Here is a 144179-nt window from a genome sequence, read left to right as displayed (position 1 = left end):
CATTTACTAGATATTTACCATTTCTGAAACTCTTCATTCCTTCCTGAAGATTCCAGTTTTCATCTGGTATCATTCCCCTTTAGGCGACTCCTTTTATAATTTCTTGTAGTACAGATTTGCTGGACACAAAGTCTCTTAGTTTTCTTCTATGTAAAACTATTTTCATTTCACTTTCATTCTTGATGGATAATTTCTCTGGATATAGAATTCTAGGTTAAGAGTTCTTTTTTCCTTTTAGCACTTTAAAGATATTATTCAACTGTCTGCTGCACTCCATTTTTTTCCTGCTAATTCCAACATCTGGATCATTTCTAGATTATATGAATCACTAGTCCCCTATATCAGGAGTCCCCCACCCCTGGGCCGCAGACTGCTATCGGTTCACAGCCTGCTAGGAGCCGGGCCAGCACAGCAAGAGGTGAGCGGCTTCATCTGCTACTCCCCATCGCTCCCCATCGCTCGCATTACCGCCTGAACCATCCCACGGCTCCCCCTTCCGAGGAAAAATTGTCTTCCACGAAACCGGTTTCTGGTGCCAAAAACAATTGGGGACCGCTGCCCTATATAATGTAACATTTTCTTTGCCTGTTTTCAAGATTTTCTCTTTATCTTTGATCCGAATCAGTTTGACTATGATTTTCCTAGGCATGGCTTTCTTTGTATATATCCTTCTTGGGTTCACTGAGATTCCTGAATCTGTAAATGTATATCCTTCACCAAACTTTAGATATTTTCAGCCCTTCTTTCTTTTTTTTAAAAAATAAATTTATTTATTTATTTTTGGCTGCATTGGGTCTTCGTTGCTGCATGCCGGCTCTCTCTAGTTGCAACAAGGGGGAGCTACTCTTCGTTGCCGTGCATGGGCTTCTCATTGAGGTGGCTTCTCTTGTTGCAGAGCACAGGTTCTAGGCGCGCGGGCTTAGGAGTTGTGGCACGTGGGCTTAGCCATTGTGGCTCGCGGGCTCTAAAGCACAGGCTCAGTAGCCGTGGTGTACGGGCTTAGTTGCTCCGCGGCATATGGGATCTTTGCGGACCAGGGCTCGAACCCCTGTCCCCTTCATTGGCAGGCGGATTCTTAACCACTGCACCACCAGGGAAGCCCCTTCAGCCCTTATTTCTTCAAAAAAGTTTTTTCCCTGCTTCATTCTCCCTCTCCTTTCCTTCTGGAACTCCAGTTACACATAAGTTAGACCTTTTGATATTACCCTACTGATCCCTGGCATTACATATTAGTTTGGGTTTTTTTTTTTCTTCATTTGTTTCGTTTTTCTTCAGACTGGATAGTTTCTATGGATCAATCTTCAAGTTCACTGAGTCTTTCCTTTGTCATCTACACACTGCTCTTAAGCCCATTTACTATTTTAAAAAATTGTTTGGTATTGTATTTTTTCAGTTTAAAATTTTTCATTTATAGTTTCTATTTCTCTGCTGAGATTCCCAATCTTGGCATTGATTTTAGGTATACTTTCCTTCCTTGAGCATAGTTACAATAGCTGCTAAAAGCCCTTGCTTGCTAATTTCAATATGAGGCATTTCAGAGTTGGTCTTCACTGAAGGTTTTTTCTCTAGAGAATGGGTCATATTTTCCTGATACTGCATCTATCACATAGTTTTGGATTGTAACCTGGGCTTCATGAATGTTATATTGTGGGAACTCTGGTTAATGTTATATTTCCTTGGGGAATGTTGATATTTTTGTTTTAACAGGCAATTAAATTGGTTGGACTTCAACTACAAACTCTGACTCCTGGGTGGCGGCTTGATCTCAGTTCAATTCTTTTATCCTTAGCTGAACTTCTTGGAGTCCACTCTGTACCTCTGAAGTTCAGAGGTCAAGAGAGATTTGGGAAGAATTTATACACAGAATTTGTACCTTCTCCTCTTTGCTGCTTTCCTTTCTGAGAGTCTTCCCACACTTTCTAGCAGCTGTGGATGCCCCAAACTCTACCTTGTGGTTACTCAATCCAGAAAACCTGGCAGTTTTCTATCAGAGCATTAGTTGGCTCAATACAGCAAGGACTATGGCCTGCCCTCAGCAAGAAACTGAAAAAAGGAACATCCTTTGCCACTCTCTTTGACCAAGTGTTGATCCACCCTCCAGAATCTGCCTGCATTCTACTGCATTCTAGTCTCTTGATGGAGTTGTTTTTCAAACTTTGTCCAGAGTTTATATTTTTATCTTCAGGAGGGTTGGTCCAATAGGTGTTTAGCTGGTCATTACCAGAAGTAGAACCTATTAGTTTCTCCAAAAATATTTTAAGTTACAGAAATAATGCATGGCTATATTCTTTATTCTCCTTATTAAAATTTCAAATCATATAGACAGAGCGAAGGTCCCTCTTGGCCTTCCTCATCTCATTACCCTACCCCAAGGTAACCACCTCTACCAGTTTGATACACATCCCTCCAAATCTTTCTCTATGAAGTAAAATATATATGTATATATACTAATATAAAAATTGGGGATTTACTTATGTAAATGATATAGGTGGTATAATATGGAGTTTAAGAGCATAGGTTCTAGTGTCAAACTGCCTGAATTCAAATCCCCATTTTAGCACTTACCAGTTATGTATCCTTAGAGAATTTCCTCAAATATTCTGTGCCTCAGTTTTATTATCTGTGAAGTGGGGATAATGATATTGCCTACCTCATAGGCAGGGTTGCAATATGGTAATAATTAATACATATAAAGTACTTGGGACAACGTCTAACATATATTAAGCCCTCAGTAAATGCTAGCCATTATTGTTATTCTGCAACTCACTTCTCCCCCTTAATAATACCCTGAATATTTTTATCCTGCTGCATATTATTACATATTATGGCTGCACCAAGATTTTTTTGCCTATTACCCTACTGATGGACATTCAGGTTGTTTTCACTTTTTTCCCTCTTTTATGAAATAGACCACAATGAATATCCTGATACATGCCTATTTTATGCACATAGAAGAGCTTTCTTCTAAGAATAAGTACCTAGAAGTAGAATTGCTGGACCAAAATAAGTGTACATTTCAGTTTTGAATGTAATGTGGAACAAAGCAAATGAATATTTGAGTGATATTCCAATTCTATCAACACTGCTGTCCTTGACAACAAGGATACTCGCTGTGGGAAAAGGGAGGTATAGATGTAAAGTAGAAGAGGTTAATAAAACCCCGTGTCATCCTAAGTATGAATTAGAATGACCAGTATAAGCTCACAGGGTATTTTACTTAAGCAAAATACACAGTGACCAATCCAGTAGTAATAAGCATTTTTAGTGCTCAGAAAGTGGTCTCAAAATAACACTTTATTTGGAAAATAGGACTTCTTGAAGAAAGAGCTAATCAAAGCCTTTTCAATGGCCTGCAAGGCCCAGCAAGATCTGGTCCCACTGTGGTCCTTATCCTCCATTACTTTCCCCGCCCCTCATTTTTCTTTTGTCACACTCACCCTATTTAATAATGCAAATCACCCCTTGACCCCAGCACTGATTTCCCTTCCACTTCCACTTTTAATTTTTTTTGCATGGCACTTAGCATCTTCTAACATACCTATACATACATATGTGTGTGTGTATATGTGTGTGTGTGTGTATTCATATGTATATGAAGTTTTATATATATAAAACATATCAGTCAAGTATTGCCAAATAATTGTATGTTAACAAACCATCCCAAATCTCAGTGGCTTAAAACAACAATCATTTACCCTCAATCACGTATTTGTCGGTTGACTGTGGGTTGGCTGCAAACTGCAATTTGGGTCTAATTCTCCTTCACTTGCCTCTCATCTTTGGACCAGCAGGCTACCCGGCACTTATCTTTCTCAAGCTTATGGCAAAAGCACAAGAACTCAAGCCCAACTGCACAAGCCTTTGTTCACATCACCTCCACCAATATCCCATTGGCAAAAGCAAGTCTCATGGCCAAAATCAACATAAATGGGATACTGTAGACCAATAGTACACTTTATATCTAGTAGGAGGAACTACAGAGTTACATGGCAAAAAGTATAGATAGAAGGAGGGTGAAAATTTGAAGACGGTAATTAAATTTACCTCACGAATTGTGTTTATTGTTTACTTTCTGTCTTCCTCAATTGGAATATAAGTTTCACAAAGGCATGTTTTGTTCACTGATTATTCTTAATGCCTAGAATAGTACCTGACACCTGATAGGTGCTTAGTAAAGGTTTCTTGAATTAATATGTGAATGAAGTATTCCTGTTAGAATTAATGGCTCCTTTCTCCTTGCTTCCATAGCACCTGGTTTAGATCTCTCAGGTGACACAGTGTATTGGGCCTTGAATGTGGCTTCCTTAGAGGACGCTATAGGACTGTGTATCTATTAGTATGTCCATATTCCCAGCAGCAAGGGGGAGAGGGCAGAGACCTCAAGCCTCAGCTTCCTATCCTGAACCCTGAGAAGGCACTGTAGTTTGGGTGGGCATTGCCTGCCGCTCTACCACCTATGCAATATACTGCTTGCAAAAGCAAAGGGCACTTCTGACTCAAAAAGAACAACTACAATCATAATGTACAATCAGAAGAATGAGAAATGTGGAATTATTCTTTCTATCCCCAAGCAAAAATTATCTGTTCTGTCTCATCCCTGCCAGATCCTGTATCACACTAGCTGTCACACTGGCAAGGGTCTGGAACAGTTTCCTCTAAGCTGTTAAGATTGATAACACCACATTATTTTATCTCCTTTGCAACTGTACAGGACATTGACTTAACCCTGAAGATCTAGTGGATGGGAAAGAAGCTAGATGGGGGCAAATGGCTTTTCTACAGTCCCTTGAATCACCTAACAGAGGACCTAGCTCCCCAAACACACACACACTAATTGCTAAGCCCCAACTCCAGAGGTTCTGATTTAATTGGTCTGGGCATTGGGATTTTTAAAAGAAAAGCTCCCAGGTAATTCTAACACACAGCAAAGCTTGAGAACCACTGCACGTGGCTTGATACAAATGTCACAAACTAGTAACGCCTGATAGATGAGCACGTTAAGAAATTTCTCTCTACTGGATCTTTCCTAACAGCATAAGACATGCTATTTCTCCCATCTTTAAACCAAAGCACCTCTTCATGACTCCACTTCCCCCTCCAGCTATGGCTCTGTTTTTCCCCCTTATAGAAAAACTCCTTGGAAAGGATCATATATACTCTCAGTCCCCCATTTCCTTCCTCCCGTTCCAGTAAGGCATTGGCTTCCACTACTTCTCCAAAACTGCTCTGATCAAGATCACTCACTGGTGATGTCACTCATCTATATTATTAAATCCAAGGATTAATTCTCAGTTCTCATCTTACTCGACCCCTCAGCACACTTTTTCACAGCTGGTCACTCACTCTCCCTTAAAATACTTTTCTCACTTGGCTTCGAGGATGCTACACTCACTTCTTTATCCTTTTACCTCTATGGCCACTTCTCCTCAGTCTCCTATGTTGATTTCTCCTCATCTTCCTGTCCTCTAAATGTTGGAGTGCCCAGGGCTCAGTCCTAGTACCTCTTCTCTTCTCTATCTACACTTGTTCCTTAGAGGATCTCATCCAGGTGTTAATTTTATATACCACCAAAACAGCGGTGACTCCAACTACCTATTTGACTTCCACACTTAGATGTCAGTTAGGTATTTTAAACTTAACACGTCCAAACTCAGTTCCTGATCTTCCTCCCCCAAACCTGCTCTAACTGTAGTCTTTCACATCTCAGTAAATGGCAACTCTTTATTCCTTCTGCTAGGATCCGAAACCTTGGGGTGACCCCTAACATCTGATCTATCAGAAAATTATGTCAACTCTACCTTCGAAGCTGATTGAGAATCTGACCACTTCTTACCACTCTGCCACATTGGCCCAAGTCATCGTCATATCTTTCATGAATTATTGCGGTAGGATTCTAACTGATGTTCTTGCTTCTGTCCTGGCCCACCGTAAGTATATTCTTAACACAGGAACCACAGTGACCCTATGAAAACACAAATCAGATAACACTTCTCTGCTCAAAATCCTCCAACAGTTCACCATCTCCCTCATAGTTAAAACCAACATCCTGGTTATGACCTTCAAAGCCCTTCATGATTTGGCCCCGTTCCCTCGCTGACCTCATCTCCCTACCGCTCTCCCCCTCACTCTCTCCTCTCCAGCCGCACCAGTCTCCTTGCTGTTCCTTGACCACAGCAGGTGCTGCCCCATGTTAGGGCCTTTGAACTTGCTGCTCCTTCTGCCTGGGACACTCTCCTCCTAGATATCCACATGGCTCACTTTCTTGGCCCCTTCAACTGCCACCTTCTCAATAAGGTTATCCTAGAATCGCAAACCTCACCCCACCCTCATCATATGCATTCCCTATCTCCCTCTCCGCTTGATCTAATACGGTATATGTTACCATCCAACATGGTACATATTTGCTTATTTATCTTGTCTATTATTTGTCTCCCCTCCTGCCACTAAAATGTGTGCCTCACGAAGGCAGAGATTTTTGTCCATTCTTTTCTGTTTTGTTCACGGATGCTCTCCACAGCCTATAAAAATGCTTGGCACATAGCCGGTGCCCAATAAACACTTGTTGAAAGGATGAATGAATGAAAGAAAGTAGAGGGTAAGTTTTTTATTGGTGACATTTGCTCTTTACTGAATGAACTAGCTCAAACCTAGGATCTCCTTCTATTTTTGGATCAAGGCAGTTATCAAAGTGGCTAAAGGCATGGGCGCTGGAGTACAACAGGCTCCATTTACAAGCTGCATGACTTTGGGCAAGCTACTTAACTTTCCTGAGCCTCAGTTTCCTAATGGGACTCATGAGCCTCAAGTGAGATAATTCGTTAAGGCGATAAGGCTATCTGCAAAATGGGTCAAAGTATGCTTTGTATGATTTAACTTATATGAAGTATCTAGAATAGTCAAACTCATAGAAGCAGAGAGCAGAACAGTGGTGACTGATAGGAGTGGTGGGGAGGAAGAAATGGGGAGTTCCTAGGACTTCCTAATTGATGGGTGTAAAGTTTTAATAACGCAAGATGAGCACATTCTAGAGATTTGCTGTACAGCTTTGTGTCTATAGTTAACAATATTGTATTGTGCACTTAAAAATGTGTCAAGAAGATAGATCTCATCTGAGTGTTCTTACCACAATAAAATAAAAACTAAAAGAAAGACCCAACAAAAAACCCCAAATACGGAATAGCCCCATAACTGTAAAATAAATTGATTCCTTAATTTAAACTTTCCAACAAAGAAGAAAAAGTGTGCTTTGCAAATGTGAAGAAACAAAATAGGCAAGGTAGCTCAAAACCATTAGGATAAGAGGTCCTAATTTAGATGTCCAGGTTGAATCAACATCTGACCTAACTGGAACGAGGTATCAGAAGCCAACTTCTTTGACTTGTGAGAGTAAACGAAATAAAGCATACTTAGCTCAATGTTGGCACATATTACTATTACAATTATCATTATTCAATAACAATCATTCAAGTACATATGCATTTATTTGAGGTTTAAGGAACTCTACTGCCTAATAAATATTAGATGCTGCGTAAATATTTTTTAATGTATGAAGGAATTCCAATTTGAGCCAGGTTGAGCTGCTTATTAACACATATCTAGAGCCCATCAGCAGAATTTTTTTTCCTTTGGCACATATGAGCTGTAACACAGACACCAAACGTACTTTTCAGGAGCATTGGAGGGCAGGAAAATGGTGAGAATAATACAGTCAGCATTTTTATTTATGTTTCTGAAGCAGCTGAAAAATGGATCAAATTGTTAACATTTCTGGAAAAGAGATAAGACCAAGGACGTACAGAGTAAAGACCAAATGTTTTACTGTAATTAGAGTAATTTCAATTCAGTTGAAACCTATCTGACATCAAATATATTTTGGCAATGGAAGAAGGGAACGGGGAGTCCACTTTCAGTGGGAATTCTTGGGGGCGCAGTGTCCTTGATGTGTCAAAACCCAACTGGTACACAAATAGGAAAATTGATATAAAATTGCTTCTGAGACTGCCCTTATGACGCCCAAACAACCAGAAGATCTAGTCAATACAATGACAAAGTCACTTGGAGCTCTTTGCTTGGTTACACATAGTCAAAACATGTATTTGATTTAATTTTTCACTTCTCAGCCAGCTCCTTGGGTGACGGGGGAGTCGAAGCCCAATTTTGCTTTCCTTTTCTTTTCTTTTCTTTTTTTTTTTAAATCTGATGTCTTACTTTTGGAAATGGAAACATCTGAGTCTCAATAGGTCACAATCAGTTTGTCATCAAAGCACAAAGAACCCAGAAAGCTGGAGACATTTTGAATGAAACCAAGAATGCCAACCTTCAGCTTTCAGAATCGCTCTTGATGGAGAATCAGCTCACTCTGATTTGCACATAATCACATTCTTATTCTTATTAATAAGTGCACCTTGCATATGAATAGCGCTTTTTGTGCCCTTTGCCCCAAAGGAATCTTTCACGCATTATCTCATTCGCTTCTCAGAACAACTCCTTGAGATTAATTAAGTTAAGTAAAACTCTCCTCCCATTTTACAGATGAGGAAACGGAGGCAGAGAGCCAGTTAGTGAATTCCGGAAGGTCACAGAAGTGTCTAGTGATAGTGTTTAGACTAGAACCCAAATTTCCTAACTGCTAAAATTAGGAAATTTTCTCTAAACCACAATGCCTCCTTACACCATGACTACTTTACACATTTTCCTGAACCTGGCCGTCATGGCAAGCCTCAGGGAAAGAAAAAGTATTTCTGACAAAACCGTACAAAATTATTTGACTCTTATAAAAGCCCCCTTTAGGGGACTTCCCTGGTGGTCCAGTGGCTAAGACTCCGTGCTCCCAATGCAGGGGGCCTGGGTTTGATCCCTGGTCGGGGAACTAGATCCTGCCTGCATGCTGCAGCTAAGACCCGGAACATTTATTTAATAAATAAATATATTTTTAAAAAGCCTCCTTTAAAGACACAAAGATAGAAGGGAAGAGCAAAAAAATGAGAGACAGAGGAAAGGAAAAAAGAGAAAAAAACAGAAGAAAGGGAAAGAAGGGAAGGTGGGTAAGAGAGGGAGGGAGGGAGGGAGAAAAAAAAGAAACTTTGTATTCGGGTCTAATCTGGGTGTTACAGACTGAAAGATACATATATTTTTGTTTCCTATTCTTGAGTTCATGGTGATTTTTTTTCTCTCTCACATGGCTACTGAGATGGAGATTTCCTGATATTTATTTACCTGCTAAGATAAGATGGAGATAGCCCAATAAAAGAAATCTTTTTGCTGTTAAGAAGATACCGTTAACTGGTCTGGGAGTAGAGTCAGGGTAGGCAGAAATGAGAGACGGGTGCTCTGAGAGTCAGGTGCAGTTTGGGTTCATTTTGGGGGTCTTTGTGTTCTTTTGTATTCTTGATAGCAGTTGTGGCTCCTTTTGAACTTCTACATTTGCATGAGGCTTAGAGCTCTTTAATAATAGCAAATAAAATATGAAAGAAAGCCTCCTTTAATTAATTAATTCTTCTTCCCAGCCTCCCACCACCTGCCCTTCCCTACCGTCATTCCCTCAGAAACTCATGCAACTGCAAAATCTAATAAGTAATTGCTTTAGGCATGAAGGGCTTTCTCTCAACTGTCTCTCTAATTGGTTGGTTCTTCCCATTTAAAATACAGTTTCTGAATTGTGATGTTGTCTCTTGGATGGAAGCCTGGAACCCAAAAAGGCTATTAGTGGAAAAACTGGTGAAATCCGAATAAAGGCTGGAGTTTAGTTAAGAGTAATATACCAATAACATTAATCTCTTAATTTTGGAAAATGTGCTATAGTTGTGTAAGATGTTGACATTAGGGGAAACTGAGTGAAAGGTATATGGGAACTCTCTGCGTTGTCTTTACAACTTTTCTGTAAATATAAAATTATTCCAAAATAAAAAGTGTATTAAAATATACTTAAAATATCAATGGGAAGAAATATACAAAAATACAGCTAATAAAGAGAGTTGTACTAAAGTAAAAAAAAAAAAAGATAAGTGATGTCCATGGAGGGCATGAACTATATATTATCTGTTTTCTTGTGACACCTAATGGGAGAAGTGAGTCCTGGAGAAATGGGGTAGTAAAAAAAAAAAAAAAAATATATATATATATATATATATATATATATATATATATATATACTTAAAATAATAAAAAGTGTTTAAAAGACTGTGCTTTTAAAAGGTACAGTAACTTTGAAATTAATCTGTAGTATATCTCACCCAGAACCATATGTATTTTTTAATCTTTTTTTTTTGTATTTTTTAATCATTATCAGTAGCATATTTCTACTTTTTCTTTTACTTTTTTGGTAACTCCCATGTTGGTGGGGGGGTGAATAAAAAACAGTATCCCCAAATAATTTTCAACCTTTCTTTCTCCTTTGAAACATCGATCATAGTTGCCAGCAAATGCTTCTTGGAGCTGTAAGCACATGGTGTCAGTCTGAAGAATAAGCTTTGTATTGACACTGGAAGTTAAATTAAAGGAGTAGAAATCAGCAGCTGGCTACCCACTGGCTAAAGAAGATAAACAGTGAGTATCACGCACCCCTCCCTACCAACAAGCTGCCTGATCTTTTCCCTAAATCAGTTCATAAGCCATAGACTGAAAGGAAAGAAGATCCTCAAAGCAAATCCCACCTTTAAATAATTTTGTAAACTTATAAACCACCTACCTTCTTCTTATAAACACACTTCACACCCAGAATCTCCAGTAAAATTCTTCGTTTTCAGCATTTTGCCTCTAAGTGGCACTTGTCAGTATCATGAGGTACTTAATTGTGACAGAGAAAGGGAAATATGTTAAGAAATCTAGATTGGGTTGCTTTGGCACTAATGGTGGTGTAACTTCAGCAGTCAATGTTCTTTAGTAAATGGGGAGATAATCTAAAACATGACTAAAGGATACTCATGGTAATGCTGAGCCAGGAACCACATTCTTTCTTAAATTTTCTCCACCCCACCTTTCCTGACTTCTGAGCAAAACTATCAGGAGAAAGAGGAGGAGAAAATAGGCTAAGTGATATACTGTATTTTTACTATAAAGACTCTGTTCCTACAAAACAAGTTCTTTGAGATGCTCTTTCAGTACCTGGGCTCAGATGCAAGGAACCACCCCGACCCTCCTCTCCCCCTCGGACTGCCCCTTTTGACCAACGAATGCCATGCTTAGGGTCTAATTAGGTAAAAAGGCTTCGAGTTTGCATCTACATAGTTTTTGATATATTAACCAAAGTTACGTTTTCCTCTAGGCGTTTCCTGTTATTCCATTACCTGTCTCCTATGCAGGCTGATTCACTCAGCATCAGCATCCATTGCTTCAGAGTAGGGCCATCACAGCATAAATAATGGGAGAAAGGAAAGAGTCAATTACTGGCTTTTAAAGTTCACATAGAAACAAACCAAATGCCTGTCCGTGTGAGTCTGGATGAGTAAGCTGTGATATCTTCACGTGGTGGAACATTGTACAGCCATCAGAATAAATGATCTAGAGTCATGCACGACAATGTTGATGAAGTTAGCAATATGACATTAGGTGAAAAAAACGAAGTCCAAAACGATTTTCATAAGACATGATACCCTTTTCATAGAATGAAAAACAACCATGGTTTTAAAAATTAAGAAGTACTTTCTGTAAGACATGTAAACGTATTAAAGTTAAATCAACACGAAAGCAAAAGCACGGTGAGCATGGGATTCAGGATCATGGTTACATCAGGTAGGGTTGGCAGGGGGATGCAGGGGTGTGGTGGGGGAAGGAACACATGGTTAGATGTAGGTTATTATTAAGGTTCTAAATTTCTAGCTTTTGTTTTGAGCCGGGTTGTTTGGGGCGTCTATTACAATTATTAAAACTAAATAACTAGTTAAGTCAAAGAGGGCCATGTGTGGAATACTGATGAGGTGCCTCTTAAAGCAAGGATGATGAGGAATCCATTTCTGTGAACCTGAGGACTCATTAAAAAATATTAAACAGCAACAAACTTATAGCAGAGATAATCATTTGAGAGCGACAGGTTTTGAGTTTCCTTATCCCTTAGCCTGAGTCTCTGGGCATTAAACAGAGGATGTGAGGAAAAGAGTCTTCTGCGCTCCTACATCAATGTAAAGATCTTCCAAATGGGGTAGTCAGAGAGGCAGCAAGCAAAGTGGGAATGAGTCAGCATAGCGAGCCCCGAGTGAGGGTTCCGTGTCTGACACTTCCCTGGGAGGGATCCTGGGGGCAGGAGGAACCATGAACTTCCGAGCTAGTTTAGGGAACCCGAGAGGAATCTGGTCCTGTGGGCCTGGGAAGGGCACCGGAGTAGCTCGCCATAGTCCAGATTATGTGGAATTGGAAAAAATGTCTACAGATGGGTCTGAGGCAGCCCCATTGAATTTCTTGCAACTCCAAAGAGACAGGGGGGATGTCCTGTGTCCCATGGGCCCGAGGGGCATGGACGTGGTTGAGGGAGAGCCGGAACTGGGGAAGCCCTGTGGTGGAGAAGAAAGGCCAGTGCAACAGTGACCTGCTTGAATCTACAGCCAAGGACCAGAGAGGATGCTGCAGGTGCAAGTAGATGCCAGCATCTCCACCGCCAGCCCCCAGCCCCCGTATCTTTCCAACGCCATTCTGGGCAAATTTGAAACTCTTCAGAGCTTACATACAACTTAGAAGAAAGAGGAGGGGCCAGAAATGATCTAGAGGAACAGAAGTGACTAAGATTGAAAGTCTACTACCTGCCTGAAGGAAGACTTGATATAGAAATGAGGTTTCGTTATGGAAGATTTAAGAAGATTACATTTCCTACACAACTGAGCTCGTGGCCTGAGATAAGAAACCCCTGCATGTATAAGCTATCTAGTCAATCCCTTTGGATATCTGGGGATATGAGATACGGAGGCAAAACACATAGATTAGCCCAGCCTTTTCACCATAACTGGCCTTGTGGCCTTTGACAAATCTCTGGGCCTCAGTCTCATTCATATAAAATAAGGGTGATGGCTAGACCCTGACAGTAACTCACTGTGTGACTTTGGACATGTCTCTTTCCTTCTCTGGGTCTGCAGTTCCTCATCTGCAATACAAGGGAAAGAGTTTCAATCTATACATTCCTTTTAGCTCCAACCATCTGTAACTTAACTTTCATATGGGCTTCTTTGGACTTTGAATGCACTAGATACAGCTAATATCCCCTGGTTTCACTAACTCTTAATATGAAGATAACTCTTATTTTTTTCTAAGAAGCTGACAGCCAAATTGAGTTTGTAGAAGGTCATTTATCCACATCTACGGCCTGTCACTCAGATGGCCAGAAACAGCTGAGATGTTAATATTTAACCATGAATAAGCAGCAGGATTCCTCTGCAGAGCTAAATACAGTCAATTTTTGTTATTTTTCTAAATATTATTGGCTTGGCTGTCTCTGCTTGAGAATGGTTTCTAGGGTCATGAATATAATCAGACAGCCCTCTTCTTCTAATCCAACCTCTAAAGAGAGAAGGTGGGTCTATTTATTTTTTTTAGGAGTCAGTGTATAATTTTTGGCTCCCTGCCTATTCTATTTATTTGCCTGTGAAACACCATGAAGATGGGGAGGTGGTGAGTGAGGAATCTAGGGATAGGCGAGCCAGAGGATTCACTATCAGAGAGTGTGGGGAAAAGGAAAATAGAGGCAGTAGTTCAAACCAAGACCTGTGTAGGCATATGGCCTGCAGTCTTGAACACATGGAGCCACAGATTGGTGGGATAGTGAGCGGGTAAGGGCATGGGTCTTAGATTCAGCAGCCGTGAATCTGAGTCCTGGCTGTACTCCTTACTATGTATGTGACCTTCCGATTTGTAAAAGATGGGATGACAATAATAATACCTACCTCATAGTGTTGTTCTGAGGCCATTTTATTATTTTTTTAACAGTTTTAATTTTATTTATTTATTTATTTATTTAATGGCTGTGTTGGGTCTTCGTTTCTGTGCGAGGGCTTTCTCTAGTTGCGGCAAGCGGGGGCCACTCTTCATCGCGGTGCGCGGGCCTCTCACTATCGTGGCCTCTCTTGTTGCGGAGCACAGGCTCCAGACGCGCAGGCTCAGTAGTTGTAGCTCACGGGCCCAGTTGCTCCGCGGCATGTGGGATCCTCCCAGACCAGGGCTCGAACCCGTGTCCCCTGCACTGGCAGGCAGATTCTCAACCACTGCGCCACCAGGGAAGCCCTCTGAGGCCATTTATAATACATGTAAACGAATCCATGTAAATCATTCAAAATACATTCAAAAGAATACATGGAAAAGTACTTAGCATCATGCCCAACACACAGTGAGTACCTAATAAATGGTAGGTAGTGTTCTGCTTATTAATAATAATGATTATTCCATAGAATTGCAAAGCTAGAAGGAACCCCTGAGGTCACTTAACTCAGTCATTTGATGGTACAGATGGAGAAGCCAAGACCCAGAGAAATGAAGGCACGTGTCTGAAGTCAGACAGCTAACGACAGCACCAGGACTAGTTCCGGTCTCCTGAAGTGGGTTCCTAAGACCTTTTACCCCTTTCACCCCACATGCATAATTTGGCAGAATTGTGATGAGGGTCACTTTGGTCCTTTGCGTCCTTCCACCCATCCTTTCCCCATTCTGGTCCAAATCAAAAGCCTAGGTGGTTCCTATGTGGGGGAGATTTCAATCTCCCAGAGCTGGCCTATCCTTAAGGAAGGTCACGGCCAAGGAGAGTGGCAAGAGCAGCCGGAATTACCTGCTTCCCTGCACACTTCCTGCACACCCACTTCCTGCCAGCCCTTGTACTAGATGCCGTGCTCTCTACCCACGGAACCTGCGGTAATGCCGGTGCTCACGGCTTCAGGGCTGCCGTGAGGAAGGAAACAGATTCTTGGTGTCTTTCTCATGAAGATCCTGGGGTGCTTTTATCAGTAAGTTTCTCCTCATCACCACCAGCAATGAAGGTATCATTTTGTGATGTACTTAGGGTGATTTCCAAAATAGTTACTTTCTGGTCCAGCTTGGGTAATAACCAACTAGAAAAGATGCCAGAGGCCCATGGGCACAGGGTACTGAAGGCCTTCTGCTGTGCCAGCTATGAACTCTTTAGCTGTGGATCGTGGGGAACGCTCGAGGGTCCCAGGGGAGGGGCAGGAGCAGTGGAGGCTGCAGGGGACACCTGGGGAAGCTTGAGACAGCAGCACTTTACCCAGCGGCAAGGAACTCTTTCAGTGCTTTAACAATGGTACAGCCGCATCAGAGCGTTCTGTTCCGTCAGCCTGGAGGTACTCAGGGCAGGCTTTAGGCCTGGGGCTGACAAAGAGAACCAGCCAGAGGTGGGGCTGGCACTCTAGAAGCTTACATGTTAGACAGCTGTGCCCACACCAGGGCTCTAAGACACCTGGGCAGAAGGGGAAACCCCCTACCTGCTGACACGTGAGCACTTTACAGCAATGCCTTATCCCCAAGGTTGAGAAGTCTCCTTGCTGCCACTGCCTCCGCCTTCGAGAGCTTCCACTGGCAAACACCTCAGGAGTCTTTAGACATTGTACTTACTACTTTTAGATGAGGAGTCTTTTTTTATTTTTATTTTTTAATTGTGATATATTTAATTGAACTTTATATTTAAATCAACTTTAATTGAAGTTGATTTATAATACTGTGTTAGTTTCTACTGTACAGTAAAGCGATTCAGTTATATATGTAAAATATATATATTCAGTTATGTATGTGTATATATATATTTTTTCAGATTCTTTTCCATTATAGTTTATTACAAGATACTTGTTGTTTATGTATTTGATATATAGTAGTTTGTATCTGCTCACCCCAAACTCCTAATTTATCCCCCCTCCCCAATAGAGGAGGACTTTTTTTGCAATGCATTGGTCTGCTATTGTTTTGCATAGGAACTGAGAAGAAAAGCACTGGTCTGTAGGGGACACCAATATCTTTTTTGACCCTGATGATCTGCCCTAGATTCACTCTCCTTCTCCTTGTCTTATGTGGTAAGGTGTTCCAAGAAATGGCGGTAGCACTAGCTCTCAACGATGACTCTCCGAAGGCATATTTAGTCCCTGTCGTTTTGAAAAAGGTCGAGCTTGTCAAATGGGTGGCCCGAAGATGATAATTAAATTAAATGAAATTAATCCCAAGCACTACCATTATGGGATTGGCTGATTCCATAGGTAGCTAAGACCCACTAACTACCATTTTCCCTGCTGGACTCAATGACATTTTGGTTATGGATGAGTAAGTAGTAAGAGCAGCACAGCCCCGTCCACAGAAGGAACTCTTCTTTACGTGTCGTGTCAATCAAGGGGCAGGACAGAGTCCCCGTGTGTGCTCAGGCGTGCTGGCCTACCCCCCCTGAATGCTCCTTGCTGTGCTGTGCCACAGTTAATCAGGCTTTCTAGGTTTTAGTTAATTTCAGGACCCCAATAAATTGGTTTGTACTGGCATTAGTCCAGCCCTGATCATTTCACAGCTGTGTGCTTGGGAACTGTGGCAAGTTTGCACAGGACTTAGCAAGCACGGAGCGGGGGGGAGAAAGCATAAAAGGAACTCTTGTTTGGCTTAAGTTCCATTAATATTGGGGAAAGCTGAACTCTAAGTGACAGAAAAGCATGGCTGAGCACGTGGGCTTTGCAGCTGGGAGGGGGTTTCTCTGTGTTTCTTCCACCCTCCCCTCAACCCAGGGTGGATTTGAAAACACTAAAATTAAATAAACCCAAACCTTCGTTTGACATTTCTCTTTGTCTGATTGTTCTCAAGTTTTTGTCTCTGATTTCACAAGAGTCCCCCGAGGAATAAGCACTGGAGCCCATAATCTAGTAAAAGGTTCATTTGGGTTTAGGCTTTTTATTTTTAAAGATATGATTTTTGGAGATTTTTTTTTTCGATTATAGGCAGCTTTTATGACTGAGAGGTTACCAGGAAAATTCAAAGGCAGCGAGACGAGGGGTCCCTAATGAGTATAGACATTGGGGCTGCCTATGTAAATTAGCTGCTGTGGAGAATAAGCCCAACAAGCAAGTCTTGCAGGATTTCAGAGGCTCGGCAATGTCTCTGGCACTTGGGTTCTAGAATGTTCTGTGGCCACAGAAACACAGGTTGGAAGGGGCCAACAGGCTGAGTGACTTGGCACCTGGAATATGATTTTACAATCAAAGACTGCTAGAGCTTGAAGGAACAGATGGGGAAACTGAGGCCCACAGGGAGGTCAGGATGTGACCCATCCAAAGCAAAGTCAGGACCAGAGCCCAGAATCCTAATTCTCAGTTCAAGGATCCATCCAGGTTCTGATGCTGCTTCTCTTGTGGCAAGAACATATTTTCTCTAATATGAAAAAGGAAAAAAAAAAAGATTCGGACACTTGGTTACAGGGCCAATGTGAGAGTGGCTGTTTAGATGTTCAGATTTTCTTGGCAAAACTCCCTGGGCGTGCAGATTCTCTGTTAGGTTTTAAAACCATCCAAACACAGGGAAAACTGGAGATGAGTGTTTGACTGTGTCTACATGATGCCTAAACAGACAGTTGATTCAGTCAAAAAATATTATTCATGTTGCTGGTTTGGCAACACAACCCATTTGTGGACTGAAGCGTCCACTTTTTAACTCCTTGAGAGGCAGTATGAGGTAGAAAAAAATGTCTGAGACTGGCTGTCAGAAAGCCAGGCTTCCAGGCCCAGTTGAGCCACTTACCCACCCCCTGCCCCCTCCCAGGCCTCAGTTTCTCCCCGCGTTAAGTTAATCAGATTTGGACTAAGTTGTCCCAAAGGTGCTGTAGAGTTTTCACCTTCTAGAATACTGTTCTATGCACACTCAGTCATTTTCCAGTATGGGATGTGAGAAGAGGATGTCCCTACTTGTGGTCTTTGCCATCTGCATTTGAGGTCAGCAGCCCCGCAGTCCTAGTGTGAGAAGAGATTTCTGGATGTAATTCACAGCCTATTTCCATTTCACTCCCAACTTGGCTTCTAAATAGGCAGCTCACTGCTCTCCCTGGTCCCCTCCCTTCTCATAAGGAGAAAAGGAGTGTAGTATTCGGCTGACAGGCAGGACTCAACAGCACAGTCAGGGGGCCTGTACTTTGTCATCTGACCTCGTCAAGCTAGTGCCAACCCTTCATCAGTCCACACCTCCCTCGCACATTACCCATGCCCCCAAACTGGATAATTGGCCTGTGGGATTTTTAAAAAGAGGTAGGGAACAAGGAAGTAGTGTTGACTTAATGATGGGTTCCATGTCAGGTGTTGAATCTGACTTTTTCTCGTTGATTTCTGACTCTTAGCCTGTGAATAAGATCTCCTGGCTCACACCCCTGACCATCCCACTTACTTTGCTGAAGCTTTTTAAAGTGGATCCGAGTGGTGTTCTGGTGCCAGGTCTCATCAGCTTGGGAGAGGCAATGGCGCGCATCTCTTACCAGCTCTGCATTAAGTGACAACATACTGGTAGTTTGAAATCGGCCATGTTGGGGATATTTATATATCAGAAATTGGAAATTGTTATGAATCAGGATTATTTTTCTCCCTAGAGAGCCACTTGTTAGACAGTTATGACTGTACACCATGGTTCAAATTCAAATGGCCCTAGAAGCTAGAAAGGTCATCTGAATGAGTAAAGCAGGCCTGAGGGTAACAAAAGGGACACAGTAAGGAGTGGTGGGGACTGTGGCAATTGATGAGCACATATGCTATGTAAAAGCAGCAGCCACTCCCCTGTTCCAGCCTATGTTACTAGGCAGAGATGTCAGCCCAGGGTTGCCAGCAATTCTAATTTTTCAAGAGGAACTGGAAGTCAAGGTTTTTGTGTGAAATCTCCTAATAATAAACATTAAAGATTGTTTGGAACCAATTCAAATTTTGAAAAAAAAAATCCCTGTTCAGTCCAAGCAAAACATGTGTGCAGGCTCTTGTCAGCCTTTGGGTCAGCAGTTTGCCATCTTTGCTCTCTAGATCCTCTGTTTCCTGCTCTTATTCCCTGGGTTATAACGCTGATGCTGAGTCGTCAGCATCATTTCCTAATGAGAAACAAACTTTCTTTCCTTGAGAACTGAAAGATCAGGGAATTTGAATGTGAGAATATCCAGGTGGCTTCTCACGATTCTACTCTGGCTTGTGTCTTGTTTTCTAGTCCATGTGCCATGAAGATGGAGAAGAGGATGTTTGTTAGGCCCAAATCTGCATCTAATATTTTATGATGTTCTCCCGGCACCAGGACCTTACCCGGTGCTGATGCACCTGTGTGTGAAAACAGAGTGACTTCCGTTTTGGCATCAGTCTCTTGACTGTTCCACTTAAAGGCAGGTTGGCACTCTACTCCCCAACTCCCCAACTTACTCCCTGCCTAGGAGAAAAGGGTGGAAAATTGGGCTAGTTATTGGTTTTCTCTTCCTGCTTTTCTCCCCACTCTCTTCTAAAGACAGGGAAACTGAAGCTTGAGTAGCTAATAAAGGACTTTACTGAGTGTGGAATAGCTCTCACATTTGGCCTAAGGAATGGGGGCAGGGAGGAAAAGTGAGGATGGAAAGAACTAATAGGTATCTACTATATGTCAGGCACTGAGCCAGACCCTCCACATATATTAGGCCACTGAACCTCCACAGCAGCATTATCGTCATCCTCTTTTTACATAGAAGGAAACAGACTCAGAAAAGTTATACGACTTGTTGGGACTCAAACTCAGGAATGCTTGATTCTAAAACCATGGTTAAGACAATGAGATAGGCACTTCTGTTGGTTCTGCTGAAGAATAATAGTGGATGCTCTGCTACCTAGCTTTGGAATAAAGGCAAATACTGTGGGAGGTTCATGGCAGTTCTAAAGAACTGTGGGTACCTTGAGGTCCTATAGTAAGCTATCTAAGCAGATGCAATTTAAAGTGATTAAATGCTCTATAGCAATAGAGCTTCTAGGGAAGCAGTTTCTATTCCGCCATATTGCATTTTCTATGCACAGTATAACACTTGGGCATACTAGATCTCCAGTTTGTTTTTACAACGTCCCTAGTTAACAAGGTTTACGTACCTTTGTGAGACTGCTTGAAAATGTAGTTAAACTACGTGAAAAATCCTCAGTCAGAAGTGAATGTGTTTTATGCTCTGCCCATTTGACTCATTCATGGTTATTGTGGGCACGCTACAATTTTGAATCAAGGAATACACTCCCTTTCATCTTTTAGATATTTACTATAATCCTGCACAGTATGATGAGTTTACCTCAGTTTTTAAAATAAATATGTTCCTGAAATTTTCCATAAACCAAATTTTGCTGTTTCATTGGCCTTTATGATAAATCTGGAGATGTGCTCCTTTGGGAAGAGAATCACATAAAATGCTCCCACAAATATCTTAAAGTCAGTTCAAAGGAAAATCATTTCCTTAAAATACTATTCAGATATAACACAAAGCACAAATAAAAAATATCTTGGGTTAGTTTTGTTTGATACAGTAACTGAAAGGCATAAATGGAAAATGACAGCTTAACTAAGAAGAACACATTGAACCAAAAAATAATGGCTTCTATTAATTCTATTTCCAAGATTCTATAAGCTGCTCTGTTTACTTTTCTGGTTTTCATAAAGTATGAGAAAACAGAATTGTTTTTACTGGTGGTATCAGCAGTCAGGATTGGGCAGATTACGCTGCAAAAAGAAGCAACCTCCAAATCTCACAAGCTTAACACACAAAGTCCCATTTATCACTCACTTTAGACTCCCAAAATAATTCTGATGGGGGCTTTGCTCATCTTAGTCACTCAGAAACTCAGGCTTCATTTCAATATATGCATTCATGATTCCTGTGATAGTGGGCAGGGAATGGGGCAAGTTGTTATGCACTAGCTCTTGGTTTCCATCCTGAAGTAACACATCGCTTTTCCTAAGATTTCAATGGCCAAAGCAAATCAGATGGTCATGCTCAATCCCATAGCAGGAAAGGGGGTAAAGTTCTACCATGAACCTGAAAGGAAGAAAGACGGAAATATTAGATGAACCGCAATAATGACAACCAATTCTGTGTTATAGCACTTTTTAGAAATGATCAACAGGAAGAAAATACAACAAAGACAAAAAGTCAGTAACAAACATGAATACACACAAGTGATAAAGGGGCTCATATTCAATACAGCTTAAGGGTCCTAAAAGGTCAACTTCTAAATATTGAATCAAATATTTGATTAATACAAACTTTAGGTTGGTCTGATTTTCTGTATAAAGAAATAAACATACACCATAATATACTCCTCATTAATCTTTATGTGTCCTGCTATTTTATTTGAAAGTTAATCAAATAACCAGAGTTTTCCAGGTTCAAACGGGATAAGAAGCATTTAAAAAGGCTAAAATATGTATTCTCAGAACATTGTTCAGCACTAATCATTCTGTAATACCTCCATTTTCACATTCATTTCTGCCACTTTTGACAACATGGATGGACCTTGAGGGCATTATGCTAAGTGAAATAAGTCAGATAGAGAAAGACAAATACTGTATGATCTCACTTATATGTGGTATCTTTAAAAAAAAAAAAGCCAAACTTTGAAACAGAGAGTAGAATGGTGGTTGCCAGGAGCTGGGGGATGAGGGAAATGAGGAGATGCTGGTCAAAGGGTACAAACTTCCAGTTATAAGATAAATAGGTTCTGGGGATCTAACGCACAGCATGGTGACTATAGTTAGCATATAGTTAAATATATAATATAACTGTATTATGTACTTAAAAGTTGCTGAGAGAGTAGATCTTAAATGTTCTCTCCACAGACCAAAAAATAAATGTAATTATGTGAGGTGATAGACGTGTTAACTAACATTATTGTGGTAATCATTTCACAATATATACATATATCAAATCATCATGTTGTACATCTTAAACAACTCACACAATGTTCTATGTCAATTAAATCACAATAAAGCTGGAAAAAAATAAAATGACTGTGTTCTGCAACACGCTGTATACAAGATCAACACACAACAATCAATTGCATTAATATATACTAGCAGTGAACCCTGGAAACCAAAATTAAAAACACAATAACATTTGCAATTGCTCCAAAGAAAATGAAATACGTAGGTATGAATCTAACAAAACACATACAGAATCTATACGCTGAAAACTAGAAAGCATTGCTATATGAAATCAAAAAAGACCTACAGAAATGGAGAAACATATTGTGTTCACGGATTGGAAGACTCGACAGATTAGAGCTGTCAATTCTTCCTAACTTGATCTATAGGTTTAATGCAATTCCTATCCAAATCTGAGAAGGGTGTACTGTAGACACAGACGAGCTTATTCTAATATTTATACAGAAAGGTACGGGACCCAGAATAGCTAAAACAATCTTGAAAAGGAAGAATAAAGTGGGGGGAACCACTCTACTTGATATTAATCCTACTAATGTCTATAATGATAAAAACTGGGTGCTGTTGATGGAGGGATAGACACAGAGATCGATGAAACAAAAGAGAGAAACCAGAAATAGACCCATACAATACCCAACTGATGTTTGACCAAGGTGTAAAAGCAGTTCAATGAGGGAAGGATAGTTTTTTAAAAAATGATGCTGGAGCAATTGCACATCCATAGGCAAAAAAGTGAACCTCGATCTAAATCTCACACCTTATATAAAAATTAACTCCAAATGGATCATAGGTTTAAATGTAAAACTTAAAACTATAGTACTATAAAATATAGGAAAAAAATTTGGATCTAGGGCTAAGCCAAGCGTCCTTAGACTTAATGTCAAAACAGAATCCATAGGAGGAAAAACTGACAAACTGGACCTCATCAAAATTGAAAACTTTGTTCTATAAAAGCCTATGGGAAGAGGATGAAAAGACAAACTGCAATCTGGGGGAAAGTATTTGCAAACCACGTATGCAACAGAGGATTAGTACCTAAAATATATAAAGAACTCCTAAAATTCAGCTGTAAGAAAACTATCCAATTAGAAGATGTCAAAATACATGAAGAGACATTTCACTGAAAAGGATATACAGATGTTAAATAAACACACGAAAAGATGGTAGCTATCATTAAGCATTAGGGAAATACAGTTTAAAACCACAATGATATATCGCTATACCCCTATCAGAATGGCTAAAATAAAAAATAATGACAACAAGAAATGCAGACAAGTATGTAGAGAAACTGGATCTCTCATTCATTCCTGCTGGGAATATAAATAGTACAGCCACTCTGAAAAGCGCATGGCGGTCCTTACAAAACGAAACATGCACTTACCATACAATCCAGGAACTATACTCTAGGGCATTTATTCCAGAGAAATGAAAACTTAGGTTCATGCAAAATCAGTAGACAAATGTTCATAGCCCCTTTATTTGTAACTGCCGAAATCTGGAATCAATCCAGATGTCCTGCAATAGATGAATGGTTAAATAAGCTGTGATACAGCCATGCCATGGAATACTACTCAGCAGCAAAAGGAACAAACTCTTGATACTGGAACATCTTGAATGGATCTCCAGAGACTTATGCTGAGTGAAAAGAGCCAATTTCAAAAGGTTACCTATGTATGATTTCCATGTAATATTCTTAAATGACAAAATTATAGAGATGAAGAACAGTTTGGTGGTTGCCAGGGAGTAGGAAGAAGAGGAGAGAAGATGAGTAACACTGGAGCCCCTTGTGGTGTTGGCACTGTTTAGCATCTTGACTATGGTGATGATCACATCAACCTACACGTGATAAAATTTCACAGAGCTATACACACAGGCAGATGGGTGCATATAAAACTGGTGAAATTGGAATAAGGTGGATGGATGGTATTGATGTCAATTCCCTGTTTGTAATATTGTACTATAGTTATGCATGATGTTACCACTGGGAGTGAGGGGTATTTGAGATCCCTCTGAATTATTTCTTACAGTTGCATATAAATCTATGATTATCTCAAAATAAAACATTTTTTAAGAATGAATATGAGATGATCTATGCTCTAATCTCCATTTAATAAGTAGAGAAAAATAAGGCATAGAGATAATAATCAGTTTAGCTTGAATAAGATCTGGTAGGAAGTCTAGGTTAGGACCCATGTTGGAGTTCCCAATTCAGAAATCAAGACTGGAACTAATACAAGAACCAACAGCATTTACACTAATGAAGAACCTTTTAGAGAATTCCAGCACCCCCTTACACAGTCGCCAAGTGTACAAGAGATCCTGAGCAAAAACTGCCCAGTTGAAAAGAACCATTCGATCATAATAAACCATTTTAAGCTTTTAAGGTTTTGGGATGGTTTGTTATGCAGTAATCAGAGTACTACATCAAGCAAGGGGAGCCAGTGGTTGTAGCCAAATAGATGAGCTCTTAAATCTCAGTGAGTCTACTGATTTTAAATGCTAAGATCCATGTTTGTCCCAGGCTGTTCCCTGAAACCCATTTTCCTGAATACTCTCTCAGCATGTTGAGAGTGATGATGGGGGTTGGGGGATGTAGATACAAAGGAAATTGAACAACCAGTCCTTGGCCTTGAAGAACTCAGTGTAGTGAGACAAAACATCAGTGCCTTAAATGGCTTGAGAACAGTTATAAGGCAACAAATCAGCAAGTTCAAACTAATATAGTACAGCACAGACTGAATGCATGTGGCAATGTAAATGTATGGCTACCCAAGCAGCAGGATGGAGCTAGACATTTTGGGCCCTGAAGGCAACATTTCAGAAAGGGCCCCCCTTTCTTTGTTAACAGTGAAATAATCATCTCCAGCAATTCAGGGGCTAGTTGGGTGATATTAACACTTGTGAAGGAAGAAAAAGGAAGTAACTTCCAGGGACAATTATTCTTGTTTTAAATTTCCTTTGTTCTCTCTTCCTGATGTATGATTTTTTTGGCAAGTTAAAGTTTCCCTGAGCTTCAGTTTCCTCATCTATAGACTGGAGATAACAGCCAGAGAGTAGTAGATTGAAAGTCAGGAAATCTGAACTGGAATCTCAAATCTATCATTTACTAGCTGTGTGACCTTGGATACATTACCTCTCCGGCCCCCTCCTCCGTCAGTTTCTTCTTCTGTGACAGGAAGAGGTTGAGCTAAATGGTCCAGAAGGTCCGCACAAACTCTAACATTTGAGGCCACACAGAGATCATTCAGTTTGTTGTGAGAGTTTAAAAAGTAATGAAGCAACATGGATGGACCTAGAGATAGATTGTCATACTGAGTGAAGTAAGTCAGACAGAGAAAGACAAATATCATATGACATTGCTTATATGTGGAATCTAAAAAAAGGGTACTAATAAACTTGTCTACAAAACAGAAATAGAGTTACAGATGTAGAAAACAAACTTACAGTTACCAGAGGGTAAGTGGGGGGAGGGATAAGTTGGGAGACTGGGATTGACATATACACACTACTATATATAAAATAGATAACTAATAAAGTCCTACCGTATAGCACAGGGAACTCTACTCAATACTCTGTAATGGCCTATATGGGAAAAGAATCTAAAAAAGAGTGGATATATGTATACATAAAACTGATTCACTTTGCTGTACATCTGAAAGTAACACAACATTGTAAATCAACTATACTCCAATAAAAAATTAATTAAAAAAAAAAGTAATGAAGATGTATATGAAAGTGCTCTGTAAGCCATAACGTGGCATGTAGATGTTAGGAGTATCCATATTATGCAGTCCCACGTCGAAAAAAGCCCTGCAGCTCTCCTCTAAATTTAGGGGCTTAAATATAAATGGGTACTGTCTCTCAAGGCAACGCTTTCAGGCCCTTAGAGGATTCTGGTAATTCGTTGTAACTATACTTCATCGAATAAACACAAATTTGGACTAGTCTGTCCCAGGCTCACCAAGGCATCAGCAGCGCTATTGTGATTTCAAGGATGGGTTCTTGACCCAACTCAAAATCCTAAGGACTGTTAGAACGGTGATGGCTGTGGTGGGCCACTCTAAGTTTTCTTCAAGACACCTAACAGTTAGTGGAGGCCCTTTCCGTGGGGCTTAGGAGCCCTCTGTGGGCGAAAGCAGGTTTCTAAGTCGTCCCCTGTTCCTCCACACACACACCCATCTCCATCCTGCCTTTAAGGGCACCAACGCTTGGTCACTTCATTAGCCGCGACGTGGATTTGGGAGACGCCCGGAAATGATACGCAGCCTGCTAGGGCATAATTTTCGAGGCCAACTCATCCTGCGTCCCGCGCACCGGCTCAGGACCAGGCCAGGTGCACGCAGAGAGGCCGTCGTGCGGGAGGAGAGGGGGTTGCGGGCTTCCAGCGGGGAAGTCAGAGGGTAGCCGGGGTCTTCAGGCCGCGCGCGAGCGGCGGGGAGCTCCTAGGTGCATCCAGCGCAGAGGTGGGTGGAGGGGCCGGAGGAGATGTGCGGTCCCTTTAAGACCCCAACGCTCGCTTAGCCAGAGGAGGGGGGTGCCGTGTGGGCGCTGCGTGATGGGAAAGTCGCCGGCTGAGCCTCACACTTTCTCCCGATTTCTTAACTTTCGGGTCGGGGGAGCGGGGAGAGAGCGGCGGTGGCGGGGCGGAGAAGGGGTGCGGGCTTGCAGCGGCTGCTTGCTCGCGGAATTCCCGCCCGCGCCGAGCGGCCGGCCTCTCGGGCCAAGTGGGGAGCGGGCGGCGGGCGGGCAGGTGGCCCCGGGCCGCCGCGCCCGCGCCTTGGCTCTGCCCCCGGGAGCCGAGCGAGCCGCTGTTCCCTCGTGGTGTGAGGGCGGTGATGTTTTTCCTCCCACCCACTTTTGAGTCCCCCCTCCCCCCTCGCGCGCACTCCAGCTCTCGCCACAACCTGCGAGTCCCCGTCCTCGGAGGAGCGCCCCGGGGAGCTCGGAGCGCTTGCACGCGTGGAAGACGGAGGAGGCCGGTGGCCAGGTCAGTGAGCGGTGTCCGGCGCCCGTTTCCCCTCCCTTCCTTTCCAGCCTTTGCACAGGTGGGCCGTCTTCCCCCAGGGCGCCCAGAACTTCCCCGACCTGCCACCCTAACCCGCTCTCCGCCGCAGCTGCCCGCGGCCCGGCTGGAGATGGAACCCAGGGCGCCAGACCAAGGCAGGTCGGAGGGCCCCGGATTCGAACTCACCACTCGCCACTCTCGCTCGGCCTGCGTAGTTCCAGGCTCTGGAGCTGCGGGGAGGCCACTTGGGTAGCTAACTAACGGGTTTCTACGGTCCCCTTAGTGATCGCATGTGTCCCGAGCCTTTTGCTGGCTTGCTGAGGTGCCTCGGCCCCGTAGGTAGTTCATACGTGCTCAAGTTAACCAAACAGGGCGGACTGGGCGAGGAGCTCCTCTATGCTCCCTCTGGACATCTGCCTCATTTTCCGGCCCGGACCACTGGGGTCTGGGCTGGAGACGCTAGGCTCGGGGAGCAACGCAGTGTTGCCAGAACTTAGGGCCTAGAAAGCCTGCCTTCTGGTCCCTGCCGGCCCTGCCACTAACTTTATGAGAATGGGCAATTGAGTTCTCTGGGCTCCAGGGTGCCCATTTTGAAGGTGGAGTTGTTGTGGGGAATAAAATGAAATGATAGATAGCAAAGGTGTTTTGCAAGCCAAATGGCGGGGCATTGTTCTTCAGTCATAGCAGCGATGAAGGCATCTCGACTCAGACCAGAGAGACACCCTGGCCTGAAGCTGCCATTTTTCAGTGACAACCTACCACCAGTGAACCGAGCTTTTCTTGTTGGGTGGTAGACCGGGGAGAGGATTTTAGCTGATGGACACGGGCCTGAGAATCCAGTGTCTTCATATTGTTTGTTGGAAAGAGAATTGTTACACTGGAGGCTGTCCCACAGATGATAGTGAATGTGAGATTGCAAGGGCATTGAAGCCTCTTGGCAGGATTAAAGAAACACTGTGGGTCCTGAAGAGCTGGCCGATGTGCTCATCCCTTAGCCTTCCTTTGGGAACGTCTCTGGTTCTGTTCTACCCAGGAGACCTCTCCTGTGAACCGACAGACCCCTGACACTTGATGGCCCAGATTGCCTTAGCAGCCCCAGCCTGGCAAGGAGCCCTTGGTCCCTTTGCTTGATGCAAATGAACTTTGTGAATGCTTGTTTCACGGAGGCACCTTAATGGATACATTCCTTTAGGTTCTGACCTGTTTCTTTTTCTCTTGTGAAGCCCACTCACCCTCTCCCACTCTGCAGCGTTAGTCCCAGAGTTTTGTTTTCTTTGTTGTTTTCTTGTTGGGGCCTGGATGCCCCCAAAATATGTCAATGGCTACATTTCTAAGTAACCTGTAAAAGAGCCAGTGCAAGTTCAACGGCACAACGGCCTGTGTGAAGCAGACAGAGAGTTAATACCGAAATAACTCCAGTTAACTGGGTCAAAGTGTAATTTGAAAAATTAAGGACAGTTTGGCTCTTTGCAAGTGTAAGAGTCGGCATGCTTGCTGAGCAATGCTTGCTGGTGTTTATTGCTGCAGCCCCAACAAATGTCTTGAACTGCCCCCCTCCCCCAAAAGAAAAAGTTAAAGCGATAAAGAGAAATTGAACGGAGACCTGGGGAGGGAACTCTTCCAGGTTTATAGCTCTGCACAGAATACAAAGGCAGGACTTCAGGATCTTGTAAATCAGAAGTGATTATTTATAAAGAGATTCCTTTTCTGATGTTCTACATCCCAGCCGGGGAGGCCACACAGATGACAGGAACGCCAAAAGAGATTAATTGCTCTCTAGTCACCAACTTTTCTCTTTGCTCATACCATTAGTTGAGACCCAAGAAAAGCAAAAAAAATCCTAAGAGCCGTTTTCTTGCCAGCTTGAATTATGAGGCAATGCTACTGTTCACCGAATCACCCAACTATTGTACAAGAAAAACAACCCGGTTGGTTCTTGCATGGGGAGACCCGAAAACCGTGGTTTCAGAAATCCCCCCTGAGACCCATTGCGATTGTGATAAATTGGATTTCAGCGGTTAAAAAAAAAAAATCTTTCTCCTTTGGAGGCTTGGGGGATAAGCTTATTAAAGTAGGCTCAGGAAGAGCCTCGCTGGGATGAGGAGCTGTGTTAAAGCGTTCGTGGAAATGATTTGCTTCGGTGGAACCTGGTAACTCTCAGAGGACAGAGGTAGACATTCCAGTGATTGAAGCTGGGCCAAAAGCTCACAGAGGGGACCAAGACATGAGAACCCAGGTCTTTGGAAGGCTAGGAACATGTCCCAGGAGAATTTATCCTTGTTTAAGGAGCAGGGAGGACGTAGAGAGGCAGACCAGTTCTGCAAATCCTGGCTGATAGCATAACTTATTCTCTATGGACAGTTTTTCTTTGGTTGCATACTCGTAATTTGAAACAATGGATTTTAAATTACCTGGCCAACTTCATAGCGTTTAAAGTAAGAGCTGTGGCATCCACATCATGGCCCAAAGACAATTCAGCTCTCCGGAATGATCATCTTGCATTCCACCCAGCTCGCTATACTCAATATTTAGGTTGGACCCTCTGAAAAGATCGTTGAGCTCAGTTCCCATCCAATGTTAACCCCAGACTGAAATGTGGTGTTTCTCGAATTATTTAAATATTTTCAAATCACCCATTGGAAGAGTTTTGCCAACTCTGAAGTCTATGGAAATGCCCTGTGTTTGGATATGAGCTATAGCAAACCTTCTGTGTTCTGAGGCTCAGAAGGTTTAAGATTTCCACCCCTTAGACTGGAAATGCATGTCTCCTATTTTTAAGAATTGTAGGTGCTTTTTTGATGGTCTTTTGCATGGTGATGCGATGTGAACACATTACCTGTTTAAGTTTGCCCACTATCCCTTAAAAATGGTCCATTTTAGATTTCCATTTCACAAGGGACTTCATGTGAGAGGAATATGCCTAAACCATTCAGGTGTTTAAATTGCATCCATTTGCTAATTACATCTATCTTTTCTAACACAAGTACCCAAACCGAAGATCCTTATAGATCTCATAGGAGACACAGAAGAAACATTGATCACTCGTGCCTCATCCCTGAAGGATTAATAATAACGGTAGTCTTGAAGCTAAGATCAGTTAACTTTCATTTCAGAAATTGTTTGGGTCACTGCCTATTATTTTTGTTTGCCAAAATGGCCATTTTGCAAACCCCAGTTTCCCTTTTCTCCCAAAGAAAATCTCTTGAGAAATCAACTTTAATTCCCTTAGAAATGAGGATTTCAAAATTTATTTTTACTTTCCTATGACTTGCCTGCAAGGATTTAGCCTCAGCGTTGGATAGGAATGTATGTTCATCCACTTGAATTTCTCCCCACAGTCTTTGCAAGACAGGAGAGGCAAGTTCTCTTTTCTTAGCAGAAAAACAATGCTTGCACTTATGTAAATTCTCCAGCACTTTTTCCCCAGCAAGTTAGGAGCCTAAGCATCAGAGATCTCCATCAGTTCCAGAGGATCTGTCCTAAGTCTTTTCTTCTGCTTTCTTCCCAACAGCTTGAGTACACAGGGCCCTGAAAGTTTCAAGTTGCCTTTTGCAGTGGCCAGAATGAGAAAAAAGTGGAAGATGGGAGGCATGAGATACATCTTCTCCTTGTTGCTGTTCTTTCTTTTCCTAGAAGGAAGCAAAACAGAGCAAGTAAAACGTAAGTGTCTTGAGTTTAAAAAACAAGATACTTTCTTGTAATTTCTTTGAAAATGTGATTATAATCTGAAGTGATTGTGATTTAGCCCAAATGTGGCCATGCCATTATTCTAAGAGAAGAAAGTGAATGTTACTGGTTTATGCCTGAGTTGGTAAAAGAATGAGAGCTTTGAATCGGGCTAACTAAATTTGGGGCTGTTTTTCTGATTATCATATAGTTTTCATCTCATAGAACACATGACACATTAGCCTATTTTCCTTTTCCTGTTCTAAACTGTACAAATCTCATTCCATTTTACGTAATTCTTGAAATATCTGACAGATGAGCTGGATTTTTCCCCAAATTTCAGACTCTTCAGCAAAGGTTTTCAGTTTATGAAAAAGAATAACACCGAAAAGAAAAAAAGAAAAAAAAAAAAGAAAAAAGTAAAGCAGGCTCTGCCTCTTCCCTTCTGCTGAAAAACGAAGAAGGAAAAAACCTTCACATGAACTGGGTTGAGATGAAAAATCCTTTGAGGAAATTGAGATTCCAGGGACCGTGAGCAAATTGGATGCCATTTATTGAAAGGAACGTCCCCGCAAAGCCAGGGAATATTTCTAGAAAGTCAGCGATCCGTGTGATGGGCTGACACATTGGAGAAAGCAGAGTGGCAGGAAAGGGGGGTAATTAACCCTCCTCGCAGCCACATTTGGGAGATTTATGAGTAACCGTTGACACCTCTGCTCTTGTTAGGAGCTTTCTGCTTGCCTTTGCCCACTGTGAGCCTCACCTTCTTTGGGCCACTTGCAGTCACCTCTGAGGTGGACCCTGGCCCTAAATTTGATGGAAAAGCCATCGCTCTAGTTCCCCTTTTTGGCTGCATCAAAAGAAGCACAAAGTGGAACTGGTCCAAGAGGGGCATTCTCTGCTCCACTGAACTTATTCATGAGAAGGAACTGTGCAAATATGCTTGGTAGGAGCTGAAACAGCATCTGAAGCCCATCACTTAAACATTTATCTCCTTTATCAGCATAAGTTATATATATCAGGCATGAGGCTTGCTGACAGGGAGAACAGTGCCAAACCTGTTCCATTGTTACCTGTGTTTCTGCCCCACTACGATTTTCATAGTAAAGTGAGTCTCCTTCCTGGGGGAAATAGTGCTTTTGATTAGGCTTTTAAACATGAGTAATCCGTGGTGATATCTAGTATGATCGAGGCACAGAAGGAAGTTTAGCAGGACACGGGATCGGTAAGGAAGCTTGGATCAGCCTCTTCTCTTGCAGTCCTCAACCGACCTCCTTCTCCTTCTACTTGAATATGTAGTCGACCTCAGAACCCTCCTCTTCCAGAAGTCCTCCTTGATTTAAGTGGATATGATAGAAAAGTTGTCCATCCATTCTCAGCTAAGCTCACAAGCAGCTGGGCTTAAAAATCCTTCCTCTCTTAGGAAGAAACTTCCCTTCTGGACTTATTGGCAGCATGTGGAAGCTTGCAACTGTTAGAAGACCATCTCTTCTGGGAAGCCTTCCATATTCGTGAAGAATTGAGGAATATTGTCCATGCAACTTAGAGCTTAACTGACAAACCAAAGAAAAATATGATTGAAAAACGATTGACAGACCGCCAAAACTATCACTCTCTGACATTTCCTACTGCTTATGAGCCTGTCCCAAGCCCCTTTGATACTCAGTTGGTGTCAAAATGATTATGTAACAGATGGCCTAGGGGACCAGTTCTGGTCTAGTGTTTCAGGCTTATAGTCAGGTAATGAGGCTAAGGTCATGGTCATTCCCTGAATGAGCCACTCAGCATCATTCTTTGTGGCCACACCCAAGCTAACCATCTCGAAGACATGTGCAAAGTTACCTCCACTAAAAGGAAACTCTCAAAGCATATGCCCTAGGTATGTTGCCTTGATACACACACACACACACACACACACACACACACACACACACACACACACACTCACTCTACATGCGCAGAGATTTATATTACAGCTCTAAGAGAAGTTAGAAGCAGTGGGGAATGATTACATAAATGATCCATGTAATGTACTATTATGCTACCATTCAAACACTGCTTATTGAAAATTTGATAGCCTGGGAAAATGCTTATATTAACTTATTTTAAAATTCCTTAAATTATAAAATTAATAATACTCGTTGTACAAAATGATATGAAAGTATCTGAACTTCATAAAGAACCTGTATCTCTCAACACCCATCCCACTCCCCAGGGATGACCGTTACTAATAGTTTGCTGTGTGTTCTTCCAAACTCTTTTCTCTTGTGTTATAAAAACATATATACATGTCTGTAGCGTTTTTTCTTTTACAAAAATTGGATATTATATGTATTTTTTTCTGTAACCTGCTTTTATTCAGCAGTGTGTCCAGGACATCCTTCCATGTCAGAACATTGCAGTGTAACAGTACCATATTCTTTCTAATGTCTACATAGTTCCCAATTATATGAGTGTGCCGTGGTTTGTTTAACCAGTCCCTATTTGTAGATATTTAGGTTGTTTCCAGTTTTTGCTATTATTATAAGTAAGGCATTAATGGATGCCTTAAGGCACTTAGGCAAGTATTTGTGAGTAACTGTTAGGTCAAAGTGTATGTTCAGTTTTAATCTTGGTAAGAACTATCAAATTTCCTTCAAAAAAAGTTGTATCAATTTATGCTTCCACCGTCTTTGTATGCATGTCCATTTCTAATTCCTTCACTGAAAGTATTATTAATCTTTGTATTTTAGGGCCAGTTTAATAGGGGAAATAATATTTCAGTTTTGTTGTGATATTTTCCTATTACTGGAGTATCTTTTCAATTATTTTTAATTCAATTGTATTTCTTCACTGAATTGGCTTTCATTTGGGTGCATGTCTTATTGATTTGCAAAAGCTTATTTATTAACATAACATCAAATGTTTTTATTAACTTTTGTATTTCACATATTATTTTCCCAGTCTGCCATTTGATTTAAACTTTGTATAAGTTGTACTTTCCCATACAGAAGTTTTAAATTTTCCTGTAGTCAGATCTGTCGTTCATTTCCTTTATGCCTGCCCTGTGCGGCATGTGGGATCTTAGTTCCCTGACCAGGGATTGAACCCGTGCCCCCTGCAGTGGAAGCGAGGAGTCCTAACCACTGGACCATGAGGGAATTCCCTCCCACTCCATATTCTTGTATTTTCTTCTACTGCTTCCATAATTTGGGGTTTTACCCATAATTCTCTGTTCTATCTGAAATTTATATTCATGCATGGTGTGCAATAGGGAACTAATTTTTTATCTCTGGGTGGTAGGTGCACGACTGTTACTTTTGTTCATTTTTGTACTTCTCTTTATTACAAAGTTTCCACAATTGGCAAATACTACTTTTACAACAGGTAAAAGTCCTTTAAAGTAAAAGGACATCTTGTTTCCCATATTTCTACCGTCGAGTTCTAGAGAAGGGTATAGGTATGGGAGTGGAAGGAGTAAAAAGAGGTTTTTTTTTTTTAATTAAAAAAAAAAACTAGAAAAACTTCAGGAAACATGTAAGTGTAAGGTTAATAAAGCTTCCCGTCCCTCTTTGTTCCCTGATACCATTTTACGCAAGGAAGCCAAGGTTTTTGATTTTTCACAGGCTGGTTCGAGTGTAAGTTTCTAGGTCAAGGCAGATGCTCTTGTAGCCTGTTTGCTCTCCTGTTTTAGGCATCAGGGTGGAATGAGGGGGAATGCTGTTATGGTCAAAGATGCTCACTCAATTGGTGTAGAATCTGAGGGGGTCTGGAGAAAATGCTTTAATTGCAGAAAGCTGTTTGCACCAGGAAAAGTAGAAGTGGGTGCTACCACTTGCTAGTAGCTAATTAGCCAGAATTCCCTTGCTCTCACAGGAGGGAAAACAGGTTCAGGAACCCAGGAAATACTGACGGTGCATCACAGTGGATGAATGAGCCATTTATGGCTTATATAAAAGTTTGTTACTGTCCAGAAGCAGCAAGGTTTGAGGTCTTTAGCCGGGATAAGGTCTTTGTGTAACTCCATTATGCTCTGTTGTTAAAGTTGTAGTCAAAAGAGGCCAGGAAGCTCTTTTGAAGTTCAAAGAAGCATAACATTCAGTGCTTAATATTCATGCAAATATAGGACAAACAGGCTGAAGGATTTGCCTCTTTTGGCAATTCTGACTTAGGTAATGAACTATTGATCAAAGTGAGGTCGAAGAATTGAGTTGTTAAGAATATTCAATTACGTATTTCAAATGGACCAGCCTGTGCCAAGGCTGGCAGTCGTCCTGGGGAGAGAAATTGTTCGTGTATTTCATGGCGTCCATTCCTGCTTTATAAGGTGAGTTAGCTGGATCTTCCAAGGGACTAGATTCTCATTCATTTTTCTCCTCAGGAGAAAAGCTTCCAACATTTGTATTTGCTTGAAAATGGGCCTCTGAACTTCCCAGGAAGGGCGAGTCCCCACAAGAGTGAAGGGAAGGAAGAGGATACTTAGAAAATTTATTTATTGTGAAAGCCAACCACAAAGGCTTGAGTTTTGCACCTCTAGATTCTCACTTGGATGTTCGAGGTGATTTTCTTGACAAGAGAAAGAAGCTAGCAGAAGAGTAGACCCGTTGACATCTTAGGGGTTTAAATAGATGGAAGTAGAATAGATGAAGAATACCTTAAAATTAGATAGCTTAATGCTTTTCAAAGTATGTTCATAATTATTTTTTATACTGGGGGCGGGGGGGGGGGAACCAGTGGGGTTGGGTATGGAAGCTCTGGAGTCCATGTAGATCCAAACCCCAGCTCCGTGACTTTCTTACTTCCCTTGGGAACGTTGCTTAATCTTTCCAGCTTCAGTGGTCTTATCAGTACAGTTGGGGAAAAATAGCGCATTGACCGTCAGCATGGTCATTTGAAGAACTGGTGAAGCTGCTCACACGGAGTGCTTTGCGACAGTGGCTGGCACACAGTCTTTAAAAAGTGGTAGCGATTCAAGTAACTCTCTTGCAAGCCAAATGATATGATCCCCTTAATTTTCAGATGAGAAACTTGAAACCCAGTGAGGTCAAGTGACTTAGTACAAGGCCAGACAGCAAGTCCAAGGCAGCGCCAGAATGAAAACCCAGGTCTCCAAGTTCAGTGTTCTGTTCACTACACCAGTTTGTGTCTAGCAGTTCTCTGAGGAAGCCAGTGCATTCTCTTGAACAGAAGCCCAGTCCTTTGCACATGGCAGCCACTTAACACATGAGATGAACCGAGTAAATGAATAAAGAACTCTGTAACCAGAATTCCTAAGAGAGGCAGTATACTATTGGGGAGTTCAAAGACAGAGACTAGGGCTAAAGTTATTCTGGAACCTAAATAAGCTAAGCCAAAGGAAATTTGTGAGGAAGGTTAAAAATATGTGCCTTTATGTCCACACGTCTTAGATTTCCCTGACTTCTCAGTAGGATTGGAATGTCCTCATAGTCTAATGGCGAGTGGACTGTGCTTTAAGTCAGGGGAACCTGGTTTCTGGTCAGTTCTGTTGCTTGCTGTGTGGTATTGGTTGAGTCATTCATGCTCTCTCTGAACTAAAGATTCTCTACTCTCTAACTGAGAGGAATTCTTGCTTTCTGGACAGCACACTAAAGGATGCCAGAATAGGGGTTGGGGAGGTGGGACAAGGGAAACCAAGGCTCTGGTTTTAGATACTTGGAGCACACCCGGACTTTTATCATTGACACAAGATTGTTGCAAAGAGTATTTTATTCATTTAAGATTTATAGCCTGCCTACTTCTAAAAAGATTAGATACAGGTTATATATGAAAGAATAGTTGCAAGATGACTTTTTAAAAGATGAAAAAAAAAATGGAGGCAATCTGAGGAAAGTAGAAAGGGTAGATGTTCTGAACACCTGCTTTGGTACATTATTCACATTCTAAATTGGCTTATGATTCCTGAAGAGATAAAAAGAGAAACTTTCCATTGGTGGGCAAGAGAAAATTACAGTTTCATCTATAGAGATTTATTTCCCACCTCCCACTTACTCAAACAGTATTAATGATGGGATGTTTGCATGAAGCACATTCTGGGTGGTACAAAGACACCAACTGTAACCTTAATTTCATAGAAGAGAGAAGAAGTGTGTTCGGCATTTCTTTATTAACCCTCTGTAAAGAAAGAGGGCAAGTATTAAATTTTAACTCAGTAAAAGTCTTTCTGTAAGTGCTAAGGAAAAGTGGTCCAGATATTTTAACTTTGGATGATATAAGTTAATTGAAGGCTAGAACATGTAAATGTTATACAAATGGTTGTTTAATATGTCTAGTAGACTGCATTGTCAATTATCAGATGCCCTAAGCAAAGTTTATATTAACGTGATTTTTTCTATTTAAAAACAGATGCTCATTTAAAAAAAAAATACCTGAGGCAACTCTTTATTTATTTATTTTTGGCTGTTGGGTCTTTGTTGCTGCACGTGGGCTTTCTCTGGTTGTGGCGAGCAGGGGCTACTCTTCCTTGGGGGGTGCGGGCTTCTCATTGCGGTGGCTTCTCTTGTTGGTGGAGCATAGGCTCTAGGCATGCAGGCTTCAGTAGTTGTGGTGCGTGGCCTTCAGTAGTTTTGCCTCGCGGACTCTAGAGCTCAGGCTCAGTAGTTGTGGCGCACGGCCTTAGCTGCTCTGCGGCATGTACGATCTTCCCAGACCAGGGCTCGAACCCGTGTTCCCTGCATTGGCAGGCGGATTCTTAACCATTGCGCCACCAGGGAAGGCCCATATGCTCATTTTTTAACATTCAGAAGTACATAAAAATATTAGGAAAACAAAAGTCATTGGTAATCTCAACATTTACGTTAATCATGGTTAATTGGCATATAGACTTCTAGTCTTTTTTTCTATGCTCAGCTGTACATACATATTATTTTACAAAAATGAAGCACTGTCTTGTAGTGAATTTGGTTTATTATGCCAATTAACGACTGATTCTCTAAAATGCACCTGTAGTGGAGATATAACTCATGTTGTCTAAAGCGAAAGCTGAATATTTTAGATGCCAGTTGCAGAACATGCAAAGTCGATTCTGTTGTGAAAAGTTCAAGAGCACAACTTGAATTCTTGACCAAGCAGAAAGTAAACCCCTTTTAGCAGAGACTTGTGCAGCTGAGGTGCTGATAGAAAAAACAATTTGTTTTTTTTCGAAGAAGAGCTTTGATTTTTGCCCAAAGTCCTATGCCAGATGACAAGTAAGAGATGATTTTAGCCAGAAAAATTATTCAGATTAGGTTTCACCAGCTGAACAGCCTTTCTGTAAAAGGATCTCCCATGGCCTCATAGTAAAGACTAATGAGAATACCATCAAGTCCCAGTTATCCATGTTAGTGGGAGATAGAAGGGCACAATGAATTGAAATTTCATGGAAAATCTCCATTTCTCAACTTAGCCAATAATGTCGCCTTGTTCAACTGTCAAACCTCTTTGAAATATGGACCCTTTTCTTCTCATTGAGTCTGCCCACCTGCTAATAGAAAAGCTAGTAGAAAAGGCTGGAAGTGGGAAGGCCATGCTGTGCATAGGCCACTCAATATATGTTAAGTTGAATTGATTTTGGACGAATGATCCAACAAATAGGAATAAGATAATTAACCCCCAGATAAAGAGGAATAAGCTGTATACTCAAAGTGAAGAACTTGGCTTTTTCCTGGCTTTCCTTTTTCATTGGCTTCCACAGCCTGGACGTGAAGTCTTAAAGCCCTGAGGAAATCTGACTGAGACTTCAATTCTAGAAACCCAATTTCCAGAGAAATAGGACCCTTTTTTTCTGTAGTAACTACTACATCCTGCCCTTCCTCCACTCTGCTTCAAGTTTGATGAATGACAGAAGGAAAGTACTTGGGCTTTTAATTTTTCCTTCACTATTATAGTAGTCTTTTTTTAAAAAAAATAAATTCTTAAGGAATTTGTTTACTTGATTTGTCCTCTCATATAATGAACAGCAAAAATTCATCTCTCCCTTTCTACTGACTGTATGTGTTATAATAAAATAAATATTATTGTAATACTTACATGATGATGTGTCTACGGTAATAGCTCTTATCGAAAACAGCTCATGGGAATATTTTCTTGCCTTTAGACTGGTGATGAAGTTATTGACCTTTTGACCTAGTCCTGGGTGCTAGACAGTAATGGTTAGGCAAAACATTGATGGCATAGTGGCACATCTCTGTTGTTTACTTTTTGTCATCATTGTTTCTGTTAACAGGGGCCCCTAAAGTAGCAGGGATTGCCACTTTTAATTAGGGCCAGCTGAACCATTTGAAAAATAGCTATGATGATGCAGGTTGAAGGTCCATCTCAAATGTTAGTTGGAATTCCTTTGGGATCAAGTTCTACTCAACAGATACCATGAGTTAGTGGTAAGTCATGAATCCTCCAGCTGGTATCTCTCAGGTACTGGCAAGTGATAAGCTTACTTTTCTTGCCTATATCTCCTAGAAGTTGGCGAGGCATCATTGTTTCAATAAAATCAGCTCACTTGTGCTTCTTGTACAAGATGATATACTGGAACTTTAGGTGTGGTCAGTGATGCTGTGTAACTCATGAAATTCACTCCTGGGTGACGGCAGAAAGTTTTTAAAAGTTCAGACTTATAAGCATGTGCTGAAATGGACTTTATCGTAGTTTCTGAAAATTGATCATTGTTCGGTGTACTCATGGAGAGATCAGCTATAATTGTGCTAACTGCTCAATCTTGGACAGCCATGGTAAAAAAATGTCTTAAAGATTATATGTAATGAATGTAATTGCTATGTAATTGAAAAAAAATCAGTGTCAGTAATTACAGAAGCATTGTTTAATAGCACCAGTGACGTTACTGTTTAGCTCCTTGTCTCTGCCTTCAGTTCCTGAATTTGCTCCTTCCAGGAATAAGTGGATTTCTGTCTGGGGCATAATTGTCAAAATCCCATGTTTCTGAGGTAATAGGACCAAGGTACTTGATGAAGACCATTATATTTGCATTTATGGTCGGGTTTCTCTCCAAAGTTAGTGTTTGAGTAAGATATTTTCATCCTCAAGACGCATAGCTTGTAAGACACTAGTATCGTAATATGAGATAAATGCCATGTGAGTATTATGAGGAAAGTGCTGATAGGTATAAAGAGAATGAAAAAGAACCTTTAGCTGGGGTACTCTTGTCTTCCCAACTAGATTTCATAGCCTTTGAAAGCATGGGCACTATTTCATACTTTATGATTTATCATTGAGATGGATACCAAAAAAATGCAAAATGAAGTCTGCCAGCTGTACCATCTCATATAATCTATTTGAGCATAACTTGACTTCACTACAGACAACACCTGATTCTTTAAAAGGTGAGCAAAGCTGTGTCTCAAAGGTAGGGTGGAAGGGTATTTTGAGAAAAAGTTAGGCAAGAATGTGTGGAAGCCCATTATTTTTCAAGTTCTGAAAGTGGGTGACATGCACCTTACAACCATGTAGCAAGACAGGCAAAATGCTATAGTGGTTCCAATCCTTGGCTCTGAGGCCAGACTATTGAGGTTTGAATTCCAGCTCCATACATTGACTAGTCATGTCAACTTAGGCAAGTTACCAAACCTCCCTGTGCCTCAGATTCCGCATCTGTAAAATGGTGCTAATAATGCGATCTACGTTGTAGGGTTGTGGTGAGAATTTAGTGAATTTATGGATGTGAAACCCTTAGAACAGAGCCTGGCTCATAGGAAGTGTTCAACAAATTTTGTTGTTGTTTTTGTTATTACTATTATCATCATTCTCATCTGGCTCTATGTTTTTCAGGACCTGGTTCCTTGGCTCCTTTTTACATTTATCATCTACTTCCTTAGCCTTTGAGCCAAATTTGAGCAGGAAAATTTAGATCACTCAGTTTCACACATTGTCTAGCAATACTCTTTAGAGGCTGAATTTGGGGCAAACAGAATCTATTGGCTAAAGCAAGTTATTTGAATTATCTGTGGTTTTCATGAATAGTGGTGAGCTCAGGTATACTGAAAGGATCCATTTAATAGTGTCCATGAAATAACCTGTCTTAAAGATATTTCAGAGAAATGATAGCAACTTGCTTAAAAGGTATATGTAAAGAATACCCTCCTTGTGGCACCGCTGTATACTGTTCCTTTGGAAACAGACTTTCCTGCAAGTTAGAATCTTTAACAATTTGGATGTGAGTATTAAAAATATGTAAATGCACTTGAAACCCACTTTTTGATAGCATGTCTTATTTTAGTGCTTGCTTAATCTTTCAGGGGTCCTTATCTTTTATTATCCCATTTCTTTTTCGTCAAGAAAGGAATAAATCCCACAGCCATGTAGATCACATCGCTGATAATGAAAGCTCATCCAATTCCATATTTTTAGTAGGTAGATCTGATGTCAACTTCTGAGTGAGCTAATTATTTCTGACAGAATAATCCAGAATCAAATACATAATACACAAGCTTCCATCTTAATTTGCGATACGGATTTAAATCGACAAAGTAATTTCTAGCTTACCTCCATCCAAGGTAAGTGGCTGAAGAACCATACTAGTAAGACAATTTATGCTAGCCTAATAATGCCACTTAAGTAGGCTCCTTCATGGATTTGCTTCTAAGCATATACTCAGATTCTTTTTGAAATGTCTAGATAAGTTGTATATATGAAATACAAATAACTTAGGTGTTTGTCATTTAGATTATAAATTTATTATAGAGAAACAGTCATTCTCCTCTCACCAACATGTGGAAGTTTGCAAAAGGTGCCTCATTTAGATGTTTGTTTTGGGAAATTCGTGATTGTCTCTCCTCAGTTAAAGATGCAGGGATTGTTAAAAATCTTTCCTACTCCATTCTAGAACACCATGGAGCAGAAGTCTAATTTGTGTGTGTACCAAGAAAATTGTATTCCTAAGACTTGGCTGAAAAATATACAAGTTATGTCTACAAAGTAATTTTGATTTTTCTGAGTTCTTTTAATTAATAAATGGTTTTGAGCACTTGCGTTTAGTCCAGGAATATAGCTTAATAGAACAATATTAATAATAATAATGGTAATATCATAAAAGGGGAAATAAAAATAGTTACTAGAAATGAATATGTATTCAACCTTCCTGATAAAGAAAAAAAGAAATATTGTTTCCACTTCTCTCACCAAATTTGCAAAGTTTTAAGCAATTAAAATATCCTGTGTTGGACATTTTCACACACTGCAATTGGAAAGTAAATTAGTGTAGCTTCTCTGGAAGGCAGCTTGACAATGTAGATCAGGAGTTTAAAAGCACTGACAACCTTTGACCCAATAAATCTACTTCTAAGGATTTATATTAAGAAAATAACCAGTATTGCATACACTGGTTTATATACAAGAATATATATATTTTTAATTTATTTATATTTCGGCCACACCGCATGGCATGTGGGATCTTAGTTCCCTGACCAGGGATCGAACCCGGGCCCCCTGCAGTGGAAGTGCAGAGCCTTAACCACTGGACTGCCAGGGAAGTCCTTATATACGAGAATATTTTTCATGGAATTTTTTTAAAAAGAAAGAGAAGGAAACAATTTGATACCCCCAAATAGGGGATGGGTTAAGAAATTATGGTTCAACTGTGTTAGTGGAGAATCATGTTACTAGGCATGTGGTATGGGGGAAATATTTAATGGCACAAAAACGTACACAATGTGTTAATTTTAGAATGTAGTTTACAAAATGTATTGGGTTGGCCAAATAGTTCGTTCGGGTTTTCCCATAATGGGAAAATGGAACGAACTTTTTGGCCAACCCAGTATATTGTATATGCTGTTAATTTTATAATAAAAAACTTTATACACCTTTATGCACAGAAAAGAGACTAGAGACTAGAAAGAACTTCCAGTTTTTGGTCTGACATGTAAAGAGCTTCGAAGTTGTCACTCCCATAGGCAAAAAGCTTAAGGAAGTGAAAATCAACAACTCCTCTTAAATGAATCAGAAAATTGAGGTCACAGGGCAAACTGCCTTGTGTTTTTTACTCTGAAAACTGGAAAGACAGGCTAATACAGTTACCACTGCTGGATCCTGGTAGGAGCACTTAGCAGGTAATTGACTAATTGCTGGCAAAGGAGCATGTTCTAGCCTGGGAGAGAAAAACTCTTTCTTCATGAGTTCTACCTCCAGGATCCCCACCAGGTTCTCAGGTTTGGTGAAAAATTCCTAACTGTTTCAGGTAGAGGAGGGAAAAGTTAACCATTTTGAAATAAGCCCAGAGCTCTTTGTTCTCCATAACTAAGGCCTGGCCTCAAGGGAAATGATTTTACCAGAGCCTAACTGATTTGTTTTGTTTTGTTTTTAATAAATTTATTTATTTATTTATTTATTTTTTGACTGCGTTGGATCTTTGTTGCTGCACGGGGGCTTCCTCTAGTTGTGGCAAGCGGGGGCTACTCTTCATTCCGGGTCATGGGCTTCTCCTTGCAGTGGCTTCTCTTGTTGCAGAGCACAGGCTCTAGGCACACGGGCTTCAGTAGTTGTGGCATGTGGGCTCAGTAATTGTGGCATGTGGGTTCAGTAGTTGTGTCTCGCGGGCTCTAGAGCACAGGCTCAGTAGTTGTAGTGCACAGGCTTAGTTGCTCCATGGCATGTGGGATCTTCCCAGCCCAGGGCTTGAACCCGTGTCCCCTGCATTGGCAGGCGGATTCTTAATCACTGCGCCACCAGCGAAGTCCCTGATTTGGGTTTTATCAAAGCCTAACCAACCTGGAAGAAGGAATATATACCCAACTCCACTAACCGTCCTGTCTCACCTACACTGATGGGGAGGAGCAAAGTTAATTAGCACTTTTGAAGGTCACAGCTCAGGGACATGGATCACTAAAAGACTGAGAGCTAATTATACGATTATAGAACACTTCTTCCCCCACAATTTACTACCACATCAATTGGAGTCCTGTATAATAACAGGAGATTGAAAGGACTGCAAGCCTTAGACACTATTTAAGAAGGAGAACTAGGGAAACCCAAAAACAGTGGTGGGGGAGGGGATAAACAAAGACACTAGGTAAATTTTAGCCTCTGACACCATGGCTACAAAAAACCAGTAAAATTAGCCTAACTCCTAGCTAGATTAACATAGAATCTCACACTAATGCTCTACTTACCTCAGTTACTTTTCCCCAGTACATCGTGTCCAACTTTCACCAAAAAATTATGAGGCATGCTAAAAGACAAAAAAATCAATCTGAAGAGAAAAATCAAGCATCAGAACCAGGCTCAGATATGGCAGATATTTTGAAATTATCAGACTTGGAATTTAAAATAAATAAGATTAAGGTACTAAGAACTCTAATGAAAGAAGTAGGCAAAATGTAAGAGTATATGGGCAATGTAAAGAGAGAGATGAAAACTCTAAGGAACAATCAAAAGGAAATGTGAGAAATCAAGAACACTGTAACAGAAATGAAGAATTCTTTTGATGAGCTCATCAGTACACTGGACATGATTGAAGAACGAATCAGTGAGCTAAAGACATGCCAAGAGAAACTTCCCAAGCTGAAAAAAAATTTTTTTTAATTCAACAGAATATTCAAGAACTGTGGGAAATTTACAAAAGGTGTAATGTGTATATAACAGGAATACCAGAAAGAGAGGAGAAAGGAACAAAAGAAATATTTGAAGTAATAATGGCTGAGAATTTTCCAAAAGCAATGACAAACAGCAAAGCACAGATCCAGGGAGCTCAGAGAACACAAAGCAAGATAAGTATGAGAAAACCTACACCTAGGCATATCATATTTAAACTACAGAAAATCAAGGACAAAGAGAGAACATCTTGAAAGATGCCAGAGAATTTATGTCGTAGAGTGTTCTGCCTTTGTTTCCCTCTAAGAGTTTTATAGTGTCTGGCCTTACATTTAGATCTTTAATCCATTTTGAGTTTATTTTTGTGTATGGTGTTAGGGAGTGTTCTAATTTCATTCTTTTACATGTAGCTGTCCAGTTTTCCCAGCACCACTTATTGAAGAGGCTGTCTTTTCTCCATTGTATATTCTTGCCTCCTTTATCAAAAATAAGGGGACCATATGTGCGTGGGTTTATCTCTGGGCTTTCTATCCTGTTCCATTGGTCTATATTTCTGTTTTTCTGCCAGTACCATACTGTCTTGATGACTGTAGCTTTGTAGTATAGTCTGAAGTCTGGGAGGCTGATTCCTCCAGCTCCGTTTTTCTTTCTCAAGATTGCTTTGGCTACTCGGGGTCTTTTGTGTTTCCATACAAATTGTGAAATTTTTTGTTCTAGTTCTGTGAAAAATGCCAGTGGTAGTTTGATAGGGATTGCATTGAATCTGTAGGTTGCTTTGGATAGTATAGTCATTTTCACAATATTGATTCTTCCAATCCAAGAACATGGTATAACTCTCCATCTGTTTGTATCATCTTTAATTTCTTTCATCAGTGTCTTATAGTTTTTTGCATACAGGTCTTTTGTCTCCTTAGGTAGGCTTATTCCTAGGTATTTTATTCTTTTTGTTGCAGTGGTAAGTGGGAGTGTTTCCTTAATTTCTCTTTCAGATATTTCATCATTAGTGTATAGGAATGCAAGAGATTTCTGTGCATTAATTTTGTATCCTGCTACTTTACCCAATTCATTGATTAGCTCTAGTAGTTTTCTGGTAGCATCTTTAGGATTCTCTACGTATAGTATCATGTCATCTGCAAACAGTGACAGCTTTACTTCTTCTTTTCCGATTTGGATTCCTTTTATTTCTTTTTCTTCCCTGATTGCTGTGGCTAAAACTTCTAAAACTGTAGAAAACTATAGACCCAATGCAGCCATAAACAAACAAACAAATAAATAAATAAATTAATAAATTAATTAAAAAAATTGTTGAAAGAAAAAACCCACCAACCTAGAATTCTGTACCCAGCAAAACTGTCCTTCAAAAGTGAATGAGAAATACAGATTTTCTCAGACAAACAGAAATTGAAGGAAATTTTCACCAATCAACTTGCCTTGCAAGAAATGTTAAAAGAAATTCTTCAGGAAAAAGGAAAATAATATACGTTAGAAACTCAGATCTATATAAAGAAAGGAAGAGTGTTAGAGAAGGAGTAAATGAAGGTAAGAAAAAGTCTTTTATTTTTCTTATTCTTAATGGATCTAACAGAATAAAGTTTGTTCAAAATAATAATAGCAGCAGTGTACTGAGTGATTATAGTTGATGGAAAAGTGAAATGAATGACAACGATTTTATAAAGGATAGGAGAGAGGAATTGGGAATACTCTACTATAAAGTACCTGCAGTAACTGTGAAGCAGTATAGTGTTATTTGAAAGTGGATTTAGATTAGTGTAAATGTGTACTGTAAACTCTAGGGCTACTACTAAATTTAAAAAATAAGTATTATTGATATGCTAAGAGAAGAGAGAAAATAGAATAATAGAAAATGCTCAAATAAAGCCGGAGAAAGCAGAAAAAGAGTGGAATACACACACACACACACAAAGAAAAAAAAATCAAGGGAAATGAATAGAAAATAATTACAAATATGGTCAGTTTTAATCCAGTTGTATCAATAATCACTTTAAATGTGAATGGTCTATATACACCAATTAAAAGACAGACTATCAAAGTGGATTATAAAGAAACAAGACCCAACTATATGTTGTCTACAAGAAACACACTTTAATTGTAAAGATATATATAGATTAAAAGTAAAGGGATGGAAAAAGATATAGCATGCTAACACATACTAATCAAAAGAAAGTGGGAGTAACTATATTACTTTCAGACAAAGTAGACTTCAGAGCAAGGAAAATTATGTGTATACCTAACAGAGCATTAAAATATGTGATGCAAAAACTGACAGAACTGCAAGAAGATACAGACAAATCCACTATTATAATTAGAGACTTTTACACCCCTCTATTAGTAATTAACAGGATCCAGCAGGCAGAAAATCAGTAATGGTATAGTTAAACTGAACCACACCATCAATCAACTGGATCTAATTGTCATCTACAGAGTATTTCATCCAACAACAGTAGAATACACATTCTTCTCAAGCTCACATGAAACATTCACCGAAATAGACCACATTCATGGGTCATAAAACACACCTTAACAAATTTATAAGAATATAAATTATACAAAGTACGCTCTCAGAACACACTGGAATTAAACTAAAAATCAATAACAGGAAGATACCTGTAAAATCTCAAAATATTTAGAGATTAAACAATATACTTCCAAATAGCACATAGGTCAAAGAAGTCTCAAGTGAAGTTTCAAAATATTTTGTATTATATGAAAATAAAAATATAATCCATAAAAATTCATGGGATATAGTGAAAGCAGTGCTTAGAGGGAAATTTATAGCATAGAATTAATGTATTAGGGGGAAAAAAAGACCTAATGTCAATAATCTAAGCTTCTACCTTAGAAAACTAGAAAAAGAAGAGCAAATCAAACCCAAAGTAAGCAGAAGAAAAGAAATTTTAAAAAATTAAAGCAGAAATCAATGAAAGTGAACCAGGAAAACAATAGAGAAAAATCAATGAAACCAAAAACTGGTTCTTTGAAAAGATCAATAAAATAGAGAAACCTCTAGTCAGGTTAACTAAGAAAAGAGAGAGAAAGCACAAATTACTAATATCAGAAATGAAAGAAAGGCCATCACTACTACCAAAAGCATAATAAAAAATATTATGAACAACTCCATGTCATCATTGTGATAACTTAAGAAGAAACTTACCAATACCTGGGAAGATACAACCAACCAAAACTCACACAAGAAGAAATAGACAATCTGAATAGGCTTATATCTGTTAAAGAAATTAACAATCTTCCAAAACAGAAAGCACCATGCCCAGATGACGTACTGGTGAGTTTTACCAAACATTTAAGGAAGAAATAATACCAGTACTACTCTACAATCGGTTTCAGTAGATAGAAGCAGAGAGAACATTCTCTAACTCATTCTGTGAGACCAGTATTACCCTAATACCAAAACCAGACAAAGACATGATAAGAAAGGAAAACTGCAGAGTAATATCTCCTGTGCCCAAATCCTCAACAAAATTTTAGCAAATTGAATCAAACAATGTAGGACAAATCCAGTCAAGTGGGATTTATTCCAGGTATGCAAGGCTGTTTCATCATTCAAAAATCAATTAATGTAATCCATCACATCAATAGGCTAAAAAAGAAAAACTACAGGGTGGTATCAATAGATGCGGAAAAGCCATTTGACAAAAGCCAACACTATACAGCAAACGAGAAATAGAGGGGGACTTCTTCAACTTCATAAAGACCATCTATAAAAAAATCTACAGCTAATACCACACTTAATGGAGAGAAGCTGTATGTTTTGCCCCTAAGATCAAGAACAAGGCAATGGTGTCCTCTCTCACCATTCCTATTCAGTGTTGTACTGGAAGTCCTAACTAATGCAATAAGGTGGGAAATGGAAATAAAGTGTATACATATTTGGAAGGAAGAAATAAAACTACCTTTGCTAGCAGATGACATGATTATTTTAAAAATTCCAAAGAATCAACCAAAACACCCTCCTAAAATTAACAAGCAATTATAGGAAGGTTTAAGGATATGAGGTTAATATATGAAAGTCAATTGTTTTCCTATATACCATCAATGAACAATTGGAATTTGTAATTAAAAACAATACCATTTACATTAGCACCAAAAAATGAAATACTTAGGTATAAATTTAGCAAAATGTGTATAAGATCTATATGAGGAAAACTACAAAACTCTCAGGAAAGAAATCAAATAACTGGAAAGAGATTCCATGTTCATGGATAGAAAGACTCAGTATTGTTAAGATACCAGTACTTCATGACTTGATCTATAGATTCAATACAATACCATTCAAAATCCCAGCAATTTGCTTTGTGGAAATCAACAAAGTAACTCTGAAGCTTATATGGAAAGGCAAAAGACCCCAAATTGCCAACACAATATTGAAGAACATCAACAAAGTTAGAGAACTGAAACTACCCAACTTCAAGACTTGCTATGAAGCTATAGTAATTAAGACAATGTGATGTCATTGAAAGAATAGACAAATGGATCAGTGGAGCATAGCCCAGAAATAGACCCACACAAATATAGTCAACTGATCTTCAACAAAAGGAGCAAGGACAATTCATTGGAAAAAGGATACTCTTTTCAACAAATGGTACTGAAACAACTAGACATCTGCATGCAAAAAATGACCATAAAAAATAACTTACAAAGTGGATCAAAGACCTAAAATACAAAACTATAAAACTTCCAGAAAGAAACATAGGAGAAAATCTAGGTGACCTTGGGTTTGTTAATGAGTTTTCAGATACAACAAAAGTATGCTCCATGAAAGAAAAAATTGTTAAACCGGACTTTATTACAAGTGAAAAATTCTGCTGTGCCAAAGACACTGTTAAGAGAGTGAAAAGACAAGCCACAGACTGAGGGAAAATATTTGCAAAATGCAGATCTGATAGAGGACTTGTACTGAAAATATACAAGTAACTCTTAAAACTCAACAATAAGAAAATGAACAATGCAATTAATAAATGGGCAAAAGAGCTAAACAGATACCTCACCAAAGAAGATATATACATGGCAAACAAGTATATGAAAAGATGCTCAATTTCAAATGTCATTAGGGAATTGCAAATTAAAACAACAAATGAGATACCACTGCACACCTATTAGAATGTGGAGACAGTTCCTGCTGTCTCCACATTCATTGATCATGGGAATGCAAGATGGTACAGTCACTTTGGAAGACAGTTTGGCAGTTTCTTAAAAAGCTAGATGTAGCCTTACTCTAAAATCCAGCCACTACACTCCCAGGTATTATGCAAATGAGTTGAAAACTTATGCCACACAGAAACCTGCACACAAGTGTTTTTAGCAGCTTTATTCACAATTTCCAAAAATTGGAAGCAACCGAGATGTCCTTCAACAGGTGAATTGAGAAACAAGCTGTACATCCATGCAATGGAATATTATTCAGTGATAAATGAGCTGTCAAGCCATGAAAAGACTTAGAGGAATCTTAAATGCATATTGCTAAGTGAAAGAAGCCAGTCTAAAAAGACTGCATACCCTATGATTCCAACTATATGGCATCTTGGAAAAGACAAAACTATAGAGACAGTAAAAAGTCAGCGGTTTTCAGGAGTTGTGGGAGTGGAGTGGGGGAAAGATGAATAGGCAGAGTAGGGGATATTTAGGGCAGTGAAACTATTCTGTATGATACTATAATGGTGGATATATGTCATTATACATTTGTCATAACACATAGAACTATGCAAAGAGTGAGTTCTCATGTAAACTATGTACTTTAATATTAATATATCAGTATCAGTTCATTAATTGTAACAAATGTACCACACTAATGCAAGACGTTAATGCCAGGAAAAAGTGGGGGTGAGGTGAAGAGGGGATATATGGGAACTTTGCGTACTTTCTACTCAGTTTTTTGGTAAGCCTCTGTTGAAAATCAATAGACCCATAAGTGTGGGTCCTTGTCTGTTTTTTGACTCTCCATCCTATTCCACTGGCATATTTGTCTAACCTTTTTCCAACACCACACTATCTTGAAAACTATAGTTTTATATTGCCTTGAAATCACATAGTGTGTGTCTTCCAACATCTTTCTTTTTCAAAATTGTTTTGGCTATGCTGCTTCCTTTGCCTTTCTTTAGAAGATGTAGGACTATTCAGATTATCTATCTTTCCTTGAGTAAGCTTTGGTAATTGTGTCTTTCAAATAATTCATCCATTTCATCTAAGATGTTAACTGGTGTAAAATTATTCATAATATCTCCCTTTTATCCTTTTAATATCTGTAGCATCTATAATAAAGACCTCTCTTTTGTCCCTATATTAGTAATTTGCATCTTCTCTCTTTTTATCTTTGTTAGTCTTGCTATAAGTTTATCAATTTATTGATTGTCTTAGAGAACCAGGTTTTGGTTTCATTCATTTTTTTCTATTGATTTTGTTTTCAATTTCATTGACTTCTGTTTTTTATTATTCATTCCTTCTATTTTCTTTTGGTTTATTTTGTTCTGCGTTTTTCTAGTTTCTTAAGGCATTGATTTGAGATTGTTCCCCTTTTCTAATAGGTACTTAGTGATATAAATTTCCCTCTAAGTACTTCTTTAGTTGAATCCCACTAATTTTGATATGTTGTGTTTTTATTTTCTTTTAGTACAGATACTTTCTACTTTCTCTTTTGATTTTTTCCTTCAGTCCACAGGCTATTTATGAATTACCAACATATTAAAAGTGGTTTCTTCTTGTGCTGGAATTGTGTGTATGGAATGTTTCTTTTTCTTCTATATACTTTTACGTTTTTATTTTTTCTTTTTCTGTGTTTTCCAATTTTCTACACTGAGCAGGCATTACCTTTCTAATTAGAAAATAATCAATTGTTATAAAATAACACTCTACATTTTGTAGCACTTTATAATTTACAAAGAGCTTTATCTAATTCTCCAACATTTGCTTGACAAACGTATAATCCATATTTCATAGATGCTGAAAATTGAGATTGACAGAGTTAAATGACTTGCTCGATGCCACACAACTAGAGCTAGTTAGGATTCAGACCCAGATTTTCTGACTCCCAGTTCATCGTCCTGAAGAAGTTGGAAATAAAGATTTGAAAAGTAAATTTGAATTTATCTTGTGGGAAGCTGGAAAGAATCACAGAGGGTCTTTGAAGCAATAAGTGACATTTGAGGCATTTATCTCAGTGTAGTTTTCATTTGAATCTCTGATTACTAATGAGGTTGAACATATTTTCCTGTTTATTGCCTGCTCTCATTTCTTCTCTAAATTGCTCTTCATGTGCTTAGATCATTTTTCTATTGGATTGGTTGGTCCTTTACTTATTGATTTGAATGATTGGAAAATATTCCAGATGCTAACACTGTATTTATATTAATAATTTATTTGTTGGAAATATCTTCTTCCTGTTTCTTGCTTATCTGTCTTTTCTTTATTCTTTCAATTTTGATCATCAAGGCAGTATCTACTGGGGAGTGTGTGGGGAAATTAATGTGTTTGCAACAAGAGGTGTCTCAGTTTATTTTGACCTTGTATGATGGGAAGGAGGATGGGAAGCAGGAGATAGAAGAGGATGGGATTGGAAGACAAACCACATGATTTGGAAATTCATTTACTAGTCATTTGTCAGTTGCTTACATTTATTGGCCACAGTGTGCTGGGCCGTGTGATAGATGGAGAGTGAAGAATAAATGTTTTCTACATTCGAGGACCTTTTACCTTAATGGAGAAATGAGAGATGTAAAATAAGACAAGTAACACAGTATGTGCTCAAGTAACTATGGTACAAGATAAGCTGTGGCTATCAAAGATTATATTCCAGCAAAGGGGAAGGAGACATTACTTTTAGTTAATTGAGAATTGTTTAAGCAAGAAGTCTGTACGTTGAATGAGAACAAGGACTGTGTGTGTTTCTGCTCAGCATTTTATCCCCAGCACTTAGCATAGTGCCTAACAAAGATCAAGTGCCCAAGTATTTGTTTAATGATGGAATGATGTTAGCATGTGTGAACAAAGCCTTTTATAGGGACCTAACACAATGTGTTTAGTTCATCACTCTACACCACCACCAGGCAGCTCTGAGAATGTTCTGATAGATCAGCATTTCAGACCTTAGCTTCCATTTCCAAAGCAAGGGAGCACAACCTTTTCCAAAAAGACACACGGCATGCTCCCTTATCTTACCATTATAATAGCAGTAGTCAAGATTTTGGCTTCACTGTCAGGCAAACCTGAGTTAGAGTCTCATGTCAGTTACTAACTCGTTATATGACTCCTGATTTCCTTCACCTATAAAATGAGACTAATAGTGCCTACCTTACCGGGTCATTGTAGAATCAAATAAGGAAAGCATGTAAAATACTGAGCCATCATACGGGGTTCTATAAATATTCCCTATGCCTCTTCTCTTGATGTACACTAAAATGGATGGAACCTGTGATTGCCTTTGGATTTTGTGATTGGTCCATGTTTTCTAACCGGCATATTCTATCTCCTCCCTCACAGATTCAGAGACATATTGTGTGTTTCAAGACAAGAAGTACAGAGTGGGTGAGAGATGGCATCCTTACCTGGAACCTTATGGGTTGGTTTACTGCGTGAACTGCATCTGCTCTGAGGTACAATCTCCGATGGCATTTGATTTCCTACTTTGCTCCTCAGCACACAGAGATGCTTTCAAGTGCCTAGATGGCCAGGGAGCATGAGTGATAAAAACGTAAAAGAAGTTAGGAAGCAGATTGTAAGGAAAAATACACATCTCCTGTCTTTTTCGTCTGTTGCCTTTGGCTTGATTTTCATGGGATCTCGATGAGTATTTGCTATAGATGGATACTTAATGGTCTCTTAGCCAAATGATACAGGGCATGGAAAAAGTGGAGTGGAGGAAAAAGCTCAATGTAATGCCTGGATTGTGAGACAGTATCATTTTTGAATACCACTTTCAAGACTGGCCTTTAGAGAAGAGATTAGGACAGATTATAAACTGGTTCATATGGAGAGTGTATTTTATGTTATTTCAGCCAATGACTGTAATTAGGATTGAGGTTGTGAAACCTTGGCCTGTACCTTGTGAGGATTAGAGTTCCCTTGGCTTGGCCTTGGCTCCAGTCCAGTCACTCAAAGAGGCATTTGGACAGCTTAAATGCCATCTTTGCAATAGACAAAGCAGGTAGTCCCATCTTTCCATGGCCCTGACCCAGGACCACAGCTATGGTGCATCTTTCCAAACAAGCCTCTACCATCATATACTAGGCCAGGGTTTCTCAGCCTCAGCCCTGATGATTCTTGGGGACAGATCATTTCTTGCTGTCGGGAGCTGTCCTGTGCATTGTAGGATATTTAGCAGCACCCCTGGCCTCTATCCACTAGAAGCCAGTAGCACCAACCCCAGTTGTGACAACCAAAAATGTCTCCAGACATAGCCAAAGTTACTTGGGGAGCAAAATGGCCCCTGGTAGAGAACCAAGGCATTCAGCCAATTGGGAAAGGAGGCCTTGTACTAGGCCTTGAGGATTGAGAATTCTGAACATATAGAAAGAATTTTCAAGACTAGCCTCTCACTTGAGATCTCATGGATGAACTGCAACTCCTCGCTAGTGCCCAGGCAGAACAGGAGCATTCACTTGCAAGCCTGATTCTTTTGCCATTTGAATAGAAACTTGGGCTTTCAGAATTTTGAGCATGTGGAAACCTAACCTTCAGGCAACATTAGGTGGTCTTAACAGGCCACAGGGCTCTAGAATCAAGACAGACCAAGTTTCCAAGCCTGGCTCTGCCACTTCTGAGCTGTGTTATGTTCAGCAAGTTATCTAACCTCTCTGAGATTCCTTCAACTTCTTCTCCTTTAAAATGGTGTAATGGTATTACCTATTTCATAGGGTTATGGTAAGGATTAAATTCACTAATCCATCTCAGTCACCTAAAACAGTGCTTGGTCACAGTCAATATTCGAGAAATGCTAACTGCATAACATCACTATCATTATGGTTATTATTTTTATTAATCTATTAACTCTAAAACAGAAATCAGTATAAGGCATTAAGGAGGAATCAGTTGAGACCTCAGCCAGGTGCAGTGATTTCTGATATGCTTTGGTGATCTCGCTTCAAGGTGACACCACCTGGCTCTGAGGAGTGTGACATGTAAGGAGGCTCCGTGGTGTTTCCAGACGCAATGCTCCAAAAATTTATTCTAGAAAATACATGAGAAAAGAAAAAGATTTGTGGTAAGGTGATTCAAATTTGGGTTTTAGAAGCCTGCCTCTTTAAATAGCTAGGGCAGTTATTAAATAGAGCATCTGGAGACTGATTAACTGCCTGGTATGGCATGATTGTGTCAGATTCTTGACCCAACGCGTTGGAAATGGACAGCTAACCCTTGGGGGCTGAGGCTTTGCTATCTGCAGGGCAGTGAAAATGTTACTGTGATCCCAATGCCAATGGCTCAAGTGCTAGGCATCTTCTCTCTACATCCTCTTCATTACCCTCTCCCCCCACAAGAGCCTGATGGATACAAGTAACCCGTACTTCAAATGAATTATAGATGGCAAATGTTAATGCAAAATTGATTTCCAAAGTCTTCCTTTGTTCTAGCAGTGGCTGAAAGCTGTCAGAGCTAGGGATCTTGTCATTGTAAATCAGGCAGGGACCCAGTCGCCCCCTCCCCCAGTCATACTAGCTAATCAGTTCAATTCCAAACTCTAGCTTGTTCTCAGTAAAATTTTGACTTGAAAAGGAAATGAGAAGAGGAAGCACTCAGTCTTCGGGACCAAGGCAGAGTTATGTGGAATCCAGGATCCACGTGCTAGGGCTATCTCCTTGCCCAGGGGTGGGTAGCAGCTCAAGGGACCCATTGCTCATTAATCCCTTCCTTCCATGACATTGGGCAGGTGATTATGAAATCACACTAGGCTCTTGGAAAAGACGTGAAGAACTGGGGAATGGTAGAAACGTCACAGAGCCAAGTCAGAAGAAGCCTTCCAGTAATTGTGGGAGGCTTTGAAAACTGGGGCAGTAGTGATCCTTAGGAAATCATGCCAGTAAGCTATCAACCAACCCAGCGGAGGTGCTAGTGATGAGAAAAGGAAAGAAAATGCTGATTTCATTCAGTTTCTCGGGAATGTGTTATTCACTGTCTGGGTGAGTCCCTGCATGACTGTTTCCCAAACTGGCATGATCCCAGTGACCTTGAAAAACACTTATTTTGTTATTGTTGTTGCCTCTCTCTTTCAGAACGGGAATGTGCTTTGCAGTCGAGTTAGATGTCCAAGCCTTCATTGCCTCTCTCCCGTGCATATTCCTCATCTTTGCTGCCCTCGCTGCCCAGGTAAACCAGTTCGCCTCTTTCTCTTCTGGCTCTCCCTCTTCCACCAACCCACCCCTTTTCCCTAATTCCCCAGAAGGGGAAACTTCCAGACAGGAATAACAATAGGGCACTTTCAGGCAGCGCGTGCACCGGCCTCTAAATACTGTTTATAGCCCAAGTGGGCTATTCAAGGCTCTAATAAGTTATTGGGTACCCAGTAACAGATTTTCATTAGGCTTTTAATGATTTGAAGGTGGATGTCAACTGGGGGAAGGGAATTGTGGCCCAGAGATTTTTCTTCCATAAACAGCCTCTTCCTGCCGTGGGCAGCAGACACCAGGGGAGTTGTAGCATGGAGGCACGTGTCCTACACAATTAGTGCTGGAATTGCATTTGAGCATAGCTTCTAAATGATGAGGGGCTATTCAAAAAATCAAAGGAGCTGAACCAGTGGGGTTTATGACAGTATAAAGCTGCCTGCCTGCTCCAGACTGTACAGTTATTATGTATACATTGTTCAGAGCAAGGCTAAGGGGAAGGCAGGCAGAGACTTTTTCCCAAGGCTATTAGGACGTCTACCTTCATGGTCTGTGGCTAGGGTGTTTGAGGCAGGGGCTGTGTCAGTGACACTTTGTTCACGTCTGGGGCCTGGCTCCCACACCAGAGGCATGCAAGCACGGAATGATTCAGAGAATGCCCATGGGCCTGACAGCAGTCCTAGGTAAGTGATCATCTTGCCATCTAGGTAGTAGAAGCTTTGTAGTCCTGTGAGTTGATTCTGTTTCCCTTGAGGACAGAGTTGGGGTCCATGGGTGGACTTTAGGGGGGGTTAGCAAACCTTTTAAAATTGTTTGCAGTTTTTGGTGTAACAATGTATGTGTGTAAATTCCTTTAGAGAAGATCCATGGTGTTCATGACCCTAAAAGCATGAAGAACCACTAGCCTCTGGCATAAATGGTGCTTTTTAAAAGTAGTGAGGAACTTCCAGAACTTACAAGAGAGAAACCAAAAGTGTCAGGGCAGAAGTGGTAGGAATGAGGCTAGGAATGAGGTTCAGTGACAACTCGGTTAACTGAAATGTTACAGGAATGGAGATTTTGTTGAATAGAGAAGAAACCCCCAAGCCCTTTTTGTCACCACCTTTATAACTTATACTTTCTTACATTGGTAAATACACTCTGATTCTTTGGGATTCTTTCCCAGATGGCAAAAGATCATGCCATGTCACAGGTTTATCATGCTGAGTATTGGTGACCATAGTATATGCTTCAGGATATGAGAGACTGACTTGGCATATCATCAACCTAAAAGTTGTTCTTTGAAATAAAATCAATCCCTAAATGAAGTTTACCATTCTTGTGTGTGTTTATTTGCTTCTTCTATTTAAACTGGATTACAAGGGTGTAGTATGGGAGGATTCTTTCTTTTTTTTCATCTGGCAGGTTGCCTGTCAAATAGCCTTATAAAAGCTTCTTATCCCAGAAGTCTCTAAAAGTGGTCTAATGTCAAAGGAATTGATCTAAATGGCTGTGCAGAAATTGTTCTTTCCTGGGAAGGAGGTTGGGGCAGGGCCCAGACACAGAGCATAGGGTGGAAGCGCACAGAGTGGAAGATGGCTGTCATCTACCCCAGCTGCATAACAGGAAGCAATTACTGAGAAAAAGGGAAAGTATAAGCTAGCAGTTCTTTTGAGAGAAAAAGAAAGTATTAAAAGAATTGAGGTCATAAGTCCCAGAAAAGATAAAATGGAAAGAAATAAACACCATTATCTTTAAGACTTTAAAAGCCCATTTTATGGAGTATAGAAACCAGCTGTTCCTTTCCTTTTCCTTCTTGTTCTTGCAGGTCACTTCCTTGTGAGTTCATTTTTCTTGTTAACTGTAACCTTTAACAGTTCTTTCTGTGGGTAGTGATACTGAAGTTCCCTAATCCTTATACGCAAAAATGTCTTTATTTGGCCCTCATGTTTTTAAAATATTTATTTATTTATTTAGGCTGTGCTGGGTCTTAGTTGTGGCACACGGGATCTTTAGTTGCAGCAGGCAGGACCTTCTTTTTTAGTTGTGGCGTGCAGACTTCTTAGTTGTGGCATGTGAACTCTTAGTTGTGGCATGCATGTGGGATCTAGTTCTCCGATCAGGGATCGAACCCGGGGCCCCCTGAATTGGGAGTGCAGAGTCTTAACCACTGGACCGCCAGGGAAGTCCCTTGCCCTCATTTCTGAATGATAATTTGGCTGGGTATAAAATTATAGGTGCACGTTTATTTTCCCTCAGCACTTTGAAGATATTAATAAATGGTTTCTTGACTTCCTTCGTTTGTGGATAAGAAGTCTGCTCTTTGATTATAGTTCTTTCATAGGTAATCTGTCTTCTTCTTCTTCTAGCTTTTAAGATATTCTGTTTTCTTTGATGCACACAATGAGGTGTGTTGATGTATGATTTATTTTTATTTAGCCTGCTCAGCACATGATTTTGTTTTCAGCCAAAGGACTCAAATTTCTCTTCAATTTTAAGTCATTATTTTTGTGAAAATTACCTCTCCTTCTCTCTGTTTGTTCATTCTTAATCTTGTCTTTGGTATATGTCATTGCAGCTCATTTAATTTACACTCTGAGTCTCTTAATGTCTCCTTTATTTTTTCCCCCTAATGATATATTGGAATACTCCCTATAATGATATATTACTTCAACTCTGTCCTCCAATTCGTGAATTCTTTCTCCAGCTTTTTCATGCCTACTATATAGACTATCTGTTGGGTTTTATTTGTTGTTTTATTTTTAATAACTGTATTTTCCCCAATAACTGTATTTTGAATTATTGATATATAAAAATCTACAAATTGCCATTTTATAAACCCCTGTTATTGTTTCTTGGGGTCTTATTCTCTTATTTGTTTCTTTAAGGTATTTAAATATTTATTTAAAGTCCATTTCTGATTGTTCAAATGTCCATTTTGTTTCAGCTGTGAATTCTCACTTTCATTGGGTTTCTTGATAGCTTTTCTTAGTTCCAGATTTCCCCTAGTTTTCTAAAATTTTTGTTTAAAAACTCATCATCCGTGGGGTTTTGCTCTTGCATAAGTCCTTCCTTTCTTGTGGTAGCATTGTTTCAGGCCTTGTAGTTCACTTAGCACTAAACCAGGTCATAAGCTGGTGTCCCACCTTGGGCTTCCTCATATCTAGATGGTCTGTTTCTACCTCTGTTTTCTTATGCAGGGCTAGTCCCTGATAATGATCTTGGATTGGGACCTCAGCTGCGGCTGCCCATCTTGGGCAATCTGTCCATGTGAGGGAACCACCTTGGGTGGGCAGAGCTATGTCAGCCCCTGTTTACATGTGAGGAGTGTGACTCTAGTCCCCAGCTTTACATAGGAAGCCATTTATAGGCCATAGTTCTTACTCAGCTGTCTGGATATAACTGTCTATTTCTGGTCCCAGCTGCCAGTGGACCATATCACTTTGGCCCCCATTTATTGCTGTACTTTTGCCTGTGTTTTATTTCATAGAGAGTTTCCTTTTGTTCCTGAGGATGATTTTGCAGTTTTAAAATTTTATTTATTTATTTATTTATTTATTTATTTATTTATGTTTACTTTTATATTTCGTCTCTCCCTCTTCTTTGTTCAGAAAATAGCAGGGCCTTTTCTCATGTGCTCTCTGTGCCATATGGAACTGGAACGCAAACCAGCTATTTTTTTTTTCTGTTGAAGATAAAACAAGAATAAACAGGTTTAAACCATAGCAGAGAAGAATGGAGTTTGATAAAAGAAAGAACTTTGGGACACAGTGGTTGTTAAATCCTAGAATAAATGACTAAGGAGAATTTTAGTCTCTTTACTGCATATTTCTGGAAATAAAAAGCTACCCACCCATCTGAGAGAGTTGGCACAGTTTTGCTTTGAGTCCTCTGTATTCCTTCCACCCCAATGATTATTAGACATGAGGAAACTCATGCCTTCAGGGCCACAGGAATGTTTGGTCAAAGGAAGGGGCTCTAGTTTTCTGTCTTAAGACAATGGAAGGCACTGTGATGAAAACGTCTTCACTGAAAAATAGAATATTTAAAGCCAAGATGATGAACAAGTTCTATATCAAAAAGGGAAAACAAACAAGGAAGGCATATATGCAAGGTTTTACATACTATCCTACAGCAGTAGCAACTTCAGGGAGTGTTTACTGGGTAGTGATGGACTTTGTGGGAAGGGTCTACCTGCCATGCCTAGAGCCCATCTTCCGTTGGAGGGAACAGAGGAGACTTCACCCCTATCTGTTTCTGTGTGTCCCAGGGCTCTTGCTTTCTAAACTTCTTAACCCCCTGAAATTTCCAAGGTTCTCACCTGCATTTGAGGTTGTCTCCTGTAGCTCCTGCTGAACCGTGGAAATCAGAGTATGCAGACTGCTTTTCCAGAATTACCAGAGAGAAATTGATACCATGATATCATGATACCATGATACCATGAAGAGCAAGTGAAAACTTTTTCTCCAGCACTTTCCCAGGCCTCCATGGCAGAGATCAAGTCTTGGTCACATACCACAGGGCTCTACTGGGTCCAGAGGCTGGTGCTACACAGAAGGTAGAACATTCATAATGAAAAAGTCAAGACTGCACAGGAGTTAGAAAGGTCATTAAATTCATCCCAGTCTCTAAGCAGGACTCTCTGTTGTCCCTGAGGAAAGATTTGTAGGAATGGAATTCCATATCTTCTCTTTTGGGGGAGTTGAATGGTAAAGGGGGAAGGGGGAGAGAAAGAATATGACTTGCTTCCTTCTGTTCTTTATGTATAATTTTTATCACCAAAAGACGACTTTTATAGTGACCAGGAGCCTAAATCACGATATTATCTAACAGTTTTCTTTCTATTTTTAAAATTTATTTTTATTCTTATTTTATTTATTTTTGGCTGTGTTGGGTCTTCGTTGCTGCACGCGGGCTTTCTCTAGCTGCGGTGAGCGGGGGGCTACTCTTCGTTGCAGTGCGTGGGCTTCTCATTGCGGTGGCTTCTCTTGTTGCGGAGCATGGGCTCTAGTCTGTGGGCTTCAGTAGTTGTGGCTCGCGGGCTCAGTAGTTGTGGCACGTGGGCTTTAGAGCACAGGCTCAGTAGTTGTGGTGTACGGGCTTAGTTGCTCCGCGGCATGTGGGATCTTCCCGGACCAGGGATCGAACCTGTGTCCCCTGCATTGGCAGGCAGATTCTTATCCACTGTGCCACCAGGGAAGCCCCACTAACAGTTTTCTGAAATGGCCATTCCATTAAGAATTTGCTATTCAGAATGAATAAACTTGGGTTCCCTTAGAGGTATTCCAACATTCCCAGGTCATTAAAGAGCTGTTATAAATTTGCCAAAATATCTGATTTGATCTGTTACCAGAGACCTAATCCAGTGTTTCCTTTTCGGCTAGGTATGAAGAGGTTTAGTTCTATGATATGGTTTTAAGAGAGAGAGTGACAGTGTGGTTTTGCCAAGAGAGGCACTCCTCACCCCAGTCTTTCACATTCCAGGCAGGGTAAGGAAATAAGCTTTCCACAGATGCACTATAGTCTGTGTGCTCCCATAAGGAGATGCTGGAAGCCCTATGCCATTTCTCTCTCAGCAGGAGTTGGGTAGTGAGCTAGCTAGTGAATACAGGCATTTCTGCTATAATGCAATATGTGCTTTTCTGAAAATCCTCCCATTCTGCAAAACTGTACACTGAAAAATAACAAGCTTAAGGAAAAAACAGGATTGGAGCAAACAACTCTAAACTTATGCAAGTTTGTAACTAGAGTACTAATAAAACAACTGTACTAATAAAATACTAGCGTGGTTTAAAAAGTCATCTTAGATTTCTAATAAAGAATGCTACAGTCAGTAGAGACTTCATCCTTTAAAATGGTGACTTTAGCTTGAAGGAAGGGGGTATAAGGAAAGGTTGAGGCCGCTGAGTTACAGAGACAAGAGAAAAATGCACAAGATCAGAAAGAATCATGTGATAAGCATTTAGAAGACCGAGCATACGGCCAGACTGAGCCAAGAGGGAGAATGTGAGGTGAAAAGGAATAGGATAGACTACTGTGCTCCTTCATGGTTCGCTGATTTCAGTTGTGTTAGTGTACTTGGCATTCAGTTGCTGTCACTTGATGGTACAAAATATGAATTTGCTAAGAAAAATTATGTATGAACCAATGCAATTTCTGTTTTATATCAACATCATTCTCTTATCTACCACTCGCATATGAACAAGTTTGGATTACACAAATCTATACCATAGCAGAAACAGACTACATAAGATAGGAGGTAGCTATATGGCATGTGGCCTTGGACAGTTTAGAATGAGGGTTGCAAGTCACTCAGCCACTCTGAATCTGTTTTTTGGTCTGTAATCGCTGGCCTGTCTGCACATTGTGTTCCGGTACATTTATATAAAAAGGGAGTCTACTTTTAGGACTATGTCTGTCTCCATGTCTGTGACTTCCAGTGTTTTAGGAATCAGGTAGACAGGCCTTTTTTCCTCCCTCCAGTTGTTTGTTTTTTTAAGGGCAAAAGTTCAAGGGGGAGACTTATCTATTTTTAGCTGTGGTAAAGTACACATAACATAAACTTTATGATTTTAAAGTGTACAATTCAGTGGCATTAAGAACATTCACAATGTTGCTGCAATCATCACCACTAGCCTAGTTCCTGAAATTTTTTTACCACCCCAGAACAAAACCCTGTGCCCGTGAAACAGTCATTCCCCATTACCCGTACTGCTCCAGCCCTCTGGCAACCACTAATTTGCTTTCTGTTTCTATGGATTTTACCATTCTGGACATTTCATATAAATGAAACCATAAAATATGTGGTCTTTTGCATCTGGCTTCTTTCACTTAGCATAATGTTTTTAAGATTTATCTATGTTGTAGCACGTATTAGTAATTCATTCCTTTTTATGATTGAATAATATTTCATTGTATGGATATACCACATTTTGTTTGTCCATCAGTTGATGGGCATTTGAGTTGTTTCCACCTTCTGGCTATTGTGAATAGTGCTATGAACATTCATATACAAGTTTTTGTGTGGCATATGTTTTCGATTATTTTGGGTATATACCTAGGAGTGGAATTTCTGAGTCATATGGTAACTCTATGTTTGACTTATTGAGAAATCTCTCCCAAATTTTAAAGCTATCCCATCTTCTTTTGATTCATCTCTTTGAGTATCTGCTGCCATCCTCATGGTTGCTTCTGATTGCTGCTGTTGCCATCATTCATGTCTAATCTCCACTGTGCTCTGCTCGTTCCTTTTGCTCTTTTCTGAATTCTGTATTCACTTGCCTCCTGGGTTTGATTGAAAAAGATCAATTCCTTTTACATAGTAACAGCTAATTAGCATATTCTTTTCCCTTTTTTGTAAGGGAACTACAAAAGCCATAGTATACAAGATGATTGATCAAGGGTCATTTCTTTGCCTGCAAAAGATTGGTATTTGTTTTTTGGCTGTGCCACATGGCTTGAGTGATCTTAGTTCCCCGACCAGGGATTGAACCCAGGCCCTTGGCAGTGAGAGTGCAGAGTCCTAACCACTGGACTGCCAGGGAATTCCCAAAAGGTTGATATATTAATAAAAACTCTTTCTGGGTCTAGAGCTATCCAAAAGCCTGAGGATTCTGGAATGTTGGTCTCTGGATAGCAGAGGTTTTACTTTATTATTATTACTATCACTGTTAGCATTCTTATACTGATTATTGAGAGGTGGCCACAGAGATGTTCACTGTTGATGAGTAGATCCTCCATGTCTATACTGACTGCCATCTTACCTCTTAGACCTCTTTCACTGTCTTACATGGTTTATTTCCATTGTTTTCCTCATACACTTGGTCTTTGAACACTGCAGAGTATAAAGGGTTAAAACTTCTCCAGGAAAGTGGCATCCCACTTGCCTTCTGCCAGGTGAGGTGATTTTTGTCTCTGGTAAACCCTGGGGATTTAGTTCCTTTTTTAAAAAGAATGTGATTTCCTGTTAGCATTCCAGAAGCCCTTATGCCATACAAGAACAAGACATTTAGGAAAACTATGGCTTTCTGTCATGGTAGAGCAGAACTCTTCTATTTCTTTCAATGGACGTTAATCAAAGCTGGCCCCACGTAAAGGTGAAGAAGGTGGCACATCATTGAGGGATACTGAAAAGCCCCATTTGTCCCAAATAAATCTCCCATGTGCTTGCTATATTTAAGAAACCTCCACCATTACAATCATTCTTCTGGGTTAAGACATTGTTTCCCAAAGTTTGCTGCAAGGAACACAATTTTATGGGACAATTAATAGGGTTAACTAGAGAAAACATTTATATGGTCAAATAAACTTGAGGGTTTCTGGATTAGAGAAAGTTAGACAGGTTTCTTTTAATGCAGGACTTCTCAAAGCCTTTAGTATGTTAATATGCACTATGAATCTGTAAGTGAGTGTATGGGATGAAGTATTTTCCAAACTTATTCAGCCATGGGACCTGTTTTTTGTAGAGTACTTATTAGCAGGATTAGTGTTCTTTATTATATGTTTTAGGAAGTCTTGGATTATGCCATTCAGTTTCTAAAAGTTGTTTATATTATAGCAGTAAGCTTTGGTAAATACAGTATCTTAGTTTGGAGAAGTTCATTAGAGTAGCAAGCCGTTTTAGAACAAGACCCTAAATTAATGTTACTTAAACTTTAGTGTACGTAAAGGGATTTAATAAAATGCAGACTGCCGGGCCCTACACTAAAAATTCTGATTCAGATGGGCTGTAGTGGGTATTCTGCATTTTAAACAAGCACCTCAAGTAATTCTGTTGCACTTGGATGGGGGACGGCACTATGGTAACAGGGCCCAGGGGAGATCTTGAGGTGAGAGCAGTCCTGGGCAAGATCCTGGGCAAGGCCCTGTGCATCTGCAGAGAGCTGAGGGCAACTTGACAACATTGTTTCTCTGATAATGGGGAGCACAGGCACCCCCAGAAACATACTTTGCCTATGTGACACTCCTCCAGGACCAACCCCACAGTAACATGTACTCACTGTTCCCTCTGGCTGGTCTCCTTGCTTTCCCAGAGCTCCCACCCAGAGCCTTTCTCTTCTGCCATCTTCCACATTCAGAGCCCCTGGCTGTCAGGTCCAGAAAGAAGGACCCTCCGTGGGGAGCTCACCCCTCTACCCCACCCATTGTCCGTGACTTGTTGTTGGCGAGAAATGAATGGCATTTCTCGGAATTAGCCCAGGAATTTCTGTTGATAAACAAATGAAACTCTCAAAGGGAAAAGCAATCAACATAGTTTGAAATAAAATCAGTGTTTTCAGCTTAGTCTGTTTTCAACTTAGTTTGAAATAAGAGTCACATCTAGGGTATTTTAAGGAAAGGATTAGTAAAATGTCCTTTAGTGAGCTTTCTTCCTGGTTGCAGGGCTGATCCAGAAACCAGGGCCTGCTTTCTGAGTAAGCAGAGCAGGAGATGATTACCTTGGTTTCCCGTGACCTGTCCAGCCAGCATTGTGTCAGGCTCCCCCTCTCCCACCCCACCCTACTTCCCTGCCAAGTTGCCTGATAACCTGAAATGCTATTAAAATCTTACAGCTTCATCTTTTGAATTCAGACTTTGATTCTTGATAAATTCATCTATCTTTGGAGGTGATAACTCTTATTAATCATTTTTAATTTAACTAGCACACAGGATCTAGAAAGCAGAATCTGATGGTAGTGAATGGGGGGGGGGTGAGTAGGGGAAGATCCTGAGGGCACTAACCTGGGTACCTGGAAGAGTTATGCAGGGGCAGGGGCCGGGGTCGGGGGTGGGGGTAGGGGTGAAGGAGGAGCCTAGGGGATCAGGCTTTACCTTCCCCATAGCCCTGCAGAGGCCAAGCCTCTCTGTAATATCAAGGATAAGTTCTTTATTCGTGGTGGAAGACACAGTGGTTTCTAGGATGAGTTGCTAACTCTCAAGTTTTTCACTTTGGGGTTCTTAACTTAAAACCAATATGTTTCAGAAGTAACCAAATATCCTTGCTATCTGTTGTCTAGAGCCAAAGGGTTTCACTTCAGGGTTTTGGATGCAAAATAACTATAGCCCAAAAGATTTACCAGATTATTTGCAGCCACTAAGATAAATAGCAGCCTTTATTAGACTGATTTTCCTCTGATTTTTGTATCTAGATTTTTTACACCGTCAGCTATTCCCTAAAAGTGATTTTAGAAACTGGCAGATTGGGGGTGACAGTTATTAAAATCTGTTCCAAAATCTACCTCCTCACAGGACTCCATGTTTTTGGCCATAAAGTAGTCTATTTTAGAGAGATCTTGATGTGTTGTCTTTTGTCTTCGCCACATACACGTTAAGACCCAGAGAGTGGGAAGTGGTCCAGCAATAGATATGTGACTGCTGAAACAGGGGTTTTTTTTCTGTTTTTTTTAGGGCTGTACTCCCTGAATTGGAGAGAGTCTATGAAGTGTATGTACTGTATCTTTAAAGAAAGGGATAAATCAAAGTTGTCTGCAGGAGGGGGAGGAAGAAGGTTGGTTGGATTTTTTTTTTAATTGGGGAGAAAAGGAAAGACATCAAACTTGGGAGTAGAGGTTACTTTTAAAACAGAGAGATAAGGTGAGTGTCCCTGCAAGCTCGATTTTCTTTCCTTTAGCAAATTAATGCAGCTTTGAATTCTTCACATTCACAAGATCCTGCCTTCAGGGATCTAAGGCCAAACCAGAGTCCACGCTCACCACCCTACCTTTTATAAGCGGTATTCCTTTAGTATTTTAATAGGAGAGAAATGGGGGTTACGGTTAGGGAGCAAGAGGGGCAGGAGAATGTGGCTTGCTTTTTTCCTCGCTTTCTTTCTCTATTTCCCTTCCTCCCTCTTCCCTCCCTCTCTTCCTTCCTTCTTTTTAAAAAATCTCTTTTTTATTTTTGAAAAATTTTATGGTCACAAAGTATATATAACAAAATTTCCCATTTTAATCACTTTCAGTTGGACGGTTCTGTGGCATTAAATACACATACATTGTTGTACGACCATCACCACCATCCATCTCGGGAATTTTTTCATCTTCCCAAACTGAAACTCCGTTCTTATAAACCACTCCCCATTTCCCCCTCCCCCAGCTCCTGGCCACCACCATTCTACTTTCTGTCTCTGTGAATTTGACTCCTCTAGGAACCTCATATAAGTGGACTCATACAGTATATTTCCTTTTGTGCCTGGCTCATTTCACTTAGCAGAATGTCTTCCAGGTTCATCCATGTTGTAGCATGGCTCTTTTTTAAATGGGGACAAGAATGGAAAAGAAATTTGAGAAGAGGCTGGTGGTAGAGATGAGAAAGCAAAGTCAGGAGATAACCAAGGGGTCTTAGAAGAATCTAGCAAATGGTTTTCTGAGCATATTTTTCATAGGATTAGGAAGACTGCAGAGGCCACATTGTCTTTGACAACGACAGGTCTGACAAGCAGTAACTGCCAGTAATGACTGTGTGAAATGCTGGGTTTTGCAAGACAGACATATTCATTATTAATGTTTCCCAGGGAACTTCAGAGAGCATCACGTATTAGGAGCTGATTACTGGCAGGTTTTGTTATCTTTTGGAGAAATCCTTAGGGGTAGAACTGTATCCCTGTTTCCCTTTACCTGGAGAAGTACATCTCTGAAAGGGCCTCCTCTGAGATTGCTTTCTGAGGGCAATCATGTCTGGAGCTATACAGTATGGTTTTATTAGAAAGATTATTAAAGGATTAGAGTATCAAACCTATGAGGCAATGTTGAAGGAAAAGTGTGATTACTGAGCCTGGTGAAAGAAAGACTAAAGGGACTTCAACAGACTTCAGAAAGATAAATGGGTCTTAGAGGATGCAGATCAGCTTTCTCCTTCCGTCTCCAAACGGGGAGAGTGGGCAAAAATGAGCTTCAGCATAAAAAGTTAGGTACAAGGAAGGATTTCCAGGCTTAAATAAGGGGAGCAGAAGTCTTTTGAAAGTCAGTAGATTATACCTCAAGCTTAACGCTGAGTAAGAGCAAGATGCACCGACATGCACAAATGCATGTAATGAGATTCAATTAACATGAGGTTCAAAACAGACAAAACTAAACTATATTGTTGAGGGAGGTGCATAAATGTCATAAAACTATAATGAAAAGCAAGGCAGTGATCGTCCCAAAAGTCAGGATTGTGGTTACCTCCAGTGGGGAGGGATGGAGCCTTCTTGACCTGTGTGGTAGTTACAGAGGTGTTGGCTTTATAATCCTCAATTCAACTGTACATTTATGTTTTAGGTGTGTCAGTTGTATTTCCCAGCATAACATATTTTTAAATGGCACTACATTTTCATTTGTTTTGGTGATTATGATTGGAGGCAAAAGGTGACCAGAAGACCTTTAAATGTTACAATCGAGCAGAAGATTGTGTATGTGCATATGGCTGTTTGGGGACTACTATTTTTGTTTACTTGTCTATATTATTTTGGTCTTCTTGTTGTGTGGTTTGGTTTGGTCTGGGTTTTGTCTGCTTGTTTTTGCACAAAGCAGAGCAATACCAAAGTCTGGAGAAGGGTGTGCTCTCTGTCCTTCAGGTATGCCCTTGGAACTAGGAAGAAGGCATTTGGGGGCATTTGGGGCTTTGACTTCCAAGCTGCAGAGTGCACCAGTGTGTTGGCATCTGGATGAAGCCATCTGGCTTCAGGTCTGTATCACTGACTAGAGGGCCCATTTGGCTTCCAGAATCAGGACCACATTTGGGATGGAGAGAGAGCTCCGGTTGTGTGGGTACGACATTCCTCCCGCCCAGGTGAGGCTGTACTGTGCTATCAAGGTGGGGGAGGCAGGAAGGCACACAGCCAGTGAAGAGATGGGGTCTAACCCTGCTCTCCCCCTAATTCAGTGTGGGACTTTCACAGAGCCGGCTAGCGTCTTTGTGCCTGTTTTCTCAACTTGCAAAATGAGAGTGATAATTCCTACCTTCTCTGAAGGTTTGCATTGACAGTGAAAACCAAGTGGATGTGTGAAATTGCTTTGAAAAGTATGAAGAGGTATATATATATATATATATATATATATGCAAGGCAGTGTACAGCAGGGGAGAGAAAGAACTTAAATCCCGAGTCCCCAGATTGCATCGCTAAGAGAGAATGCGGGCAAAGCCTGAAGCTCGGTACTTGTTCCCGTAGAGCCCAATGACAGTAGCCGCGTGCCTACGCACTGACCATATGTCTCCAGCCTCAGGGAAAAGAATCTGAAAAAGAATATATATATATAAACTGAATCACTTTGCTGTACACCTGAAACTAGCACAACATTGTAAATCAACTATACTTCAATTTTTTAAAAATGGTTATAAAATAAAACTAAAAAAAAAAAAGCAAAAAAAAAGAAAGCTGTGGGGTGTCTAAAGGAAACAGGTGACAGGTTTAATGAGTGTCAGGCAGAAGGGTAAAATAAATGGCATCACCTCCGCCTTTCTTTTCTATTTCTTTCTAATTAGATTTTCAGAGGTGCCCTGAGTGGGGGTGATGCCCAGTAATGCTGATGGTTTTTTTGACTAGGTCTGACCCCTCCCGCTGCCCCCAATCATAAAAACATTGAGCAGGATTCTTTGTACTGTTGTGTGCTGATTAGGCTGCCATAATTCCTGTTAGCAGGCCAGGGCTGCTTCACTCCCGACTTTCTTACTAATTCACATTCTGGCTGGAGCCCGTCCTCCAGCACCTTGTGCAGGAGCACAGCACGACCGTACTGCAGGGGGCCTCTCAGACCACCGGGATCAGGGGTAGAAACCATGGCTGTAGTGCTGCTTCCCAGCCAGGGAGGATCACCCTACCACCGTCGTGGCTTTGGAAATGTTGAGGAACTCTTTTGGTCATCACAGTGATTGGGGAATGTCCTTGGCATTTAGTGGGCGGGAACCAGGGATGCTGAATGTTTCACAGTGAGTAGGAACACAGTGCAGTGGAGGAGTAGGAACACCGAAATTCCAGTGGTGACCCTGCTGAGAAACACTGGATAGCAGCCTCACCCAGAGGAGCCCAGGAGAGGGAGTCTCCTGCCAACCAGAGTTGATGGTGCACGTCTACTCATTCATTCATTTACTCCTTCATTCATTCATTTCACTGAGTACAAGCTTGGGGCCAGGTCCCATGTACGGTGCTGAGGTTTCAGAGTCCCTGCCTCAAGGCGCTCACAGTCTAGTGGAGGAGACAGGCGTAACGAGATGATTACAACATAATGTGATGAGTACCCCAGTAGAGGTGTGGATGAAGGCCCATCAGGCAGAGACAGGAGAGAGAGACCCTGTACAAGAGCCGGAAGCCAGGCCCCTAAGAGTCCACGTTTGACATCCAAGCTGGGTTCTGAGAGATGAATGGGACTTTGCCAGTTGGAGAAGGGGGAAGGGGAGGGCATGCACAAAGGCATGTGGGGGGTGTGTGACTGCAGTGAGTATGGACTGTGCAGGAAGGAAGAGGCTGGAAAGGTCAGGTTGATGGAGGCCTAGTCTCAAAGGACCTCATATGTCCTAGAGTTTGAGATTGCTCTGTACACCCAGCCCACTGCAGACATTGGGAGGAGGAGACATTTGTGTTTAGTACTCCCAGACATCTTTTTGCACCCCCTTTCCTCTCTCTCAGTCCTCCACATCCTCCCCTCTCTCCCAGCCACTCAGCTCTCCCATTGTCACTGTCACCTGGTGGGAAGGAGGCTGGGTTACCCCTGCCGGGGGGAGGGGGGGGGGCGCTTCGCTCCTTATCAACAGATAAGGTGAATGCGTAACTAAAAGAAATCACAACCGATAGATTTCTAGATGTCAGTGGAGAGACTTTGGGGAGGGGACTTTGAAGAACCGGGCGCTGAGGAGACGGCAGAGAGGCTTCCTTCAGTGGACACGCGCTCAGTGCCAGTGTGCGCGTGTGTGACGTGCGTGTCTGAGTGGGTGAGATTGTGTGTGTGTGCGAGCGGGTAGGTAAGGGAATAATAGTAGTTCCCGCCTCAAGGGACTGTTGTGAGGATTAGATGAATTAGTACATGTAAGGCGCTTAGCACGGGGCCCAGCCCATAGTAAGCCCTCCATAAATGCAAGCTCTCATCATTATCTTAGAATACGGGGCCAGGGTTCAGTCTGGGAAAGTAGGAACACACTGGCCAAGATGGAGATGAGGCTTTCATGCTAAGACTTAGTGGGCATGTTTGACTAGTTTCAAATAGGTGCCTAGACCACATCCTAAGCCTAGAACAATAGAATTTTTCAGCATGTGGCTTATCAAAATGTAAATTTTGGCAAATGGAGCCATAATTTGGTGTCCATTTGGGTTTGTTTTCTCGGTCTCCACTTGGGGCACATGGCGGGTGGGAAGCTGCTATTGTGCAGACCGGACAGCCCTGCGTGGAGGCCCAGGTCAGCAGGTCTGTCCTCATGTGTGGGAACACAAAATAGAAGCAGCACAGCACTGAGGGCCAGAGCCAGGGAGATGCATTAGAAAGAAATTAACTTGGGAGGGGCTGGATGAGGGAACAAAAGTCTTAGCTGAAGAAGGAATGAGCAAAAGGGGGGAAAAGAAACTGGGAAGGACAGGATACATAAGATCATCCAGCTGCCCCCAAACTGAACTTCCAGTGTTTTCTGTGTTCTTTTTGGAAGAGGGGGTGGCTTGTCCAGCATTCAGTGGAAACTTGTTGATTGACACCGAGCTGGGCACAAGTTCAGTGTGAGTGTGCCTTCAGCTATTTATTTGACTTTTTAAAATCGCACCCTTTGCAGTTAAGACTGTTTAGTTTCTCCTGGCGCCCTGGGGCAGTGAGTTTAGATTGTTAAAATAGCAGCCATTAACACTCTCTGTGTTATGACACTGTCCTCCCTGCCCCCCTTCGGAGGAATTGGGCACGAGGTTGTTTGACACAGGGGAAATTCTCCTCTCCCCGCTGAGAGAAGCAAGCGGAGGGAGAGCCCTCCTCTGAGTCAGAGCACATTCGCCTAGCCCTCACCCCCAAAGCCTCCAAGCCTGCCTGCCCTCCCCGCCATCCCCGCTCACACCGCCGTGACCCTCGTGTACACACAACACCGCACTCACTCACTCACACCCTCACCCACTGCACGAGCTAGAGGAGCCCTGGGGAGCCCTTGTGCCTCTCTCACTGTTCCTTTTGTTTTGCTTTGCTTTATTTGCTTTGTTTTGATTTGAAATCAGTCTTTGGGATTAAATTGGATAATTTTTTTCATGTTATTAGTAGTGCTGTGGAGGGAGCATGTAAGGACTTTCTCCTCAGTGCTGGCCTTGCTTGCTTCTCCCAACTAATAAATACAATACTGACTTTCACTGATCAATCACACTGGCTCTGTCGGACTCTGCATACCATACCTCTTGGGCAAATAGCCCACGGAGCTCTAAAGTGTGCATGAATTGCTGGATTATCTAGATTATTCATAGGTCTGTTTAATAGGGAATTTTTCATGAGAGGACTGGGAGGCTTTGGCTTTCCCAAAGGCCCTGGGGAAAGATCAAAGGAGCAGTTGGTGGAGGAAGTGTGGCATAGCTGAGCACCCTGAGTGGGGCAGTCATGGTGGCCAGAGCAGAGTCCCACTGTCTGCGATGGTCAGCGTTTCTCATAGCTAAACAGACGCAGTGAGCCCAGGCCTAGGAGTCGTGGAGGGGAAGTTCTGTGTTCTCCGGACATCCTTGGGGCATGTTGTCTATACCAGTGCTGTTCGGTAAAACTTTTTGCAATGATGGAAATATTCTACATCTGCACTCTCCAATATGGCAGCCACTGGCACATTTGGTTGTTGGACACTTGAAATGTGACTTGTATGACTGAGGAACTGCACTTTAAATTGTATTTAATGCCAGGGAGTTTAAATGTAAGTAGACACATGTGACCAGTGGCTTCTGTAGTAGATGGCATGACTCTAGACCATTTATTGCATACTTTTCTGCTGCATTAAATTTAAGTTTGTACCTTCCATTTGTCTGTTCAGTGTCTTGCAACTAAACCTCTTGAGGGCAGGAATCATATCCTATGACCACAGAAAATTATATCTTGAAGGGTTTTTTTGTCCAGCCCCCTCCCCTCACATTGGGGAGACTGAGAAAGACTCTATAACTTACCCGAAGCTACGGTGCTCATTATAATTAGGGGAGACTGGAACCCAGGTCTCCCTGCTTCCCGGACTGTGCTTCTGTGCCATCTCCCTTGCAGAGAAGTTTCAAAAGAACAAATAACCTCTTCCTTTCCACTCTCTTCACTGCTTGTAACTGAGATGAATCCCCTGATAACTGAAAATAATCTGGAACCCAAGTATCTTTATCTCCTCATGTGCCAAGGCACCGTGTAGGCTCTGGACAAATGTTTGGGGAGTGAATGAATTCTCTAAGCCTTTCCTGTTATGTACTATCTTTTATGTTATATTTTCCAAGAAAATCTGTTGTCTCAGTCAGTGTGTTTGAGTTAGCCAGAGCTCACGTCGTCTCAGCCGAGGGAGACGGGGCCTCTGCTCTGCGGATGTGGCCATGGCTTATGCAGGTGTTTGGGTACAGACCAGAGAACCTTGCAAAGCTGCCTATAGCAGGCTGATGAAAATGATGTAGCTCTTGCACTCCAGGCCCCATCTGCATTCTGAATTCTCTAGACTTCATGGTAACCAGGAACATCGGGCATGACTCCGTCCCTTCTCCACTTTTCCTCTGGCCAAACCCAATCACCTAAGAACTAAAGGTACCACAAGTAGGACTTGGGCCCCATATCTTACTGGTCACCTTAGAAATGGCGAGAAAACACCCCTCCAAACTAACTTCAGAATCAACTGCTGAAAAGGAAGACAATTTAACTCATAGGTCCAAGCAAAGTATCTGTTCATCTCCCTTCTTCTCTCCCTATTTCCCAGCCCAGGCCTTTACCCCCAACCCAGAGCCACCAACAGTAACTCAGCAATAGCTGAACTGAAACAAAACCTGTTCACAGTCACCTAAAGCTGAGTTTCAGCTAAGCAGCCGCCTCCTCCAGGCAGCTCTGCCCAGAGCCAGGCCAAGGAAGGGAGCAAATGGCCTGCGTCCCATCTGCAGTGGAATGGCCAGCTCGTTTGCTGGTACCACCTAAAGAAGGAGTGATCCAGTGCTGAGACAGAAGGCTTCCAGGGACCCGCCCAGCCCTAAAAATCTTAAGCCCAAGTATAGTCATTGGATGCCAAGGACACTGGAGAAAGTCTTTGGAGCATGTAGAACACCAAGCCAGTTGGAGTGCCTGCTAAGCCAGCCCAGAATTCCTAGCATTCCAGCCACACCATATACACCCCCACCCCCAGAGGGCAGCCAGTGGCCACAGCAGACGCTGCGTCCAGTGGGCTGAGACCCTCATCAACCCCTCCAAGAGCCTGCTCCTTCACTTAGGGCCGGCCTGCTTGCCCTGTGCTGAGTTCAGGGAGGTGGACAAACCGTACCGCCCAGTTTAGCCTAAGCATCTCACTTGCCATGGAATCTCTAGGCAGTGAATCATTTTGAGCCAGCACTTAAGCAACTTTCCACTGAGTCATCCTGAGGACTGTCAGGTTCACTAATCCTGACATATACTGTGTATATCCTTTGTTCTGATCCTGTCCCCACCCCAATGCTAGGGGAGAGGGGGTACTAAACAACAGAACTATAAAGATGTGCTTATTGGAAGTCATTTGTATCAGGGCTCCCTTTGCTTCTCTATCTCCAAAAAGGCCTGAAGCACTCATTACAATCCTGCCAGTACCAACTCTTGATCTGTGTATGCTCATGGCTATGTAGTGGCAATGCATGTTGGATTTCTTTTCCAGACACTCCATGGATCTGTTTTCATTTGACTTCTTCTAGACCAGGGGTCGGGAATTTTTTTTTTCTGCAAAGGGCCAGATAATAAATATTTTAGGCTTTGCAGACCATACAGTCTCTGTTACAGCAACTCTTCCACTGTAGTGCGAAAGCAGCCACAAACAATATATAAATGAATGGGTATGGTCCACTAAAACTTTATTTACAAGACAAGTTGCAGGTCAGATTTGGCCCATGATCCCTGTTCTAGACGCAATGGGCCAAGTCCAGTTAGTAGGGGAGAGACCTACTCTAAGTCCAATTAGAGGGGAGACCTGGTTTCAGCTGCTTGAGGGCCTATGAGTATCACTTTGGGGAAGTGACTCCTGTTTTGTCCTCAGTTCTTTGGGGGAAGAGATATAAAAATCAGAGTATTTTTCATCTTTCCCAGTTTGAATATGAAAGTCCATTCTTGATCAAATATTGGATACCCTATAACAATCAGAATAGGCTGATTATGATGCAGTCACAACCTACAGATCTCAGTGGCTTGAACCAACAAAGGTTTATTCCTACTCACACTGTATGTCTGTCTCAGCTTAGCACATGTCGTTCTCATCCGAAGACCCTGGCTGACAGAGCCTTGCCATCTGGAGATTAGTTCCAGTGGCATGGGAAGGGAACAGAGCAAGTTGTGCCCTGGATCTTAAGGACTTCTGCTCAAAAGTGACACAGATTACTTCTGCTCATGGATCATTGGCTGGAGCAAGCCACGTGGCCACGCTTTGACTTCTAGGGCACAGGGAAGTACAGTGCTGCCGTGTGCCTGGCAGGAGGAGAGCTGGGATATTGATGACTGGCCCTAATGTCTACCACACACTCCAGGAACTCCTTCCCAGGTTTCTTCTTCATGTCCTTCCTTGCCTAGCCCTTAGGTGATCTGGCCTAAGGTCTCTTTTGCCCAACCCTGCCTGGCTTCCCTCCATCCTGCTGGTCATTGGCACTGACACATGGGGAGATAGCTTAGGAACTAAAGCATTGGGACAGTAATCATTCCTTAAAAGGCTGTGGAGACCAGCCATGAGCATGAAGTCAGGACAGGTTCTTTAGGCCTTTGGATCCAAGGACTGATTGCCCTTGGGCAGCAGGTCTGAGAACAGTTGGGCCTCTCAGGCCTCTGGGGTTGATTTTACTTCGGTTTGCTTTTAATGGGAATTTGAATCTGAGAGGAAGTTCTCGGCATATTGACTCTGGGCAGTTCCTGCCCTTCTGTGCTATGGAGAGCAGTTGTCAAGATGGAAGAGGGAGGTGGAAAGTGAATTGTAGGAAGTGATAGTAGGTGATATTAATGCAACATTATGGGCTAACATGAAACTTACGGCTCCTGATTTTAGAGGAGGGAGTAAAGACAAAAGAATTAGGATGAGCTAATTGCCCTAACAATCCCCACATCTTAGTGGCTAAACACAGTGCAGCGGTTGCTGTGGGGAGGGGGGTTCTGCTGCATGCAGTAGCACCTCCCCACCAACTCATGACAGTGAAAAATGTCTCCCGACATTGCCAAACGTCCCCTGGGGGAAAATCACCCTCAGTTGAGAACCACTGCTGTAGTCCCAAAGTATTTGTGATTTTGCATAGATACCTTCACTTCCTTAGGATCCTGGTCTTTAATTATATGTATTTTGCCATTTCTTGTCGACATGGGTTTTGGAGACAAAGGTTATGGTTGGCAGGGAACACAGTTCTAAGATCGCTTGCATTTGTACCCCCATGGGCCATAGATTGAGGCAGCGTGGCACAAGCACCGTCCGCAAACATTCAGAAGTGGGAGTGAAAAGCCTTCTCAATACTCATTAACCTTTGAGAAGGCAACTCATTTCTAGGGCGTTATTGAGGTTCTGAAGAAAAGGAGCTCTAGGACCAGAAGCCCTAAAGCGGTGCCTCTCAAACTTTAATGTACACATGAATCCCTGGGAATTTGCAGATGCTGATTAAGGAGGTCTGGGCGGGGTCTGAGATTCTGCATTTCTAACTAGCTCTCAGGTGACTCTAATGCTGCTGGTCCCCATACCACATCTCAGTAGAGGGTTGGTGGTCTGTGAGAAGAGGACCTGGCCATCCGATACCATTTTCAGGTTCTGTAGAGGGAATTGTTCTGTTCCAAGATGATTTCATTGGCCCAGTAACTAATAAGGTCACCTGCAGTTTTTTTTTTTTTTAATTTTATTTATTTATTTATGGCTGTGACACCTGCAGTTTTTAAACATCCCCTTTCTCTACCATTCTCAAGAAGACGCAACCCAAGGTTATAGTGCCACCCACCCTTTCTCTCACTGTCCCCAACCGTTTGAGGCTAACATGAGGTGAGGTGGTCACGTACTTCCTTTTGATCAGCCACCTTCTATTTTTTTTTTTAGACCTTCTGTGTGCCTGAATGTGCGATCGAGAGAGAGTGGTTTCCTTTTCAGAGGCAACAGTGAGAAGAACTTAGGAAAAGCAATTAGAGTGACAAAAAGGATTTTGTGTGGGGGGCCATTTTATCCCAGCTGTAGTTTCAGACAATGCAACCTAGATTTTGAGAGCAATGCCATGTAGCTCCATGTCTTGGGCCCAAGACCTTGGCTCCACTTCTGGTTTGACCACTTCCTAACAGTTTCCTCATCTTTAAAGGGAGATAATAACAATCCCTACCTCATAGGGTGGCCGTAGGGAGAAAAGAGCTAACGAATGTGAACATACAGTGTTAAGCACGAGTCGTTAATGATCAGTTGCTAATGTTATTGGTGCTATTACTGCAGCTATTGGAACTGTGGCCGTCAATTCTTTTCTGCCTCTCAATTGTCCACATATGCCTCACTCCCATCCATGACATTTCTCACTCTGTTCAGTGATTCCCAATCTAGGGTGGGCCGGTGGGTGGAGCTTGAAATTACTCCCACCAGAGACCGTGGTCCGCTTGAGAATTGAGGTCCCTTTTTGAGAATCATTGATCCAAAGCAATGATTCAGGCTCATACTGCTTCTCTAGCCTTGGTAGATCCAAAGATGGTAACAAACCTTATTTACTTTTTAATCCCTGACCCCTACGAGCACCTTCCCCTCTAATAACTTTACAGCGAGAAGAGGGGCCATCGTATGAGCACCTGGCTGCCAAAAGAAGAATCCCAATTTCAAACTGGAAATTTGCATGAATCCTTGACATTTCTTTACTATTCGTGCCTCCGTTTCCTGAGGGACAGTCACCACCTTATGGCAATCAGCAGTGGAGTCCTTTTGAATCTAGATTCCCTAACATGTCCTTTCTGTTCTCTGTATTGTGTACGCTTACCTAAGTTCCTCTTTGCCCAGCAGGGACTTTGGCTTTGGCTCTTAAAGGATTTCCTAGGCAGAGAAACATGCTCTTTTCTGTTTTCCTCTAGTAGTTCGGTGACACGGCAGATGTTCCAGCAGCCCCGAGGCTTCATCTGCCACCGCCTTCCCTGCAACCTCTGCCAATGGCCTCCAGGGACCACTTTCTGAAGCCTGCTGCTAACACTTTTCCAAACACAACAAAAAGCGTGTTTGGGGATAAGTTTTCTCAATTAATCCTCAAGTACCGAATGCCTCTTTTCTTCCTTTAGTCTGTAATGTGATGGCAATAGGCTCTTTCACTAGCCTCCTGACAGGTCCTGCCTCCAAGCTCACGGCCTCTCCTCCTGTCATCCCAGAACAGTCTTCCAGAAATGTAAATCTCATCGAATAACTGCACTGCTCAGATCACTTCACTGGCTTCTGGCTTCTCGTCGTATACAGGAACAATCCAAACTCCTAGGGCCAGACTGTATGTTTCAAGTTAATAGCACTCTACAGTATTTCACACGGGGCGTTTTCTCTTGGTTTGCAGCGCTCACACGTGAAAGAAAGAAAGAAAACAAAAGATGCAGGAGATGCTTTGCAGCCGGGTAGGAGAAACATTCAGCTAGGTCTCAGCTGAAGGTTGAGTGACCGGAATTGGGAGAGGGGTCCTGAATTCAGTACTTTATAGTGTCCACGAGATGGCAAATATCCAGATTCTCAAAATATCTAGTTATTAGATGTGGTATAGGACAGTGCTTCCCAAAGGGTGTTCCTGGGATGGTCATAGCTGTTAAACAGATGAGAAAAAAGAGGTCTGGTGGCTCAGGAAAGTCAGCTGGAGAAAATGCTGGGTTGTAGTTAAACGGGTTTCTTTACTGTGGGATTTCTGAGATCCTTTAACATGCCGAAAGGAATATTGTGAACAGAGACTATGGATCTTTTCCCAGCTTTATCTGAAGCACAGAATTTTGTTTTCACAGAGCGTCTTGTGGACAAGTTGTGCTCTGCAGAGCGGACTTGGGAAATGCTGGTGTAGGCAATACAAAGGAATGCTTGACCGCACTCCCCACTGTCTCAGCCAGATGCCTCACATTGTTTCTGTAAATGCTGCTTGAGGGTAGTGACTAATTTGTCCATTTCAAAGGGTCATTGACCTTCAAAAAAAAAAAAAAGCCTGGTTCCCAAAGGATTAGAACTAACCAAGTAATAGTAGAACTCATTCTTTATTTAGGGAGAAGAGGAAGGCAGTGAGTGACACACATGCTACCACAAAACCTGTCATTAACAATTAGGCGTCATGCAGAAGAATTGATTTAACATTTTCATCTCAACTGCAAGTCCATTTATGACACCGATGGATAATTAAAAATTAAAAAAAAATCATGTAGTAGCAAAAGAATAAGAGAAACCTATCAGATCCACTGCAGAAGGGGTTCTTTTTGTTGGGTTACACACCCAAGTTCAGATGAACATATGAGATTTGGGAATTAGCCCCTGAAAACAAAGGGATTTGTGTTTTATCTTCTTCCTCAATTGTTGGACTTGATTTTAGCAGGCTTCTCTTGCCCTCAGGTTTTGTGGCTCTGTGTAAAATTAGGAAACCTAAGTTTGAATCTTGGCTTTGGCACTAAATAACGGTGTCCCCTTGGAAGCTCTAGGCCTCATTTCCATCTCTCAAGAGAGAAGGCCATTTCCAGTTTCCTCTTGGAGATATACATGGGAAACCCTAGAAGGCTTATGTAATGAGATTGGAATGGTCCATGAGCTGAATAATGGAGCTGATGATAAAGCTGTTCAGTAAAGTGGAAGAAGACATTTTGACAGGAAAGAACATAGAGGTTCCCTATGAAGATTGGATTATGGGAAGCTTTCACCAGTAACAGCTCTCAGCCCACAGAAAGCTGAAAATAAGCGTGCCTAGCCCTAGAGCCCTAGAAACTGGACTGAGTTGCCTGCAGAGACCCGGCGCTGCTGAGGTGAAACCCACAGGCTCCTCGCTTTGTATTAAAGTAGTGGGGGCACCTCTTTTGGGTCATGGAATGCTTTGAGAATCTAATGGGACCCACGGACCCTCCTGCCAGAAGAATGCATGTACCCTCATACACTCAAAATGCACTTCGGAATCACTTTCGAGAATCCTATTTATTTCTCTCCAGCTCTCTAGGACTTAAATGAAGAAGGACCTCACTCCTGGAGGTGCACACTTATCGCTTAACAAAATTAATAATAGACCCTCAGTATTCGAGTACATGTCACTATTTGGGTGTTTGTCCCTTTGTTCCAGTGCTAGAGCCAGGAGGAGATAGACAGGTCAAGACAGAAGCCCCACCTGCTCTGTACTTGGTGATCACTCGGCAAGCAGTCTACCTGTTAGCAGGTGCTAGGCTGTAGGGTACAGACAGGCAGACCATTGGAGTTGCTGCAAGAAATCAGAGTGTGTTTGACGGATAGTGAGGGCTGGGTAGGATGTGAGTAAGCAGAGGGTAGTCTGTGGGCGTGGTTGGGTCTAGCATGAGTCAGGGCAGAGCTGGCAAGGGACACAGTGGGGATGGGGACCGGCTGGTCTGAAGTAGAGTGTTCTTTAGCCGAGGGGATGCGTCTCTGAGATGTGCTTCATCACCCTGGCCGGGCCGTGATCCTGCTTCGTACCCAGAACTTCAGCTCCGGGTGCTCGCCCACAGGCAGGTGACTGACACAGCCAGGCTAGAACTCCTACCTGAAAGGCTGAGGGGTCTTTTCTGAGTTGGCAGAACCCTCATGGGATGTTTAGGCTCTGGACGCCGGACCGCTGGAGCAGACTCAGTTATACATCTCTTTTTGCCTTCAGACGGACTGCACTTGGTAAGCTGGAGATAATCAGAATCAATTGTCCATGTCGCATGTAGCTTCTTTTCTCCCCAGGCCTTTTCAAAAAATAGAATCTGGTTTGTTCCTTCCATGTCCCTGTAAAGTAGAAGCAAGTGAAACGATTACCCCCAACATACACACATGGACTTACCGTACTCACGAATGCAGAAAGTTCTTTAGGAACCGAGGCCCAGAGATGCAAAGGGACAGCGGTCCCATCACACAGCAAGTCAATGGTCCAACCCAGCCAAGAATACACGTGCTCCCTTTCTCCTCCAGATCGAGTGCCCGGCCTGCTGTCACCCCTTGCCTCACGGAGAGATGCTCACCTCTTGCACAAAGCCTCTCCTCAAGCCATCCTTCTCCTCATCTGCCTGACAAGGTGGCATTTTCAGGCAGGGTCAGCTACTGACTGACAGCAGCTGAAACGTGAAAGGAAGTGGGATGAAAAACAGCCTGCAGAGGGGTTCTGGATGAGGAGGGGACGAGCTGGGATCACACCGGGGGTGTGAGCTTTCAGTGCCCTCTTCCCCTCTCTTCTGTCCAGCTGGACCGGCAGATGACTGTTTCCCCTCACTCGGCACCTTCTAGGTTGGGACAGAGTGTTGTGTCTGTCTGTTGAGCTGCAGAGTGATCTGTTGAATCTGCTGCAGGAATTTCCTGGCCCGGGACCCCACCAGGGGTTGGGCCGGGGGTCGTAGTAGGGAGGCCACTAGTCGGGCTGAAGAGTCTCCTTGAAGATTCCAAACGGGAAAGTCCCCCCCCCCCCATCGCCCCCTCCTTTAGCTCAGCTGTCTGGCAGACCTACCCCATCTCCCAGGGCGGGTACCCCATGGACAAGATTATGAATTGGGGTCGACCCCCTCCACCCCTCTGTGGTTCTCCCTTTGTCATTTACCTTTCTATTCGTCACCTGCCTCCCTGTCACCAGGGTACCCAGCACCTTCATTTTGTCCAGGCCTGCCCCACACTGATACTCAGCCTTTGTGTCTGCATGGTGGGATGTTTAGTCGTTCAGGATTTTTGGCAACAGCTTTATTTGAGATATAATTCGCATCCTATTTATCCTTTTAAATAGTACGGTTAAATTGGTTTTAGTGCATTTGCAAGATATTGCCATTACCACCACTATCTAATTCCAGAATATTTTCATCATCCCAAAAAGAAGTCCCATACCTGCTAGGAGTCAACTCCCCATTTTCCCTTCCTCTCAGCTCCTGGCATGCGCTGAGCTACTTTCTGTCTCTATGGGATTTGCCTATTGTGGATATTTCATAAATATGGAATCATACAGTATGTGACCTTTTGTGTCTGGCTTCTTTCACTAAGCGTAATGTTTTCAAGGTTCATCCATTCTAACTGAATTATATTGCATTGTATGATACACCACATTTTATTTATCAGTTCTTCCACTAATGGACACTGGGTGCTTTCTGCCTTTTGACTATTGTGAATAATGCTGCTCTGAAGATTCGTGTACAAGGATCTGTTTGAGTCTCTGCTTTCAGTTCTCTTGAGTATATGCTAGAAGTGGGATTACTGGTTCATATGGTAACTCTAGGTTTAACTTCGGAGGAACTGCCAAGCTTTTCTGCACAGCAGCTGTACCATTTGACACTTTTACATTCCTACCAGCAGTGTACAAAGGTTCCATTTTCTCCACGTCCTTGCCAACACTTATTATTATTTTCTTTTTTATTATAACTGTCCTAGTGGGTGCAAAGTGGTGTCTCACTGTGGTTTTTGTTCTCCTTCCCGCCCCCAAGATTTTGCTCTTTATTGGGGAACTGCTCCAATCTTCAGTATTCATTACTATGAACTTATTAAACCTCTGGGAAAGGCAGGGCCCTACTCTAACTAATGCTTGAAGTTGGGGCCATGTCAGGCACTCTGGCAGAGCAGAGGAGAGTTTAGGGACAGAGTGAACTTGCCACCTTTGGAAGCTCTAGCATGGCACGAGCAGTCTGCTCTACCAATCATTTTCCCTTCCCCCAAAGCGACCTTTGAGTGCAGAAGTAGTTAGACAAGGCTTTTCCCTGAAGAGGTGAGACTGCAGCTGGGCCGTGAAGGGTGGACAGAAGGAAAATGGATGAAGGGGGGAAAGGGAGAGGCATTCTAAACTGAAAAATATGAGCTACTTTCCAAAGAACAGCTCAGATACTGAAGCAAAACAAAGGTGGAACTCAAACCAATCGACAGGGACTTTTGTTTAGCAGCTCTAGAAAGCATGCAGCAGGAGAGGAGGCTGGAAATGATGGCCAAGATGCAGTGGGAAAGTTGGCTTCTTTGCCCTTCAAGACCACTCAGTCACAAATACACTCGTGACCCTTCTGACTCCTGAATTCACTTCTCTGGGACCCTCAGGAAATCCAAAGCAGAGACTATAGGTTTGATAGATGGCTCTGGCCAGAACTCAGCTGCTTGGCTAAAGAAATCACTCCTGGTGGGCTCCCCACTGAGATAGGGGGATAGGGCAAACGGAGTCAGCTGGAAGTTGAGCCATATAAGGATTCTTAGTGGACGTGATGGGCTCAGAAGTGACTCTCTAGTCACCACTCAGAATCTGGCAATATTTGAGAAGTTCTACAGGGCAGTGAAAGACAGTTGTCTTAGTCAGTTTGGGCTGCTATAACAAAAATATCGTAGACTAATGGCTTAAACAACAAACATTTATTTCTCACAGTCCTAGGGGCTGGAAAGTCCAAGATCAAGGTGCCAGCAGATCTGGTGTCTGGTGAGAGACCACTTCCTGGCTTGTGGATAGTCGTCTTCATCCTGTGTCCTCATATGGCTGAGAGCAGAGATCATCTCCCTGTTGTCTCTTCTTATAAGGGCATTAGTCCCATTCATGAGGGCCCCAACTCCCAAAGACCCCCACCTCAAAGTACCAGCACACTGGGGATTAGGTTTGCAACATATGAATTTGGTGAAGGGGACACAAACATTCAGCCTGTAACAGGCACTGTAAAGACTAGGCAGCCCCAACCTGCTTTCTGCCTTCCAGAAACCCTATCAATTACAGCCAATAGTAATGTAACAATAACAGCATTCACTGAGCACTAACATGCGTCTGGTACTATGCTGAGCACGATATGGGTCTCACCTCATTTGATCCTCACAACAACCTCTGAGGTAGGTACTATTATCAGCCCCATTTTATCGATGTGTGAACCGAGGCTCAAGAATGTTAAATGACTTGCTCAGCTAATCAGTGGGATCTAATTAATAGTGGAGGTGGAATTTGAACACAATTTGGACACCCTGAAATAAGGCCTTTCCTCCCACTAGGACAGCTCTTAGAGGCTGTATTTTCAGTAAACGCCCCTACACTGAGCCTTAAGTTCTGGAATGTTTCACACTCCTTGCCCTGTGCTCTACAACCTCAGTAGAGATAAAGCATCAAAGGCCTAAGTTACAATTTAATTATCTAGAAAAAGAACCTACTTTCAAACATTGTCTTCCATTCTCACTGTGATATGAATTAGTCAATAAGATGAGTGCTAAGCCCCCCTAGCAAGGCCTCAATGTGATGGGACACAGAAGAGTTAAGTTTTTATGGAGGAGGAGAGTTTGGGGAAGATATGAAAATCATAGGTCTCTGCCTAAGGACAGCAGGTCTAGATAAGTCATCATTTTGAGCAACCCAGGGCAAAAAGAAGTGATAGTGTTTGGAGCACTGACAGGAAGAAATCTAAATGGTAGGCGTCATTGCTTTAGCTCATGGACCCATTTGAAGCAATACCTTTGATTTCAGTGAGCATCCCAAAGAAGAACTCACCTGAACCCACATGACCTCAGAGGGTGAGCAAGGTTCTTGGAGGGAAACTATAGATACCCACTGTTTGGGATGCATTAATTCTGCAAGATGTGTCACACCCTTGCTGTATGCTCTGACCTAGCTTGACCAGGATGCTGTGCCCAGCTGTTCTTCCCTCCTTGGAGGAGCACAGGAAGTTTCCCATTAGCACCCTTCTTTGCCTGCTTTCTTCCTAGCTGGGCCAAGGCTCAGATGTCAGCTCAAATTTACACACTTTATTTAAAACAATTTGTTTCAGAGAGCAGTGTAATAGCCCCCCACTCTCCCCAAAGGGGCTAAATAGTGTCTGTAGGAGAGAACCATCTCATTGTAGTCTCACTGGGAACACAAGAGTCCTAGCTAGGGTCTGTCCCACTAGTAGGAATAGAGCTGGCTTCTGTGACCAGCTCTGTAGGATTGATTTTCTATGGTTGGAAGGGACCCAGAATGGTCATCGAGTTTAGCCCCTGACGCTTGAGTTAGAGTTTTTTTAAAACATAAACTCTTCTAATTTAATTTTTCAGTAGGAAATACATTTGTACCGTTCAAGAATATGAATGCATACGTGTGTATGTGTATATATGATTATATATGTTTTTATTCATAAAGGTATATGTAAAAGTATGCAGTAAGATGTCTAATTCACCCCTGTCCCACATCCATTCAATTCTTACCTTTCTCCTCAAAACGTAGTCCCCCCTTATAACTTTTAGTATTTTCCTATGTATCCTTCCAGATTTTCTTTATGAAAATATAAGCAACTGTGAATACATACTCTTAAAAAAATTATATTCTCTTTACATAAAAGGCAGTATATTATCCGAATCATTTTGCACTTTGTGATTTTTTTCATTTAATGATCTATTTTTCTGTATTAGTGCATAGAGAGCTTACGCATTCTTTTATACAACTACACACTCTTTCATTGTATTAATGAGCCAACACATATTTAACCAGATGTCTATTGATGGACACAGAAGTTGTTTCCAATCTTTTGCGATCACGAACAATGGTGCAGTGAATAACTTTTAGATTTTTCACACACACGCAAGTATATCTGTAACGCGACTTCTTAAAAGTAGGATTGCTGGGTCAAAAATACACATATATATATTTTTTATTTGCCACATCAACAACTTTATTTTCTCCCATAGAATTCAGGTATAAGCATGAAAAGTAGATTCGTTTTCAAAACCTTAGTTCTTCTTAAGGCTCATGTTAAGTATCTTCTTTCCACCTAGCTTTGTGCTGGGTACTATGGTATGAACAAAAGAACAGAGCCCATAAACTACAACCTCAAATAGTTTATAAATGGTTTGGAGAAGTAAAACATATCTACATATAACGAGCAGAGAGAATATTAAAGCCATATTTATGACAGAATCCATGTCAAAAGAGTAACTATTTTACTTTCACTTTAGATGAAATGATAAGCTTTGGAAACATTTACTTAAAAGACAAGTGTATCCCTCACACTCTTCCTTGGACCTCCTTTTAATTTTTGTTATATACATGTACATTGAGAAAATACATACATTTTAAAATTGAATGATATTGCTAAATTGCCTCCATAGTGTTTGTATCAATTCTCCACAGCCTTGCTGAGAGAGTTTATTAATCAAACTTGGATTTTTGCAAATCTGGTAAGAAAAATGGTTATCTTGGTGTAGTTTTTTTTTAATTGAGGTATAATTGACATATTATATTCGTTTCAGGTGTACAACATAATGGTTCAATATCTGTTTATATTGCAAAATGATCAACTCAATAAGTCTAGTTAACATCTGTCCCCATATATAGTTACAATTTTTTTTCTTGTGATGAGGACTTTTAAGATTTATTCTCTTAGCAACTTTAAAATATGCAGTACAATATTACTAAGTATACTCACCATGGTGTACATTCCATTCCCAACAGCCCCCCACCCCCCTGCGTCTGGCAACCACCAATCTGTTCTCTGTATCTACAAGCTTTTTTTTTTTTTTAAGATTCCGTGTATAAATGAGATCATATAGTATTTGTCTTTCTCTGTCTGACTTATTTCACTTAGCATAATGCCCTCAAGGTCCATCCATGTTGTCGCAAATGGCAAGATTTCATTCTTTTTTTTATGGCTGAATAGTATTCGTGCGTGTGTGTGTGTGTGTGTGTGTCTCTCTCTCTCTCTCTCTCTCTCTCTCTCTCTCTCTCTCTGTCTGTCTCAAGGGAATTAAAGGGAACATAACCTCTTCTTCCAAGCCCTTTACCTTCATGTCCATATTACCCTCTCCACCACCACCTCCAGAAGGGACTGTGGCTGTGCTGGGACTACACCACTAGAATGAGAGAGAACCAGACTGGAAACACTGGCATCAGGCTCAGCCATCAAGAATAAAATAGGAACCTGAGTAACAATAGCAATGGCAAAAGAAGGGAGGGCTCGGAGTCAAGGAGATTAGCAACCATACTTGGGAGCTCTGGACAGGTTTGCATTTATCTCATAAACACTGGGAGCTGACTTACAAGTGGCCTTTCTGACTAGCCAAGAACTGGCCCACTAAGGAAGTAGAAATTTGGGGGTAGGGAGAGTGGAGAAGAGAGCCACCAGCATGAGAATGTTGGGTTCCAGAGGGTGGGAGGAGGGGTAGTACTAGGAGGGGAGAGAATGGTGTATCAAAGGAAGTGGGAAAGGACCACATTTTGGTAAAACTTGCCAGTTGCTCTGAAGGGGGAAAAAAAGCCTGTCACAAGGTTATTCACACTGAGATGTTACTGACAATGTGTATCCTCTCAGAGAAGTTTTGGGATTATAAAATCTGATTGCCAAAAGGCAATCACTAATCCAAAAGAATGAACTTCTAATGATGGCATTTTAGGCATCCGTGAGAGAAAAGGTGGTAAGAGACATTTAGGATAAGGGAGTGTTTTCTGAGCACCCCAGAAATTATAGTTCTGCTTACATATAAGATCATCCCTCATGGGGGAGAAGGAACAGTTCCTTTCGGCAACACAATTGTAGTCAGATGGCTGAGTGCTGGTCTGCTTACCCGCCAGTGTCCTTCCTCCACTCCTCCTCGGAGTGCTGTGTGGGATTTGATGGGAAACGGGAAACGGCAGAGGCTAGAAGCCATGCAACCTGGTCACTTCTGTTGTAGCATTCCCCTGAGGGGTCCTGAAGCCAGCCTTGCTTCAGACTGATTTTCTGCCAGTTTTCGGCCAGGAACACAGAATGTGTTCCAAGGATTGTTGGTTAGAAGCCCAGCCACCTTGGAAAATCTGGGAAGGGAAAGCGTAGAGTCCGAGGTGGCTTTTCTTGCCTGTGGAGTTCCTTGCATGCTGTGTTAGCCCTCCAAAGATGCAAGGGGGGATTTGAGTTCCATATCCTATTCTTAGATAGAAAAGTCAAGGCCCAAAGAGGTAAAGTGACTTGTTTAAGGTTTTGGGAAGTGGGTACCCAAGCTGGGATTATGACTCAGTGATCCTGCCCCCCTCAGTTTTTAAAAACTTTCTTTTCTTTAGTAAAAATTGTATATATTTAAGGTATACAACATGCTGATTTGATATACATACACAGATTGAAACGAGTACTACAGTTAAGCTAATTAACATCATCTCCTCCTCGCCTGGTTGCCATCTATTTTTGTGATGAGAGCACCTGAAATCTACTGTCTTAGCAAATTTCCAGTATACAGTGCAGTATTATTAACTATAGCCATCATGCTATACTTTAGATCTCTAGACTTACTCATCCTACATAACTGCAACCTTGTACCCTTTGACCAATATCTCCCCATTTCTCACACCTCCCTGCCCCGGTAACCACCATTCTAATTTCTGCTTCTATATATTCAATTTTTTTAGATTTCACATTTAAGTGAGATTATGCAGTTTTTTTTTCTTTCTGTAACTGGCTTACTTCACTTAGCATAATGTCCTTCAGGTTCAACCATTTTGTTGCAAATGGCAGGATCTCCTTTTAAGGGCTGAATTTTATTTATATATATATATATCTCACAATTTTTTGATCCATTCGTCCACGAATATGGGGTATGGGATGGACACTTAAGTTGTCTCCATATCTTGGCTACTGTGAATAATGCTGCAATAAACATAGGATACAATAAACATGAGAATGCAGATATCTCTTCCAGGGACTGATTTCATTTCCTTTCTGCCCTCCAGTTTTGACACCCACTGTGTGAAAAGAACAGGAAACTTCAAGGCAGGAAAACTATATTTCTTAGTTGGCTCTTCTATTAATAGCTGTGTGACATGGACCAAACCTTCTGAGGTATCAGTAGCCTCATTTTCATAATTCTCCCCTCTCCCCATTAAGGATCTTAGAAGAATGAAATAATAATAAATAGGAAGAAGTTAAGATAAATTTCTTGTGTAAAATTAGCATTAAGCATAACGATAATTGGTTTCCTTTTCTTTGATTCTGTTTTGTCTTCTTCTTTTTTGCTTTCTCTCCATCTCTTGTTGAGTACATTAATGCACTCCAATGAGATCCTGAGAACAATTTCATTGTTTTTTTTCAAACAGTTGTATTGAGGTATAATTTACCCACCATAAAATGGACTCATTTTCATTATAGTTTTGAGTGACGGGAAAGAAAGAATGGTCTCTTTTTAAAAAAAATTTTTTTGGAAGTATAGTTGATTTACAGTATTGTGTTATTTTCAGGTATACAGCAAATTGATTCAGTTATATATGTGTGTGTGTGTGTGTGTGTGTGTGTGTGTATATATATTTATATTTCAGGTTATTTTCCATTATAGGTTATTATAAGATATTGAACATAGTTCCTTGTGTTATACCATAAATCCTTGTTGCTTATCTACTTTATGTATAGTAGTTTGTATCTGTTAATCCCATATTCCTAATTTATCCCTCCCCCCACCTTTCCCCTTTGGTAACCATAAATTTGTTTTCTATGTCTGTTAGTCTGTTTCTGTTTTGTATATAGATTCATTTGTACAGTAATTTTTTTTTTAGATTCCACATATAAGTAATACCACATAATATTTGTCTTTCTCTGCCTGACTTACTTCAGTTAGTATGATAATCTCTAGGTCCATCCATTTTGCTGCAAATGGCAATATTTCATTCTTTTTTATGGCTGAGTAATATTCCATTGCAAATATATACCACATCTTTTTTAAATTAATTAATTATTAATTAATTAATTTTTGGCTGCGTTGGGTCTTCGTTGCTGCACACCGGCTTTCTCTAAGTTGCGGCGAGCGGGGGCTACTCTTCGTTGTGGTGAGCGGGCTTCTCATTGCAGTGGCTTCTCTTGTTGCGGAGCATGGGCACTAGGTGCATGGGCTTCAGTAGTTGTGGCACGCGGGCTCAGTAGTTGTGGCTCGTGGGCTGTAGAGTCCAGGCTCAGTAGTTGTGGCGCATGGGCTTAGTAGCTCTGTGGCATGTGGGATCTTCCCGGGCTAGGGCTCGAACCCATCAGGCGGATTCTTAACCACTGCGCCACCAAGGAAGTCCCTATACTACATCTTCTTGAACCAATTGTCTGTTGATGGGCACTTGGGTTGTTTCCATGTCTTGGTTATTGTAAACAGTGCTGCTATGAACATTGGGGTGCATGTATCTTTTCAAATTAGAGTTTTCTCCGGATATCTGCCCGGGAGTGGGATTGCAGGATCATATGATAACTCTATTTTTAATTTTTTAAGGAACCGCCATACTGTTTTCCCTAGTGGCTGCACCAATTTACATTCCCACCAACAATATAGAAGAGTTACCAGGATGGTCTAACTTTTTCAGCCTCCCTCTAATGAAACACACAACTCCGCTAATTTCTGTTCTTCCAGTATCCCACACCACGTACTTTCGAAGCTCTGCTTGTATCTATTGTTAATTTGTACACTGATGGTTAGTTTAACCTGGGCACTTGTTCATTGATATTTGGTGTGTGTATATGTGTGTGTATGTGTGTGCACAGCATGTACTTTAAGGAAGCCCAGTGAAAAGACTTCTCAAACCCATTCACTTAGAGTCAACTCACCAAGTGCATTGACCTTTTTGCTACATGGCAACCCTGTGCCAGACTCCACGGAGAAAGACACGTGTAAGGCAGAGTCCCAAGTCTTCAAAAAGCAATATATACAAATGTATATGTGGGTTGGTAGGAAAAAATGGAATTTAGAGACAGAGGACCAGATATCAATTCCCTTTTTCATCACTCCCTACCTTTGTGACTTCAGATAAGTCATTCAACATCAGAGACTTGTCACCCTCAAATGAAAAATGAAGATAAGAATCTGCCTTACTTGCTTCACAGTGTTCTTATGAGGCTCCATTGTAATAATGTATGTGAAAGCTCTTTGTAAATTGTTGGCTAGGTGACTATAATTCGCAAATATGAGTTACAATAGTATTCAAGTGCCAGATGGTGTGCTTCAGACATCAGATGCTTTGAGAGGTGCAGATCGTGGGCTGGAGCTGTTAGGGACTGCTGCATGGAGGAAAGTGGACTTTTGCTGAGCCTTCAGAATCAGACAGGACTTCAATACGTGGAAAAGAGTGGCAAGGAGGGGGCAATCTTGGTGGAGGGATTAAAAAGAGGCAAAGACTCCAGAGGCTAGAGCAAGCATACAAGCATATACCAAGTGTTATAAAACATGGGAGGGGGTACAGTTACCAGGGTAGTTATAATAGGTGGTTCCTCATCAGAAAAGACTCCCTCCTTCCAGGCAAGTTAATACCTTATTCATCTAACACTGTTAGCTACATCAAGGCAGGGGCCTTGTCCTTCTTCACTGATCTCTCTCTAGTGCCTGTCACAGTGCTTGGTACGTAGTAGGTGCTCAATAAATGCCCCCAAATTGAAGGAATGGATGGATAGTCACGTGTCACTTGTTATTCCTGTCTGGCTGCTTTAATATTATCTTAAGTCATCAGCCACTGAGTTAGGGACTATTTTTAACTCCCTCTGTGTGGTACAGCCCCATCTGCTGTTGGGATTTGTGAAATTCTTTGCAATGATGCCAATACTCGGTGTGGTTTTTCTCCACCCTGTCCCAGAAGACTCCTTACCCCCAGTGAACAATAAGGTGACCAGCAAGTCGTGTGAGTACAACGGGACCACTTACCAACACGGTGAGCTGTTCATGGCTGAAGGGCTCTTTCAGAACCGGCAACCCAACCAATGCACACAGTGCAGCTGTTCGGTAAGACCCTGTATCTTAATGTCCCTGCTATCCCCTACCCAAATAAGAGCGCTTCCATACTTGTACTTTTAGTTTAAGCCTACACTGTAGGGTGCTTGATTGGAAGATGAATCGCATCTAAATCATGAGCCTTTCTGATCTTAATCAACCCTGATCAACTCTGTTGAAGAGGTCAGACCCAGTCATATCCCGGTCTTAAAACTTTAGGACTGCTTAAAAGGACAAAAATGAGCTGATAATCTTGATCTGTACTTCTTTTCACAATAATTACACCACCAGAGCCTTCATCTGAAGAACTCAGTTATTTGATAAGCCTTGGAAATGCCATGGGTGGAAAAGCCACTGGCACCATCTAGGGCCACTCAGTCCAATTCACAAGAAAATGGGGTGTCTCTTGGTTCCCGTCTCTGAAATATTCCACTAACCAGTCAGTTCCCGGTGCCCTGCAATGAGAAAAGTCTCTCAACAAATGCTTGATCGTGATGATTCCTGTGACATTATTTGTCAAAAGAATTGTATACTTCATGAATAAGGTATACTGGTTACATCATCATCTAATTGTGCGGCCCAGAGAATGTAATAAATAGAACCAGAAAAATGGAGTAAAATGGGTGTTTAAGCTGAAGTATGAGGGGATGAAGTTAGATGTAGAAACAACTTTTCTGCCTATAAAGGGTATGAAACACTGGATTGACAAGGGAAGCTAAAGAATCTCTTTGCTTAGGGATTTTTAGTAAAAATATAGCATCTCAGTAGTTCGGGAGAAGTTGGTTGTAGCCATGCTTCCCTAATGACCTTTCAGGAACCCTTCTAGCTCCAGAACAGTATGCTTCTAAGAACTAAGATCAAGGTTCAAGGAATGATGTTTGGAACATAGAATTTTAGGGAATGAACATTATGCAAGGACAAACATAACCAGCAAGTGCATCTGATCCTCTCCCTTGCCTTGTGCTGGACTGAGCTGTCCGTTCAGATGATCTTTTATAGTTTTGTATCACCCCAAAGAGCTTGTCTACTTGTTTTGGAAGGGAGATTCTAGTGAGTGTCACAGAAGGCAGCTGTTGTGCAAATCTGCATTCCCCCAAAACCCCAACATCCAGCTGAAGCACGATAGGGACCAGAATGGACAGAGAAGGGAGGGGCAAGACTGTACTTGGTGGTTTGGAGGCTCACGGCAGCCCTCACACTGACTACTTTGTTTCATCTTAGACCAGCATGCCTGATGAGAATCGCCATCTCTTCTGTGACTTAGTCTCTGGCATGGAGACATAGTAAATAGAAAAAATATAACGCATCATAAAAGTTAGGAAGTGCATCTAACTGACTATGGAAGAGCATGGGGGAAGGCCGTTTGAGCCCCTACTCATCCCAGGTACTGAGCTAAAGCCTTTACACGTACTCCAGCTCCTTCTGACCTTAATTCTGTTTCTCTTTGGCAGGAGGGCAATGTGTACTGTGGTCTCAAGACTTGCCCCAAGTTAACCTGTGCATTCCCAGTCTCTGCTCCTGATTCCTGCTGCCAGGTGTGCAGAGGTAGGTGTCCTGTTTCCCAAGACCCCAGGTGCCGCCATCCTGAGTAGCAAGATTTAGAAGAGGAAAATACCTGTCCAGTGTCCTAGGGAAAGGGAATTTTCTATGGTAGCCTTAGATTCGAAGGGTGCTTTCAATCACAAAAGGAAAAAATAAAAGCACTGCTTTTTTTTTAACATCTTTATTGCAGTATAATTGCTTTACAATGGTGTGTTAGCTTCTGTTGTACAACAAAGTGAATCAGCTATACATATACATATGTTCCCATATCTCTTCCCTCTTGCATCTCCCTCCCTCCCTCCCACCCTCCCTATCCCACCCCTCTAGGTGGTCGCAAAGCACAGAGCTGATCTCCCTGTGCTATGCGATTGCTTCCCACTAGCTATCTATTTTACGTGTGGTAGTGTATATATGTCCGTGCCACTCTCTCATTTTGTCACAGCTTACCCTTCCCCCTCCCCGTGTCCTCAAGTCCATTCTCTAGTAGGTCTTTTAAGGGTCACTCCCTGAAAGAAACTGCGCTGGGCTGGAGTGCAGCAGGGGGAGAGGGGTGAGAGTCATCTAATGTGAAAGTGAGTATCTTTGTCTCTCCTTCCTTAATCCCTTCTAGCTTGGCCCCTACATTATTGTATTGTAAAACACAGGGCATTTCCATACACAGCCTTTTAAAAGGAAGAATGGGCCTCCCAAAGCACTGATGTGACCATTTTGAAGATTAGGCAGGGCAGATGTAGGTGTATTTTTTAAATCCCACAGTAAAGTAGTGACAAACGTAATAAAAGCAAAATGGAAGGCATCGTCTTCTCAAGTTATATCCAAAATGGAATCATCATCTTCTCAAGCCAGTTTTTTCTTCTTTGGATTTCATTTCTTTGATGACAGTACCAATTTAGGTTTAGGTTTCCAAGATCAAATATAATCACCTTTAATTTCTCTTTTATTGCCTCTTCTCAAATTACCAAATCTATCAGCAGTCCTCTATATCCCCCCCCGTTTTCCCGCTTTCCCTCCTAATTTTGTCTTCTTTCCTTCCATCCAATGTGCTTATTGAATGTCTACTATATGCTTGGCACTGTGCTAGAAGCTGGATACATAATGGTAAATATAGTAGACATACAGGGCACTGCTAGACTATATGGCATCTTTATGTGAATTACAAAATGGATCCCCTTACTTAAGATACTTGACTGCCATTCGCCAGAAAATCCTTGTGAATGTACCTCCTTAGCTGAGGCACCCTTGTGCAGGGCACAACCTGTGCAACCGTATGTGGCATACATAGCAGCCAAGATATGTTCTTTGCTCTTATGGAACTCACATTTTACCTGAGAAGACAAATAATAAACAAACAAGCAAACAAATACCTAAATATAAACAGTGTGAGTACTGTGAAGGAAATAAACAAAGGACCAAGATAGAAAATAAGAGGTGAAGGCATTTAGGTTGAATTGTCGGAAAGGCCTCTCTGAGATGACATTTAAGCTCAGACTTGAAAGATGAAAAGGAGTCATCCATGCAAAGGTCCTGGGAGGAGAGCATTCCAGGCAGAAAGAAAAGAAAGTTCAAAGGCCCAGGCAGGGAAGAGCTTATAGCATTCAAGGAGCCTAGGGACCAGTGTGGTAGGAATATAGTGATTGTGGTCATAACTGGCATGCGATGAGACTGCAGAGGTGAACAGGAAGGAGTCAGGCCATGCAGGACCTTCAAGGCCATGGGAAGGGGTTTGGATTTCCATTTTTAAGTGCATTGGGAACCCATTGGAAGGTTGTGCACAGGGCATGACATGATCTAGTTGATGTGTTAAAAGATCTCACTTGTTCTTGTGTCCAGACTAGATTGGAGGGAGGAAATAAGACAAGTGGAGAAACCAGGACGATGGGTTTAGCAGTCTCTCTGGTATGAGAGAGTGGGATTCTGGTCTGGGGACACAGTGTAGAGTAGTGGTTCAGACTGGGGGCCTCTGGAACCAGGCTGCCTTGATTCTAATCCCAGCCCTGCTACTTTCTAGCTGGGTGATCATGAGCCAGGATGTACTCACCTTTCTAACAGTCTTTACAGTGACAATAATGTTAGCACCTGCCTCCAAATGGTTGTGAGGTTTAAATGAGATAATGCAGGAAAAGGACCTAGGACACTGTCTCGCATATAGTGAGAACTAATAACGAAAACTGGACAAATTTGAAATACAGTAGGCCCTCCATATCTGCAAGTGCCACGTCCGCGGATTCAACTAACCATGGTTCCAACATATCGGAGAAAAAAATAAATCCAGAGACTTCCAAAAAGCAGAACTTGAATTTGCCATGTGCTGGCAACTATTTACATGGTGTTTACATTGTATTCCCAACTATGCATATAGCATTAACATTCTATTAGTTATTATAAGTAATCTAGCGATGATTTAAGTATGTGGGAGGTGCATGTAAGCTATATGAAAATACTATGCAACTTTATATAAGAGACTGAACATCCTTAAATTTTGGTATCCATGAAGGTCCTGGAACCAACTCCTTGCAGATACTGAGGGACGACTGTACATTTAGAGCATTGGTTCTCGGCTATGGGTGCATATTGGAATTATTTTGGTAAATTTATGTCCAGACTGGGGATGGGGGTGGTGGTGAGGGAGGTGATTCCAATGTGCAGCCAAGGTTGAGAACCACTGAGTTAGAGGGAAAAGATTATAGGATTTGCTGGTAGCAAATAGGTAATTGACTCCTATACATTGCTGCCAGCTTAATCTTTCAAAGAGATAGCCTTAAGCGTGCTACACCCCTACTCAGAAGTCTTATGCTGACACATATTGTGCTTACTCTATGCCAGTCACAATTCTGTGCACTTTACAGATATGAACTCATTTAATCCCATGACAACCCTGTGTGGGGAGTGTGATTCTTCTCCGCATTTTTTATAGATGATGAAACTGAAGCAGAAAGAGGTTAAGATCCTTGTTCAAGGTCATATAGCCGGTGAGGCAAAGAGCTAAGATTTGAAGCCTGGAAGTCTGGCTCCGGACTCCAGGCTCTTAACCACTCCACTCTGCCACTAAAATGAATGGTTCCCTGTTGCCAGCAGCATACTTGTCAACCCCCCGACTCTGACAGTGAAGGCCTTTCATGCTCTAGCCTCAAGTTACCTTTATAGGCCCACATTCTTCCATTCTTGCACCGCAGGTTCTACCGACATTGCTCGTGTGTTCTCTTACCTTTGTGCCTTTACTCTCTCCTCCGCCCCTCAATATCTCTCAAACTTTAGTGTGCTTCAGAATCACCTGGAGAACTTGTTGAAATTCAGATCCCTGGAGCACAGCTGCAGAGATTCTGTTTTGGTGGCCTTGGGAAGGGGCCCTGGGAGGTGCATTTAAACAGGGCCCATTGTCCATTCTGATGCAGGTGGTCAATAGACTTTCACTTTGAGAAACCATTCCTAAGACCACATAGATGGCTGGGAGTGGCCTGAAATGATGGTTTTACATCTGAATTTAGTACACTTAAATTGAGCCTATTAAAAGTCTGAAACCTGAGTAAGCCAATGGAAGAGTAACCAATGTCAATCTCTGATTGGTCAGAGCATCTAAGTCCAACCATATGGCAAGCCAGTTTGGGGTGAATGAAGAGCAGCCATTTCATGATAAGGCTGGGAGGAAAAGGAGACAGAACGGCTTCCTAGGTTATATCTAACATGTACAGTAACCCTGAGAGGAGGGAATGTTGCCTTTCTCCGGAAAATCCTTTTCCTCCATCTCTGCCTGTGGAAATCCTGCCAGTTCTTGAAGACCTAGCTCAAATGCAGCCTCCTCAGATTCTAACACGGGTAGTCCTCAGGTTACATTTGAATAAATACTAGCGGGAAGGCCTTTGTCTCTTCTCTGCCTTCCCACCTTCATTCCAGTTTCTCCACCCCGAAATCCTGCTTCTCCTTCAGAGGCCAGTTCGAATGCCACCTCCTCCAGGAAGCTTTTTTTTTTTTTAATCCTATCATTTAGGAGTAAACTCCCTCGTCTCTCGGACTCTTCAGGGCCTCACCTGTGCTTCTCCAGTAGAGTTTATCACCGGGGCACATTTTGTCTTTTATTTTGTGTGCCCATGTCTTATCATCGCTACTAATGTGTAAGCTCCTTAAGGCAGAAACCATTTTGGGCTCATCTTTTTTCCCCCCCACTGCACCGGGCACAGAGTAGGTGTTATTTGAATGAATGCACACTAGCTTGGAAATATTGCCAGAAAGTTAGTCATGGTTTGAATTAGATGCTACTCAAATAGGATATTATTTGTGTTTTTTCTTCCTCTGAATTACTGATTGACTGTGGTAGATGGTACTGGCTATACATTGGTTCATGGTCAGTAGGAAATTACCTATTGTCATTCCCGATCCTCCACATTGTTTTTTCTTCCCTACCTCACTTTAGCACACTCGAATTAATATTTCTTTTACAAAGAAATTACCTTATTCGTAGTACCCGCACATGCATCCTTTTTACTATGCTGTTTGTACCAGCCCTCACAAGTCACTATGGATTTAGTTGCAGCCTAATTTGATTTATGCTTCAATAAGGCCCTGGATCTTTCCATACCTGTTTCTCACAGTGTGTGTACTGTCCCTCAGTACAGCTGTGACATTTCTGCCAGTAAAGCTGGGTATTTTGTTCCTCGCCTCCTTTCTCATCTTTGCCCCAACTTAATTTGAGTCTGCTCCAAAAGGAAGAGAGTCCATTTTTTAAAACTGAAGTATAGTTGATTTACAATATTGTGTTAGTTTTGGGTGTACAACAAAGTGATTCAGTTATATATTATATATATATATGATTTTCAGATTATTTTCCATTATAGGTTATTATTAAAGATATTGAATATAGTTTCCTGTGCTATATAGTAAATCCTTGTTGCTTATCTATTTTATGTTAGTAGTTTGTATCTGTTAATCTCATACTCCTAATTTATTCCTCCCCACCCTCTTTCCCCTCTGGTAACCATAAGTTTGTTTTCTATGTCTGTGAGTCTGTTTCTATTTTGTATATAGATTCATTTGTATTATTTTTTTAGATTCTGCAGGTAAGTGATATCATATAATATTTGTTTTTCTCTGTCTGACTTACTTCACTTAGTTTGATAATCTCTAGGTCCATCCATGTTGCTGCAAATGGCAATATTTCATTCTTTTTTATGGCTGGGTAATATTCTGTTATATATAAGTAATGGAATTGTATATATGTGTGTGTGTATATATATATGCTGCATATTCTTAAACCAATCCTCTGTTGATGGGCACTTGGGTTGTTTTCATGTCTTGGCTATTGGAGTGCATATATCTTTTCGAATTAGAGTTTTTGTCTTTTCCAGATATATACCAAGGAGTGGGATTGCTAAATCATATGGTAGCTCTAATTTTAGATTTGTAAGGAACCTCCATACTGTTCTCCATAGTGGCTGCACCAATTTACATTCCCATCCACAGTACACGAGGGTTCCCTTTTCTCCACACCCAGGAGAGTTCATTCTTAGCAGAGGTGTACACGTGGTTACTAATATAACCAGCTAATCGCTACAATCCATTTGTTGGGCTAAGGTGATTTTGTTTGGGGAAAAATAATGTGAAATCTAAACTGAAGAACAATTAATAAAAGAAAGGAAACTGCAAAAAGACATATTATTGCATCCAATCGGCAATATAGTGCAAAGGAGATAGGCTCTGAAGCCAGAAGGACATAGATTTGACCTGGCAGAACTACTGTGCGCTAGTGATGTGACCTTGGGCAAGACACTTAACTATTCAGGACCTCGGTTCTCTCAGGTGTGAAGATGATAATTATAATATCTACAACCTATGGAAAGGTGGTAAAAATTAACTGAGATGACATAGAAGCTAGGAGAAAGTCCAATACAGAGTTATTGCTTAACAAGTGATCATTATTATATTTTATATAATAATGACTCTATTTATTACCCTGGGGTTAAGTAGAATTGTACCTTCTCTATCTCTGATAGTCTTGCCTTTTTATTTACTTAATCTCCATATACAGAACTATATTTCCAGTCCTTCTCATGGCAACACATCCTGGGACTAACCGTCTTCTCAACGGTTCTCTTGTCACAATTTAAATTTCTTTTCTTTTTGTTATGTCCTCAGAAGCAACGGGTAAAAGCTAGTTATTATTGATCGTGTATTGCCCCTTCACATACTTGACAATTCATTAAGTTCTCTCTTTGCCTTCTCTTCTCCAGCCTAAATAAACCATTCTCTTTCATCTTTCCCTCTAAAGACTAAATCCTACACTTTCATACAATTGATGCTTTTTTCTCTGTCTTTAATTTCTTTGCATGTTTCAGTTGCATATAATGTGATTGAATCTCCTTTGAAGTCCTTATTTCTGAAGCACCTAGTTATTTTTTTTTCTGTTGAAATGATGTTTTTAACAAAGGTATACCTTGTATAAGCATATTACTCATACAGCAGGCAACCCAGACACACTTCTCCCCTATGCTGGCTGCCCTAATTGCAGGCAAAATACTGCAGAAGAAATAACCTTTTTGAGTGCTGAACTTGCAAACCTTCATATAAAGGGCCCCATTGAAGCAGGCTCTCTGCACTGTCACCAAACACTAATGTGTGCCTTTCTTCCTGGGTCAGGCAGCAATCTTAGCCGTGGATTGAATCTCAACCCTAGCCTCCGTTGTTTAGACGTGTCTTTGAGGCTAGGACAGTCAGGAGAGTGTTGGCAGGATGTGTGTCATTGCTGGCATTTCAGCAAACCTCATCTGGACTGGAGGCATAGTGCAAACAGCCACTGGAACCTTAAGGGAAACTTTATCAGAAGAAGAAAATCTCTTCAGAGACTGTACCACGGCCACATTCTGGGCAGGCAGGCCTCACACCCAAACCCACACCCAGCTTCCCTCCACCGTCGATCATTTCTGCTTCTTGTCTTCTTCCTATCTTGCCAAAGCAAAGGGGAAGGCTGTGTTCTTGGACTCTAGGCAAGGGAGACATATTTCGGGTAAGCTATCGGCTGTATTGAGAGCCAAGCCTGCATTTGGTAAGCAGTGTCCATATGTGGCACTTACCCTGTGCCAAGCAGGGGTCTAAGCACTTACGTGTGTAACAGCTCATTTGCTCCTCACAACAAAGTAGGGACTATTATTTTCCTCATTTTACAGGTGAGGAAACTGAGGCAGAGAAGTTAAGTGATTTGCCCAAGGATACGTGGTAATAAGTGGCAGAGCTAGAAGTTTAACATTGTTGGCCTGGCTCTGGAGTCCCAGGTTCTTATGCTGTTTGGTGGGAGCCGTCCAGAGGAGTGTGACAAGAGCCCCTCCTCCTGCAGGGGGGTACAGGGAAAGAGAGGACATGCGTGGCACACTGGTATAGGCAGATAATCCCAAGAGAGTAACCACACTGCCCATCTTTCCCCATCAAGGCCTCAACCTACCCATTCCCAACCACAGGGGAACACTCTGTCTTTCTAGGCTCAGAGAGGCCCGAGTGTAAATGTCTACCTTCTTTCATTCAGCAAACATTTGTCGAGCAACCACTGAGTACCTGGCACTGTGCTGGTACTGGAGACACAGTGGTAAACAAAACAGTCCAGGACTGGAACCGGTCCTTGCGGAGTTTAGTGGGGAAGACAGACATTTATCAAATGTCGAGACAGGTAAATATGAAATCGCAACTGTGCCACATGCTGCAAAGGAAAGGTGTTACCAAAGCCAGTAATGGACAGGGGTCGATCTACTCAGAGAGGTGAAGGAAGACTCTAAAGACCATCTCTCCGGCCTCAACTCACACCATAATCCTCTTTGCCCTCTGCATCGCAGGGTGTGGGAGGATTGACTCAAAAGTTGGGGGGATAACTGGTGGCAGTCCTATCCTCCCAGGATCCTTGACTTCTGGTCCCACCATGAAACCAGCCACCCTATGTTGTAGGAGTATCTATACTGTCCTTCCTGCACTGCACCTGCTGCACATACTCAAGTTCAGTTCAGACTTCACTTCCTAAGGAACTACTTGATCATGTTGGCCAGTGTCTACCATTTCTTACCATGTTTTATCCAATCTCAGTTCTGCAGCTTGTTTTTAAAGGCCCTCTGTCAAACAATCGGACCCTTCTTTAACCCACTACCCATCCTCATTTCTCTGACACCAACACACACACCTTCTCCACTAGGCTGACACTTCTCTTTTTATAATATGCCATGTTCCTCCCCACCTTCAGCCCTGTTATGTGCCTCTCTTTTTTTTTTCACATGCAATATTATATGTTTCAAGTGTACAACATAGCGATTCAACATTTATGTACCTTATGAATTGATCACCACAGTAAGTTTAGTAACCACCTATCACCATACAAAGTTATTACAATATTATTGACTATATTCCCTATGTTGTATATTATATCTCCGTGACTTATTTATTTTATAACTGGAAGTTTGTACCCCTTCACCTCTTTCGTCCATTTCACCCATACCCCACCCCCCCTCCACTCTGGTGACCACTAATTTGTTCTCTGTATCTATGGGTCAGCTTCTGTTTTGTTTTGTTTTGTTTGTTTGTTTTGTGTTTTAGATTCCACATAGAAGAGATCATACGGCATTTGTCTTTCTCTGTCTGGCTTGTTTCACTTGGCATAATGCCCTCAAGGTCCATCCATGTTGTCACAAATGGCAAGATTTCATTCTTTTTTATGGCTGAATAATATTCCATTGTGTGTGTGTGTATCATGTTTTCATTATCTCTTCACCTGTCGATGGACATTTGAGTTGTTTCCATATCTTGGCTATTGTAAATAATGCTGCAATGAACATAAGGGGGCATATATCTTTTCTAATTAGTGTTTTCGTTTTCTTCTGATAAATACCCACATGTGGAATTGCAGGATTGTATGGTAGTTCTATTTTTAATTTTTGGAGGAACTGCCATATGTTTTCCATAGTGGCTGCACCAATTTACGTTCCCACCAACAGTGCACAAGGGTTTCCTTTTCTCCACATCCTCACCAACACATACTGTTTCTTGTCTTCTTGATAATAGTCATTCTGACAGGTGTCAGGTAATATCTCGTTGTGGTTTGATTTGCATTTCCCTGATGATTAGTGATGTTGAGCATCTTTTCCTGTGTCTGTTGGCCTTCTGTATGTCTTCCTTGGAAAAATGCCTGTTCAGGTCCCTTGCTCATTTCTTAATCAGATTATTTTTTTTGATATTGAGATATGTGAGTTCTTTATATATTTTGGATATTAAACCCATATCAGATATATCATTTGCAAATATCTTCTCCCATTCAGTAGGCTGCCTTTTCTTTTTGTTGATGGTTCCCTTCTCTATGCAAAAGCTTTTTAGTTTGGTGTAGTCCCATTTGTTTATTTTTGCTTTTGTTGCCCTTGCCTGATGAGACTGATCCAAAAAATACTGCTAAGACTGATGTCAAAGAGCATACTGCCTATGTTTTCTTCTAAGAGTTTTATGGTATCAGGTCTTACATTTAAGTCTTTAATATATTTTGAGTTTACTTTTGTATATGGTGTAAGAAAGTGGTCCAGTTTCATTCTCATGCATGTAGCTGTCCAGTTTTCCCAACATCATTTATTGAAGAGACTGTCTTTCCCCACTGTATATTCTTGGCTCCTTTGTCATAAACTAATTGCCCATATAAGTGTGGGTTTATTTCTGCACTCTTTATTTTTTCCATTGACCTATGTGTCTGTTTTTGTGCCAGTACCATACTATTTTGATTACTTATAGCTTTGTAGTATAGTCTCAAGTCTGGGAGTGTGGTGCCTCCAGCTTTGTTCTTCTTTCTCAAGATTGCTTTGGTTATACTGGGTCTTTTGTGGTTCCATACAAGTTTTAGGATGATTTTTTCTAGTTCTGTGAAAAATGCCATAGTTCTAAGAGTTTCTGGGTGGAGTCTTTAAGGTTTTCTATTTATAGTATCATGTCATCTGGAAATAGTGAGTTTTACTTCTTCCCTTCCAATTTGGATGTTTTTAGTCTCCCTTTCTTGTCTTATTGCTGTGGTTAGGACTTCCATTACTATGTTGAATAAAAGTGGCAAGAGTGGGCATTTTGTATTTTGTTGAGGAGTTTTGTATCTATGCTTTTCAGGGGGTATTGACCTGTAATTTTCTTTTTTTGTGGTGTCTTTGTCTGGTTTTGGTGTCTGGTTAATGCTAGCCTCATAGAATGAATTTGGGAGTGTTCCTTCCTCTTCAGTTTTTTGGAATAGTTTGAGGAAGATAGGTATTAAGTCTTCTTTGCATGTTTGGTAGAATTCATCTGTGAAACTGTCTGGTCCCGGACTTTTGTTTGTTGGGAGTTTTTTGATTACTGATTCAGTTTCACTGCTAGTGATTGGTCTGTTCAGATTTTCCGTTTCTTCCGGATTCATTCTTGGGAGATTTGTGTCTCTAGGAATTTATCCATTTTTCCTAGGTTGTCCAATTTGTTGGCATATAATTGTTCATAGTAATCTCTTACGATCTTTTGTATTTCTGTGGTGTCAATTGTAACTTCGCCTCTTTCTTTCTTATTTTATTTATTTGGGCCCTCTCTTTTTTTTCCTTGATGAGTCTGGCTGAAGATTTATTAATTTTGTTTATCTTTTCAAGGAACCAGCTCTTAGTTTCATTGATCTTTTCTATTATTTTTTAAGCCTCTATTTCATTTATTTCCACTCTGATCTTTATTCGTTCCTTCTACTAATTTTGGGCTTTGTTCCTCTTTTTCTTGTTCCTTTAGGTGTAAGGTTAGATTGTTTATTTGACATTTTTCTTGTTTCTTGAGGTAGGCCTGTATCACTATAAAGTTCCCTTTAGAACTTCTTTTGAAGTGTCCCATAGATTTTGGAAAGTTGTGTTGTCAATTTCATTTGTCTCAAGGTATTTTTAAATTTCCTCTTTGATTTTCTTTGTTTAGTAGCATGTTGTCTAGCCTCGACATGTTCGTGTTTTTTTCCACTTTTCTTTGTTTAACTGATTTCTAGTTTCATACCGCTTAGTCAGAAAAGATGCTTGGTATGATTTCAGTCTTCTTAAATTTATTGAGACTTGTTTTGTGACCTAGCATGTGGTCACTCTTGGAGAATGTTCCATGTGCATTTGAAAATAATGTGTATTCTGCTGGTGTGGGATAAAATGTTCTGTATATATTTATTAGGTGCATCTGGACTAAAGTGTTATTTAAGACTAGTGTTTCATTATTGATTTTCTGTCTGGATGATCTATCCATTGATGTAAGTTGGGTGTTAAAGTCCTCTACTATTATTGTATTACTGTCAATTTCTCCCTTTTTTGTCTGTTAATATTTGTTTTACATGTTCAGATGTTCCTATGTTGGGAGCATAAATATTGGTGGGTGTTATATCCTCTTGTTGGATTGACCCCTTTATCAATACGTAATGCCTTTTCTGTCTTTTCTTACAGTCTTTGTTTTAAAGGCTGTTTTATCTTATATGAGTATTGCTGCCCCAGCTTTCTTTTTGTTTCCATTTGGATGGAATATCTTTTTTCTATTCTTTCACTTTCAGCCTATGTGTTTTTAGGTTTGAAGTGAGTCTCTTATAGGAAGCATATAGATGAGTTCTATCTTCTCATCCATTCAGCCACCCTATGTATTTTGATTGGAGCATTTAAACCATTTACATTTAAAGGAATTATCGATAGGTACGTACTTAATTGCCATTTTGTTAATTGTTTTTTTGGTTGTTTTTGTAGTTCTCTCTGTTCCTTTCTTCTTTTAATCTCTTCCCTTGTGCTATGATGATTTTCTTTAGTGTGGTGTTTGGGTTCCTTTTTCTTTATTTTTTGTGTATCTATTGTAGGTTTTTGGTTTTTCATTACTATGAGGTTTATATATTGATCTAGATATATAGCAGATTGTTTTAAGCTGATAGTCACTTAAGTTTCAATGCATTCTAAAAGCAATACATTTTTACTGCCCCCCCCCCATGTTTTATGTTCTTGATGTCATATTTTACATCTTTTTACTTTGTGTATCCATTAACTACTTACTTTAGTTATAGTTGATTTTATAACTTTTGTCTTTTAACCTTCATACCAGCTTTCTAAGTGGCTGATCCACTGTCTTTACTATATATTTGCTTTTACCAGTGAGATTTTTTTTCTTTTATGTATTTTCTTATTTCTAGTTGTGGCCTTTTCTTTTCCACTTAAAGAAGACTCTTTAACATTTCTTGTAAATCCAGTTTAGTGATGATGAACTCTTAGTTTTTGCTTGTCTGGGAAATGCTTTATCTCTCAATTCTGAATAATAACCTTGCCAGGAAGAGTATTCTTGGTGGTGAAGTTTTTCCTTTCAACACTTTAAATATATCTTGCCACCCACTTCTGGGTTGCAAATTTTGCTAAAACTTCGGCTGATAACTTTCCCTTGTATGTGACTAGTTGTTTTTCTTTTGCTACCTTTAAAATTTTCTCTTTAACTTTTTCCGTTTTAATTATGATATGTCTTGGTGTAGATCTCTTTGGATTCATCTTTTTTGGGATTCTCTGTGATTCCTGGACTGGGATATCTGTTTCCTTCCCCAGGTTAGGGAAGTTTTCAGCCATTATGTCTTCAAATAAGTTTTCTGCCCCTTTCTCACTCTCTTCTCCGTCTGGGACCCCTCTAATGTGAATTTTAGTACACTTAAACCTGTAACAAAGGTCCCTTAAACTATCCTCATTTTTAAAAATTGTTTTTTCTTTTTCTGTTCTGCTAGGTTGATTACACTGCTCTTTCTTCCAGGTCTCTGATCCTTCTGTATCATCTAATTTACCCTTGATTTTCTCTAGTGTATTTTTCATTTCAGTTGTTGTATTTTTGAGCTCTGATTTTTTTTTTATATTTTATAATTCTTTGTTGAAGTTCTCACTGTTTTCTTCCATTCTTTTCCCAAGTTCATCTTTATGATTATTACCTTGAACTCTTTATCAGGTAGATTGTTTATCTCTATTTTATTTAAATCTTTTTCTGAGTTTTTGTCTTGTTCTTTTGTTTGAAACATATTCCTTTGTCTCCTCATTTTGCCTAATTATCTGTGTTTATTTCTATGTATTAGGTAGGGACTTCATGTCTCTTGATCTTGGAGAAATGGCCTTATGTAAAAGATGTCTTATGGGACCTAACAGCATGGTTCTCTCTGGTCACCAGAGCCAGATGATCCAGGGGTGTCCCCTGTATGGGCTACATGCAGTTGTGGCAAGGCTAACTGCTACTGGTGCGCTGGTAGGCATGGTTGGCCCCTGGCCTGGCTGGCTGTGCAATCTGGTGGTGTTTAATGCTGCAGGTACACTGGTGGGTAGGGCAGGCCTCAGGCATGGCTGGTTGTGCAACCTGGCGGCTCACGACTGCTATGGGTGCACTGGTGGGTTGGGTGGTCCCCAGCGCTAAGAGGCTAAAGGGAGGATTCCAAAATGGTATCTGCCAGTGCCAGTATCAGCACAGTAGAATGAGCTTACAGTAAGGGCTGCCACCAGCATCTGTGTCTCCAGGGGAGTCCCAGTTGCCTCCTGCCTCTCTGGGAGGCTCTCCAAGATCAGCAAGTTGGTCTGACCCAGGTGCCTTTCAAATTGCTGCCTCTGTGCTGGTACTTGGAGTGAATGAATTTTTGCACACACCCTTTAAGAGCAGAGTCTGAGTTTCCTTTAGCCCTCCAGCTCTCTTAAATGTAAGCCCCACTGGTTTTCAAAACCAGATGTTTTGAGTGCTTGTCTTCCTGGTGTGGGAACCCTGGGCTGGGGAGTCCAATGTGGAGCCCTCACTCCTTGGGTAGGACATTTGTGTTCATATCCCTCCCACTTATGGGTCACCTTGCCAGGAGCGTGGGTCCCAACTAGACAGCATCTCCACCCCCTTACCTGTCTCGTTGTGGTTCCTTCTTTATATCTTTAGTTGTGGAAAATCTTTTCTACTAGTCTTCAGGTCACTCTCAGAGATGGTTGCTCTGTAAGTAGCTGTAATTTTGGTATGCCCATGGGAGGTGAGTTCAGGATCTTCTTATGCTGCCATCTTGATCCTACCTCCTGTTCTGTGCCTCCCTTGACTCTTACTCCCCACAAGCTTGGAATAGTTTCCCACCTCTCTTTTACCAATTAGGATTCTACCCTTCTTTCGAGACCCCAGCTGACATTGCACCTCTTCTAAATAGCCTTACCTGATCACTCTAGTCCTCATTGGTCTCCTTGTTTGACCACTTTCAGGGCTTGGTCTGATTGTAGAATACAGCATTTAAAAATATTTCTTGTATTGTTCACTGTTTTATGGATCTTGGCTCCTCAACTGGGAAGCTCTATAAGGAAAGGACCATCTTCTTCCTCTGTTTCCCCTAGCATAGTATTAAGTATGTAGCTTGTGATGGATTTGTTAAAAGGAAAGAGAACCACAGTTATGAAAAGCTTTTGACAAGCACTCCAAGTGCAGTCCTGGCTAGGGAGGCAGGAGAAATAACTGACCTCACAATTTACTCATCCCAAGCCCATTTATCCAAAACATCTCCAGTGAGCCCAGCATGAAAATTGAATCTCTTTTTATGAAATTGAGACATTTTTGCTAACTCCTTCAAGGTGACTGAAACTGGAAGCAACTGTTTAAAAGCAATTTGTCAGTGTTCAAGACAACTGCCATTTTACGTAAGACTCTTGATTTCTCTTTCCAAAAAGCAGCAAAATTACCCCTCAGACGCCATCTTGGCTGGAACCCAGAGATCTCGAGGGAAGTGGTATGTGAGATATTTTTTTAACATCACAAAAATCTACCAAATTTTTCAAAGTTTTCAAAATCACAGGAAACTAGAGAAAATAACACTCCAAATATAGATCCTCGCATATCAGTCTAGAGCTCTTTTTGGTTTTGCCCACATTTTCTACAGAAACACTACCATCTCCTGGTCATAATGATAGGGAGGAAACATTGCTAATGAGAAACACTACTTTGTATGTGTCACCTAAACTTCAAAATGTATTGAAACATTCCAGTCTTTTCATAGCTATAGAAGAGTCTGACTACCACTAGTAATTCCTTTTCAAAAGTGAATCATTCGTGTTCATCTTAGGGGCCATCTTAGGGATTTTCTATCCTTGTCTACCTCTCCTCTTCTTCTAAACCCCAACTGGAAGCTTTCTCCTTCTATGGAAACTTTCAGGTGGTTTTTGTTCTCTTTCCGTCCTTTGCACTCAGAATTCACCTCCACATGCTTGCTGACTATCACAGGACTCCCACCCCTCTGAGGTCATCATGTTCCTCCTTGGCATGTCTTTTATGTCTAGAATGTTTCTTCTTGGACAGAAAACCCCTCAGACGGTGGATGGGACAGCATTGACTTTCATACTGAGTTTAACAAATTAAGAGTGATGATTCCTAACGGGCCATCTGGGATATCCTGTCAAGGTCAATAATGCCCCATCCTGTTGCTGGGTTCGAGGGTTTTTCATGTGTATATGAGTCTGGCTCTACAATAAAAATAAGAAATTCCCAGTGAAGCATTTCAGAGCAATTATTTCTTCACGGGTGGTTAAAGCCACTCTTCTTTCAGCCTTGTCCTTCTAACTACTTCAAGGGATACCATGACTGCCCAGAAACACACCGCTGGGTATGCGCATTACTCTTATTAGAATAGTTTTCATGAAATTAGACTTCAACATTTGTGGAAATTAATCTGATTTCTTGACTGACAGTATAAACAGAGGAAAAAGAAACATGAGAAAGAAGAGTGATGTCAGGCAGAGGAATCATATTTGAATATTATCTACATTATAACTGTAAGAACTTACAAAGTCCAGGTCTCCATGGCGCAGGCAAAGTGGAAAATTGATATAACTATCCAGTTGGTTTAAGCAAATTGCTGGAACAGCTACATCCACTTTTCCCTTAGCTTTGGCTATTAAAACCAGACCCACGTCTCCTGCTCCCACCAAGTAGTCCAGTCCTCTTTGGATGGGGCCAGGAAGCCAAAGTGGAAAGAAGAAGGACCCTAAACTGACTGCTTTTCATTTCCAGGTTGACAAGACAGTAAACACTGGTGGATCACTGAGTTTCCCTTTTCCATCCTGCTTGCTATTTTCCATTTATGAATGTGGTAGCACAGGACTGTACTTTATTTGGGTACTTGGATTTTTACCACTCCACTTTATGAGTATGTAAATTGCACTGCCTCCCAAAGAAGCAGATATCTGTCCTCTCAAGCATTACTTTAAGCCAAGAGAGGAAAAGAGGTTTAATTAAAACGCAAACTCCTTTTCTAAATAAAGATGAAAAGGAGGAGAGGACTAGCATAATGATGAGAAATCTAATCATTAGTTTAGAAGGAATGAGCTGAAGGAATCTCTGTAGCCATTTTAATTTTTTTGCTATCTCCAGGACCCTGACTTTAGAAATGATATTGTTCCTTTTCTAGGTGTGGGCATAAATTTTCTCTTTCTGCTAGGCTTCACTTGTTTGTTTAACACAGACGCTTTCTTTGGTTAAATGCATAGTACCCTTGTGAGGGTCCCTTAAGTTGGGTTTTCCCCTATGTAAGCTACTCTTGAGAAGAAGGAAGAAGTGGGGGGAAAGGATGGGAAGAAGAGGGAGGGGGAATAATAGCTAACACTGACATAACGGTGTACCAGGCGCTGTTCTAAGCTCTTTGCATATACTCATTCATTTTATCTTCACAACCCTATGGGATAGGTATTACTGTCTCCATTTTATCAACTGAGGCACAGAGAGGTTCATTCACTTGCCCAAAGTCACACAGGTGAGAAGGGGCAGAGCCAGGATTTGGACCCACGCAGTCTGGCTCCAGGCTGTTTTCTTCGCCGTTATTACTATGATGCGTCTCGGCTTGGGGGTGTGAAGCAACCCCCGCCACTCTTAACTCTGAGGCTACTGGGAGGAGCAGACTTTGTGATGACTGTGCTCCCAGGGGCCAGACATGCTAACACTTCCAGCAGATTCATTGGGACCACTCCGGGACGCAAAGAGCCCATTTCTAACCATGAACTTGGATCTGTTTAACCACATCTCCACTGAAAGAGCAGAATGTGGGTCGTGGGCACTGTCTAAGTTTCTTTATTCCCTCTCCCATGATGCCTTCCCGCAAACATATGCACTCTCACAATGCACTTTTAAAAAAACACACATTTCTGATTCTTCTAGATACTTTAGTACTCTTCTTTGGATTTGGCTTGCCACTGTGGCCAGGAGTCCCCCCACCTCCCTTGTCTGTGTCTTAGTATTTCTCAAGCAGATATTTTGTTTAAAATGCTAAGAGCTTGTATTGACAGCCCAGGCAATAAAGTGCTTTATTCGACAACGAGGTATTTTCTAAAGAAAATGACTGTCCACTTTGTGAGACACTGGAGGGCTTCTTCAATACTATATATCATTATTGGGAGCTCACATGTCTACCAATGGCGAATCCTTATACCAGTGGTCTTTAAAGCTTCCCTCAAATTTCAGCATGCTTGCTCCCTCTCCACAGAATTTGTAGAAGTAGATATTTGATGGAAGCCTCCCCAGAGTCATCTGCTTCCATTCCCTCTTTCATCTCCAGCTTGGGTATTGAGTACTGGCTGTAAAGTGGCCCACCAGGGAACCTGGCACGTAGTAGGTGGAGATTTCACTATCAGTTTCTTCCTCTCTGCCCTCTCCCACTTTTCCTCAAAAACCCTTCACCATTTGCCTTGATTCTGCTGATTTCAACTTGTTCCTCTGAAAATACAGAGATCAGTTTCCCTTGTCACGGAGATCACTTCCCCCTGTCTCGGGGATTCATTTAAAATTTCTCTCTGCCTTATGATTAGAGTAACCATATAATTTATCCTCCAAACCGAGACACTTTTGAAAGTGAGAGAGGCAATCTTAATAATTATGCCTGCCAGAGAAACAGGCATAAAACTGGGCTGTCCCAGATAAATCGGGACCTATGGGCACCCTATTTATGATGTTGTCTGTGGTTCAGAAGTGGCCACATGCTGGCGTAGTTTTGCTGTCTGAGGTTTATCTTCATGGTATCTCATAATCTCATTGTACACTTAGTCCTTTTGAGAGAACAGGGTTTACTTCTGTGACCTGCTCCGGCCAACCAGAGATTAATGGGAGCAATGGGAGTTATAAACAGTCTGAATTTTAGCCGAGCTCTTGACCATTTTTCAAATACTTGTTCTCCATTTCTCCCATTACCAGAAAGCCAAGCCATTCCATCTCCATAGGGTACCACTCAGAGTATAATTGAGGTTTGAATAAACAACACATGTGGCTTTTAAGGTTAAATGAATATTGTTTGACATACAGTACACTAGAGTTGTTTTTCATTTTGGTTTTAAAAATTGGTTAAAATTACATCTTGTTGCTTCTCGGAATTAGCTAGAATCCATCTGTCTCCATTAGAATCATTGTTTTTCTTTTCTTTTTTTTTTTTTAATGACTTGGCTGAAAAAAGAGGCTTCCTCTCACTCAAGATAATTTGTCCAGTGAATCGGGAAAAAAAAGCACAGAAACAGGTTTTTTTTTCGGGCTTTGGTGCCTACTTTTTTCTTTTATGTATTTTATGTATGTATATCTAAGTTATAATATCTAAGGTATAAGGTATAAGATTGTAAATGGACAGACCTATTTTCAGCTCTCCAGATAGACCCTGCCCCAGTCTAAAGAACCACTAATGTGAACATCTAAGAAGATAATTCAAGTTTAACTATGGTTCATGTATAAAATAACTAAAATGTTGAAACCTTTAGCAGCTACTTATAGAACGTGCAAGCTTAGAGAATGCCATTTTGAAGACTTTGAAAGCTCAAAGGCAATGAAAATACTAGTAGTTCCTACTTGAGAATACACACACACACACACACACACACACACACACACACACACACACACACGAAGTAATGGCTCCAGTAGTTTTTGATGAAGTGAAATAGTTCAAATTTAGGTACACATAACTGTCTGCAAATGCTTAGGTGGTTATGACACATTCATCTGAACTTGTATTACAGGGTATTTAATAGTCTGTGTGGTAACTGACTTGCCTCGTTGCTTTGCTATCTTGCCTCTCTGCTTATTTAACAGGGACTGTATGCTTCTATATTGCTTTAAGATTCTGTCTGGACTATTAAGTATTTAAAGATACTCTTTAAAAGCCCTTTTAAGACTCTAGGGTCTAAATGCAATAAATTGAACTTCTTAGAAGGTCATGCTGAATAAACATTTCATGTCAATACCAATCATTAAATCTACATTTAAAAAGGGCATTTGATGAGGAGAGCTATTCTCTCATTTTTCTTTTGTTATTTGTTCTCTTTCGGCTACTTCGATTAGGCTTGAAATCACACACTATAGCATTTACATTTTGTTTTGCCATTTTGCTGGCAAATCTTTTCTGGTTTCAAATCTTCTCTCTGGTCCCATATTTTCATTTGGCTCAGGACATAGCTTAGACCCACCACTGCCAGCTAAAACGGCACAAGTAAGTCCAAGTCCATACCCACTCAATCACTGTCGAGGGCAGTGCCATTCCCCAGCTCTCCAGATTGCAACCCTAGAGTCATTTTATACTTTCTCCTTTGCCTTCCTCCTCCTTTACCAAATCTTCCATCAGGGTCTTATCATTTTCTTGTTATCTGCAGTAGTGTGATTCACCCCTTCTTCTCCATCTAGATTCTCATGGCCCGTCACATGTTACTATAATAGCTTCCTGGTTGGCCTCCCAGATTCCAATTGCTCCCCAACCAGTCAGCACTCCCTTGCCTGGATAAGCTTCCACAAATATCATTTATACCATAGGCACCTCTACCTAAAAATTGGTAACGGGATCAAATATGAAGTCTTCAGCCTCTTTTCGAAGTCCATACAGGAATTATTTACCACCCTGTTATCTCAACAACCCATCCCCCTCCCTTGCTCCCTCCCACCCTCCTTCCTTTCCTTTCTATCTCTCCACCAGCCCCCTTTCTCTTGTTTCACTTCTGAAGTTTCCACTCAAGCCACACCTTGCTTGCTGCGACCACTATGTGACTTGCTATTTCCAAAGCTCTGGTCCTTTGCAAATGCCGTTCCCTCCAGTTGGCGATAACTTCTGCCCATATGACTGTTTATACCCTGCAGTATCTACTTCTAAAAACATGACTTAACAATTCTTTGGGGATGCTTTCCACGATTACGTCTGACTGCTCACTCCACACATTCAATATCTCCTAAGCACGTATATTCCATTTGTGTTTCCAGTTGCTACTCTGTGTGTGTGTTTTTTAGGCTCTTTTCTATATTGATTTCCTGTCACCCCCAAACAAGTTGTAAATGTCTTGAGGGCAAGGGTCCAGCCGTGATTTCTCTTCTCCTTCTGCCTTAGTATCAGGTTTTCCACCCAAGAAGTGTTCAATGTATGTTAACTGACTTTTGGGCATTACTATTTTCTTTTAAAAAAATTTTATTGAACTATAGTTGATTTACAATGTTGTGTTAATTTCTGCTGTGCAGCAAAGCAATTCAGTTATAGATATATATATTATTTTTCATACTCCTTTCCATTATGGTTTATCACAGGATATTGAATATGGTTCCCTGTGCTATACAGTAGGACCTTGTTGTTTATCCATCCTGTGTATACTGTTTTGCATCTGCTAATCCCAAACTCCCAATCTTTCCCTCCCCCACCTCATCTCCCTCTTGGCAACCACAAGTCTGTCCTCTACGTCTGTGAGTCTGTTTCTGTTTCGTGTTGTATTTTAGGTTCCACATATAAGTGATATCATATGGTATTTGTCTAGACTTCTCTTTCTGACTTACTTCACTTAGTATGATAATCTCTAGGTCCATCCATGTTGCTGCAAATTTCCTTCTTTTTTATGGCTGAGTAATATTCCATTGTATATATGTACCACATCTTCTTTATCCATTCGTCTGTTGATGGACATTTAGGCTGTTTCCATGTCTTGGCTATTGTAAATAGTCCTGCTGTGAACATTGGGGTGCACGTGTCTTTTTGAATTATAGTTTTGTCTGGGTATATGCTCAGGAGTAGGATTACTGAGCCGTACGGTAATTCTATTTTTAGTTTCTTAAGGAACCTCCATACTGTTCTCCATAGTGGCTACACCAATTTACATTCCCCATCAACAGTGTAAGAGGGTTCCCTTTTCTCCACACCCTCTCCAACATTTAGTATTTGTGGACTTTTTAATGATGGCCATTATGACTTGGGCATTATTTTTTGACATAAACAAAGGTGAAAGCACCTTCACTCTTACAAAGTTAGTCAGGGTTTCCAGATAGTCTGAGTGTAATCTTTGTCTACCATCTTTACTCAGACATGGAATAACCAGGAAGAGGCAAATATGCTACTGGCTAAGTACTTAATTCTGTATTTTTTACTGAAGTTCACCTCAGTACATATACTGAGCACCTGATGTGTACCCAGATCACTGACCCCCCACCCCAGAGTTTCTGACTTACTAGGTATGGGGTGGGGTCCAGAATTTTGCATTTCTAACAAGTTCCCAATTAATGCTGATGTTGCTGGTCCGGAGACCACACTTTGAGAACCAGCGATGTAGGTGACACAGAGGGAGGTCTAAGACATGGTCTCTGGTTTCAAGGGATTTACAGTCTCTTTAGGGAGACAAGGCAGGCTCAAGAAACATTTAACAGAAGAAAATATTGTAAACTGGTTTAGTATTCATTCATTCAAGAAGTCTTGAATAAGTACTAACTATGCGCCCAGCACTGTTCTAGGTGCTGCAGGTTACATCAGTGAACATGATATAGACAAAAATCCTCGTTCTCATAGGAGAATTCTAGTGGGAGAAAGCAGACAACAAATAAAATATATAAACTGTAAGATACTGTTGAGTCCTAAGATCAAAAAGCAAAGAGGGGGGATAAGAAGTATCAGAGGGGATTTGAAATTTTACATAGGTGATAAGAGAAGGCCTCCCAGTTCTATCATTTGATGAGTATTTATTGAGTGACTATTATGTGTCAGGCACCGTTATAGATCATGGTGATACAGCCGTTAATAACACAAATAATAAACCCTGCTCTTATAGAATAGACATACTTATTTGGGAGCCAGGAAATCTGAGATTTGGGTTGTAAGCTCTCATCAACTCGCTATGTGAGTAAATGGCTCCTTGCTCTCTCTGAGCCTTGGTTTCTCCACCTGTTACATGGAACAGTTGGACAAAATTATGCCTGGAGTCCTGTACATCTCTAAGGCTACAGAATGCTAAGTCCTTTAGGCAATCAGAAGTATGTGAGAGAACTTGAGGAAGACTTTGTAGAGGAGGAAAACCTTCATGGTTTTTATAGTCATACAGGAGCTACGGAGTGTGGGAGCTGGGAAAGTAATTTCAGAAGAAAAATAACATGAGCAAAAACATGGAAGCAAGAATGGGGGCCACAGTTTCAATGAAGAGTAAAGAGGTCAAAGGGTTCCCATTGTAGAGTAGCTAAGATAGTTGGGTCGGAGGTAGGTGCTCAGTAAAGATGAGGTGGGGGCTGATAATAGAGAGTCTTAGATGGGGACCCACTGAGGGTTTTTTTGATCAGGAAATGATACGATTATATAATCAAAGTGGTGTTTTAGGAAGATGAATGTAGCAATCATAGTTAAATCTTCAAAATTCATAATTTTTTCCATAAGATGATCTTTGAATCATGGAGGTTAAAGCCATGCTATGTTTTATGTCGCTACCCGATGATAATATTGGTATCAAATTAATCTTGAGGTCTTTTTCCAGCCCTAAACCAGTAAGTACTTGAACCAGTAACGCGTTACTAGTTAGAGTTAGGTCTTGAAAGCTTGGGAGATGAATTAGAATAGAAAATTCTTAATGTTTATACATTTTTGTATTCCGTGTTATCCCATGAAATATATGGTTGAATAGATATTGGGTTATCCTCAACCAGGTACACACACACACACACACACACACACACACATAAATAGTACTCATTTAGAGTGGTGCAAATATCTCTAAGACCGAGCTCTTCCCATCTGCTTGTTTGGTCATAGATAATACAAGGCAGTATTTTTGGAGATTATCCTCTTATTTTTTATCTTTAATCAGCTGAGGAATAGCCATATCTGTTGTGATTTTGCTTTTCTCAAGGCTGAAAGTAAAATCTTCCCCCTAAAAGCAGTTAGTCTGGAAGACAGCAATGATTGGGATTCACTGTTCAAAAAGTGGGTTGTGGAGACCCAGAGAAAGGTGTCTCAGGCAAAAATAGAAGATGTGGGTTACGTAAACACTCTAACCACAGCAAGTTTTACCTTAACTTTCAGATCAAGTCATAACTTCTCAGAGGCATAATGGTGAATTTAACAAACCATGACAGACCAAATCCTCAAAACTCTCACTTTTGAAGGGTAGTTTAAACACAAGTTGAATATGACCTGTAAAAGACTTAACTATCTTCAGAATAAAATAAGCAAATGTGACAATGATGGCTATATTACAGTGGAAAGTGATTATTTTCCCTTTTATTTTCCAAATTCTGTGTAATATTGCTGGATGGTCTGTTTTAGAAAGTGGCAACTTTTTTCAGAGTTGTCTTGAAAAATGAGGCACACCCAGGGAGAAATCTTTCAACATTGCTGTTTGAAGGACAGCCAGAACAGCTAAAATGTGTAAAGAAACTTGGGATCATAGAACCCAAAATGTTACTGGGTCACAGGTTGATATTTTCCCCTTCTATGTATGTATAATTCTTTATTTCTTTTTAATAAACAGGGGATGGAGAGTTGTCGTGGGAACATTCTGATGGTGATATCTTCAGGCAACCTGCCAACAGAGAAGCAGTAAGTGTGAATAGCTCAAATAATTCAATCTTTCACAGCATCAGGCCAGACTTCCCTCCCTCCATGGGTACTGTCCCAGCAACGCCATAAAAGGGCCCATCTCTAACACCATTTTTCTTCCCTTTCCTCAGAAGTGTGAATGCCATCATCACCAACCTGGAACCATTTAAGTGCATTGTATAATTGGTAACTGGGGCCAGGACATGAACATGAAGAAATCATAGCCTAGCCCTTAGGCACCCTTCATCTAGATTAGAAGTTGGTACCCTTTCGGGATGACTTGCCAAATCTTTGTCTTCTGTAAGGAAGGCAAGTCACCACCCCCAGCCTCAACAGTGAGGACCTTCTGTGGGATCGTTAGGTAGGTCAGCCCATCCTTTGGGCACAGGTACCTTGGACATGTCCATAGAAACCTCCCCTAAGCCTTAGGCTCTCAGTCATACAGCTGGAAGAAAGGAAAGGTAGCAGCCAGATTCCCTTTCTCAACCTGCAACATCTTCTCATTTCTATTCTTGGTGCTAATCTCAGAATAAGCCTTACGAGTGGGCATCTCTCTATGTATAGTAGTAGCGTCTCTTATTCCTTTTTATTTTGAAGTAATTAACAAAAGAGAATCCCTCCAAGAAATATATGTCTAAGTAGAGCAACACTTCAAGCCTCTAAAAATCAGAAAAGAAGATGTTCCGGTTCAAAGGATCTATCATATTAAAGGACTTTATATGAGTCCATATGGGATTATATGAAATCATGAGTGTGAAACTTTTGAAAAAGGTAAAACACTATAGAATTTAAAGAATCTTTCATCCAGTAAAAAAAGTGTACAAAAAGTACAAAATGTACCAAGGCATTCGTTGCAAATAAATGGGTATTCATCATACCCTCATACAAAAGAAGTATACAGAGCATTCAACGTAGAATTATTTTCATAAAAGCAAGACAAATGGAGACGACCTAAATGCTATCTATAGGGGTTTGGTTAAACACACCCAATCTATAGGACACCATACATTTGTTAAAAAGAATGTGGGGGCTTCCCTGGTGGCGCAGTGGTTGAGAATCTGCCTGCCAATGCAGGGGACACGGGTTCGAGCCCTGGTCTGGGAAGATCCCACATGCCACGGAGCAACTGGGCCCGTGAGCCACGATTACTGAGCCTGCGCGTCTGGAGCCTGTGCTCCGCAACAAGAGAGGCCGCGATGGTGAGAGGCCCGCGCACCGCGATGAAGAGTGGTCCCCACTTGCCGCAACTAGAGAAAGCCCTCGCACAGAAACGAAGACTCAACACAGTCATAAATAAATAAATAAATAAATAAAAGAACGTGAATTTCTTTAAAAAAAAAAAAAAAGAATGTGGTACGTCAAAATGTAGTAAAGTGGAGGGATCGCCAAGATATAGTATGTAAACAAAACAAGGTGCAGGATACAATTTATACTATCATTTCCTTATGTAAAAATTGTGTGTGCATGTGAGTAAATGCATATGAAAAGATCTAGAAGGTCACATACCAATATATTAATTGTGATACTCTCAGAGGGGTGCAAGTGGGCAGGAGGAAAGGTAGCGTTTGATTTTTTATTTTGTATCTTCTGTATTATTTGATATTTTTCAATGAGCATGAATTAGTTTTGTAATAAATCAAATTTAGATGATTTTTTAAACCTCGAAAATTAGTTCTCAACAAACATTGGATATTAGGGCAAGAGTCTATGGAATTATAGGTCAGGCCCAAGAATCATGAGGGTATGGAAGAAGGCGTTGATCCAGGACCTAATAAAATGATCAGTACCAACATCACAGTGTGGCTAAGGCCATCACATGTGCCACTTCTGACCTGCATGCCCCCAGCTTGCCAACACCCTCAGCAAGGAGATGGAAGGATTTGTATTTGTTTTATTGTCTAGTCATATTCTTTTCTAGACATTCTTGTTTCCAAATGAATGGAGAAGGATTTGTGAATGGAGTGGAGAATAATACTCTGGATATCTCAAAAAAGCAGCACTCCTGCAAGAGAGCGTGGGCTTCCCAGTTTGTGGGTTAACATAGACCCCGAGGAAAGACTTTCTCCATCCAGCAGTGTATCTGCTTTATACTAAGTGAGATTCCTTCCAGATCCTGACGGGAGATGATGTCAGTCTCCCTGTTCTGTGTTGTGAATTTCCTCTTTTCCTCAGCCCCAATTTTTTGTTTTTAATCATGGTAGGAAGTCGAGAGCGGCTAAATTAGTAGCTGTCAACCAGATGCCATTCTAAGCCAAAGTTAGGTCTCAGTCACCTTAAGCTGGGTGCCTTAGCCCCCAACACTAAGCACTATGGCCCCCTCAGTGGTCTTGCTGGTAATGCCATTAATTAGTCTTTCTTCTTGACTTTGTCTCATGCTGCCCCCACCTCCATCATTGTCTTTCAGCCTCATTGTTCTTCCTAAACTGCTGGTCATAGGGCTGGACTTAATCCGATACTTCCCGTAGCAAAAGAGGTCAGATATAGAAGGCAGGGCCTTGAAAGAGTTATAGATTTTCAAAGGAGTTCAAGACTTATCTTTAGAAATGAACATTTGCGCCTGGTAGGCCAAAATGTCCAGATGGTTCCACTTTATTATAAATAAATATTTTCCTTTGTTCTACAAGGGATAGATATTGCGGGATATGATTTAAATAATAAATAGCATCTGTAGTAACAGAAAAGTATGTACCTGGCACATAGTTGGCACCCAATAAATATGTGTTGAATGAATGGGCGTGGAAGGTAGAGTGAAACGTATGTGTGTGTGTTGCAAAGGCAGGGGGCGGGGGGGCTTTTCCTTAATGTTAATGCATAGGACTTTGTCCCACATCAGAGAGAAATTCTTCAAACTTATTAGAAGGTAGGAGAATCCCTTCTGAATAGCATTTGCAGGCCCAACTTTCCACATGGGAAAAAAAAAACATTTCTGATTCAGTAGAGTGTCCCTTTTAGTAGACTGTTCCTATTCCTAGGGAACCATCACAACCTCGGGTCAACAGAAACACAGCTGATTGGTTTATTTTGCCAAGTGGGCTCAAAACCATCAGTTTAACCAAGTTTTACGAAGTGCACAAAAAGGAGAACCAGTGGTTTAATGATGACTCCTTTGTAAAAACCTGAAATGGTTTCTGTTTGATTTCCAGATCATAGCTTCATATGAACTGGTCCCTGTACCATCGGAGGAAGTGTGTTTGTGTGTGTGTTGGGGGGAGGAATGTGAGGAGAGAGAAATAGGCACGGGGTGGGAAGCCAAAACATGAAAGCAAGCATAATTTTGTTTTGGACAACAGCCAAACTCCGATTTTGCCCCCAATAGATTACTCAGAGATTTACCATTAGAAACGTGAAAGAATTTGGCATAGAAACAATATGAAACACATAAAAATCCATGTCTCATTCACATTTTCAGAGCAATGCTCTGGATAGGAAACTGGCCTAAGTGTCTCCCAGACAGGGATAGTCCTAGGTTACTCCTGACTAAGGTGTAATGTGCTCATGGCTGTGTGGATTAGAATGGATTCTGAAGACATTTTTTAAATTAAACTTTTAATTTTGTGATTAAATGTAGATTCACTTGCAATTGTAAGAGAGAACACAGAGAGATGGCCTGTACCCTTTACCCAGTTTCCCCCAATGGTAACATCTTGCAAAACTGTATCACAGGATCAGAATGAGGAAGGCACTTCTGAGGCCATTTCTAAACTTTCATGTTTTCCTGTTTCTGCCGATAAAACCCTTACATCTTAGACCTTAGAACAAGTAAAGAAGAAACTCCTGGGTAACTTCTTCAATGGTGGAGATTTTCCAACATCAGGATAGAACTGTGTAACAGCCATCTCAGAAGCCTGAGATATTTGTCAGTCCTTCAAGTCAGTAAATCAAATAATACCAAAATATTGAGCAGAAGAAAACAAAGCCTAGACATATGATTGCTTCTACCTAACTGGTTTTGACCTGCTCTCTCAAACAGCCTGTTCACAGCTGGTTTTAAAGATAAGCTCCAATTTCACTTACAACTCCAAGGCGTTAATGCCTTTTTCTCCTTCGCTATAAGTTCCAAGGTCAGAACGGCCCCTGGTAAGCCTTTTTCATTTGTTCAGGGGAGCGGCTCTGAAAGAGCCATTACTCCTAAATCAAAATCACACATCACCACCCCAACCCCGGGGGCCGAAACAGAAGATCCTTTATGTCCGTTATTCTCAACCTTGGCTTCAAATTAGGGTCCCCTGAGGAGTATATAAAAATCCTGATGCCCAGGCCTTACCCCAGACCAATTCCATTGGAATCCCTGGGGGTGGGATTAGTGTTTTTACGGCTCCCCAGGTGATTCTGTGTGCAGCCGAGATGGAGACCAGTGGCGTGTGTGATTGTGAACACTGTAGCAGACTTCTATATGGGAGAGAATTTTTCTTTGGAGCAGCTTTTAAGCAAATGTTTGGGGATCCCTGAGCTTAAGCAGATGTGATCTCTCCCACGTCCTCCTCCTCTTCCTCTTCCTCTCTCCTTTCCCGCTCTCCCACTCTCCTGCCGTCTCCAAAAGCTCAACTATCACTCTCACCCCAAATAAAACCCCTCTTCTTCTTGGCCTCAGTTTCTCTGTCTGTAAAATAAAAGACTTAGATGAGGTTTGGGGAGGGCTGGGTTGGCCTCTGATCAAAAGCCCTGAGTTCCTTTTTTGTGTGTCTTGAATCATTTTTCTCCCCTTATCATATGTCCAGGATCAGAGTCCCCGGTACCGAAGAACAGCTTTTCAATTTGTGTTCACCCTCATGAATCAGAGAACTCCTTGTACTTGCAGCTTATACTGGGTCAGCGACCTTCCCTTTCAAATGCTAGCCCCGTCGAACCCCCTCCTTTCAGCATCAGTAGGACACCCACCAGCCAAACTGTCCTCTCTGTGTTCCTTTGGCAAAACTTTGCCAAACTCCAGAAAGGACAGAACAATCTGTAATGGCCTTTGTGGAATGTGAGTGATTGTGGCAGAAAGAGACATATGAGCCATTGTGGGAATGAAAAATATTTGCGCTGAGAATCCTGTCTGTGCGCATGATAATAAATTGACGCAAACTCTTATTTGTGTGAGTTTTTATAGCAATGCACCAGCATGGGCTCTTCTTAGATATAGGATAATGTTCTCTTTCTCTTACTCCAGCTCCTGTTCGCTCTCGCCTTCTCTCACCCATGCCTCCCCACCCCCTAACCAGGAGAGTAATAATAATTCCCAAAGCTAAGTTTGCAACATGTGTGTCTATGGAACATAACTAAAATAAATGTTTTAGGGGATGGTGGGGTCAGGGGATCCCATAACTACCTTCTCAATGTTCCTTGCTATTTCTATCAGTGAATATGAGGATATTCCTTTGTAATTGCCTGCAAAAGCTTCTTTCGTGGGACCCACCCCCTTCCCTTACCCCTGACAGTTACCCCTAAAACACAGTGTTATTGGGCTTTAAGCCTTAAGGTTCTATTCTTCATCCGTTCCATCCTCCTCTAACCCCATTCTACTTCATCTCCTGGGCAAGGGGTGGGTAGCAGAATAGTGGGCTCATCGTGTGTCTTGAACCCTTGCTGAAAGAGCAGTGATGGGGTTGTCTGTACTACAAGACTCTAAACTTTCATGAGGGACCGCAGCTTTCCTTCGTCCATTCAACAAGGCTTTGATGAGCACCTTCTAGATGCTGGACACTGTTCTAGGCGCTGGAGATATAGCAGTGAACACAACAAAAGTTCTCACCTCTGTGGAGCGTACATTCTAGTGCCATCCTGCAGAGTCCATTCTTCTGTCTATAAAACGTCTGGGGTATCTGTGCCCTGCTCTGTGCCCTCATGCCGTTGCCTGCGTTTGGAGTCTCAGTACCTGTTATCCAGACCAGACTCGCCTCCCACCTCTTCCCCCTTTCTGGTTCACCGTACACATTGTCAGGGCTCAATGCTTTTGAAACACAGTTCTGATTTTTTTACATACTTAAAAAAAAAATAAATCCCTGAAAGGCTTCTACACCCTCACCTCTATTGCCTACCAAATAAAGTCCTCGCCCCTTAGCCTGTCATTGCAAGTCCTCCGTGATCTGGCTCTAACCCACTTTTGGAATGTTATCCTTCGGCTGTTCCCTTTTATGGACTCTCTGTTCTCTGCTACACCTTCTCAACTTGGAAATCTCTGCCTGGAATATTCCTCACCAAGTCTGCCTGTAAAAAGTCTACTCATGCTTCATGGCCCAGGTCACAAACCCTCCCCAACTAGAAGCTCTCTGTCTCGTCCTAATTTGCACAGCATTTTATCCTTCTTCTGTGGCCTCTATCACACTCTGCCTTGCCTTGCAGGTGACTATGTAAGTTCTTAAACCTGAAGGTGAGATTCTTGGGAGCAGGAAAGGTACTTCACCCTTTTGGGCTATTTTTCTCCCTCAGGAGCTTGTCTGTGAATCTAGGCCAGTCTCCTGCCAGAAGAGAGGGAAATCTCAGCATGCTGCCAGCACTGTTCTTCCGCCACATCCCAATTTCTCTGTTGGTTTCGGTGGACATGCATTTAAGATCAGAGCTCCTCACTAAAAACGATCAAACAGCTTCTAAGGCAGCTAAGTCCATCTCAGTCGTCTCATTGGTAGATTCGGGGGGCTGAATTTGTCCTTTGTCATTTCACAGAGACATTCTTACCACCGCTCGCACTATGATCCCCCACCAAGCCGACAGGCTGGAGGTCTGCCCCGCTTTCCCGGGGCCAGAAGTCACCGGGGAGCACTCATGGATTCGCAGCAAGCGTCGGGAACCATCGTGCAGATCGTCATCAATAACAAACACAAGCATGGACAGGGTAAGGGACGTGCTTCTTTGGTACTGCACCCTGTCGGGGCTTCAGCAGCCCTGGTCTTTGGAGAGCTGGGAAAGGACCCTTTCTCCCATGCATATCGGACATTCCCATGTGGATCACTCACCATCCGGTCTACCAAGCGAGTGTGGACAAGTGACTCCAGAGGACTGTTAGGACTTTCCTAAATACAGTCCAAAGACCATAGTTTATATTTCAGGAGTATCTGTCCTTATTAAGGACCAAAGGTGAGAAAGCAGTGAACCTGATGCGCCCTCCAGCATTTTCTCCGTTGCCTCTGGGGGTTGAAGGTCATTTGGGAAAGTTTGCTGGGGCTTTAACAAAATGAAAGGCGGTTTGTTTTCCAGCAGGACACCCAATATTCAGAGGTAGTCGGCTCTAAACGCCTCTAAAGCTCTCATCTGAACCGTAGAGATAGCAATTCTCACCCCTCATTGCCCCAGCTTCTCCTGGCGCTCTTGTTAAAGGCACTTATTCCAGGCTTCCCACTCAGAGATTCTACTTCATGGGAGGAGATTATGCTTAGAAGTGAGTCATCCAGTGAGAAATCCAGAAACCTCCTGGCTGAGCAGCTGCAGGACTGCTCAGGTTAGTACCACCGTTCAGCCCACTCGGCCAAGCACACACGTCCACGGCCCGTTCCTTCCTGCACAGAGTTCTCCAGCCACTACCGCGCACCCCACCCCCGCCGCCTCCCGGCCAGTAGTGGGGGGGGGGGGGAGGAGAAATTCGATCAAACAATTGACTGCTTCTTACTCTTTTAGGCATCCTGTCAACCAGCTCTTCAGAGCAAAAGCTCAGCTGGTTCCTTTTTATGAAACCACAAACATGTTTTGTTTCCTTTAAAGGAAAAACAAATCAAAGGCAGTTCTCTGAATGGGTTAAAAGTAATAAATTATTAAACCAAATGATTGAATAACATGGGTGAAAAACAATCCGTTACAAAGAACTCCTACTATAAATCTCAACAAAGCTGGTCAGGCCAAAGCTAGTTGATCACATCTGTTACTAGTTAGATGTAAATTTCAGATTACAGATAAAAAAATTAAATTGCTTTTGAAACTAACAGGCTTTAAAAAAAGAACATTCAAAATAAAACTCTTAATAAAAAATGGTGAGGTATTAGAAGAATTGGAAATATTTACTATTGATCTGGGTTTCATTTGAAATTTATTATTTTTAAATTCCAAGGCATTCTGATATGAATTTATGAAATGAGGAGGAGGAGTTAGGTAAAGATGCAGTTTGATTTTCAATCCTAAATTGCCTTCAATAGATTCCATTTGCTCTGAAAGTATTTTAAAGCCTTAAAAAACGTGTGGGGAAATGGTCTTTGAAAATCCTAAATCCCAGAATTTCCACAGGCCTCTTCATTTTCAGGGCAGAGGCTCATCCCTTGATTTCTCCATGTCCTACAAAAGCCCCAGCTGGTTTACATTTATTCATTGACCCCATTGATTTGGACGCAGCCGTTCTCTCCTGACCTTTCTCTATTATAGTTCATTGGAGAGTCACTTGTCCCTATCTTCAACTCCCAACGCCCCAGCTGGATGATCAAAATCATCTTGAGAATTTGTTGGTGGGGAGAAGGCTGTGTTTCCCCCTAGAGAGTTGATCTCACCCTATTGCACTTCAGAGTGTAAGCTCTTACCCAGTCTGGATTATTCCCTTAGTCCAAATGTTTAGGGGAGAGGGGACCTGGCTATATAACCCTGGGGGTCCTGCCTGCCCCGCTCCTTAGCCCTCCTGCTAACAATGTGTTCCTCTGAGCTACATCTACTTTGTCCCTTGCTAGAGTTCAAGAGGAGAAGCAGTAGGACCCCACCATTCTTAACTTGAGTCCAGCCTAAATTTTCTTGAAGCAGAGTCTGCACCCACATGATCTCGTTGTCTTGAAGGGTGTGTCACTGTCTGGGGAGGAGAGAGAAGAGGGGTTGGCGGGAGAGAGAACAACACATCTGGTCCATCTTGTCCTGTGATTCCATCAACAGTTTAGATTTCAAGCCCGTATTCTATCTCACTGTACGATTAGGAGCTTCTCTGGCTTAGGTTCTTGGAAATCTTTACATGGATTGACCTGTTAGAGTGCCTAGTCCTCTAGCAGCTCTTGCAGAGGACAGGAAAAGGCAGCCGACATCGTCCATATTTCCTAATATGACCCAGTGGATTTGATGAGAGAAATAGCCCAATGATTCATCCTTCTGAGGCCATTGTCTTGCAGCCAAATCAGTCAGTTCCTAAGAAACGCCCCACGTGGGGCTACTTTTCCCACCCTCGCCCCGCCTTAAGTGATACAACCCACCCTAGAGATGTTGTTGATTGGGATGCCGACAGGTCTCCCTGGGTATGATGAGGTGATGGGAATAATGAGAAACACACCCAGTCCCCGTCATGGCTGGAAATCTCCAGAATGTCTCAGCACTTTCAAAAAAGAGAGAACTCATTCTCAGACCTCCCTATTTGCGGCTCTGTGCAGGTCTTATACTGGAGCTTAGCTCCGTGCCTTACAGTCAAAGCCGGATATGTTTTGGTTGGTTTGCACTGAAGGGTGTTCCTGTGACTCCTTCCCTTCATAGGCCCCTCAGCCTGCAGCCCAGATGCTTGCTCTTGCAAACCGCCCCCCACCCCCAGAAAACATGGAGCCGGTGACTTCTCTTCCACTCAGCAAATGTGAGACCACCAAAGGGTATCTCTAGAGCAGTCAGTGATTCGCTGTAGCCAAATCTCTACAGCTACTATGAGGATACAGGACATTGCCAGAAGATTAGAGGCGTAAAAGGCTACCTTTCACCACTTACCCGGGAGGGGTGGGTCCTTTCCTTCTCAATCTTGTCTCAGCACCTTCCTTCCCACTCCAGAGAGTAAGCCAGCACCACTGAGCTCCGTACCCATCTGTGTTAGTAGATCAGATTCTCATAGCATTTGACATTCTGAATGGATTTGCTTCAGGATCTGGAAAAACTTGGCCCTTTGAGAAGACCAGTAGTTTTTGCATCTAGTCTCCCTGGACAGCAAACCTTCCTGGGAGATTTTCATGCCTAGAAGCACATCCACTTGGGCCATCCCAATCCTCTATGGAGCTACAGGTCTGAACACTACATTCTAGCAGAGGTTCCTTATCAGACACCCTGGACAGCTAGAACTCTGATTTCATGCATCCATTCATTCCTCCATTTAAAACATACTATTTGATGGCCTGCTATGTGTCAGGCCCTTGTGGGCATCCAGAGGCCTCTGTTGAAGATCCTGAATAGTTGCTGACAGGAGAGCAAGGCACAAGCTGTTTTTTGGTTGCAGAGGCTGCTCTGTAAACACATCTCCACGGGCACAACAAGAACAAAGGATGCTTGATGTCTTAAGGGGTTCAGGGCTTGGGCTCTGGGCACCGGGGCCCATTTCAGCTCCCCAGCCTTTAATTTCCAGTCCTGTGTTCTCTTCCAGTGTGTGTTTCCAATGGAAAGACCTATTCCCACGGCGAGTCCTGGCACCCAAACCTCCGGGCATTTGGCATTGTGGAGTGCGTGCTGTGCACCTGTAATGTCACCAAGCAAGAGTGCAAGAAAATCCACTGCCCCAGTCGATACCCCTGCAAGTATCCTCAAAAAATAGATGGAAAGTGCTGCAAGGTGTGTCCAGGTAAAAAGGCAAAAGGTGCGTTGGTTGGAAGCCCTGCCTTTGGTTGACTGAGATCCCCACATCGTCATTCTCAATGTTCTTTGAGTATCAGAAACATAATCACAACCTGCCATATAATTGTAATGGTAATAGTTCTACTAATAACTGACAACAAGCTACGTTCGCTCCTCTCTTGAAGGGCTGATAAGATGGTTGCTTGGAAGAAAGTGACTTCTCAGAAACAGGCTGGGGATTTACTTGTGTCTACCACACCTTTGGTCCCATGTAGCCCTAAGGGCCGAAATTAAGCCTTGCTTTTCTAAATAGTAGAGAAATTAGGTTTTCGTGATTATTAGGAAGGACAATAGCACCCTTTGTTTATATCACCGTTTAACTCATCAAAGCACAATCACCTTCATTTTCTCTTTCAGATAGGACTAGAGACAGGTGAGGCATAGTGGAAGGAGAGTGGGTTCTGGTCCTAATAACTAACTTGCTGGGTGACCTTGGAAGTGTGCCAGATCTTCTCTAGGCTGCATCATCCTCATCTATACAATGAAAAGTTTGGAATAGTTGATATCTATGCTTCCTTCCAATTCTAAAATCCTATAATGATATTATCATTTCTCTATTAAAGACAAGAAAACGGAGGTGTATAAAGTGAAGTGACTTGCCCAGAGTCACAGAAATAGATAATAAAACCAAGGTTTGGAACCCAGGTCACTTCCAGCCCATTGTTTTTTCCAGGCCAGCAGAAAATGTTGACTGATTAAAAAAAAAAAAAGGCAAATCAGTTACTTAAATGTTGGTTTTGACACACGAGCTAGAGAAAAATACAGTCCGTAGTATTGGGGTGACAGAGTACTGGATTGATGATCAAGCATTCTAGCCCTGGCTCTGCTACTGGTTTCCTGTGTGACCTAGAACAAGTCACTTCACCTCTCTGAGCCTCAGTTTCCTTCTCTGCAAAACGAGAGGGTTAGAGTAGATTTCTTAGGGTCTTTCCAGCTCTAACATTCTAGGACTGAATGAATTAATCACTTCCAGGCACATGAGTTTATCATTTCTTATATCTACCTGCAAAGCACTGTTGTAAACACAGATGAAAAACCAAATGTTTTTAGGGACTGCCCTGGTGGTCCAGTGGTTAAGACTCCACGCTCCCAAGACAGGGGCCCCGGGTTCAATCCCTGGTCAGGGAACTAGAGCCCACGTGCCACAACTAAGACTCGGCACAGCCAAATAAATAAATATTTTTTTAAAAAACAAATGTTTTTAAGTGTAGGCAGAGAGCTAAATCATTTATTCAATTTAGGCAATTCCTCATGAGTAGCAGACAGACATGAACTTTGTCAGTGTATTCAGTATATATGTATTTTGAGCACCTTCATGTAGGCCAATGGTTCCCAAACTTCTCTGCACATTGGAATCCCCCAGAGAGCTTCTAAAAATACCTGTGTCTCTTGGACCAACAACTGAGGACTAGACAGGCCCGGGGATGAGTAGGCCGTCAGTGTGGCTGGACCACCAAGGACCAGAGGGCAGTGTGGAAGGATGCCAGGATGGACAGAGGACAGAACCTAGGACCAGGTGGTCTCTTCTGCTAAAAACAAGACAACAGGCCCAACATGGAGTCAATTTTGCTAAGCCCCAGGTCACCAAATCGAGACAATTAATTTTCACTCTCCCAGAAATGAAATCCTACGCCAGTCAATCAGGAGTCACCTGATCAGCACTAGTGAGGTCGCCTGCCTGATAGACCCATGCCATCCCTTAAAGGAAAGTGCCCTGGCAATAACCAATCCGCTTGTTTTCCAAATATAACTTCCTTGCTCCTGTTCCCTTCTGCCTGTAAAAGTCTTTCATTTTGTACAGCTCCTTGGAGCTCCTTTCTATCTGTTAGACTAGATGCTGCCCAATTTGAACCAATTTTTGCTCAAATAAACTCTTAAAACTAAAAAAAAAAAAAAAAATACCTGTGTCATCCCCAGAGATTATGATTTAATTGATTTGAATTGTGGCCTGGGGTTTGGAATTTTAGAAGATCCCCACACAATATTAATTTGCAGACAAGTTTGGGAACCACTGCTGTAGGCCCAGGGTAGTTTATGGTTTTGCTAATCAAAGTGTGGTTTATGGACCAGCGGCACCTGGGAGCTAGTGAGAAAACCAGACTCTCAGGTCCCACCCCAGACCTGCTGCATCAGAATCTGCATTTTAACAAGGTCCCCCAGGTGATTGCAATGCACATTAAAGTTTGAGAAGCACTGATTTATGGCACAAACAAAATCTTTCTTAACGTAACAACCTTCATCTTCCAGAGTAGGGGCAGGGTGTGGATAGGAGGGATAGGAGCTATCTGATATGGAGTGGAGAAGTGGGGCATTAAAATTGTTGAGGAAATGTACTCACTAGGGGCACGGAGAGAGCACATTCTGAGGATATGGACATGGCAACCACCCAGCCACGATGACCTATTGTAACTTCCAAGTCTGCCACCTCACTGGATCCCCAAGCCTTTTAGTGTCACTTGGAAGTAGTTCTACCAGCACAATTTTCTCTCCTGTCAAGGGTCTAATGCCTATCATCATAAAAGTAATACAACAAGATAATTTCAGACACAAACTAATAGTTACCTAAACTATCCGGGTAAGATAAACCCTCCCACTATATAATATTCCAATTTGAATCTCACACCTTCAGACCACATCCCATTTCTTTGTGTGGTTAGGATTGTATTGCTGTACGTGATTCAAATAAGAGTGAAGGAATCAAAAAGGTGTGAGCACAGGACACAGGACAGGCGTTGCCTTTCAGGTGGTGGCATTTATTAAAACCTTTATGTTCATACTCTTTGGCTAAGCAGTTCTGCTCCTAGAAATCCAAAGAAAGTGATCAGAGATGTACAGAGATATGCAAACAAGGATTTTTGCTGCAGTGCTGTTTACAGTAGCGAATTATTGGAAACAAACTGAAAGTCCACCAGTATGGAAATGGTTAAATGAATTATGGTATATCTGTACTGTGGTGTATTATATAGCCATTAAAAATCACTATAGAACAAGATTTAATGGCACAGAAACATATTTGCAATGTATCTGTTAAGTATAAAATCTGCAAGCTAGAAAACAATATGTATATTATGATCTAGGTCACACAGAAAACCAGTGGCAGAGCCAGGGCTAGAATGCTTGATCATCAATCCAGTACTCTGTCACCCCAATACTACGGACTGTATTTTTCTCAAGCTCGTGTGTCAAAACTAACACTTAAGTAACTGATTTGCCTTTTTTTTTTTTTTAATCAGTCAACATTTTCTGCTGGCCTGGAAAAAACAATGGGCTGGAAGTGACCTGGGTTCCAAACCTTGGTTTTATTATCTATTTCTGTGACTCTGGGGAAGTCACTTCTTTAATAGAGAAAGCGTTGATAATATGCTTAGCCAAAAAAAAAGACTGGAAGGGCATATGGCAAAATGTAACAGCGGCCATCTTTGGGTGACTGAATGATGGGTAGTTCTTATTTTCTTCTTTTTGTTTATCTGTATTTTCTAAATTTTCAACAGTAAACGTGTATGACTTTTGTAATTAGAAAAAGTAATAGAGGCTATTATTTAAAAAACTGCCCTCAGAATCCCAATTGGCAATATATTGAAGAGCCTCACTGACAATCTGTTTCTCTGGAAGAGTGGCTTTTCCCGCTTTCCCGTGCTGCTCAGACGTGTAGAGATAGAGGACTTACTGGGCAACATGGAAGGAGAGAGTGTCTGTCCCATTCTGTCACCTGCCCTCAGCAAGCCACACATGGATGTCTGCAAATTAAAAGTCTCCCAATAGTCACGTTGCCCTACAAGAGTCACTACACGGAGGCCTGGGTACTCAGCAACTTCAGATCCTCAAGGGGCATGCACTTGTTCATGCAGCACGCAATCTGGAAACACATATGATGGCCTTCTGTGTGCAAGAGACTGTTCTAGGCGTTGAGAATAGGGAGATAAAGCAGACAGACTCAGGCTACTTGCCAGTAATGCTCCTTACATTCTAGTGGGAGAAGAAAGGCAATGAACACAAACCGATAAGGTAATTTTCAGTGGTGATGAGTACTGGGAAGAAAAAAACAGACAGGATCAGGTGAGAGTGAATGGCACAGGCAGGGTGAAGTGCTTTCAAAAGGCTGGTCAGGGTTGGCTTCTCTGAAGAACGATGTTTGAGTAGAGCTCTGAGTGATGTGAAGGGGTGAGAAAGGGAAGATCGTGACATCCTCAGCCTCTTAGAAAATGACACAGGACACAGAGGAAAAGGAATAAAGGAGTGAGAGGAGAAGAAGATCGACAGAAAAAAAGAACGGTAAATTCAGTTATTCACGTTGAGAAGGGAAAAGAGACAAATAAAATTCACTGATGATCCAGCCAAAAGTTTCATTAGAACAAATGATTGCAGGCCCCTCCAGTAACAAACTAAGGCCAAAATAAAGGATGTGAGTTTCACCTCTCTCTCTCTCTCTCTTGTCTTTGCTCTGGTGGAGGCTGGCCTTGCTTCACGTGTCAGTGGCCATCTGCACGGTTGTGTAGGACTTCTACTCCCTGAAGGTTCCCCAACTCACCTCTCAACCCCACCATACCACCCCAATATACCTGGAATTCCCATAATGACACACTCCTTTTGGGTTACAGCATAAAAAGCCCCTGGTAAGACTTCAAGTTTGTTTCCTGGGCTGGGATAATACATCTCCTGCATCAGTCATCCCCACTTCCATACAGAGTGGTTTCTCAATTTCTTAGTTCTGGAGGGCTCAGGACAGGAGCATTCTCATGGGAAGTGGGAATGCCCAGAAATTACTTCCCCAGAAGGAAATGAAAGTAGGTTCACATGCAGTGATTACGAAGCACCTTGAAGTGGAGGATGTGGCATGAAGAGGTTGCCGAGTAGGTAGTTCGAAAGACACGCTCTGTTTATTTACTCTTAATATTTTCATGTGCCAGCCAGGGTTGAGTCACGAATGGATTTTGTTGTTTTTAGATCCCTTCTGGTGAGTTAATTAAGCTCTTGGAGGGGAGGGGTGGTGGGGCAGGATGACTCTTCAGGACCCTGGGAGAACTTTTAGTGTATGATAGGTACTTCCAGTGCCATCGTGGATTTCATATGGCTGTGATAGCTATAGCTAGTATTAAGCTGGTGAGCAAGATTTAACACATGAACCCGGCTCTCATTCTAAAGGTGGTAATTAAATACATAGAGGTTCCTGTATACTCCATGACCTCCTCCCCCCTCCACCTACTGAAAAGTGCTAGTGCACGTCCCTTCATCACCTAATGCATCACCAAAAAAGACCAGCCCACCGAGTAATTAAATAACTAAAAAGAAAGACAAAAGGAGAAAGAAAGCTTGACTCTAGGATAATCTACGAATTGAGTAATCCAACCTGGAATCATCCAGAGAAGACTAGGATTTTGTCCTTACGGTGCCAAAATGGTGGTGGGGATGGGAGAGCTAATCAGGTCAGCAAGAGACATGCGACAGCCATATGATTACAACCTCTAGTCCAAGTGCCTCGGATTGGCTAGCAGTGAGTCCCCCTAATTAGAGTCACGGGCCCAAAGCACTCAACACCCAGCGCTTACATCAGATGTTCTGACAGATGGCTTCTGCACATATCCAGAATTTTTCAGGGTGTCCTCAGCTTGTCTTTGTTGTTCCCTATTTGAGCGTTACACTTTAAGTACACAGCTGAAGAAGGTGCTGATTACGAGGCCAGCAAAGCAAGTTAAGTCACGGATAACCAACCAAGGGAAACTTCTTTCAGTAGGGGGCTGAGGAAAGAGGAGGGTGGAGCAGGATGGGGAGTAAGAGGGGGCTGGTACCTTTATGCCTGGAAGCTGAAATCCAACAAGTTAGTTTATACTTTAAATGATCCATAGTTGAGGGATTTGACCAATTTTTTTGTGTCTTCCAACCGTTCATTTGGCATAGCATACATATGACTAATCTGACATCTAGGTTTTGGCACTGACGTTGATCCGGTATTAGCATTCCGCTTACAAACAAATCAAAGAGCGTTCAGAAATGTCAAGCCAATTTGGATAGATCCTTTGGGCAAGTATATGCACATAAATGAGTGTCATAAATGTTTTCTAAGTATACCTAATTGACGTCAGGGAAGCTAACCGAGGCCTTCTGTCAGCCCATTCCTTGGGTCTCTGTTGGCAACATTGAGCTAGCCCAACCATGATCCTGACCCAGCATCGAAAATCTGATGTTCCCTCAAGCGCCCGGCAGATTTGTACCTCGTCACATTCTTCCTCTTTGTGACTATCCACTTCTCATGCGGTGGTGGTGGATCCAGTGTAGCTTTGGGGCCAGTGTTCTGTCATCACGCGGACTTAAAAGTCATGTGCTTCTTTGTGATTTGGTGGCTGTCACAGGGGCAGCCTCAGCTGAGCCAGTGAAATATGGGTGGGTTTTCTATCTCTGTAGGAATGTTCTTGTAGATTGTCCACTTTTGATGCTTGTGTGGTGCTATGAACAAAGAGATGCATAAATGCAGAGGTTTGCTCCTAGTTTTGGAAAACCATGACAAATCTCTACTTGCTTCCTGATTCCAGAAGAACTTCCTGGCCAAAGCTTTGACAGCAAAGGCTACTTCTGTGGAGAAGAAACCATGCCCGTGTATGAGTCTGTGTTCATGGAGGATGGGGAGACCACCAGAAAAATAGCACTGGAGACAGAGAGACCGCCTCAGGTAGAGGTCCACGTTTGGACCATTCGAAAGGGTGAGCCAGACAACATTAATTTCTTGTCAATTTTTTTGTAAGGGGGACACAGGGAAGGAATAGAAGACTCACCTTCATTTTGCTTCAACCTGTTCCTCTGGGTCAGAAGATTTCCCGATTGCTTAGAAACTAACATATGACTCCCACCGTTGCTATTGTGGCCTTTAGCTTTAACCAGGACCTGGGCTAAAAAGTAAGTATTGACTGTTGGGTTTTGTTGTCTTTCTCACACAACCAAGGCTGGAGGAGTGCTTCTTAACCCTGGCTGCACATCAGAATCATCTGGGAAGGTTTTTAAATACCAAATCCCTGAGCCTACCTGCAGAGTCTTACTAATTGGCCAAGTGGGGCTTGGGCTTAAGGGTTTGTTCTGAAAGCTCCGCAGGTGATTCTGATGTACAGCCAGGGTTGTAAACTCCCAAACTGTAGTGTACCATTGTTTCCCAGAGGAAGCTCAACAAACATGAAAATGCATTCATTCAGTGCACAGCTGAGTCTCTCAAATCATGCTGGGGACTCTGCAGTAAGACAAATTTAAAACAATATCCCTGCAGCTATTCAAACCATCCCATAGCTACGAGACTAGGGCTGATCTAGTCTGGTCAAGTTTTCTAGGAATCCGAGTGTAGAGGTGAGATTTCAATTGGGAAATAACGCACATCCTTTTTCAATTGGCTCCCGCGTAAGGCTTGAGAGTGTTCGAACTTGAGTAAGTTTCAGCATCACACAAGGAGCTGGTTTAAAACACAGTTACTGGGACTTCCCTGGTGGCACAGTGGTTAAGAATCCGCCTGCCAATGCAGGGGACATGGGTTCGATCCCTGGTCCGGGAGGATCCCACATGCCATGGAGCAACTAAGCCCGTGCGCCACAACTACTGAACCTGTGCTCTAGAACCCACTGTGCCACAACTACTGAAGCCCGCGTGCCTAGAGCCCATGCTCCGCAACGAGAAGCCACCACAATGAGAAACCCACACACCGCAACAAAGAGTAGCCCCCGCTCACCGCAACTAGAGAAAGCTCGCGCACAGCAATGAAGACCCAACGCAACCAAGATAGATAAATAAATAAATTTATTTATTTAAAAAAAAAAAACAGTTACCTGGCCCCATCCAAGAAGTGTGAATTCAGTCAGCCTCCGGTAGGGTCTAAACATTTGTGTTTCTAACAAATAGCCAGGTGATGCTGATACAGGTGGCACTTGGACCCATCCTTTGAGAAACAACTGCTCTAGTACTTTGTGGGCCTTTTTTCTCTCCCTTCTTTCTTTCTTTCCTTTTTTTTTTAACATCTTTATTGGAGTATAATTGCTTTACAACGGTGTGTTAGTTTCTGCTTTTTAACAAAGTGAATCAGTTATACATATACATATGTTCCCATATCTCGTCCCTCTTGCATATCCCTCCCTCCCGCCCTCCCTATCCCACCCCTCTAGGTGATCACAAAGCAATGAGCTGGTCTCCCTGTGCTATGTGGCTGCTTCCCACTAGCTATCTATTTTACATTTGGTAGTGTATATATGTCCATACCACTCTCTCACTTTGTCCCAGCTTACCCTTCCCCCTCCCCGTATCCTCAAGTCCATTCTCTAGTAGGTCTGTGTCTTTATTCCCATCTTACCCCTAGGTTCTTCATGACCTTTTTTTTTTTCTTAGATTCCATATATATGTGTTAGCATACGGTATTTGTTTTTCTCTTTCTGACTTACTTCACTCTCTATGACAGTCTCTAGGTCCTCTCTACCCCTTTAAAAATATGCTAGAACACACATATAAGGCTCATCCCTGTTTATTTTTGCTCTAGACCCAGGAATGTTGATTTGCCATCTCTAACTCCCTAGCTCCTCTGTAACTGGTCACCAGGACTAAACACCGTTCTGTTGGCTTCCCTAGCGGTGACCTCACTATGCATCCATCGCCCCACATCTCTCACCTCACAGAAATGCATGCATGTTTTTCAACTTGCTAGTGTCGCCTCTAAATAAGCTCCTGTTCACAGCACTGGGTAATCAAGATCTGTGCATAGTGGACAGAGGAAAACCCAGGCTCTATGTCCGTTGCCCCCTGTCGACCTCTTGAGGATTATTTAAGTGGGCTGGTGACATTGCTCCTTAACTGCAAGGCAGTTTTCAGTTGTTCACGTGTTATTCTGATAAAAGCTGTTCAGGCAAGGTTGAGACTGTGGGAGCCCCCTTATTTTTACTCTGCCCATTTTTATAAGGGAAAGTGAAAGGAGCTGCTTTCTGGTGAGTTCAGGAGTAAGGATGGCTTCTCCATTTACACAAACAACCTGTCTGCAAGACCCGCTGCTGGTTCTCGCTGCCGAGCCAGGAGGGTAGCCCGGTGGCTTGGCAGGGACATAGTCTACCCAGACCAGGGGCAAGGGCAGAATGTCTAATACTGCCTTTGGCTGCAGAAAATCCAACCAGCACCCATGCTGGATTCTCTGTGGCTTTCCCCAGGAGCGGGTCCCACAGTCAGCAGCTCTGTCTCCCTTATCTCTGTCCTCTGGAGAACCGGGGGGAGGTCAGTGAGCCAAGGAAACAAATGGAGTCAATTATAACCCTCGAGCCGTCCAAGTTCCTGGTTAAGCACATTACACAGCCCAGCTCGAGACTCCTAAGCCCCAGTAGTGAGATGATATGCTCAGCCCAAGCAGAAAAAGGGGTTGGTGGTTCCAGATAGAGAGTGCCTGACCACCTGCCCCACTTTGTGCTTGGCCCCAGGCATCCTCCAGCACTTCCATATTGAGAAGATCTCCAAGAGGATGTTTGAGGAGCTCCATCACTTCAAGCTGGTGACCAGAACAACCCTGAGTAAGTCGTGACTCTCTTTACTGCTCCCTGGAAAACACATCCAGTTTTCAATGTCACATAGCCCCAAATAAAGTACCCACTGTGCTCTCACTGAACAGGAGCAATGGTCCATGTCAGCATTAGAGGATGTTCTCTCTCTCTCCTGTGGGTGACTAAACCCAGAGTCTCAAGAGGGTGGGAGGCCTGGTCTATCTGTGGAGACTTCACATCTGGAAGGCTATGTCCTCAGTGGTGGGGATGAGAGAGAAAGAGAGAAGATGACTGCATATCGATTCTTGTGTTGTATCAAAGCTCTGTTTGACTGTTTGGAACTGCCCCGGCTGGTCGTGTTTCTTTAGAAGCACTCCGACACTCAAGCCTACTTGCGGCTCTCCCACTTTCTACGCTAGATGGAGCCTGGGACTAGGTCCTGCTAGGCACTGCGTGGGGAGGGGCGGGGGGTAAGCACTTCTGAAGGAACAAAAGGCACAGAATTTCTATCCACAGGGAATTCTAATGGGCGAGACAGAACATGAAAATGCCTTCCTTATGAATTAGTATACTTCTGAAGGGTTAAATACCTAAGTGCTCAGGGGAATCTGCAAAGAACAATGAGATGAGAGCCAGGTGGGCTTAGTCGGGGAAGGCTTCAGGGAGGAGGTGGGTTTTGAAAGAGAAGGGTGTGACTGGGCAACAGGTCAGGAAATCAGTCTAGGGAGAAGGTGCAGCCTAAGAGAAGACTCGACAGGAGCAAACAAGAAATGTGGAGGTGGGTGGGTGGGTGTGGGTGAGGAAGAATTACAAAGGCCACATAGGGTGCACAGGAAGATGAGAAGAGTTGGAGGTAGGAAGTAGTTAGAGGGCCTGGAAGGAGCTGGTGAGAAGTGCAGTTAGGAGGCAAGGAGCGTGGATGCTTGCTGCAAACTTACACACTGTGTAGTGGTGTCAAAATGGGGCTTTGGAAAGATGTCTCTCGGCTGTCAGGTGCATTTATTAAGCACCTACTTTGAGAAGCCATGTTCTAAAGAGCCCAGTATGCCATGCTGAGAAGTTGAACTTGGTCTCCAGACCAGAGAACCGCAGTGGGGGGTCTTAAGTAAGCGAACGATGCATTCAGATCTGTTTTTTAGAAAGTGGTACTTGCTGAATGGAGTGGCAGGTGGGCTTTTAGTGAGAGAGCTGGTGATAGTCTGTAGGAAGCTGTTAGACTGTATTAAGTCGGTTAGACAGGGGAGGAGGGCTCCCTGTGAGGGGCCGAGGTTAAACCATCAAGATCCGGATCAAAGAGAGAAATGAGTTTAGAATGACTCCAATATTAACAACTTTATGGACTGGGTGAATAATAATACCATTCACCAGTGGGAAACTCTGGAGAATGAGCAGGCATTGGTGACAGAAATGAGTTCTACTTGGAACACGTTTAGATTAAGATGCTTGAAGTCCACATGAGCAGCATTATCCAATAGGCAGCTGGACATAGGGTCGATGAGGTCAATTGTTCATTCTGCAGGAGACAGGTAAACAACTAACTGGACAGTAGGAGAAGTCAAATGGAGGAGCTGGGAGTTCTTGTAAGGAATAAAGAGGCAGAGTCTATAGGATCAATAATGTGACTTTTGAAATGACCAATTAATTTCAAAGAACATATTTTTGTTCGTACTGTGGGCCAGGCACTGTGCTAGGCACTGGGGCACTTGAAAGATGATTTAAACAAAGTCTTCCCGTCACAGTTAGGATTTAGGGTGCATAATGGAGGTAGATGATGTGTGCCTCTGAAGGACGTAGGTAATGAGATGATCCCGCAGGGTCACCTGGGGACAGAGAAGAGCAAGCCTGACTCCTGTATATAGTGTGCCTGTCAGATCCTGGCACACCATAGATCTTTGGTAGAAGCTGCTTCCTTGCCCGACCCATCTCTCCTTTCCCATCGAATCCGAGAGAATAGGGAAAAGTGAAGAATCCAAGGGAGAAAGGAGCAGAGAAAGAGAGGCTGTAAGGAAGCGGGGCATGTTGTCCTGTGGCGAGAGAAGCAAGAGTTTCAACAACGGTTCTGGATCAAGAGGTGCTTGCCGACCTTGGACTCGCGGAATTTTCCAGGTTGCAACACCATGAGCACAGGATGGAAAAGACTGAAGAGGGCATCCAGGGTAGACATTTTGTTAGGAACGCTACTCGACAGAGCAAGATGATAGCAGGGGAAGGAAGATCTTACCACTGAGGGACCAGGAAAGTTAGAAAGGGATGGTCCAGAGACATCGGGTGGTTTCCAGTACTCAGCACGGGTGTGCAGTCAAAACCGCTTGCTCAGTTAGCATGGCAGGAGTGGGGATAGAGAAGTTGGTGAGGACACGCTGGAAGTATGGACAGTTCCAGGGGGCGGGGGAAGAGACAGCAGGGAGTGGAGGGGGACAGGAGCAGGGTTGACAAGGAACGGAAGGGATGCGGCCATGTTCACCCAGAGCAGAGAGGGATCGCGTGGCGGATGTGAGGCTGGAACTCTCTGCGGAGCCATGGGAGGCTGGAAGGGCTGCTAAAGGTGGTGTGAGGCCAGCGTGTGGGCGTAAGACAAAGCAGAGGGGAGCAGTTTTTAACAAAGGGCGGCAGGAATAGAGAAGAGAGCAGTAAATAATCAAGCAACCCAAACTAATATTCGGGCCTCAAAGAGTAAGCAAAGCCCCAGTAATGCACCAAGTACTGGTCTCCGAAGTGCCTTATTTGACCTGCTGCCAAGTGAGCCACCTAATAGCTAACGACCTGATAGCGGAGCAATTCGCAAATACTAAGTAAACTGTAAAAATCCCAAGAACGATATTGGGCTGGCGAAAAAGTTTGTTCGGGTTTTTCCGTAACATCTTACGAAGACCCGAACAAACTTTTTGGCCACCCCAATACTTAGGTTTTACTCCTGAGGAGGCGGTTCTGTATTATTCTTGGGATTCTTACAAATGCTGTGTGTTGAAGTGAAGACTCCGTGGCCCATTTTCCGTATCTGTCCCAAGAAAAGTGTTTCAGGGGCTGTTTTGCTGAAATCACGTGATGCTCGTCTTCCAGCTCCCCTGGCAGGTCCGTGAGTGCGTGGGGAAGGGTGGGGTATATCGGTTCTACACCTCATCGACTCTGCCCTCCTCTCACGTCTCTGGGCCACTTTGTGTTTGCCTTTTAGGCCAGTGGAAGATCTTCACTGAAGGAGAAGCCCAGATCAGCCAGATGTGTTCAAGTCGTGTGTGCCGAACGGAGCTTGAAGATTTGGTCAAGGTTTTGTACCTGGAAAGGTCTGAAAAGGGCCACTGTTAGATGAGACAGACAGTACTGGATAGAGTAAAGCAAGAAAACTCAAGCTGCGGCTGGACTGCAGGCTTACTTTGCTTAAGTCAACAGTGCCCTAAAACCCCAAACTCAAATGCAGTCAATTATTCACGCCATGCACAGCATAACTTGCTCCTTTATTGGAGTGGTGTGTCAGCCCTTAAATGTCTCCTCCAAAGAGACTAGAAGCGTCTTGAATTCTCTGTGGTAGGAAGAGGGCTAGAACGCCACAACCCTGCTCTAGTTTCTGGGAGAATCACATTTCTTTACGGGTTAAAGAGTAAACAAAACCCCCGGGTTTCTATCTAGAAAGTTATTCCAGTGAAAGAGAGAGAAGGGAATTGCTTAGTAGGAGTTTTTTAGTACAGAGAAAATATTTGTATGAAATTCTGCTCTTCAAATTTTAGAATGTCTTGTGTGTTAAAAAAATTAACTCCCCGTCTTCACACACACATGTACACACACACACACACACTCACACACACGCACGCACACACAGTGAACTACAGCTTTCATTCTGAGGCAAGGCCAGTGTAGACTCTCCCCTTCTTTCCCTTGCCTGGCTCTCAAGTAGCTTGGAGGTGGTTGGTACCCAGGAGGATGAATAAGGAATTGTGAACAGAAGGCTGTGCCCTTGGGTCTGTGGTATGACTGTCGATGGCACCAACCCTGGGAAAGAACAGGAACACCATTTCCTGGCTGCCTTCACTTTGAGGTGGGAAAGAACTTTTCCATAATGACACACTTCTCTTTTCTCCCTTGAACCTATGGGGCCTCCATAAAGAAGTTAGAATTGGGTAAAATTTTCAGAAACTGAATCCATATAAGACAAAATAGTTATTGAAGAGAGGAGTTGATAGAAGTCAGCAAGGCCAGCCGTATGTTTTCAAGTCAACAAAACTCACCAATTAACAGCTCAGTCCTCGCTTGTTCTCTTGAGGTCACAGTTCTCTAGTCCAAAAATGTCGGTCAGATGATAAAATTCTAGAAGCTTCTTAAGAGGGCGGTTTCCCTTCTTCTCCAGTTATGGGAGTTGGTTTTTACTTGGCAGAGGGGTTCTGTCCTCATGAGCTTCAGTTAGGAGAATTATTGCTCATCTGGGGAAATGGGGATTCCGATAATGATCTAAACCTTCCTACTATTCTCCTCTCACGCACCAAACATGGATCTGAATCATGGATCCCAGAGAAGCCTGCTCTGAAAATGTCTCTTTGCAGCCTAATACCAGAGCCCAGATCACCTTTGTGGGAAAACTATAAATTCTCCACAGCAGGGATCTCAAGCCTGCCTTCTAGATTTATCTCCTCTGAGGGGGCATGGATGAACTCTAGTGAGTACTTAAATATTAAGGACCGAGAAATCCCGTATTTCCTACTTTGTGACCGTAGGTAAGAGGAACATTTTTTCCTTAGTTGACACCAATAGGGAAAAATGTAAAAGGTCCAGTCTTTATGGCAAGCTGGCATAAAGGAGTCTATTCTCATAAAAGAGACATAGGGGCCTGGTGGTCAGGCCTTCAGGGGACGAGCCTCTTAGACACATTCTACTGGGGCGGGGGCGAGGGAAGGAAGGAGGACATCCAGGGCTGAAAGGCCACAGAGCATTATTGGTGGGGGAGGGGTTGGGGGCGTGGTTAGGTAGTTGCTGCCTCCCTCCCAGAGGTGGCAGTATCCCCATAGTGTGGAAACGAGTCACCGGATCCTGAAGCAAAGCGGTGATTTCCCCTTGCGGATGACTCACCGCAAAGCCTTCCCACCCAGGTGTTCTCTGAAAGCTCAACCTTAAGGGAACACCCAGGGAGCTTCCCTAGATAGACTTCTTCCCCCAGGCACTGGGACACACCTTTGCCAAGTTCCGTGTGAAGCAGGAGCTGGGGCGCTGTGCGAGGCCAACTTAGAATCCCTCCAATGTTCAGTGTTGCGTACAGAGTAGGACCGAGAGAGAAGAGGCCAAGCTGCCTGCAGTTAGTAGAGAGGAATGGATGTGGTTCTTCTTGTGTATTTATTTATACCATAAACACTTGGAACAACAAAGCCCATAAGCACCATTTAGCAGTTGTAGCCATTTTCTAGTTAACTCATGTAAACAAGTAAGAGTAACATACCAGTATTACCCTTTCACTCTTCTCACAAGACATGTACCTAAATATGGTACTTATTTATGTAGTCACTGTATTTCTGGATTTTTAAATTAATAAAAAACCTAATTTGGAAAAATCCTGTGCAGGAGTGTTGTGTGAGTGACTGAGTCTGGGCAGCACTGACCTTGGACTGGGTAACAGGTGAGGGGCAGGCCCGGCTTTTGCGCACTCAGCTTGACGCCCCTCTCACACTACCGCCTTGTGGTTAGGAGTGAGAACTTTGCAGTCAGCCGACCTTGGTTTTTAATCCCAGCTCTGCACTTAGCAGCTGTGTCAGTCTCCCCAACTATAAAATGGGGATAATAGTAGTACTGTCGCCCTTTGCCTGCAATCTTGCAGTGAGATTTAATTTGGTCAGTTCATGTGAAGTGATCAGACCAGTGTCTTGTGCGCAGTGAGCGTTCATTCATGACCGTGGATGTTCAAAAATGGCATGGCACTGAAAACAGCCATTGATTTATGGCTTCTATTTAGGTTAAGACTTTAAGAGCTTGGGGACAGAAGGCCATTGACTTGGGCTTCAAGAGGGCCTCACTTTGGGTCTGCTGCTCAGTGGCAAATTTGCATAGGGAGCAGGGTAAAAGTGTTGTCGCATATGTTGATCCAAACTAAAGTCCCTCAAACCCCTAACACCAGCTAAATCTCTGCCATCACAGAAGCCAAGATATAAGAGAGCTGCAGTGTCAAACAATGTAAGGACAGAAAAGGACGTATTGGTGTTAGCAACACAGCAGTCATTGGTGGTGAAATATTGGAGAAGTGAGAGGAGCAGAGGCCAGAAGTGAGTTGGGGAGATGAGGAATTGGAGACAGCAGCTCAAGGTCACAATTTAGAGATGCTCAATTACGGAGAGTGGAGAGAAAAGGTGAAGGAAGTAGCTGGAAAAGGATATGAGGTCAAAGGAAAGTCTTTGTCTTAAATATGGGAGATATTTGGCCATGTGTGAATACTGCAGGGAGGGGTCCTATAGAGAGGAAGAGGTGGAAGGTGATGGGAAAGGAGGGTGAGCCTGCTGTGTGGGTTACATGAGAAGCCACGCCCCCACGAGGAGCCACGCCCCCATGAGGAGCCACGCCCCCACGAGGAGCCCTTGAAACTCAATTCCTGACCCACAGCCTGGACAGCTTTTTAGCCTTTGGTTGCCATCCCCTTACTGTGAATTAGCTACACCTCGTTCCCCGTCATCTCTGTTGGCTTGGTCTCTCTTTATACCTGACATACTTTCTTCTGGAATGATGGGCTGTAAATCCCAATATTGCTCCGCCTCCGTTGGGGGAACCCCATGTAAACCAGACACCTTGGCTCCATCTGGCACGCTTCCCTTTTCCTGATCGCCCACATCCAAATTTCAGCAAGTCCTATCAATTTGGTCTCCTAAACGTAGCCCATGTTTCTTGCTTTTTGCTCTTATCTTCCTCTCGCAGGGTCTTTTCCTCCCTATAGTCTTTACCCACCCCTGCAAGGAATTCCCAGAAAGCCCTCAAGACCATCTCATAAGGGCACAAGGACAAGTCCTGCCTGCGACCACATTACCCACCCTTTTAGTTCATTCTTGCTTTGGTCCTCCTCTGTGAGAGGTACTGCTGGAAAAAATGGCCATCCACTGCCTCCATCAGAACACGTCTCCTGACGGTCACCACAGCCGCCAACTGTGATATTGCCCGAGGGTGCGCCTTCTGCTGGCCTAGAGGTGCCACCACATCGGTGCTGTTCTGGAGTCCTCAGTGTTCCACAGTGGCGCCGTATCCCGTGCACAAGTGGAGAGAGGGCCCTCCCCCTCCCCCTGCGATGTTAAACTTTGCCACCTTACGTTGAACAGTTAACACGTAGTTGATGAGGACGTATATAAGGACCAAAGCACAGTCTTCTTGTGCTTCAGAGTCTCCTGGAGTTTCTCAAGGAAACAAGCCTTTAACAAGCCCTTCAGTTTCCACTTTCAGCTCTTCTCAGGGCTCAGTTGCCAATATGGAGGGGTTCTGCTGAACACAGGCACCCTCATTTTATTGTGCTTTGCAGCTATTGCGTATTTTATAAATTAAAGCTTTGTGGCCACCCTGCCTCAAGCATGTCTCTCAGTGCCACTTTTCCAACAGCGTTTGCTCATGCCTTGTCTCTGTGGAACATTTTGGTAATTCTCGCGATATTTCAAGCTTTTTCATTATTATTCTATTTGTGATGGTGATCTGTGATCAGCCATCTTTGATAT

General features: G+C 42.0%; 1 protein-coding gene across 4 annotated transcripts; it reads left to right on the top strand.

Annotated features, from left to right (window-relative positions):
* The first annotated feature begins 26496 nt into the window (after positions 1-26496).
* CHRDL1 (chordin like 1) lies at positions 26497-142049 on the top strand. 4 transcript variants are annotated; one of them, XM_059911296.1, is made up of 12 exons: positions 26497-26836; positions 30366-30514; positions 52541-52653; positions 55267-55360; positions 91079-91221; positions 92661-92754; positions 116451-116518; positions 123164-123332; positions 126789-126983; positions 133564-133731; positions 136459-136548; positions 139691-142049. In XM_059911296.1, the coding sequence occupies exons 1-12, from the start codon at positions 26685-26687 to the stop codon at positions 139819-139821; spliced, it is 1566 nt and encodes a 521-aa protein (XP_059767279.1). In that variant the 5' UTR covers positions 26497-26684; the 3' UTR covers positions 139822-142049. The 4 variants fall into 4 exon arrangements, with proteins under 4 accessions (XP_059767279.1, XP_059767277.1, XP_059767278.1 ...); XM_059911294.1 differs by having other exon boundaries at positions 126789-126998; XM_059911295.1 differs by having other exon boundaries at positions 91076-91221.
* The last annotated feature ends 2130 nt before the right edge of the window (positions 142050-144179 follow it).

The sequence above is a fragment of the Balaenoptera ricei genome, chromosome X, assembly GCF_028023285.1.
Source record: "Balaenoptera ricei isolate mBalRic1 chromosome X, mBalRic1.hap2, whole genome shotgun sequence".
Lineage (NCBI taxonomy): Eukaryota > Metazoa > Chordata > Mammalia > Artiodactyla > Balaenopteridae > Balaenoptera > Balaenoptera ricei.
The sequence above is the reverse complement of the archived record's forward strand: the minus strand, read 5'-3'. Positions and strand labels throughout refer to the sequence as shown.

Coding starts and splice junctions, on each gene's coding strand:
- CHRDL1 (XM_059911293.1), top strand. CDS start 26,685: ATGTTTTTCCTCCCACCCACTTTTGAGTCCCCCCTCCCCCCTCGCGCG. Junction 30,515..52,540: donor CAAAACAGAGCAAGTAAAAC/GTAAGTGTCTTG, acceptor CCTCCCTCACAG/ATTCAGAGACATATTGTGTG. Junction 126,999..133,563: donor TCCAGGTAAAAAGGCAAAAG/GTGCGTTGGTTG, acceptor TCCTGATTCCAG/AAGAACTTCCTGGCCAAAGC.